At 51.4% G+C, this 121,896-nt stretch overlaps 14 protein-coding genes and 1 long non-coding RNA gene across 20 annotated transcripts; 11 read left to right on the top strand and 4 right to left on the bottom strand.

Moving 5' to 3' along the window:
• The first annotated feature begins 991 nt into the window (after positions 1–991).
• Positions 992–4,855, top strand: LOC128943864 (feather beta keratin-like). Its single transcript, XM_054286848.1, has 2 exons — positions 992–1,254; positions 4,780–4,855. The coding sequence occupies exons 1-2, from the start codon at positions 992–994 to the stop codon at positions 4,853–4,855; spliced, it is 339 nt and encodes a 112-aa protein (XP_054142823.1).
• Positions 4,856–13,409: 8,554 nt separating this feature from the next.
• Positions 13,410–16,869, top strand: LOC128950918 (feather beta keratin-like). Its single transcript, XM_054295970.1, has 2 exons — positions 13,410–13,678; positions 16,800–16,869. Exons 1-2 carry the CDS (start codon positions 13,410–13,412, stop codon positions 16,867–16,869), a joined length of 339 nt encoding a protein of 112 aa, XP_054151945.1.
• Positions 16,870–22,776: 5,907 nt separating this feature from the next.
• On the top strand, positions 22,777–23,088 carry LOC128950628 (feather beta keratin-like). The gene has a single exon (XM_054295503.1). The coding sequence runs from the start codon at positions 22,777–22,779 to the stop codon at positions 23,086–23,088; it is 312 nt and encodes a 103-aa protein (XP_054151478.1).
• Positions 23,089–25,943: 2,855 nt separating this feature from the next.
• On the top strand, positions 25,944–32,534 carry LOC128934528 (feather beta keratin-like). The gene is made up of 2 exons (XM_054272188.1): positions 25,944–26,206; positions 32,456–32,534. Exons 1-2 carry the CDS (start codon positions 25,944–25,946, stop codon positions 32,532–32,534), a joined length of 342 nt encoding a protein of 113 aa, XP_054128163.1.
• A 2,620-nt stretch (positions 32,535–35,154) lies between these two features.
• On the top strand, positions 35,155–35,704 carry LOC128934443 (feather beta keratin-like). Its single transcript, XM_054272059.1, has 2 exons — positions 35,155–35,275; positions 35,370–35,704. The coding sequence occupies exons 1-2, from the start codon at positions 35,155–35,157 to the stop codon at positions 35,702–35,704; spliced, it is 456 nt and encodes a 151-aa protein (XP_054128034.1).
• A 5,833-nt stretch (positions 35,705–41,537) lies between these two features.
• Positions 41,538–51,128, top strand: LOC128934574 (feather beta keratin-like). The gene is made up of 2 exons (XM_054272321.1): positions 41,538–41,806; positions 51,059–51,128. Exons 1-2 carry the CDS (start codon positions 41,538–41,540, stop codon positions 51,126–51,128), a joined length of 339 nt encoding a protein of 112 aa, XP_054128296.1.
• Positions 51,129–53,658: 2,530 nt separating this feature from the next.
• On the top strand, positions 53,659–60,708 carry LOC128933228 (feather beta keratin-like). Its single transcript, XM_054270155.1, has 3 exons — positions 53,659–53,684; positions 60,091–60,206; positions 60,389–60,708. Exons 1-3 carry the CDS (start codon positions 53,659–53,661, stop codon positions 60,706–60,708), a joined length of 462 nt encoding a protein of 153 aa, XP_054126130.1.
• Positions 60,709–65,002: 4,294 nt separating this feature from the next.
• Positions 65,003–72,298, top strand: GFUS (GDP-L-fucose synthase). The gene is made up of 11 exons (XM_054289020.1): positions 65,003–65,069; positions 65,898–66,047; positions 67,423–67,537; positions 68,336–68,464; positions 68,541–68,614; positions 68,801–68,934; positions 69,056–69,120; positions 69,294–69,360; positions 69,432–69,511; positions 69,642–69,741; positions 71,739–72,298. Exons 2-11 carry the CDS (start codon positions 65,908–65,910, stop codon positions 71,792–71,794), a joined length of 960 nt encoding a protein of 319 aa, XP_054144995.1. The 5' UTR covers positions 65,003–65,069; positions 65,898–65,907; the 3' UTR covers positions 71,795–72,298.
• A 93-nt stretch (positions 72,299–72,391) lies between these two features.
• Positions 72,392–73,076, bottom strand: LOC128934974 (uncharacterized). The gene is made up of 3 exons (XR_008482935.1): positions 72,971–73,076; positions 72,636–72,706; positions 72,392–72,527 (listed from the first exon to the last, which is right to left on the bottom strand). It is a non-coding gene; the product is annotated as an uncharacterized LOC128934974 (long non-coding RNA).
• A 60-nt stretch (positions 73,077–73,136) lies between these two features.
• Positions 73,137–76,027, bottom strand: LOC128933371 (uncharacterized). The gene is made up of 8 exons (XM_054270339.1): positions 75,946–76,027; positions 75,460–75,544; positions 75,275–75,382; positions 75,035–75,178; positions 74,787–74,957; positions 74,601–74,700; positions 73,187–73,339; positions 73,137–73,155 (listed from the first exon to the last, which is right to left on the bottom strand). Exons 2-8 carry the CDS (start codon positions 75,521–75,523, stop codon positions 73,137–73,139), a joined length of 759 nt encoding a protein of 252 aa, XP_054126314.1. The 5' UTR covers positions 75,524–75,544; positions 75,946–76,027.
• Positions 76,028–76,654: 627 nt separating this feature from the next.
• PYCR3 (pyrroline-5-carboxylate reductase 3) lies at positions 76,655–80,478 on the top strand. 2 transcript variants are annotated; one of them, XM_054289986.1, is made up of 6 exons: positions 76,655–76,747; positions 77,588–77,652; positions 77,909–78,088; positions 79,110–79,322; positions 79,408–79,500; positions 80,145–80,478. In XM_054289986.1, the coding sequence occupies exons 1-6, from the start codon at positions 76,666–76,668 to the stop codon at positions 80,325–80,327; spliced, it is 816 nt and encodes a 271-aa protein (XP_054145961.1). In that variant the 5' UTR covers positions 76,655–76,665; the 3' UTR covers positions 80,328–80,478. The 2 variants fall into 2 exon arrangements, with proteins under 2 accessions (XP_054145961.1, XP_054146001.1); XM_054290026.1 differs by having other exon boundaries at positions 79,170–79,322.
• Positions 80,479–82,156: 1,678 nt separating this feature from the next.
• TIGD5 (tigger transposable element derived 5) lies at positions 82,157–84,319 on the bottom strand. The gene has a single exon (XM_054284121.1). The coding sequence runs from the start codon at positions 84,275–84,277 to the stop codon at positions 82,658–82,660; it is 1,620 nt and encodes a 539-aa protein (XP_054140096.1). The 5' UTR covers positions 84,278–84,319; the 3' UTR covers positions 82,157–82,657.
• A 5,222-nt stretch (positions 84,320–89,541) lies between these two features.
• EEF1D (eukaryotic translation elongation factor 1 delta) lies at positions 89,542–100,292 on the top strand. Of its 3 annotated transcripts, XM_054290980.1 has the most exons (9): positions 89,542–90,683; positions 92,336–92,459; positions 94,133–94,204; positions 97,412–97,480; positions 98,581–98,677; positions 98,768–98,871; positions 99,078–99,314; positions 99,884–100,078; positions 100,190–100,292. In XM_054290980.1, the coding sequence occupies exons 1-9, from the start codon at positions 89,542–89,544 to the stop codon at positions 100,226–100,228; spliced, it is 2,079 nt and encodes a 692-aa protein (XP_054146955.1). In that variant the 3' UTR covers positions 100,229–100,292. The 3 variants fall into 3 exon arrangements, with proteins under 3 accessions (XP_054146955.1, XP_054147041.1, XP_054147121.1); XM_054291066.1 differs by lacking the exon at positions 97,412–97,480; XM_054291146.1 differs by lacking the exons at positions 94,133–94,204; positions 97,412–97,480.
• Positions 100,293–102,017: 1,725 nt separating this feature from the next.
• Positions 102,018–108,075, top strand: NAPRT (nicotinate phosphoribosyltransferase). Of its 2 annotated transcripts, none has more exons than XM_054280551.1 (13): positions 102,018–102,204; positions 103,160–103,287; positions 103,763–103,845; positions 104,299–104,429; positions 104,507–104,622; positions 105,499–105,692; positions 105,843–105,983; positions 106,115–106,199; positions 106,298–106,378; positions 107,235–107,337; positions 107,415–107,572; positions 107,737–107,844; positions 107,986–108,075. In XM_054280551.1, the coding sequence occupies exons 1-13, from the start codon at positions 102,018–102,020 to the stop codon at positions 108,043–108,045; spliced, it is 1,575 nt and encodes a 524-aa protein (XP_054136526.1). In that variant the 3' UTR covers positions 108,046–108,075. The 2 variants fall into 2 exon arrangements, with proteins under 2 accessions (XP_054136526.1, XP_054136610.1); XM_054280635.1 differs by having other exon boundaries at positions 102,041–102,204; positions 103,160–103,242.
• Positions 108,076–109,973: 1,898 nt separating this feature from the next.
• On the bottom strand, positions 109,974–121,088 carry LOC128938041 (ubiquitin carboxyl-terminal hydrolase CYLD-like). 2 transcript variants are annotated; one of them, XM_054278138.1, is made up of 15 exons: positions 120,940–121,088; positions 118,784–119,250; positions 118,417–118,701; positions 118,147–118,216; positions 117,295–117,515; positions 116,656–116,809; positions 116,192–116,330; positions 115,465–115,575; positions 114,984–115,075; positions 114,197–114,263; positions 113,057–113,186; positions 112,712–112,820; positions 112,430–112,548; positions 111,647–111,866; positions 109,974–110,925 (listed from the first exon to the last, which is right to left on the bottom strand). In XM_054278138.1, exons 2-15 carry the CDS (start codon positions 119,237–119,239, stop codon positions 110,741–110,743), a joined length of 2,358 nt encoding a protein of 785 aa, XP_054134113.1. In that variant the 5' UTR covers positions 119,240–119,250; positions 120,940–121,088; the 3' UTR covers positions 109,974–110,740. The 2 variants fall into 2 exon arrangements, with proteins under 2 accessions (XP_054134113.1, XP_054134026.1); XM_054278051.1 differs by lacking the exon at positions 120,940–121,088 and having other exon boundaries at positions 118,784–119,548.
• Between the last annotated feature and the right edge of the window lie 808 nt (positions 121,089–121,896).

Below are 121,896 nucleotides of genomic sequence, written 5' to 3' on the forward strand. Positions count from 1 at the left end.
CAATCTTCTTTTTCTGAAAACTGAATGTCTGCACTTCCTTCAAGGGCTCCTCAGGTCTTCTTCTTATCTTTCACCAGTTTTCCTTTCTATGTTTCACTCAGAGCCCCGTAACTGGATCCCACAGTGTGAATTTGCTGGGCCCACTTCAGACAAGAGCTACGGGATGAACAAACACAAGAAGACATTGGACAGCAGGGGAAGTGTCACAGGGATTGGTCTCCCATATCCAGCAGGAAAGGCCTGGCAAATAGACAGGTTTATAATGTCGGCAATGGAACAGGGAGGGAGAGAATGGGATGGAAGGGGACACCCATCATCCCCAGAAGAGCTGCAAAGCCCAGATGAGCCTGACGTGGCTGTGGGGGAATGAGGATGCTCTCAACAAGACACCGAAAACCCACAGCATACATGGGACATTGGGTGACATCACTGTTGACACCCCACTGTCCAAAGATCTTGTCACGTCCACAGCCCTCCACAAAAAACATCATCATCACCAGCCCTTGGTCTCTCATACCGGTATTTCAAAGCTGCCGACAAGGTCAGATGGACACGGACTCAAAAGAAAAACAGGACACTGCAGAGTTGTGGGATGGAAAACACTCCCCACCGCAGGACTCACCACTCTGAGCCAACCAGGAAGTGTGGTCGGCAAAATGCCCCAAGGCCATGGGACAAGGCTGTCCCGCCCCTCCAGAACCAGCATAAAAGCCGGCCCAGAGCCTCTCTCCCTCACACACTTCTTTTCACATCTTCTCCTCCTACACCTGCAGACTACTAGGTGAGTCTCAAGCCCTAACCCTCCTGCTCCTGCACCCCTGGACCCTCTCTTCCAGCACACTCTGCTCCAGTCTCTGCAGCCCTTACGCCTCCCCACAGCCCCAAAACACCTTCCACACTCTCTTGCCCTTTTAACAATTAGCACCTCTTGCTCTCCCAAACCTGCCCTGCCTCAACCCTCTGTCTTCCAGACACCCTCCACACCACACCCATGGCCTGCTACAACCGCTGCACGCCCTGCGGACCCACCCCGCTGGCCAACAGCTGCAACGAGCCCTGTGCCCTGCAATGCCAGGATTCCCGCGTCATCATCAACCCTTCCCCTGTGCTGATCACCCTGCCAGGACCCATCATGACCTCCTTCCCCCAGAACACCGCCGTCGGATCCACCTCCTCCGCTGCTCTGGGCACTGAGCTCAATGCCCAGGGACAGCCCATCTCTGGCGGATTTGGCTTTGGCCTTGGCTACGGCCTGGGAGGCCTGGGCTGCTATGGCACAAGGGGCTATGGCTCCATCTGCTAAGGGCCCTCAGCACCACCCCTGACACCACCAGCTCTGGCCTCTGGCAACAGCTCCTGCAACAAAAGCACCTCGGCTGATGGCCTCTCCTCTTCCACCTCACACCTGATTCCTTCAGCTTCTTCTTTCTCAGCATTCTATCAATTCAATAAATTTTTCTTGCATCACAACCTGAGTTGCTTCCTGTTATTTTTTAATTCCATTGGAGTCACATCCTCACCCTGTGCAATGCCAGCACTCAATCATTTTGTGGGATGGAAAGGGAGCAAAGAACATTTCTTAGAAAATATGTTCCCATCAGGAGAAACCAACGCTGACATGGGAAACAAGGGAGAGGGGAGACCTCCCAGATCATGACACAAGGCCTTCACCTCATCTACCAAAGGCTTGCTCGCAGCTATTCTCTCCTGGGCACTGCTGCAGACATTTTTTCATAGAAATCCTTTCTTTGGGATTTGTTCATTCTTCTGGGAAGCTAAGGCCCCAGAAGAAGAATGTAAACAATTGGTATCGGCTGGCGTGGAAGGTAACAGGTGCAGTGGTGATTTGGCTTCTGTGAATGTTTGGATTTGCTAACCATTCACAGGAGAGTTTGTCCTTGCTTTCTGCTGGACACAGAACTTTGTTATTCATTCTTTTCTATGCTATTTTTCAGCTTAGCAGCCTCTGCAACTTCTCTCTTTATTCTTTTTAGTATAGTAATAATGTATTATATATCATATATAATAAATCCAGCCTTTTGATCATCAAACAAGATTCTCGTCCACTTCTCCCACCCATGAAGACCTCATCAGGTCGCTGTAATAGGGCACTGCTTAGAAGGTCACTCCATGCCACCACACACTTGAAAAATTCCCTTCCTCGTAATACTTATTGAGTCCTCCCCACGAACAGAGGAATAACATCATGCACTTGGGCAGGAACTCCGCAGTGCAAATTCTTCCATCTCCCTTTCTCAAGCAGGCCCAGCACAGGCAGGATTTCCAGAATTATGTCCCGTTCAGTTTTGGACCTCCAAGAAGAGAGACCCCATTGTCTCTTACATTCTGGGACAATACACACACACTGAAAAATACTTACTTTTCTCACCCATGGTATCCCATCTATTTTCAATTGTGCACATGCCTTCTTTCCTTCATGTCTGGAGTACTGAGAACAGCAGGGCTCCCACTCACTGATAACACATCCCTGCCCAGCCTTGTCTACCCACAGTCCATGCTCTCTCAGTCTCTCCTATACCAAAGATTCTCCAACCCTTGCAATATCTGCTGGCCCTCAACCTCTCTTTGTTCACTACCCACTTGTGCATCTCCTGTGGAGGCCAGAACTGTCCACACGGCTCCTCACAGGATCTCCTCAGTGTTCTAAACAGAGGAAGGGCCACCTCTCACGACTCCATGGCAAGAATCTCCTGAAATCTGTCATGGACACTTGTGATGCTCCACTAATGTGATGCTCCACTGCAACTTTCTGGTCTGGGTTCTTGATCAGCACCAGAGGGTCCTGCTCACAAAAGCCACTTCTCAGACTCTTGGCCTACAGCATGAGCCAGAGGCAAATGCTATTTCTGTCCAGATGCACAACTTCAGAGTTCTCTTGTTTGAAATTTGGGAGGTTCCCTTCAAACCTTAGTCTCGAGGTCCTTCTGAATGGTCAAACAGCCAAGTGGGGCCTCAGTCACGCCATCTCCTGCCAGCTCCCTGAAGGGGCAACTCTCCAACTGCTGACAAGCAATGGAAGAGTCCAGGCACTCACACCTGGCACAGATGCAAAGCCCGGATCTGCCTGACACACCTGGGATACTTTGGGGCCCCTCCTCACCCACAACACACCCACAAACCCAAAACCATGAGTTCCATTGGATGACCTCACTGATGACACCCCATCTCTGCAAATCTTGGTCACGTCTTCAGTCCCCTTTGACACACACCATCAACACCTGCCCTTGGTTTCAAATACTCACACTATAAAGGAGGAATGACTGTGATGGCAGGAGCAGCTCCTCATGCACAGCACAGTACAAAGGCCACACCAGCCTGACATGGTTGCAGTGGAATGGGGCCCCACTTCACAGCACACCCAAAAATGAAACAACACGAATGCTATAGAATGACCTCACTGATGACACCCATATTTTTCTTAGGCTTCTGTTGTACATTTGGGCTTTTCTGACACATATCTTCCAAACAAATCCTCCCAAATACCAACTCTCACTTTAAAGCTGACACCAATGTCAGATGGACACTTCCTCAAGAGAAGGACAGGACACTGCACAATTGTGTGCAGGAAAACATTCCCCACATGATGACCTGCAAGGCTGTGTCAGACAAAACTGATATTATGGCTTCAATTCAGGTACCTCTAGAGAGTAACAAGGTCAACTCACTTCTTCTGAAAAGTGAATGTCTATAGCTACATCAGTTGCTCCTCACACAAGTTCTTCCCCTTATCCCGCACCAGCTATGGATGGACCAACACAATATCTTGTGGAGTATGAGAGGCATCTGTAAATCACAGGAATGGCTTTCTCATCACTAGGGGAAAAGGCCTGAAATTGAGAGGTGTTTAGGAGTTTTGCAATATGGTCGGGAGACAGAAAATGTAATGGAAGGGGACCTGTCACCTGTGACTCCCAGAAGAGCTGCAAAGCCCAAATGAGCCTGATGTGGCTGTGGGGGAATTAGTCCTGTCTTCACCACACACCCACAAAACCACAGCACATCACTGCCATGATGATGATATCCCACCTCTCCAAAGCTTTGGTCATGTCTTCAGCCCTCCCAGAGAAACAAAATTACCAGCAGCCTTTGATGTCTTATAGCTGAATTTGAAAGCTGCTGCCAAGGTCATGTCCTCAAAAGCAGGACACGACACTGCAGAGTTGTGGGGAGCAAAACACTCCCCACCTCAGCACTCACCAGGCCTACAAAATGCCCCGAGGGCATGGGACAAGGCTGTCCCACCCCTCCAGAACCAGCATAAAAGCCAGCCCAGAGCCCCTCTCCCTCACACACTCCTCCTCAAGCCTCCTGCTCCTGTTCCTGCCTATAAGCAGGTGAGACTTAATCCCCTGACCCTCCTGCTGCTGCACTCCTGGCCAATCTCTTCCCAGATGCTCAGCCCCAGCAGCCCTCAAGCCGGCCCACAGCCCCACAACAGCTTCCAGACTCCATCGCTGCCCCTTGTTTTCCCATGCCCCCACCCTGCCTCACCCTCTCTCTTCCAGGCACCCTCCACACCACACCCATGGCCTGCTACAACCGCTGCACTCCCTGCGGACCCACCCCGCTGGCCAACAGCTGCAACGAGCCCTGTGCCCTGCAATGCCAGGATTCCCGCGTCATCATCAACCCTTCCCCTGTGCTGGTCACCCTGCCAGGACCCATCATGACCTCCTTCCCCCAGAACACCGCCATCGGATCCACCTCCTCCGCTGCTCTGGGCACTGAGCTCAATGCCCAGGGACAGCCCATCTCTGGCGGATTTGGCTTTGGCCTTGGCTACGGCCTGGGAGGCCTGGGCTGCTATGGCAGAAGAGGCGGCTACATCTGCTAAGGGCCCTCAGCGACACCCCTGACACCACCAGCTCTGCCCTCTGCCAACAGCACCTCCTGAAAGCAAAGCACTTCAGCTGATGGTCTTTCTACTTGCACCTCACACCTGATTCCTTCAGCTTCTTTTTTCTCATCATTCTTTCACTTCAATAAATTTTTCTTGCACCACAACCTGAGTTGCTTTCTGCTATTTTTGTATTTCAAACGTCTCACATCCTCATCCTGTGCAATGCCAACACTCAAACATTATGTTTGATGGAAATGGAGCAAAGAACATTTCTTGGCAAATGCGTCTCCACCAGGAACAAGCAACACTGACATGGGAAACAGGGGAGAGGGGAGACCTTCCAGAACATGACACAAGGCCATCATCTTGTCCACCAAAGGCTTTGACACACTAATTATCACCTGGGCACTGCTCTTACGTCACGCTATGCCGGCACACACCTGAAAAATTCTCTTCTAAGCAACACACTTGAGTCCTACCCATGAACAGAGGAATAACATCATGCACATGGGCAGGAACTCCACAGTGCAAATGCTTCCATCCCCCTTGCTCCAGCAGGCCCAGCAAAGTCAGGATTTCTGGGATTATGCCCAGTTCAGTTTTAGACCTCCAAGAAAAGGGAACAGATTGTCTCTTACACTCTGGGACCATCCACACACACTGAAAATACCTACTTTGCATGTCCATGGAATTCCATTGATTTTTACTGGTGCACATGCCCCCTTTCTCTTCATTTCTGCTGTGCTGAGAACAGCTGGGTTCCCATTCACTAGTGACACCCCCCTGCCCAATCTTGTCTCCTCAGAGTTGCAGCTCTCTCAGCCTTTCTTCTAGCAAGGATCTGCCAGGCCCTTTAAGTATCTGGTGGCTCTCAATTGGTCTTTGTCCACTACCCTCTTGTGCTTCTTCAGCTGTTGAGGCCAGAACTGTCCACATGGCTCCACTTCCAATCCCACCAGTGCTCTAAAGAAAGGAAGGACCACCTTTCATGAATTCATGGCAACAATTTTCTGAAATCTGTCTTGGACACAGGTGACGCTTCTCTGAAGTAATGCCCCACTGCAACCTCCTGGTCTACCTGTTCTCAATCAGCACCACAGGGTCCTGCTCACAAAACCCACTTTTCAGACTTTCAGTCCACAGCATGACCCAGGACCCAGTGCAATTCCTATCCAGATGCACAACTTCTCATTTCCCTTGCTTGAAATTTGGGGGATTTGATTACCCCTTAGTCTCAAAGTCCTTCTGACTGGTGGAACAGCCAAGTGGGGCCTCAGACACACCAACATCTGACAGCTCGCTGAAGGGGGAACTCTCCCACTGCTAACATGGAATGGAAGAGTCCAGACACTCACACCTGGCACAGATGCAAAACCCCGATCAGCCTGACACAAATGGGATATTTTGGGATCCCTCTAAATAACACACCCATAAACTCAATACCATGAGCTCTACAGGCTCACATCAGTGATGAAACCCCACCTCTCTCAAAATCTTGGTCACATCTTCAGTCCTCTTTGACACACAGCATCAACACCAACCTTTGGTTTCAAATGCTCACACTTTAAAGGAGGAATGACCACAATGGAAGGGGCAGCTCCTCATGCACAGCAGACCTAAAAGCCCAAACCAGCCTGACATGGCTACAATCAGGAATGAGGTCCCTCTTCATAATGTACCCAGAAATTAAACCACAAAAGTGGCATAAAATTATCTCACTGATGACATTCATATTTTTCTTAGGCTTTTGTTGTATATTTTGGTTCCTCTGACACACATCTTCCAAGGAAACCATCCCAAATACCCACACACTTAAAACCCGACACCAAGGTCAAATGGACACGGCCTCAAGAGCAGGACATGACACTGAAGGATTGTGGGAAGGAAAACACTTCCCACATCAACACTAAAAAGCCCATGCCAGACAAAAATGATAGTAAAAATTCTTTTCAAGTACCTCTCGAGTGTAATAAGGTCAACCCTCGCTCTTTCAAAAATAAATGTCCACAGTTCCTTTAACTAATCCTCACGTCTTTTTCTCGGCCTTCACCAGTTTTCCTTTCTAGGTTTCACTCCAAGCCAACAATGGGACCCCAGAGCAAGAACTTGCTGGGCCCAGTTGAGATGAGTGCTACGGAAGAACCAACACAAGAAGACATTGGACAGCAGGGGCAGCATCACAGGGATTGTTCGCCCATATCCAGCAGGAAACGCCTGGCATAGAGACAGGTTTAGAATGTTGGCAATGGGACAGGGAGGGAGAGATCATGATTGAAGGGAACACACGTCACGCCCAGAAGAGCTGCAAAGCCCAGATGAGCGTGACGTGGCTGTGGGGGAATGAGGACCCTCTCCACATGACATGCACAAACCACAGCATACATGGGACATTTGGTGAATTCACTGTTGACACCCCACAGTCCAAGCACGGGTCATGTCCACAGCCCTCCACAAACAACATCATCATCACCAGCCCTTCGTCTCTAATACTTGCATTTAAATCTGCCAACAAGGTCAGATGGACACGGACTCAAAATTAGAACATGACACAGCAGAGTTGTGGGATGGAAAACACTCCCTACATCAGGACTCACCACTCTGAGACAACCAGGAAGTGTGGCCTGCAAAATGCCCCAAGGCCATGGGACAAGGCTGTCCCGCGCCTCCAGAACCAGCATAAAAGCCTGCCCAGCACCTCTCTCCCTCACACACTTCTCCTCACGTCTTCTCCTCCTACACCTGCCGACTACCAGGTCAGTCTCAAGCCCGGACCCTCCTGCACCTGCACCCCTGGCCCCTGTCTTGCAGCATGCTCAGCCCCTGCCTCAGCAGCCCTTACGCCTCCCCACAGCCCCACTACAGCCTCCACACTCTCTTGCCCTTCTCAAACTTCACATCTCCTATTACCCCAAACCTGCCCTGCCTCACCCCCTCTCTCTTCCAGGCACCCTCCACACCACACCCATGGCCTGCTACAACCGCTGCACTCCCTGCGGACCCACCCCGCTGGCCAACAGCTGCAACGAGCCCTGTGCCCTGCAATGCCAGGATTCCCGCGTCATCATCAACCCTTCCCCTGTGCTGGTCACCCTGCCAGGACCCATCATGACCTCCTTCCCCCAGAACACCGCCGTCGGATCCACCTCCTCCGCTGCTCTGGGCACTGAGCTCAATGCCCAGGGACAGCCCATCTCTGGCGGATTTGGCTTTGGCCTTGGCTATGGCCTGGGAGGCCTGGGCTGCTATGGCACAAGGGGCTATGGCCCCATCTGCTAAGGGCCCTCAGCACCACCCCTGACACCTCCAGCTCTGCCCTCTGCCAACAGCTCCTGCAAGCCCTACTTGTACCTCACTCTGGATCCATTCAAGTTCTCTCCCTTGCCTTTTAATTCTTTTGCCTCAATAAAATTTTCCTGCATCTTAGACTCATATGTCTCCTCTTCTTTTTGAATTTGAAAGCTCTCGCACTCTCACTCATGGGTGGGATAGCAAAGGGGCACAACACCTTCTTAAACAAGTAGAAGCCGAACAGGAAAAACCAAGACTTGGACAGGAAGCTGGGTTGAATGGTGACCTTCCAGAACATGACAAAATCACATCTTCTGCCAGACCAAAGGCTTTGACACAACAATGCTCTCCTGCTCATTGCTCTGGTTACGTCTCTCCATGCCAGCATCGCTTGACAATATCTCCTCCCATCAGAGCTCTCAAACCACACAAACAATCACAATATCATCCACTCTCAGAGAAACTCAAAAGTGCTGCTAGGGTTTAAAACCCTGCTGGTCAAGAAAGGCTACCCAGAGATGGATTCCCAAAACCATGGACACTTCAGGTTTTGACCTCTCTGGGCACAAGGATTCCGGCACCTCTTCCACTCGGTGACTGTCCTCACACTAAAAAAGAAGGCTTGTCTGCCCTGCCCATGGAATTCCTCACTAACCCTTTACACCACCTCTACATGCTGGCATACTCTGCAATGGTGCAGTAGGAGACATTGCTGAGAGGTGGAGGTCAACACCAGCCATGGTCCCCTCAGCATCCAAAGTATATTTTTTTCTTTCTGTATGTAACTCAGAGGTCACTAAGACAGGATTTTACCCTCCAAATTCAACTCTAACATCTCCAAAACACCTATTATGACATGCACTTGGAAACACTTTGTAGCGGAAAAATTGTTCCATTCTTGTCTGCAGGAACAAGGGCCCTGGAAATCCATGGGCAAGGTGGGAGGGAGTAAATGCCTTGGAAGGGGCAGAACCAAATGCCCAGCACAGCCACAAAGCCCTGACCAGCCTGACAGAGCTGAAAAGAATTGGGGTCCCTCTCTCAAATGCAGCCACAAACCAAAGCACACCTATCCCATTGGCTGACCTCACTGATGACATCCCAATTTTCATAGGCTTTAGTGGTTTATTCTGGTTTCTCTGACACGCACCTTCCAAGTAAATCCTCCCAAACACTAACTCTCCCTTTAAACTGTTGCCACAGGCCAGATGGACACAGTCACAAGAGCAGGACATGGAATTTTAGAGTTGCAGGAACGGAAAATAGACCCCAGCTCATGACTCGCCAGTATAGGCTAGGAAACACTGACGTTATGATTTACAATCACGTACCTTGAGATAGTAAAAAGGTCAACACATTTGTTCTGAAAATTGACTGTATTCCGGTCATTTAAGTACTCCACAGACATCATCATCTTCTCCTCTTCTATTTTTGCTTTCTTGGTGTCACTCAGAGCCCACCAATGGAATCTGACAGTATGATCTAGCTGGGGCCAGGGTAGATGAGCGCAACAGATGAATAAAACACAAGATATTACAGGGCCTGACAGGAGTCCCCAAATCACAGGGATTGTATTCCCATAATCAGCAGGAAAGGCCTGGCATGTAGGCAGGTTTAGAATGTTGGCAATGGGACAGGGAAGGAGAGATGTGATGGAACACCCATCTTCCCCAGAAGAGCGGCAAAGCCAAGATGAGCGTGACGTGGCTGTGGGGGAATGAAGACCCTCTCCACAAGACACAAACAAACCACAGCACACCAGGACAATTGGGTGACTTCAGTGATGACATCCCACTGTGCACAGCTCTGGTCATGTCCACAGCCCTCCACAAAAAAACACCATCATCAATATACTTTGGTCTCTAATACTAGCATTTTAAAAGCTGCCGCCAAGCAGATGGACGCAGACTCAAAAGTAGAATATGACACAGCAGAGTTGTGGGATTGGAAAACACTCCACACCTCAGGACTCACCACTCTGAGCCAGCCAGGAACAGTGGACTGCAAAATGCCCCAAGGCCATGGGACAAGGCTGTCCCGCCTCTCCAGAACCAGCATAAAAGCCAGCCCAGAGCCTCTCTCCCTCACACGCTTCTCCTCAAGCCTTCTGCTCCTGCTCCTGCCTACAACAAGGTGAGCCTCAAGCCCGCAAATCTCCTGCTCCTGCACACTTCTCTCCTTGCTCTCCCACGCCTCTACCCTGCCTCATCCCTCTCTCTCCTCCAGGCACCCTCCACACCACACCCATGGCCTGCTACAACCGCTGCACTCCCTGCGGACCCACCCCGCTGGCCAACAGCTGCAACGAGCCCTGTGCCCTGCAATGCCAGGATTCCCGTGTCATCATCAACCCTTCCCCTGTGATGGTCACCCTGCCAGGACCCATCATGACCTCCTTCCCCCAGAACACCGCCGTCGGATCCACCTCCTCCGCTGCTCTGGGCACTGAGCTCAGTGTGCAGGGACAGCCCATCTCTGGCGGATTTGGCTTTGGCCTTGGCTACGGCCTGGGAGGCCTGGGCTGCTATGGCAGAAGGGGCTATGGAAACATCTGCTAATGGCCCTCAGCACCACCCCTGACACCACCAGCTCTGGCCTCTGCCAACAGCTCCTGCAAACAAAGAACCTCAGCTGATGATCACCTATTCTTCACCTCACCTTGGATCCCTTCATGTTCTCTCCCTTGCCTTTTAATTCTTTTGCCTCAATAAACTTTTCCTGCATCAAAGCCTAACATGTCTGCTCTTTATAAATTCCAAAACTCTCACATCCTCATTCAGCACAGTGCCATGGGCTGGATGGCAAAGGGGCACAACACCTTCCTAAACAAGTACAACCCCAACAGTAGCAATCGAGACTGCCTCAGGAAGCTGGGTTGAATGGTTCTTTCATACTATGATAAAATCACATCTCCTGCCATACTGAAGGCTTCAACAAAACAGTGCTGTCCTGCTCATTGCTCTGGCAAAGCCTCTCCATGGCGGCATATCCTTGGCAACACCTCCTCTCAGCAAAATTCTCAAACCACACAAACACTCTCAGAGAAAACTCACGAGGTGCTGCAAGGCCTTTCATCCTCTGTGCTCAAGGAAGGCAACCAAGAGAAGGATTTCAGGAACCATGGACACTTCAGGTTTTCATTTCCCTGCACACAGACTCTCCAGCAGGTCTTCCACTCTGTGACCATCCTCACACAAAAAAAGGCTTATCTGCACCGCCTGTTTTCAGCATTGCCATTGCTGACATTTAACAACCCCAAAACAAGCCTTGTCTCCTGGAAATCCCAGCTCTCTCAGTCCTCTCAGAAAAATCTTCCAGCCCTTTAAATATCTTGGTGGCCCTGAAGTGGCCTTGATTCACTAAGTCTGTCAGCCCCCTCCCCTGGGGATCCCAGAACTCCTCACAATGACCTTGTAATTTTTGAGGATGTTGAACAGTTTTGGCCTCATGGATCTAACTGTGGAGTTACTTCATTTGAGCTTTGAGTCCAGCTTGAAAATTGGATCACAAGGCTCCAGGTCATCTTGTTTAAATATTATATAAATAAAGCAGTCCGCCTCACTTGACCCTTTACACCACCTGTACATCCTTGCATAGCCTGCAATGATGAGGTAGGAGACAGTGCCAAAGACATTGGTAAGACGTGGAGGTAAACACCAGCCGTGGCTCCCTCATCACCCACAGCATAGTTTTTTCTTTCTGCATGTAACACAGAAGACACTAAGACATGATTTTGGCCTCCAAAATCAACTCTAACTCCTCCTCATCACCTTGGATGACCTGCACATGGGAATGCTTTGTAGGGGAAAAATTGTCCCACCCTTGTCTGCAGAAACAATGTCCCTGTAAACCCATGGGCAAGGAGGGAGGGAGTAAATGCCCTGGAAGGGGCAGGACCTAAAGCCCAGCACAGCCACAAAACCCAGACCAGCCTGACAGAGCTGAAAAGAATTGGGGTCCCTCTCTCAAATGCAACCACAAACCAAAGCACACTTGTCCCATTGGATGACCTCATTGATGACATCCCAATTTTAATAGGCATTTGTGCTTTATTTTGGTTTTGATGATACGTACCCTCCACACAAATACTCCCAAATACCAACTCTCACTTAAAAGCTGCTGCCAGTGTTAGATGGATTCGAGCACAGGAACAGGACATGGGATTGTAGAGTTTCCAGAAGGAAAACAGTCTCCAACTCATGACTAGCCAGTCTAGGCTAGGAAACACTGATGTTAAGATTTACATTCAGGTACTTTGAGAGAGTAAAAACGTCAACTCATTTGCTCTGAAAATTAAATGCACTCAGGTTTTGAAACCGCTCCTTACATGTCATCTTCTTATCCTGCAGCAGATTTACTTTCCAGGTTTCAGTCACACCCCAGCAATGGGATCCCAGAGTGTGATCTTGCGTGGCCCAGTGCAGACGAGAGCTACAGGATGAACCAACACAAGACATTGGACAGCAGGGGAGGCATCACAGGGATTTTTTTCCCACATCCAGCAGGAAAGGCCTGGCATAGAGACAGGTTTAGAACGCTGGCAACGAGATAGGGTGGGAGAGAATGACATGGAAGAGGACACTCGTCACCCCCAGAGGAGGGGCAAAGCCCAGATGAGGCTGACATGGCTGTGAGAGAATAAGGACCCTCTCCACAAGACACCCACAAACCACAGAACACACGGGACATTGGGTGACTTCACTGTTAACACCACATTGTCCAAGGCTCTGGTCACGTCCACAGCCCTCCACAAAAAACATCTTCATCAACAGCACTTGGTCTCTAATACTTGCATTTAAAAGCTGCCGCCAATGTCAAATGGACACAGACTTCAAAACAGGACCTGACAGCAGAGCTGTGGGATGGAATACACTCCCCACCTCAGGACTCACCACTCTGAGCCACCCAGGAACTGTGGCCTGCAAAATGCCCCAAGGCCATGGGGACAAGGCTGTCCCGCCCATCCAGAACCAGCATAAAAGCCAGCCCAGAGCCTCACTCCCTCACACGCTTCTCCTCAAGCCTTCTCCTCCTGCTCCTGCTGACAACCAGGTGAGCTTCTGCCCCAGCCCACCTGCTCCTACACCCCTGGCCCCTCTCTGCCAACATGCTCAGCCCCAGCCTCAGCAGCCCTCACGCCTCCCCACAGCCCCACTACAGCCTCCACACTCCCGCACTTTGCTGCATCACTGCCCCACGCACACCCACATCCCTGTCCACACTCATCTCCTCTCTTCCAGGCACCCTCCACACCACACCCATGGCCTGCTACAACCGCTGCACTCCCTGCGGACCCACCCCGCTGGCCAACAGCTGCAACGAGCCCTGTGCCCTGCAATGCCAGGATTCCCGTGTCATCATCAACCCTTCCCCCGTGCTGGTCACCCTGCCAGGACCCATCATGACCTCCTTCCCCCAGAACACCGCCGTCGGATCCACCTCCTCCGCTGCTCTGGGCACTGAGCTCAATGCCCAGGGACAGCCCATCTCTGGCGGATTTGGCTTTGGCCTTGGCTACGGCCTGGGAGGCCTGGGCTGCTATGGCACAAGGGGCTATGGCTCCATCTGCTAAGGGCCCTCAGCACCACCCCTGACACCACCAGCTCTGCCTTCTGCCAACAGCTCCTGCAAGCAAAATGCCTGATTCTGTCAGCTTCTTCCTTCTCATCATTCTTTCATTTCAATAAACTTTCCTTGCAACACAACCTGAGTTGCTTCCTGTTATTTTTGAATTCCAATGGTCTTACATCATCACCCTGTGCAATGCCAGCACTCAACCATTATGTTGGATGGAAAGGGAGCAAAGAGCATTTCTTAGCAAATATGTCCCCACCAGGAACAACCAACACTGATATGGGAAACAGGGGAAAAGGGGAGACCTTCCAGAACATGACACAAGGCCATCACCTCATCTACCAAAGGTTTGGACACAGGAATTCTCACCTAGGCCCAGCTCTGATGAAGTCACTCTATGCCAGCATAAACTTGAGAAATTCCCATCACAGCAGCACTCTTAAGTCCCCTCCTTGAACAGAGGTACAAGAGCATCCACTTGGGCATGAAATCTGGAGAGCAAGTGCTTCCATCCTCTCTGCTAAAGCGGGCCCAGCAGGGGAAGGATTTCTAAGATTATGGCCAGTTTCATTTTGGACCTCCAGGAAGAGGGACCCCATTGTCTCTTACATTCTGGAACCATCCACACACACTGAAAAATTCTTGCTTCCTTTGCCTATAGAATTCCGTCTACTTTCACTTGTACACGTGCCCTCTTTCCCTTCATGTGCTTTGTGCTGAGAACAGCTGGGCTCCCACATACTGGTGACATCCCAATCCCAGCCTCATCTCCTGACAGTCTCAGCTACCTCAGTCTCTCCTCTAGCAATGATTCCCCAGCCCTACATTATCCAGTGGCCTTCAACTGGTCTTCATCCACCACCCCCTTGTACTTCTGCACCTGTGGAGGCCAGAATTGTTCACATGTCTCCAAGCAGGATTTGACCAGTGCTCTCAGGAGAGGAAGGGCCACCTCTCCTGACTTCGTGGCAACAAATTTTCAAATCTGTCTTGGACACAGGTGACACTGATTGAAGTAATGCGCCACTGTACCCTTCTGGTGTCTTTGTTCTTCACCAGAACCACAGGGTCTCACTCACAATAGACACTTATCAGACTCTGAGCCCCCAGCATTATCCAGGGCCAAGGGCAATTCCTATCCAGATGGAGAACTTCTCATTTCCATTTCTTGAACTTTGGGAGACTCCTTTAATCCTCAATCTCCTGATCTCTCTGGTGGAACAGCCAAGTGGGGACTCAAACACTCCACAATCCGCCAGCTCACTGAGGAGGCAACTCAACTCAACAACTGCCCACAAGGAAGAGAAGATTACAGGTGCTCACACATGGCACAGATGAAAAGCCCAGACCAGCCTGACTGACCTGATGTACTTTGGGGCCCCTCTTCACAACACACACAAAAACCCAAAACCATGAGTTACATTGGATGACCACACTGATGACACCCCAACTCTGCAAATCTTGTTCACATCTTCAGTCCCCTTTGAAACACACCATCAACAGCAGACTTAGGTCTCAAATACTCTCACTTTCAAGGAGGAATGAACGTGACGGAAGGGGCAGCTCCTCATGCACAGCTCAGTTGCAAAGCCCAAACCAGCCTGACATGACTGCAGTGGAATGAGGCCCCTCTTCACAACACACCCACAAAAAAACCCATAAAAGTACCACAGAATGACCTCACTGATGACACTCATATCATTCCTTGGGTTTTTGTTGTATATTTTGGTTTCTCTGATACATACATTCCAAGCAAATCCTCCCAAACACCAACTCTCACTTAAAAGCTGACACCAAGTTCAGATGGAAACAGCCCCAAGAGCAGGACATGACACTAAAGGATTGTGGAAGAAAAATATTCCCCATATCACAACACGTCAAAATCTATGACACAGAAAACCAATGTTAAAATCTCCTTTCAAGTACCTCTAGAGTGGAATAAGGTCAACCAATTTTTTTTGAAAAATAAACGTCCACAGTTCCTTCAACTGCTCCTCACGTCTTCTTCTCATGTTTCACGTGTTTTTCTTTCTGTGTTTCTCTCAGGGCCCAGCAACTGAACCCCACAGTGTGACATTGCTGGGACCAGTGGAGACGAGTGCTATGGATGAACCAACACAAGAAGACATTGGACAGCAGGGGCGGCATCACACGGATTGTTCTCCCATATCCAGCAGGAGATGACTGACATTTACAAAGGTTTATAATGTTGGCAATGGGACACGGAGGGAGAGAACAAGATCAAAGGGGACTTGCATCATCCCCAGAAGAACGGCAAAGCCCAGATGAGCCTGATGTGGCTGTGGAGGAATGAGGAGCCTCTCCACAAGATACACACAAACCAAAGCACATATGAGACATTAGGTGACTTCACTGTTGACACCCCACTGTCCAAAGCTCTGGTCACGTCCACAGCCCGACACAAAACACAACTTCATCAACAGAATTTCCGCGCAAATACCTGCATTTAAAGCTGCTGACAAGGTCCGATAAACATGGACTCAAAAGTAGAACATGACACAGCAGAGTTGTGGGATGGAAAACAATCCCCACCTCAGCACTCACCACTCTGAGACAACCAGGAAGTGTGGCCTGCAAAATGCCCCAAGGCCATGGGACAAGGCTGTCCCGCCCCTCCAGAACCAGCATAAAAGTCGGCCCAGAGCCTCTCTCCCTCACACACTTCTCCTCAAGCCTTCTACTTCTGCTCCTGTCGACAACAAGGTGAGCCTCAAGCCCGCAAACCTCCTGCTCCTGCACACTTCTCTCCTTACTCCCCCACGCCTCTACCCTGCCTCACCCCGCTCTCTCTTCCAGGCACCCTCCACACCACACCCATGGCCTGCTACAACCGCTGCACTCCCTGCGGACCCACCCCGCTGGCCAACAGCTGCAACGAGCCCTGTGCCCTGCAATGCCAGGATTCCCGCGTCATCATCAACCCTTCCCCTGTGCTGATCACCCTGCCAGGACCCATCATGACCTCCTTCCCCCAGAACACCGCCGTCGGATCCACCTCCTCCGCTGCTCTGGGCACTGAGCTCAATGCCCAGGGACAGCCCATCTCTGGTGGATTTGGCTTTGGCCTTGGCTACGGCCTGGGAGGCCTGGGATGCCATGGCAGAAGGGGCGGCTCCATCTGCTAAGGGCCCTCAGCTCTGGCCTCTGCCAACAGCTCCTGCAAGCAAAGTGCCTCACCTGATGGTTTCTCTACTTGTACCACACACCCGATTCCTTCAGCTTCTTCTTTCTCCGCATTCTTTCAATTCAATAAATTTTTTCTTGCATCACAACCTGAGTTGTTTCATCTTCTATCTAAATTTCAATGGTCTCACATCCTCACCATGTGCAATGTCACCACTCAACCATTATGTGGGATTGAAAGAGAGCAAAGAATATTTCTTAGCAAATATGTCCCCACCAGAATATCCAACACTGACATGGACAACAAGGGAGAGTAGTTGACCTTCCAGAACATGACACAAGGCCATCACCTCATCTACCAAAGGCTTAGACAAAACAATTCTCTCTTGGGCACTGCTCTGACAAAGTCACTCTAAGCCAGTATACACTTGGAAAATTTTCAGAAGCACTCTTGAGTCTAGCCTGTGAAAAGAGGAATAACATCTTGTATTACGGCAGGAACTGCTGAGTGAAAATGATTCATCCCCCTTGCCCAATGAGGCCCAACAGGAGCAGGATTTCCAGGATTCTGGCCAGTTCAGTTTTGGAATTCCAAGAAGAGGGATCTCATTGCCTCTTACACTCTGGGACCATCTACACACACTGAAAAATTCTTGCTTCCTTTGCCCATGGAATTCCATCTATTTTCACTTGTGCAAGTGCCCTCTTTCCCTCCATGTGTGCAGTGCTGAGAACAGCTGGGCTCCCACACACTGGTGACACATCCCTGCCCAGCCTTGTCTCCTCAGAGTCCCAGCTCTCTCAGCCTCTCCTCTAGCAAAGATCCACCTGGCACTTTAAGTATCTGGTGGCCCTCAACAGGTCTTTGTCCACTACCCACTTGTGCTTCTTCCCCTGTTGAGGCCAGAAGTGTCTTCATCACTCCACATCTGATCTGAATCTGATTCAGTGCTCTAAAGAGGGAAAGGGCTACCTGTCAAGACTTCAGGTTGAAAAATTTCTGAAATCTGTCTTGGACACAAGTGACGCGGATTGAACTAATTCCCCAATGCGACCTGCGGCTCACTCTGTTCTCTATCAGCATAACAGGGTCCTGCCCACAAAAGCCACTTTTCAGACTCTGAGCCCACAACATTATCCAGGGCTCAGTGCAATTCTTGTCCAGATGCAGAACTTCACATTTCTCTTGTTTGAACCTTGGGAAGTTCCCTTAAAACCTTAGTCTTAAGGTCCTTCTTATCAGTGAAACGGCCAAGTGGGGCCTCAGTGACACCAACATCTGAAAGTGCGCTGAAGGTGCAACTCTCCCACTGCCCACATGGAATGGAAGAGTCCAGGTGCTCACACCTGGCACAGATGCAAAGCCCAGACCAGCCTGACTGATCTAGGATGGTTTGGGGACCCTCTTCCTAACACATCCACAAACCCAAAACTATGAGTTCCATGGGATGACCTCACTGATGACACCCCACCTCTCCAAATCTTGGTCATGTCTTCAGTTCCATTTGACTCACACCATCAACACCTGCCCTTGGTTTCAAATACTCACACTATAAAGGAGGAATGACTGTGATGGCAGGAGCAGCTCCTCATGCACAGCACAGTACAAAGGCCACACCAGCCTGACATGGCTGCAGTGGAATGGGGACCCTCTTCACAGCACACCCAAAAATGAAACAACACGAATGCTACAGAATGACCTCACTGATGACACTCATATTTTTCTTAGGCTTCTGTTGTACATTTGGGCTTTTCTGACACATATCTTCCAAACAAATCCTCCCAAATACCAACTCTCACTTTAAAGCTGACACCAAGGTCAGATGGACACTTCCTCAACAGAAGGACATGGCGCTGCAGAGTTGTGTGCAGGAAAACATTCCCCACATGATGACTTGCAAGGCTGTGTCAGAAAAAACTGATATTATGACTTCAAATCAGGTACCTCTAGAGAGTAACAAGGTCAACCAACTTTTTCTGAAAAGTGAATGTCTATAGCTACATCAGTTGCCCCTCACACAAGTTCTTCCCCTTATCCTTCACCAGCTATGGATAGACCAGCACAAGACCTTGGGTTGTATGGGAAGCGTGTCTGAATAAGAGGAATTGCTTCCCATCTTTAGTGGGAAAGGCCTGAACTATAGGGGTGTTTAGGAGTTTTGCAATATAGTCGGGAGACAGAAAATGTGATGAAGGGGAGCTGTCACCTGTCACCGCCAGAAGAGATGCAAAGCCCAAACCAGCCTGATGCGGCTGTGGCAGAATGAGGTCCCTCTTCACCACACACCCACAAAACCACAGGACACCATTGCCACAATGATGACAACCCATCTCTCCAAAGCTTTGGTCACATCTTCAGCCCTCCCAGAGAAACAATGTCAACCACAGCCTTTGGTCTCTAATACCTGCATTTAAAAGGCACTGCCAAGGTCAAGTCCTCAAGAGCAGGATATGACAATGCAGACTTGTGGGGAGCAAAATACTCCCCACCTCAGCACTCACCAGGCCTACAAAATGCCCTGAGGGCATGGGACAAGGCTGTCCCACCCCTCCGGAACCAGCATAAAAGCCAGCCCAGAGCCTCTCTCCCTCACACACTTCTCCTCAAGCCTTGTCCTCCTGCTCCTGCCCATAACCAGGTGAGACTCAATCCCCTGACCCTCCTGCTCCTGCACCACTGGCCCCTCTCTTCCCACACGCTCAGCCCCAGCCGCCCTCATGCTGCCCACAGCTCCCCAACAGCTTCCACACTCCATCGCTGCCCCTTGCTCCCCCATGCCCCAGCCCGGCTTCACCCTCCTCTCTTCCAGGCACCCTCCACACCACACCCATGGCCTGCTACAACCGCTGCACTCCCTGCGGACCCACCCCGCTGGCCAACAGCTGCAACGAGCCCTGTGCCCTGCAATGCCAGGATTCCCGTGTCATCATCAACCCTTCTCCTGTGCTGGTCACCCTGCCAGGACCCATCATGACCTCCTTCCCCCAGAACACCGCTGTCGGATCCACCTCCTCCGCTGCTCTGGGCACTGAGCTCAATGCCCAGGGACAGCCCATCTCTGGCGGATTTGGCTTTGGCCTTGGCTACGGCCTGGGAGGCCTGGGCTGCTATGGCACAAGGGGCTATGGCTCCATCCGCTAAGGGCCCTCAGCACCAACCCTGACACCACCAGCTCTGCCCTCTGCCAACAGCTCCTGCAACCAAAGCACCTCAGCTGATGGCGTCTCTACTTGTACCTCACTCTGGATCCATTCAAGTCCTCTCTCTTGCTTTTTAATTCTTTTGCCTCAATAAATTTTTCCTGCATCAACGACTCACTTGTCTCTTCCTTTTGGATTCCAAAGCCCTTATATCCTCACCCATCGGAGGCAAAGGGGCACAACACCTTCCTAAACAAGGAAGGGGCACAACACCTTCCTAAACACCTTCCTCAATGGTAACAACCATAACTGGCACAGGAGGCTTGAAGTTGAAGGGTGAAGGGTGACCCTTCAGTACATGAGAAACACACATCATCTTCCATTCCGAAGGCTTTGACACAACAAAGCTCTCCTGCCCGGTGCTCTGACAAAGACTTTCTATGCCAGCATAGCCTTGGCATGATCTCCTCCCATTAGAACTCTCAAACCACACAAATAATCACAATAACATCCACTCTCAGAGAAATTCGGCAAGCGCTGCAAGGGCTTCCATCCTCTCTGATCAAGGAAGGGAACCCAGAGAAAGATTTGCAGAACCATGGACAGGTCAGGTCGTCATCTCCCCGGGAGAGAGAAACTCCTGCACCTCTTCCACTCTGTGACCACCGTCACATTAAAGAACGGCTTGTCTGCTCTGTCCATGGAATTCCATCTGTTTTCATTTTGCCATTGCCAACTTCTAAAAACCCAGCATCCAGCCTTGTCTCCTGGAAGTCCCAGCTCTCTCAGTCCCTTGTGAAAAATCCTCCAAACCTTTAAAAATCTTGGTGGCCCTGAACTGGCCTTGATTCACTAGGCCTGTGGTCCCCCTCCCCTGCGGACCCCGAACCTGCTCACACCAACTCACATCGTTTTAGACACTTTTGGTCTCATGGATGTTGAACACTTTTGGTCTCATGGATGCGACTATTGAGCTGCTTCATTTGTCAAGCTGACTCCAGCTTGACAATTGGATCACAAGGCCCCAGATCATGTTGATTAAATATTATATGAATACAGCAACCCACCTCACTGACCCTTTACACCACCTCTACATCCTTGCATAGTCTGCAATGGTGCAGTACGTGACACGGCCAAGACATGGCTAAGAGGTGGAGGTAAACACCAGCCATGGCTCTCTCTGCATCCACAGCAAGATTTTTTTTTCCTATATGTAACACAGAGGTCACTAAGACACGATTTTGCCCTCCAAATCAACTCTAACTGTTCCTCATCACCCTGTATGACCTGCGTTAGGAAATGCTTTGCAGGGGAAAAATTGTCCCATCCTTGTCTGCAGGAACAAGGGCCCTGGAAATCCATGGGCAAGGTGGGAGGGAGTAAATGCACTTGAAGGGGCAGGACCTAATGCCCAGCACAGCCACAAAGCCCAGAGCAGCCTGACAGGGCTGTAAAGGAATGGGGTCCCTCCCTCAAATGCAGCCACAAACCAAAGACCTCCTCTCCCATGCGTTGACCTCATTGTTGACATCCCAATTTTCCTAGGTATTTGTGGTTGATTCTGGTTTCACTGACATGCACTTTCCAAGCAAATCCTCCCAAATACCAACACTCACTTTAAAGATGCTGCCAAGGTCAGATGGACACAGTCACCAAAGCAGGACATGGAATTGTAGATTTGCAGGAAGAAAAAGAGTCCCCAGCTCATGGCTCATCAGCCTGGCCCAGGTAAGACTGACCTTATGATTTACATTCATGTACCTTGAGAAAGTAAAAAGGTCAACACATTTGTTCTGAAAATTGAATGTATCAAGGTCATTCAAGTGCTCCACAGACATCATCTTCTATCCTTCACTGGATTTCATTTCTAAGTGTCACTCAGAGACCAGCAATGGAACCCCACAGTGTGACCAAGCAATGGCAAGTTGAGATGAGTACTACTGATGAATAAAACCCAAGACATTACAGGGCCTGACAAGAGTCCCCAAACCATAGGGATTGTTTTCTCACATCCAGATGGAAAGGCATGGCATAGAGACAGGTTTAGAATGGTGGCAATGGGACAGCGAGGGAGAAAATGTGGATGATGGAAGGGGACACACATCATCCCCAGAAGAACTGCAAAGCCCAGATGAGCTTGACGTGGTTGTGAAGGACTGAGGAGCCTCTCCACAAGACACCCACAAACCACAGCACAACACGGCCATTGGGTCACTTTACTGGTGACACCCACTCGCCAAATCTGACATCCACAGCCCACCACAAAAACATCTTCATCAAATGCCCTTGGTCTCTAATACTTGCATTTAAAAGCTGCTGACAATGTCATAAGGACAGGGACTCAAAATTAAGACATGACACAGCAGAGTTGTGGGATGGAAAACATTCCCCACTGGAGGATTCACCACTCTGAGACAACCAGGAACTGTGGCCTGCAAAATGCCACAAGGCCATGGGACAAGGCTGTCCCGCCCATCCAGAACCAACATAAAAGCCAGCCCAGAGCCTCACTCCCTCACACACTTCTTCTCGAGCCTTCTCCTCCTGCTGACAACAAGGTGAGTCGAAAGCCCCTAAACCTCCTGCTCCTGCACCCCTGGCCCTTCTCTTCCAGCACGTTTAGCCCCAGCCTCTGCAGCCCTCACGCCTCCCCACTGACGCACAACAGCCTCCAAGCTCCCCCACCCTGCTGATACTCCTCTCCTTGCTCCCCCACACCGCTAACGTTCCTCATCCTCTCTCTTCCAGGCACCCTCCACACCACACCCATGGCCTGCAACAGCCTCTGCCGCCCCTGCGGACCCACCCCGCTGGCCAACAGCTGCAACGAGCCCTGTGCCCTGCAATGCCAGGATTCCCGCGTCATCATCGACCCTTCCCCTGTGCTGGTCACCCTGCCAGGACCCATCATGACCTCCTTCCCCCAGAACACCGCCGTCGGATCCACCTCCTCCGCTGCTCTGGGCACTGAGCTCAATGCCCAGGGACAGCCCATCTCTGGCGGATTTGGCTTTGGCCTTGGCTACGGCCTGGGAGGCCTGGGCTGCTATGGCAGAAGGGGCTATGGCTCCATCTGCTAAGGGCCCCCAGCACCACCCCTGATGCCAACAGCTCTGCCCTCTGCCAACAGCTCCTGCAAGCAAAGCATCAGGGCTGATGGTCTCTCTACTTGCACCTCACACCTGATTCCTTAAGCTTCTTCTTTCTCATCCTTCTTTGAATTCAATAAAGTTTTCTTGCATCACAACCTGAGTTGCTTCCTGTTATTTTTTAATTCCAATGGTCTCACATCCTCACCGTGTGCAATGCCAGCACGCAACCATTATGTGGGGAGGAATGGAGAAAAGAACATTTCTTATTAAATGTCCCCACCAAAACAACCAACACTGACATGGGGAACAGGGGAGAGGGGAGATCTTCCAGAACATGACACAAGGCCATCACCTCATCTACCAAAGGCTTGCTTGCAGCTATTCTCTCCTGGGCACTGCATAACAAAGTCACTCTGTGCCACCACACACTTGAAAAATTGCCTTCCCCATAATACTTATTGAGTCCTCCCAACAAACAGAGGAATAACATCATGCACTTGGGCAGGAACTCCGCAGTGCCAATTCTTCCATCTCCCTTTCTCAAGCAGGCCCAGCACAGGCAGGATTTCCAGAATTATGTCCAGTTCAGTTTTGGACCTCCAAGAAGAGAGACCCCATTGTCTCTTACATTCTGGGACAATCCACACACACTGAAAAATACTTACTTTTCTCACCCATGGTATCCCATCTATTTTCAGTTGTGCACATGCCTTCTTTCCTTCATGTCTGGAGTACTGAGAACAGCAGGGCTCCCACTCACTGATAACACATCCCTGCCCAGCCTTGTCTACCCACAGTCCATGCTCTCTCAGTCTCTCCTATACCAAAGATTCTCCAACCCTTGCAATATCTGCTGGCCCTCAACCTCTCTTTGCTCACTACCCACTTGTGCATCTACGGTGAGGGCCAGAACTGTCCACACGGCTCCTCACAGGATCTCCTCAGTGTTCTAAACAGAGGAAGGGCCACCTCTCACGACTTCATGGCAAGAATCTCCTGAAATCTGTCATGGACACATGTGATGCTCCACTAATGTGATGCTCCACTGCAACTTTCTGGTCTGGGTTCTTGATCAGCACCAGAGGGTCCTGCTCACAAAAGCCACTTCTCAGACTCTCGGCCTACAGCATGAGCCAGAGGCAAATGCTATCCCGGTCCAGATGCACAACTTCAGAGTTCTCTTGTTTGAAATTTTGGAGGTTCCCTTCAAACCTTAGTCTCGAGGTCCTTCTGAATGGTCGAACAGCCAAGTGGGGCCTCAGTCACTCCATCTCCTGCCAGCTCCCTGAAGGGGCAACTCTCCAACTGCTGACAAGAAATGGAATAGTCCAGGCACTCACACCTGGCACAGATGCAAAGCCCAGACCTGCCTGACACACCTGGGATACTTTGGGGCCCCTCCCCACCCACAACACACCCACAAACCCAGAACCATGAGTTCCATTAGATGACCTCACTGATGACACCCCACCTCTGCAAATCTTGGTCACGTCTTCAGTCCACTTTGACACACACCATCAACACTAGACTTTGGTTTCAAATACTCACAATATAAAGGAGGAATGACCACAGTGGAAGGAGCAGCTCCTCACGCACAGCAAAGTTGCAAAGCCCGCACAAGCCTGACATGACTGAAGTGGAATGGGGCAAATCTTCACAACACACCCACAAAATAAACCACAGAAGGGCCTTTAAACACCCTCACTGATGACAGCCATATTGTTCTTAGCATTTTGTTGCATATTCTGCTTTCTCTGACACACATCATCCATGCCAATGCCCCCCAATATCAAGTCTCAAATTAAAGCAGACACCAAGAAGAGATGGACATGGGCTCAAGAGCCATGACAGGGCAGATTTGCGGCGAGAAAAACTATCCTCACCTCATGACTTGTAAAACTGTTTATGAGAAAATTGTTATGATAAACCTAGATGTTGTAGCTCTAGAGAGTGACCAGGTCAACTCCCTTTTTCTGAAAGCTAAATGTACACAGTTCCTTCAACTGCTCCTCATGCCTTCTTATCCAGCACCAAATTTCCCTTTCCAGGTTTCATTCTGATCACAGCAATGGGACCACACAGTGTGACCTTGTTAGGCCCAGTTATTCGAGCGCTATGGATGAACCAGCACAAGACGTTGGACAGTAGGGGAGGTGTCACAGGGATTGTTCTCCCATAACCAGCAGGACAGGCCTGGCATGGAGACAGGTTTAGAATGCTGGCAACGAGACAGGGTGGGAGAGAATGACATGGAAGGGGACACTCATCACCCCCAGAAGAGTTGCAAAGCCCACATGAGCCTGACATGGCTGTGAGGGTAGGAGGACTTTCTTGACAATACACCCAAAAACCACAGCACACCAGGGTCAGGGGGTGGCTTCATGGTTGACGCCCCACAGTCCAAAGTTCTGGTCACGTCCACAGCCCTACACCATAAACATCGCCATCAACAGACTTTGTTCTCTAATACCTGTATTTAAAGGCCGCCAATTTCAGATGAACATGGACTCAAAGACAGAACATGACACAGCTGAGTTGCGGGATGCAAAACACTCCCCACGTCAGGACTCACCACTCTGAGCTAGCCAGGAACAGTGGCCTGCAAAATGCCCCAAGGCCATGGGACAAGGCTGTCCCGCCCCTCGAGAACCAGCATAAAAGCCAGCCCAGAGCCTCTCTCCCTCACACACTTCTCTTCAAGCCTTCTCCGCCTGCTCCTGCTGACAGCAAGGTGAGCTCAAGCCTGCAAACCTCCTGCTCCTGCACACTTCTCTCCTTGCTCTCCCACGCCTCTACCCTGCCTCATCCTCTCTCCCCTTCCAGGCACCCTCCACACCACACCCATGGCCTGCTACAACCGCTGCACTCCCTGCGGACCCACCCCGCTGGCCAACAGCTGCAACGAGCCCTGTGCCCTGCAATGCCAGGATTCCCGTGTCATCATCAACCCTTCCCCCGTGCTGGTCACCCTGCCAGGACCCATCATGACCTCCTTCCCCCAGAACACCGCCGTCGGATCCACCTCCTCCGCTGCTCTGGGCACTGAGCTCAATGCCCAGGGACAGCCCATCTCTGGCGGATTTGGCTTTGGCCTTGGCTACGGCCTGGGAGGCCTGGGCTGCTATGGCACAAGGGGCTATGGCTCCATCTGCTAATGGCCCTCAGCACCACCCCTGACACCACCAGCTCTGCCCTCTGCTAGCAGCTCCTGCAACCAAAGCACCTTGGCTGATGGTTGCCCTTCTTGTATTCACCCTGGATCCCTTCATGTTCTCTCTCTTGCCTTTTAATTCTTTTGCCTCAATAAACTTTTCCTGCATCAAAGCCTCACACGTTGCCTCTTTTTTTTCAAGTCCAAAATCCTCACACCCTGACACATGGGCTGGATAGCAAAGGGCCACAACTCCACCCTAAACAAGTAGAACCCTAACAGTAACTACCCAGACTGGAACAGGAAGCTGGGTTGAAGGGTCACCTTCCAGAACATGAAAAAATACATCACCTACCATAACAAAAGCTTTGCTCAGTGCTCCACTCCTCATTGCTCTGGTTAAGTCTCTCCATTCCTGCATACCTTTGACAGTATCTCCTCCCATCAAAACTCTCAAACCACACAAACAATCACAGAATGATCCCATCTCCACGAAAATTGGGAAGTGTTGCAAGGAATTCCATCCCCTCTGCTCAAGGAAGGCTATCCAGTGAAGGATTTACAGAATCATGGACACTTCAGGTTTCCATCTCCCTGGACACAGAGACTCCTGCACTTCTTCCATTCTGTGACCACCATCACACTAAAAAAGGCTTGTCTGCCCTTTCCATGGAATTCCATCTGTTTTCACTGGGGCCATTGCTGACTTGTAACAAACCACAATCTAGCTTTGTCTTCTGGAAGTCCCAGCTCTCTCAGTCCCCTGTGAAAAATCCTCCAGCCCTTTAAATGTCTTGGTAGCCTTGAACTGGTCTTCTTTCACTAACTCTGTGGGCCTCCTCTGCTGGGGAGCCCAGAACTGTTCACACTGACTCACAACATTTTTGATGATGTTGAACAGTGTTGGCCTCATGGATACGACTCTAGAGTTACTTCATTTGAAGTTTGACTCCAGCTTGATTTCGGATCACAAGGCCCCAGGTCATGCTGCTTCAATATCATATAAATAGAGCAGTCCACCTCACTGACCCTTTACACCACCTCTACATCCTTGCATAGTCTGCAATGATGCAGTAGGAGACAGTGCCAAAGACATTGGTAAGACGTGGAGGTAAACACCAGCCATGGCTCCCTCATCACCCACAGTAAGATTCTTTCTTTCTGTATGTAACACAGAGGTCACTAAGACATGATTTTACCCTCCAAAGTCAGCTCTAACTGGTCCTCATCACCTTGGATGACCTGCAGTAGGAAATGCTTTGTAGGGGAAAAATTGTCCCATCCTTGTCTGCAGGAACAAGGTCTCTGGAAATCCATGGACAAGGTGGGAGGGAGTAAATGCCCTGGAATGGGCAGAACCTAATGCCCAGCACAGCCACAAAGCCCAGAGCAGCCTGACAGGATTTTAAAGGAATGGGATCCCTCTCTCAAATGCAGTCACAAATCAAAGCACACCTGTACCATTGGTTTACCAGATTGATGACATCCTATTTTCATAGGCATTTGTGGTTTATTTTAGATTTTCTGACATGCATCTTCCAAGCAAATCCTCCCAAATACCAACTCTCATTTTAAAGCTGCTGCCAAGGTCAGATGGACAGGCTCAAAAGAGCAGGATTTGGAATTGTAGAGTTGCAGGAAGGAAAACAGTCCCCAGCTCATGAGTCGCCAGGCTGGGCTTGGTAAAACTGACACTATGATTTACATTCATGTACCTTGACAGGGTAAAAAGGTCAAGATTATTATTCTGAAAATTGATTGTAACCAAGTTTTTCAAATGCTTCTCACATGCTATCTTCTTTTCCTTCACCTGTTTTCCTTTTTAGCTGCCACTCAGAGCCCAGCAATGGGACTCCGCAGTGTGACCTACATATGGCCAGCTGAGATGAGCACTACAGATGAATAAAACACAAGACATTGCAGAGCATAACAGGAATCACCAAATAACAGGGATTGGTTTCCCATAACCAGCAGAAAAGGCTTGTCATATAAACTGGCTTAGAACATCGGCAAAAGGACAGACAGCGAGAGAATGTGATTGAAGGGGACAGCCATCACCCCCAGAAGAGCTGCAAAGCCCAGATGAACCTGACATGGCTATGGGGAATGAGGAGTCTCTCCACAAGGCACCCACAAACCACAGAACACCAGAACCAGGGGGTGACTTCACAGCTGACATCCCACTGTCCCAATTTGGTCACGTCCACAGCCCTACAAAAAAAACATCATCATCAACAGATGTTGGTCTCTTCTACTTACATTTAAAAGCTGCCGCCAAATTCAGACGGACACGGACGCGAAAGCAGGACATGACACAGCAGAGTTGTGGGATGCAAAACAATCCCCACCTCAGCACTCACCACTCTGAGCCAACGAGGAACTGTGGTCTGCAAAATGCTCCAAGGCCATGCGACAAGGCTGTCCCACCCCTCCAGAACCAGCATAAAAGCCAGCCCAGAGCCTCTCTCCCTCACACACTTCTCCTGAACACTTCTGCTCCTGCAGACAACAAGGTGAGCCTCAATCCCCTCACACTTCTGCTCCTACACCCCTGGCCCCTTCATTCCTGCATGCTCGGCCTCAGCCTCAGCAGCCCTCACACCTCTACACAGCCCCAAAACGGCCTCCACATTCTCTTGTCTTTCTAAGACTTCACCCCTCTTACACCTGAACCTGTCTACCCTTCCTCACCCTCTCTCTTCCAGGCACCCTCCACACCACACCCATGGCCTGCTACAACCGCTGCACTCCCTGCGGACCCACCCCGCTGGCCAACAGCTGCAACGAGCCCTGTGCCCTGCAATGCCAACAATCCCGAGTTGTTATCCAGCCTTCCCCTGTGCTGGTCACCCTGCCAGGACCCATCATGACCTCCTTCCCCCAGAACACCGCCGTCGGATCCACCTCCTCCGCTGCTCTGGGCACTGAGCTCAGTGTGCAGGGACATCCCATCTCTGGCGGATTTGGCTTTGGCCTTGGCTACGGCCTGGGAGGCCTGGGCTGCTATGGCAGGAGGGGCTATGGCTCCATCTGCTAAGGGCCCTCAGCACCACCCCTGACACCTCCAGCTCTGCCCTCTGCCAACAGCTCCTGCAACCAAAGCACCTTGTCTAATGGCCTGTCTACTCACACCTCACACCTGATTTCTTCAGCTTCTTCCTTCTCAGCATTCTTTCAATTCAATAAATTTTTCTTGCATCATAAACAGCGTTGCTTCCTGTTCTTTTTTAATTTCAATGGTCTGACATCCTCACCCTCTGCAATGCCGGCACTCAACCATTATGTGGGATGGAAAGGGAGCAAAGAACATTTCTTAGTAAATATGTCCCCACCAGGGAAAACCAATGCTGACATGGGAATCAGAGCGGAGGGGAAACCTTCCAGAACATGACGCAAGGCCATCACCTCATCTACCCCTGGCTTTGACACAGCAATTATCACCTGAGTACAGCTCTGACGAATTCACTCTATGCCAGCACACACTTGAAAAATTCTCTTCCCAGCAACACAAGTGAGTCCTCCCAATAAACATAGTAATACCATCATGCACTTGGGCAGGAACTCCAGAGTGCAATTGCTTCCATTCCCTTGCTCAAGCAGACCCAGGAGGAGCAGGAATTCCAGGATTATGGCCAGTTCAGTTTTGGACCTCCAAGCAGAGGGAGCCCATTGTCTATTACACTCTGGGGCCATCCACACACATTGAAAAATTCTTCCTTCTTTTGCCCATGGAATTCCATCTAGTTTTAGTTCTGCCTTCTTTCCCTTCATGTCTGCAGTGCTGAAACCAGCTGAGGTCCCACACACTGGTGACCTCCATTGTCCAGGTTGTCTCCTCAGAGTCCCAGCTCTTTCAGTCTCTCCTCTAGCAATGATCCAGCAGGCCTTTAAGTATCTAGAGGCCCTCAAGCGGTCTTTTTTTCCTATCCCCTTGTACTTCTTCACATCTCAAGGCCAGAATTATCTACACCACCTCACACAGGATCTGACCAGTGCACAAAATAGAGGAAGGGCCACATCTCACAATTTGATGGCAACAATTTTCTGAAATCTGTCTTGGACACAGGTGTCTTCCCACTGAAGTAATGGCCCACTGCAATCTATTGGTCACTCCGTTCTTGATCAGCACCACAGGGTCCTGCCCACAAAAGCCACTTTTCAGACTCTGCCCAGAGCATGACCCAGGCCCCAGTGCAATCCCTGCCGTGCTGCAGAACTTCTCATTTCCCTTGCTTGAACTTTGGGAGATACCATTATCGCCTAATCTCAAGATCCCTCTGCCTGGTGGCACAACCATGTGGGGTCTCAGACACTCCACTATTTGCCACCTTGCTGAGGGAGCAACTGTCCAACTGCCCACATGGAACAGAAAAGTCCAGGCCCTCACACCTAGCACAGATGCAAAGCCCAGACCAGCCTGACACACCTGGGATACCTTGGGGCCCCTCGTCAGAACCCACCCATAAACCAAAACCCATGAGTTCCATTGGATGACCTCACTGATGATAGCCCAACTCTCCAAATCTTGGTCACACCTTCAATCCCCTTTGACACACACCATCAACACCAGCCTTTGGTTTCAAATACTCACACTTTAAAGGAGGAATTACCATGATGGAAGGAGCAGGTCCTCATGCACAGCTATGCTGCAAAGGCCACACCAGCCTGACATGACAGCAGTGGAATGGGGCCCGTCTTCATAACACACCCACAAAATAAAGCATGAAAGTCCCATAAAATGACCCCACTGATGACACCCATATATTCTTTGGGCTTCTGTTTTAGGTTTTGGTTTTTCTGACACACACCTTCCAAGCAAAGCATCCCAAATATCCACACACTTAAAAGCTGACACCAAGGTCAAATGGACACGGCCTCAAGAGCAGGATATGACACTGAAGGATTGAGGGAAGGAAAACATTCCCCACAGCAACAGTAAAAAGACCAAGACAGACAAAAACGACGTTACAATTTCCATTCAAGTACCACTTGAGTGGAATAAGGTCAACTCTTGTCCTTTGAAAAACAAATATCCACAGTTGCTTCAACTGCTCCACAAGTCTACTTACCCTGCACCAGTTTTCCTGTCCAGGTTTCAATGTGACCCCAGCAACGGGACCCCACAGTGTGACCTCAATGGGCCCAGCTGAGATGAATGCTACGGGATGAACCAACATAAGACATTGGACAGCAGGGGAGGCATCACAGGGATCGTTTTCCGATATCTAGCAGGAGAGGCCTGGCATACAGACAGCTTTGGAATGTTTGCAACGTGGCAGGGAGGAAGAGAATATATGGAAGGGGACACCCTTAATCTCCAGTAGAGCTGCAAATCCCAGATGAGTCTGACGAGGCTGTGGGGGAAGAAGGACCCTCTCCACAGGACACGCACAAACCACAGCATACCAGGCCCAGGAGGTGACTTCAATGTTGACACCCCACTGTCAAAGGCTCTGGTCACGTCCACAGACCTCCACAAAAAACATCATCATCAACGGACTTTGGTCTCTAATACTTGCATTTAAAGCTGCCAAAAATGTCAGATGGAAAAGGACTCAAAAGTAGGACATGACACAGTAGAGTTTTGGGATGGAAAACACTCCCCACCTCAGCACTCACCATTCTGAGTAAACCAGGCACTGTGGCCTGCAAAAGGCTCCAAGGCCAACAGACAAGGCTGTCCCACCACTCCAGAACCAGCATAAAAGCCAGCCCAGAGCCTCTCTCCCTCACACACTTCTCCTCAAGCATTCTCCTCCTGCTCGTGCTGAAAACCAGGTGAGCCTCACTCCCCTGATCCTCCTACACCCCGGGCCCCTCTTTTCCAGCATGCTCAGAAACAGCTTCAGTACCACTCACACCTCCCCACAGGCTCCACACTCCCTCACTCTTCTACATCATTGCCCCTCACATGCCCACACCGCTGTCTAATATCGTTCTCTCTCTTCCAGGCACCCTCCACACCACACCCATGGCCTGCTACAACCACTGCACTCCCTGCGGACCCACCCCGCTGGCCAATAGCTGCAACGAGCCCTGTGCCCTGCAATGCCAACATTCCCGAGTTGTTATCCAGCCTTCTCCCGTGCTGGTCACTCTGCCAGGACCCATCATGACCTCCTTCCCCCAGAACACCGCCGTCGGATCCACCTCCTCCGCTGCTCTGGGCACTGAGCTCAATGCCCAGGGACAGCCAATCTCTGGCGGATTTGGCTTTGGCCTTGGCTACGGCCTGGGAGGCCTGGGCTGCTATGGCAGGAGGGGCTATGGCTACATCTGCTAAGGGCCCTCAGCACCACCCCTGACACCACCAGCTCTGCCCTCTGCCAACAGCTCCTGCAAGCAAAGCACCTCAGCTGATGGTCTCTCTACTTGCACCTCACACCTGATGTGTCCAGCTTCTTCTTTCTCAGCATTCTATCAATTCAATAAAGTTTTCTTGCATCACAACCTGAGTTGTTTCATCATCTTTTTGAATTCCAATGGTCTCACATCCTCATCCTGTGCAATGCCAGCACTCAGCCATTACGTGGGAAGGAAAGGGAGCAAAGAACATTTCTTCGTAAATATGTCCCCACCAAAACAACCAACACTGACATGGGAAACAGGGGAGAGGGGAGATCTTCCAGAACATGACACAAGGCCATCACCTCATCTACCAAAGGCTTGCTCACAGCTATTTTCTCCTGGGCACTGCTTAGGAAGTCACTCCATGCCACCACACACTTGAAAAATTCCCTTCCCCGTAATACTTATTGAGTCCTCCCCACGAACAGAGGAATAACATCATGCACTTGGGCAGGAACTCCACAGTGCCAATTCTTCCATCTCCCTTTCTCAAGCAGGCCCAGCACAGGCAGGATTTCCAGAATTATGTCCAGTTCAGTTTTGGACCTCCAAGAAGAGAGACCCCATTGTCTCTTACATTCTGGGACAATCCACACACACTGAAAAATACTTACTTTTCTCACCCATGGTATCCCATCTATTTTCAATTGTGCACATGCCTTCTTTCCTTCATGTCTGGAGTACTGAGAACAGCAGGGCTCCCACTCACTGATTACACATCCCTGCCCAGCCTTGTCTACCCACAGTCCATGCTCTCGCAGTCGCCCCTATACCAAAGATTCTCCAACCCTTGCAATATCTGCTGGCCCTCAACCTCTCTTTGTTCACTACCCACTTGTGCATCTACGGTGAGGGCCAGAACTGTCCACAGGGCTCCTCACAGGATCTCCTCAGTGTTCTAAACAGAGGAAGGGCCACCTCTCACGACTTCATGGCAAGAATCTCCTGAAATCTGTCATGGACACTTGTGATGCTCCACTAATGTGATGCTCCACTGCAACTTTCTGGTCTGGGTTCTTGATCAGCACCAGAGGGTCCTGCTCACAAAAGCCACTTCTCAGACTCTCGGCCTACAGCATGAGCCAGAGGCAAATGCTATTCCTGTCCAGATGCACAACTTCAGAGTTCTCTTGTTTGAAATTTGGGAGGTTCCCTTCAAACCTTAGTCTCGAGGTCCTTCTGAATGGTCAAACAGCCAAGTGGGGCCTCAGTCACTCCATCCCCTGCCAGCTCCCTGAAGGGGCAACTCTCCCACAGCTGACAAGGAATGGAAGAGTCCAGGCACTCACACCTGGCACAGATGCAAAGCCCGGATCTGCCTGACACACCTGGGATACTTTGGGGCCCCTCCTAAACCACAACACACCCACAAACCCAGAACCAGAGTCCCATTGGATGACCTCACTGATGACACCGCATCTCTGCAAATCTTGGTCACGTCTTCAGTCCCCTTTGACACACACCATCAACACTAGACTTTGGTTTCAAATACTCACACTATAAAGGAGGAATGACCACAATGGAAGGAGCAGCTCCTCACGCACAGCAAAGCTGCAAAGCCCGCACAAGCCCAACATGACTGAAGTGGAATGGGGCAAATCATCACAACACACCCACAAAATAAACCACAGAAGGGCCTTTAAACACCCTCACTGATGACAACCATATTGTTCTTAGTATTTTGTTGCATATTCTGCTTTCTCTGACACACATCATCCATGCCAATGCTCCCCAATATCAAGTCTCAAATTAAAGCAGACACCAAGAAGAGATGGACATGGGCTCAAGAGCCATGACAGGGCAGATTTGCGGAGAGAAACACTATCCTCACCTCATGACTTGTAAAACTGTTTATGAGAAAAATGATATGATAAACCTAGATGTCGTAGCTCTAGAGAGTGACAAGGTCAACCCACTTTTTCTGAAAGCTAAATGTACACAGTTCCTTCAACTGCTCCTCATGCCTTCTTATCCAGCACCAAATTTCCCTTTCAGGTTTCATTCTGATCACAGCAACGGGACCCCACAGTGTGACCTTGTTAGGCCCAGTTATTCGAGCGCTATGGATGAACCAGCACAAGACGTTGGACAGTAGGGGAGGTGTCACAGGGATTGTTCTCCCATAACCAGCAGGACAGGCCTGGCATGGAGACAGGTTTAGAATGCTGGCAACGAGACAGGGTGGGAGAGAATGACATGGAAGGGGACACTCATCACCCCCAGAAGAGTTGCAAAGCCCACATGAGCCTGACATGGCTGTGAGGGTAGGAGGACTTTCTTGACAATACACCCAAAAACCACAGCACACCCGGGTCAGGGGGTGGCTTCATGGTTGACATCCCACAGCCCAAAGCTCTGGTCACGTCCACAGCCCTCCACAATAAACATCGCCATCAACAGACTTTGTTCTCTAATACCTGTATTTAAAGCTGCCGCCAATGTCAGATGAACATGGACTCAAAGACAGAACATGACACAGCTGAGTTGTGCGATGCAAAACACTCCCCACGTCAGGACTCACCACTCTGAGCCAGCCAGTAACAGTGGACTGCAAAATGCCCCAAGGCCATGGGACAAGGCTGTCCCGCCCCTCGAGAACCAGCATAAAAGCCAGCCCAGAGCCTCTCTCCCTCACACACTTCTCTTCAAGCCTTCTCCGCCTGCTCCTGCTGACAGCAAGGTGAGCCTCAAGCCTGCAAACCTCCTGCTCCTGCACACTTCTCTCCTTGCTCTCCCACGCCTCTACCCTGCCTCATCCTCTCTCCCCTTCCAGGCACCCTCCACACCACACCCATGGCCTGCTACAACCGCTGCACTCCCTGCGGACCCACCCCGCTGGCCAACAGCTGCAACGAGCCCTGTGCCCTGCAATGCCAGGATTCCCGCGTCATCATCAACCCTTCCCCTGTGCTGGTCACCCTGCCAGGACCCATCATGACCTCCTTCCCCCAGAACACCGCTGTCGGATCCACCTCCTCGGCTGCTCTGGGCACTGAGCTCAATGCCCAGGGACAGCCCATCTCTGGAGGATTTGGCTTTGGCCTTGGCTACGGCCTGGGAGGCCTGGGCTGCTATGGCAGAAGGGGCTATGGCTCCATCTGCTAAGGGCCCTCAGCACCAACCCTGACACCACCAGCTCTGCCCTCTGCCAACAGCTCCCACAAGCAAAGCACCTCAGCTGATGGTCTCTCTACTTGTACCTCACATCTGATCCCTTCAAGTTCTCTCCCTTGCCTTTTTAGTCTTTCACCTCAATAAAGAGTTTGTGCACCAAATCCACACATGTCTCCTCTTCTTTTTGCATTTGAACGCTCTCACACCTTCACCCAATGGGCTGGATGGCAAAGGGGCGCAACAACTTCCTAAACAAGTAGAATCCCAACAGTAAGAACCAAGACTGGCACTGGGTTGAGTGGTGATCATCCAGAACATGACAAAATCACATCTCCTGCCATACCAAAGCTTTGACACAACAATGCTCTTCTGCTCATTCCTCTGGAAAAGTCTCAGCATGCAAGCACATGCTTGACAAGATCTCCTTCCATCAGAACTCCCAAACCACACAAAATCACAATAACATCCACTTCCAGAGAAGCTCAGGAAGTGCTGCTGGGGTTTAAAATCCTGCTGGTCAAGGAAGAGTACCCAGAGAAGGATTCCCAGAACCATGGACAGGTCAGGTTTTGACCTCCCTGGACACAAAGATTCCTGCACCTCTTCCACTCTGCAACTGTCCTCACACTAAAAAAGGCTTCTCTGCTCTGCCCATGGAATTTCATCAGTTTTCACCTGTGCCATTGCTGACTTTTCCTTTGCATGTGCAGCACTGGGAACAGATGCGATCCCTCGGCTTCATTCCCTGACATCAGGGATTTTACACACACTGGTAACAACCCCCATCCAGCCTTGTCCCCTGGAAGTCCCAGCTCTAAGTCCCCTGTGAAGAATCCTCCAGACCTTTAAATATCTTGGTTGTCCCGAAAGGGCTCTGTTTCACTAAGTCTGTGGGCCTTCTTCCCTAGGGACCCTAGAATTGCTCACACCAACTCACATAATTTTTGAGGATGTTGAACACTTTTGGCCTCATGGATACAACTCTTGAGGTGCTTCATTTGAAGTTTGACTTCTGCTAGACAATTGGATCACAAGGTCTCAGGTCATGTTGTTTAAAACTATATAAATAGAGCAGTCTAACCTCACTGACCATTTACACCACCAGTTCATCCTTGCATAGTCTGCAATGATGCAGTAGGTGACACTGCCAAGACATTGCAAAGAGCTGGAGGTAAACACCAGCCATGGTTCCCTCATCATCCACGGTATGATTCTTTTTTTCTGTATGTAACAGAGAGGTCTCTAAGACAGGATTTTGCCCTCCAAAATCAACTCTAACTGCTCCTCATCACCTTGTATGAGCAAAACTTGGAAACGCTTTATAGGGGAAAAATTTTCCCCTCCATGTGTGAAGAAACAAGGTCCCTGGAAATCTGTGGGCAAGGTGGGAGGGAGTGAATGCACTGGAAGAGGGAAGTTCTAATGCTTGGCACAAAGCCCCAAGCAAAAAGACATGGCTCTAAAGGAATGGGATCCCTCTCTCAAATGCAACCACAAACCAAAGCACACCTGTCCCATTGGCTGACATCATTTATGACAGAACAATTTTTCTAGGCATTAGTGGTTTATTTTGGTTTCTGCAACATGCACCTTCCAAGCAAATCCTACCAAATACCAACTCTCACTTTAAAGCCGCTGCCAAGGTCAGATGGACTCGAGCACAAGAGCAGAACACGGAATTGCAGAGTTGCAGGAAGGAAAACAGTCCCCAGCTCTTGACTAGCCATCTAGGCTAGGAAACACTGATGTTATGATTTTCATTCAGATACCTTGAGAGAGTAAAAAGGTCAACCCTTTTGTTATGAAAATGAAACGCATTATACTCTTTCACCTGTTCTTCACACATAATCTTTTTATCCTGCAGCAGATTTCCTTTCCAGGTTTCACTCAGAGCCTAGCAAGGGGATCCCGCAGTGTGACTTTGATGGGCCCAGTGGAGATAAGTGATACAGGATGAACCAATACAAGACATTGGACACGAGGGAAGGCATCACAGGGATTGCTTTCACATCTCCAGCAGGAAAGGCCTGGCATAGAGACAGGTTTAGAATGATGGCAATGGGACAGGGAGGGAGACAATGTGATGGAAGGGGGCACCCATCATCCCAAGAAGAGCTGCAAAGCCCAGATGAGGCTGACATGCATGTGGGGGAATGTGCACCCTCTCCACAAGATACTCACAGACCACAGCACACCAGGGACATTGGGTGACTTCACTGTTGACACCCCACTGTCAAAAGCTTTGGTCACATCCACAGCCCGACACAAAAAACATCATCAAAAGACTTTGTTCTCCAATACTACCAGCATTTAAAGCTGCTGACAAGGTCAGATGGACATGGACTCAAAAGTACGGCATGACGCTGCAGACTTGTGGGATGAAAAACGCAACCTACCTAAGGACTCACTGCTCTGAGACAAGCAGGAACTGTGGCCTGCAAAAAGCCCCAAGGCCATGGGACAAGGCTGTCCCACCCCTCCAGAACCAGCATAAAAGCCGGCCCAGAGCCTCTCTCCCTCACACACTTCTCCTCAAGCCTTCTCCTCCCAACAACAAGGTGAGCCTCAATACCCTGACCCTCCTGCTTCGCGTGCTCCTTCACCCCTGGCCCCTCTCTTCCAGCACGCTCCGCACCAGCCTCAGCAGGCCTCACACCTCCCCACAGCCTCCACACTCCCTCACTCTTCAACATCACTGACCCTCGCAGCCCCACATTGCTGTCTAACATTGTCCTCTCTCTTTCTTCCAGGCACCCTCCACACCACACCCATGGCCTGCTACAACCGCTGCACTCCCTGCGGACCCATCCCGCTGGCCAACAGCTGCAACGAGCCCTGTGCCCTGCAATGCCAGGATTCCCGAGTTGTTATCCAGCCTTCTCCCGTGCTGGTCACCCTGCCAGGACCCATCATGACCTCCTTCCCCCAGAACACCGCCGTCGGATCCACCTCCTCCGCTGCTCTGGGCACTGAGCTCAATGCCCAGGGACAGCCCATCTCTGGCGGATTTGGCTTTGGCCCTGGCTACGGCCTGGGAGGCCTGGGCTGCTATGGCACAAGGGGCTATGGCTCCATCTGCTAAGGTCACTCAGCACCACCCCTGACACCACCAGCTCTGGCCTCTGCCAACAGCTCCTGCAACCAAAGCACCTCAGCTGATGGCGTCTCTACTTGCACCTCACTCTGGATCCATTCAAGTCCCCTCTCTTGCTTTTTAATTCTTTTGCCTCAATAAATTTTTCCTGCATCAACGACTCACTTGTCTCTTCCTTTTGGATTCCAAAGCCCTTATATCCTCACCCATGGGAGGCAAATGGGCACAACACCTTCCTAAACAAGTAGAACCTCAGTGGTAACAACCAGAACTGGCACAGGAGGCTTGAAGTTGAAGGGTGAAGGGTGACCCTTCAGTACATGAGAAACACACATCATCTTCCATTCCGAAGGCTTTGACACAACAAAGCTCTCCTGCCCGGTGCTCTGACAAACACTTTCTATGCCAGCATAGCCTTGGCATGATCTCCTCCCATTAGAACTCTCAAACCACACAAATAATCACAATAACATCCACTCTCAGAGAAATTCGGCAAGCGCTGCAAGGGCTTCCATCCTCTCTGATCAAGGAAGGGAACCCAGAGAAAGATTTGCAGAACCATGGACAGGTCAGGTTGTCATCTCCCCGGGAGAGAGAAACTCCTGCACCTCTTCCACTCTGTGACCACCGTCACATTAAAGAACGGCTTGTCTGCTCTGTCCATGGAATTCCATCTGTTTTCATTTGGCCGTTGCCAACTTCTAAAAACCCAGCATCCAGCCTTGTCTCCTGGAAGTCCCAGCTCTCTCAGTCCCTTGTGAAAAATCCTCCAAACCTTTAAAAATCTTGGTGGCCCTGAACTGGCCTTGATTCACTAGGCCTGTAGTGCCCCTCCCCTGTGGACCCCAAACCTGCTCACACCAACTCACATCGTTTTAGACACTTTTGGTCTCATGGATGTTGAACACTTTTGGTCTCATGGATACGACTATTGAGCTGCTTCATTTGTCAAGCTGACTCCAGCTTGACAATTGGATCACAAGGCCCCAGATCATGTTGATTAAATATTATATGAATACAGCAACCCACCTCACTGACCCTTTACACCACCTCTACATCCTTGCATAGTCTGCAATGGTGCAGTACGTGACACGGCCAAGACATGGCTAAGAGGTGGAGGTAAACACCAGCCATGGCTCTCTCTGCATCCACAGCAAGATTTTTTTTTCTGTATGTAACACAGAGGTCACTAAGACAGGATTTTGCCGTCCAAATCAACTCTAACTGTTCCTCATCACCCTGTATGACCTGCGTTAGGAAATGCTTTGTAGGGGAAAAATTGTCCCATCCTTGTCTGCAGGAACAAGGGCCCTGGAAATCCATGGGCAAGGTGGGAGGGAGTAAATGCACTTGAAGGGGCAGGACCTAATGCCCAGAACAGCCACAAAGCCCAGAGCAGCCTGACAGGGCTGTAAAGGAACGGGATCCCTCCCTCAAATGCAGCCACAAACCAAAGACCTCCTCTCCCATGCGTTGACCTCATTGTTGACATCCCAATTTTCCTAGGTATTTGTGGTTGATTCTGGTTTCACTGACATGCACTTTCCAAGCAAATCCTCCCAAATAACAACACTCAGTTGAAAGATGCTGCCAAGGTCAGATGGACTCAAGCACAAAAGCAGGACATGGAATTGTAGATTTGCAGGAAGAAAAAGAGTCCCCAGCTCATGGCTCATCAGCCTGGCCCAGGTAAGACTGACCTTATGATTTACATTCATGTACCTTGAGAAAGTAAAAAGGCCAACACATTTGTTCTGAAAATTGAATGTATCCAGGTCATTCAAGTGCTCCACAGACATCATCTTCTTATCCTTCACAAGATTTCATTTCTAAGTGTCACTCAGAGTCCAGCAATGGAACCCCACTCTGTGACCAAGCAATGGCAAGTTGAGATGAGTACTACTGATGAATAGAACCCAAGACATTACAGGGCCTGACAAGAGTCCCCAAACCATAGGGATTGTTTTCTCACATCCAGATGGAAAGGCATGGCATAGAGACAGGTTTAGAATGGTGGCAATGGGACAGGGAGGGAGAAAATGTGGATGATGGAAGGGGACACACATCATCCCCAGAAGAACTGCAAAGCCCCGATGAGCTTGACGTGGTTGTGAAGGACTGAGGAGCCTCTCCACAAGACACCCACAAACCACAGCACAACACGGCCATTGCATCACTTTACTGGTGACACCCACTCGCCAAATCTGACATCCACAGCCCTCCACAAAAACATCTTCATCAAATGCCCTTGGTCTCTAATACTTGCATTTAAAAGCTGCTGACAATGTCATACGGACAGGGACTCAAAATTAAGACATGACACAGCAGAGTTGTGGGATGGAAAACATTCCCCACTGGAGGATTCACCACTCTGAGACAACCAGGAACTGTGGCCTGCAAAATGCCACAAGGCCATGGGACAAGGCTGTCCCGCCCATCCAGAACCAGCATAAAAGCCAGCCCAGAGCCTCTCTCCCTCACACACTTCTCCTCGAGCCTTCTCCTCCTGCAGACTACAAGGTGAGTCGGAAGCCCCTAAACCTCCTGCTCCTGCACCCCTGGCCCTTCTCTTCCAGCACGTTTAGCCCCAGCCTCTGCAGCCCTCACGCCTCCCCACTGACGCACAACAGCCTCCAAGCTCCCCCACCCTGCTGATACTCCTCTCCTTGCTCCCCCACACCGCTAACCTTCCTCATCCTCTCTCTTCCAGGCACCCTCCACACCACACCCATGGCCTGCAACAGCCTCTGCCGCCCCTGTGGACCCACCCCGCTGGCCAACAGCTGCAACGAGCCCTGTGCCCTGCAATGCCAGGATTCCCGCGTCATCATCAACCCTTCCCCTGTGCTGGTCACCCTGCCAGGACCCATCATGACCTCCTTCCCCCAGAACACCGCCGTCGGATCCACCTCCTCCGCTGCTCTGGGCACTGAGCTCAATGCCCAGGGACAGCCCATCTCTGGCGGATTTGGCTTTGGCCTTGGCTACGGCCTGGGAGGCCTGGGCTGCTATGGCACAAGGGGCTATGGCTCCATCTGCTGAGGGCCCTCAGCACCACCCCTGACACCACCAGCTCTGCCCTCTGCCAACAGCTCCTGCAAGCAAATCATCTGGGCTGATGGTCTCTCTACTTGCACCTCACACCTGATTCCTTCAGCTTCTTCTTTCTCATCCTTATTTGAATTCAATAAAGTTTTCTTGCATCACAACCTGGGTTGTTTCGTCTTCTTTTTGAATTCCAATGGTCTCACACACTCACCCTGTGCAATGCCAGCACTCGACCATTATGTGGGAAGCAAAGGGAGCAAAGAACATTTCTTAGAAAATATGTCCCCACCAAAACAACCAACACTGACATGGGAAACAGGGGAGAGGGGAGATCTTCCAGAACATGACACAAGGCCATCACCTCATCTACCAAAGGCTTGCTCACAGCTATTCTCTCCTGGGCACTGCATAAAAAAGTCACTCCCTGCCACCACACACTTGAAAAATTGCCTTCCCCGTAATACTTATTGAGTCCTCCACACAAACAGAGGAATAACATCATGCACTTGGGCAGGAACTCCACAGTGCAAATTCTTCCATCTCCCTTTCTCAAGCAGGCCCAGCACAGGCAGGATTTCCAGAATTATGTCCAGTTCAGTTTTGGACCTCCAAGAAGAGAGACCCCATTGTCTCTTACATCCTGGGACAATCCACACACACTGAAAAATACTTACTTTTCTCACCCATGGTATTCCATCTATTTTCAGTTGTGCACATGCCTTCTTTCCTTCATGTCTGGAGTACTGAGAACAGCAGGGCTCCCACTCACTGATAACACATCCCTGCCCAGCCTTGTCTACCCACAGTCCATGCTCTCTCAGTCTCTCCTATACCAAAGATTCCCCAACCCTTGCAATATCTGCTGGCCCTCAACCTCTCTTTGTTCACTACCCACTTGTGCATCTACGGTGAGGGCCAGAACTGTCCACACGGCTCCTCACAGGATCTCCTCAGTGTTCTAAACACAGGAAGGGCCACCTCTCACGACTTCATGGCAAGAATCTCCTGAAATCTGTCATGGACACATGTGATGCTCCACTAATGTGATGCTCCACTGCAACTTTCTGGTCTGGGTTCTTGATCAGCACCAGAGGGTCCTGCTCACAAAAGCCACTTCTCAGACTCTCGGCCTACAGCATGAGCCAGAGGCAAATGCTATCCCGGTCCAGATGCACAACTTCAGAGTTCTCTTGTTTGAAATTTGGGAGGTTCCCTTCAAACCTTAGTCTCGAGGTCCTTCTGAATGGTCGAACAGCCAAGTGGGGCCTCAGTCACTCCATCTCCTGCCAGCTCCCTGAAGGGGCAACTCTCCAACTGCTGACAAGGAATGGAAGAGTCCAGGCACCCACACCTGGCACAGATGCAAAGCCCAGACCTGCCTGACACACCTGGGATACTTTGGGGCCCCTCCTCACCCACAACACACCCACAAACCCAGAACCATGAGTTCCATTGGATGACCTCACTGATGACACCCCACTTCTGCAAATCTTGGTCACGTCTTCAGTCCCCTTTGACTCACACCATCAACACCAGACTTTGGTTTCAAATACTCACAATATAAAGGAGGAATGACCACAGTGGAAGGAGCAGCTCCTCATGCACAGCAAAGCTGCAAAGCCCGCACAAGCCTGACATGACTGAAGTGGAATGGGGCAAATCTTCACAACACACCCACAAAATAAACCACAGAAGGGCCTTTAAACACCCTCACTGATGACAACCATATTGTTCTTAGTATTTTGTTGCATATTCTGCTTTCTCTGACACACATCATCCATGCCAATGCTCCCCAATATCAAGTCTCAAATTAAAGCAGACACCAAGAAGAGATGGACAAGGGCTCAAGAGCCATGACAGGGCAGATTTGCAGTGAGAAATACTATCCTCACTTCATGACTTGCAAAACTCTTTGTGAGAAAACTGATATGATAAACCTAGATGTCGTAGCTCTGGAGAGTGACAAGGTCAACCCACTTTTTCTGAAAGCTAAATGTACACAGTTCCTTCAACTGCTCCTCATGCCTTCTTATCCAGCACCAAATTTCCCTTTCAGGTTTCATTCTGATCACAGCAATGGGACCACACAGTGTGACTTTGTTAGGCCCAGTTATTCGAGCGCTATGGATGAACCAGCACAAGACGTTGGACAGTAGGGGAGGTGTCACAGGGATTGTTCTCCCATAACCAGCAGGACAGGCCTGGCATGGAGACAGGTTTAGAATGCTGGCAACGAGACAGGATGGGAGAGAATGACATGGAATGGGACACTCATCACCCCCAGAAGAGTTGCAAAGCCCACATGAGCCTGACATGGCTGTGAGGGTAGGAGGACTTTCATGACAAGACACCGAAAAACCACAGCACACCAGGGTCATGGGGTGGCTTCATGGTTGACGCCCCACAGTCCAAAGTTCTGGTCACGTCCACAGCCCTACACCATAAACATCGCCATCAACAGACTTTGTTCTCTAATACCTGTATTTAAAGGCCGCCAATGTCAGATGAACATGGACTCAAAGACAGAACATGACACAGCTGAGTTGCGGGATGCAAAACACTCCCCACCTCAGGACTCACCACTCTGAGCCAGCCAGGAACAGTGGCCTGCAAAATGCCCCAAGGCCATGGGACAAGGCTGTCCCGCCCCTCGTGAACCAGCATAAAAGCCAGCCCAGAGCCTCTCTCCCTCACACACTTCTCTTCAAGCCTTCTCCGCCTGCTCCTGCTGACAGCAAGGTGAGCCTCAAGCCTGCAAACCTCCTGCTCCTGCACACTTCTCTCCTTGCTCTCCCACGCCTCTACCCTGCCTCATCCTCTCTCCCCTTCCAGGCACCCTCCACACCACACCCATGGCCTGCTACAACCGCTGCACTCCCTGCGGACCCACCCCGCTGGCCAACAGCTGCAACGAGCCCTGTGCCCTGCAATGCCAGGATTCTCGCGTCATCATCAACCCTTCCCCCGTGCTGGTCACCCTGCCAGGACCCATCATGACCTCCTTCCCCCAGAACACCGCCGTCGGATCCACCTCCTCCGCTGCTCTGGGCACTGAGCTCAACGCCCAGGGACAGCCCATCTCTGGAGGATTTGGCTTTGGCCTTGGCTACGGCCTGGGAGGCCTGGGCTGCTATGGCACAAGGGGCTATGGCTCCATCTGCTAAGGGCCCTCAGCACCACCCCTGACACCACCAGCTCTGCCCTCTGCCAACAGCTCCTGCAAGCAAAGCACCTCAGCTGATGGTCTCTCTACTTGTACCTCACATCTGATCCCTTCAAGTTCTCTCCCTTGCCTTTTTAGTCTTTCACCTCAATAAAGAGTTTGTGCACCAAATCCACACATGTCTCCTCTTCTTTTTGCATTTGAACGCTCTCACACCTTCACCCAATGGGGTGGATGGCAAAGGGGCGCAACAACTTCCTAAACAAGTAGAATCCCAACAGTAAGAACCAAGACTGGCACTGGGTTGAGTGGTGATCATCCAGAACATGACAAAATCACATCTCCTGCCATACCAAAAGCTTTGACACAACAATGCTCTTCTGCTCATTCCTCTGGAAAAGTCTCAGCATGCAAGCACATGCTTGACAAGATCTCCTTCCATCAGAACTCCCAAACCACACAAAATCACAATAACATCCACTTCCAGAGAAGCTCAGGAAGTGCTGCTGGGGTTTAAAATCCTGCTGGTCAAGGAAGCGTACCCAGAGAAGGATTCCCAGAACCATGGACAGGTCAGGTTTTGACCTCCCTGGACACAAAGATTCCTGCACCTCTTCCACTCTGCAACTGTCCTCACACTAAAAAAGGCTTCTCTGCTCTGCCCATGGAATTTCATCAGTTTTCACCTGTGCCATTGCTGACTTTTCCTTTGCATGTGCAGCACTGGGAACAGATGCGATCCCTCGGCTTCATTCCCTGACATCAGGGATTTACACACACTGGTAACAACCCCCATCCAGCCTTGTCCCCTGGAAGTCCCAGCTCTCTAAGTCCCCTGTGAAGAATCCTCCAGACCTTTAAATATCTTGGTTGTCCTGAATGGGACTTGTTTCACTAAGTCTGTGGGCCTTCTTCCCTAGGGACCCTAGAATTGCTCACACCAACTCACATAATTTTTGAGGATGTTGAACACTTTTGGCCTCATGGATACAACTCTTGAGGTGCTTCATTTGAAGTTTGACTTCTGCTAGACAATTGGATCACAAGGTCTCAGGTCATGTTGTTTAAAACTATATAAATAGAGCAGTCCACCTCACTGACCATTTACACCACCAGTTCATCCTTGCATAGTCTGCAATGATGCAGTAGGTGACACTGCCAAGACATTGCAAAGAGCTGGAGGTAAACACCAGCCGTGGTTCCCTCATCATCCACGGTATGATTCTTTTTTTCTGTATGTAACAGAGAGGTCTCTAAGACAGGATTTTGCCCTCCAAAATCAACTCTAACTGCTCCTCATCACCTTGTATGAGCAAAACTTGGAAACGCTTTATAGGGGAAAAATTGTCCCCTCCATGTGTGAAGAAGCAAGGTCCCCGGAAATCTGTGGGCAAGGTGGGAGGGAGTGAATGCACTGGAAGAGGGAAGTTCTAATGCTTGGCACAAAGCCCCAAGCAAAAAGACATGGCTCTAAAGGAATGGGATCCCTCTCTCAAATGCAACCACAAACCAAAGCACACCTGTCCCATTGGCTGACATCATTTATGACAGAACAATTTTTCTAGGCATTAGTGGTTTACTTTGGTTTCTGCAACATGCACCTTCCAAGCAAATCCTACCAAATACCAACTCTCACTTTAAAGCCGCTGCCAAGGTCAGATGGACTCGAGCACAAGAGCAGAACACGGAATTGCAGAGTTGCAGGAAGGAAAACAGTCCCCAGCTCTTGACTAGCCATCTAGGCTAGGAAACACTGATGATATGATTTTCATTCAGATACCTTGAAAATGAAACGCATTATGCTCTTTCAGCTGTTCTTCACACATCATTTTCTTATCCTGCAGCAGATTTCCTTTCCAGGTTTCACTCAGAGCCCAGCAATGGGACCCCGCAGTGTGACTTTGATGGGCCCAGTGGAGATAAGTGATACAGGATGAACCAATACAAGACATTGGACACCAGGGAAGGCATCACAGGGATTGCTTTCACATCTCCAGCAGGAAAGGCCTGGCATAGAGACAGGTTTAGAATGATGGCAATGGGACAGGGAGGGAGACAATGTGATGGAAGGGGGCACCCATCATCCCAAGAAGAGCTGCAAAGCCCAGATGAGGCTGACATGCATGTGGGGGAATGTGCACCCTCTCCACAAGATACTCACAGACCACAGCACACCAGGGACATTGGGTGACTTCACTGTTGACACCCCACTGTCAAAAGCTTTGGTCACATCCACAGCCCGACACAAAAAACATCATCAAAAGACTTTGTTCTCCAATACTACCAGCATTTAAAGCTGCTGACAAGGTCAGGTGGACATGGACTCAAAAGTAGGGCATGACACTGCAGACCTGTGGGATGAAAAACGCTCCCAACCTAAGGACTCACTGCTCTGAGACAAGCAGGAACTGTGGCCTGCAAAATGCCACAAGGCCATGGGACAAGGCTGTCCCACCCCTCCAGAACCAGCATAAAAGCCGGCCCAGAGCCTCTCTCCCTCACACACTTCTCAAGCCTTCTGCTCCCAACAACAAGGTGAGCCTCAATACCCTGACCCTCCTGCTCCGCCTGCTCCTTCACCCCTGGCCCCTCTCTTCCAGCACGCTCCGCACCAGCCTCAGCAGGCCTCACACCTCCCCACAGCCTCCACACTCCCTCACTCTTCAACATCACTGCCCCTCGCAGCCCCACATTGCTGTCTAACATTGTCCTCTCCCTTTCTTCCAGGCACCCTCCACACCACACCCATGGCCTGCTACAACCGCTGCACTCCCTGCGGACCCACCCCGCTGGCCAACAGCTGCAACGAGCCCTGTGCCCTGCAATGCCAGGATTCCCGAGTTGTTATCCAGCCTTCTCCCGTGCTGGTCACCCTGCCAGGACCCATCATGACCTCCTTCCCCCAGAACACCGCCGTCGGATCCACCTCCTCCGCTGCTCTGGGCACTGAGCTCAATGCCCAGGGACAGCCCATCTCTGGCGGATTTGGCTTTGGCCTTGGCTACGGCCTGGGAGGCCTGGGCTGCTATGGCACAAGGGGCTATGGCTACATCTGCTAAGGGCCCTCAGCACCACCCCTGACACCACCAGCTCTGCCCTCTGCCAGCAGCTCCTGCAACCAAAGCACCTCAGCTGATGGCGTCTCTACTTGTACCTCACTCTGGATCCATTCAAGTCCTCTCTCTTGCTTTTTAATTCTTTTGCCTCAATAAATTTTTCCTGCATCAACGCCTCACTTGTCTCTTCCTTTTGGATTCCAAAGCCCTTATATCCTCACCCATGGGAGGCAAAGGGCCACAACACCTTCCTAAACAAGTAGAACCTCAGTGGTAACAACCAGAACTGGCACAGGAGGCTTGAAGTTGAAGGGTGAAGGGTGACCCTTCAGTATATGAGAAACACACATCATCTTCCATTCCGAAGGCTTTGACACAACAAAGCTCTCCTGCCCGGTGCTCTGACAAAGACTTTCTATGCCAGCATAGCCTTGGCATGATCTCCTCCCATTAGAACTCTCAAACCACACAAATAATCACAATAACATCCACTCTCAGAGAAATTCGGCAAGCGCTGCAAGGGCTTCCATCCTCTCTGATCAAGGAAGGTAACCCAGAGAAAGATTTGCAGAACCATGGACAGGTCAGGTCGTCATCTCCCCGGGAGAGAGAAACTCCTGCACCTCTTCCACTCTGTGACCACCGTCACATTAAAGAACGGCTTTTCTGCTCTGTCCATGGAATTCCATCTGTTTTCATTTGGCCGTTGCCAACTTCTAAAAACCCAGCATCCAGCCTTGTCTCCTGAAAGTCCCAGCTCTCTCAGTCCCTTGTGAAAAATCCTCCAAACCTTTAAAAATCTTGGTGGCCCTGAACTGGCCTTGATTCACTAGGCCTGTGGTCCCCCTCCCCTGTGGACCCCGAACCTGCTCACACCAACTCACATCGTTTTAGACACTTTTGGTCTCATGGATGTTGAACACTTTTGGTCTCATGGATACGACTATTGAGCTGCTTCATTTGTCAAGCTGACTCCAGCTTGACAATTGGATCACAAGGTCCCAGATCATGTTGATTAAATATTATATGAATACAGCAACCCACCTCACTGACCCTTTACACCACCTCTACATCCTTGCATAGTCTGCAATGGTGCAGTACGTGACACTGCCAAGACATGGCTAAGAGGTGGAGGTAAACACCAGCCATGGCTCTCTCTGCATCCACAGCAAGATTTTTTTTTCTGTGTGTAACACAGAGGTCACTAAGACAGGATTTTGCCCTCCAAATCAACTCTAACTGTTCCTCATCACCCTGTATGACCTGCGTTAGGAAATGCTTTGTAGGGGAAAAATTGTCCCATCCTTGTCTGCAGGAACAAGGGCCCTGGAAATCCATGGGCAAGGTGGGAGGGAGTAAATGCACTTGAAGGGGCAGGACCTAATGCCCAGCACAGCCGCAAAGCCCAGAGCAGCCTGACAGGGCTGTAAAGGAATGGGGTCCCTCCCTCAAATGCAGCCACAAACCAAAGACCTCCTCTCCCATGCGTTGACCTCATTGTTGACATCCCAATTTTCCTAGGTATTTGTGGTTGATTCTGGTTTCACTGACATGCACTTTCCAAGCAAATCCTCCCAAATACCAACACTCACTTTAAAGATGCTGCCAAGGTCAGATGGACTCGAGCACAAAAGCAGGACATGGAATTGTAGATTTGCAGGAAGAAAAAGAGTCCCCAGCTCATGGCTCATCAGCCTGGCCCAGGTTAGACTGACCTTATGATTTACATTCATGTACCTTGAGAAAGTAAAAAGGCCAACACATTTGTTCTGAAAATTGAATGTATCCAGGTCATTCAAGTGCTCCACAGACATCATCTTCTTATCCTTCACAAGATTTCATTTCTAAGTGTCACTCAGAGTCCAGCAATGGAACCCCACTCTGTGACCAAGCAATGGCAAGTTGAGATGAGTACTACTGATGAATAAAACCCAAGACATTACAGGGCCTGACAAGAGTCCCCAAACCATAGGGATTGTTTTCTCACATCCAGATGGAAAGGCATGGCATAGAGACAGGTTTAGAATGGTGGCAATGGGACAGCGAGGGAGAAAATGTGGATGATGGAAGGGGACACACATCATCCCCAGAAGAACTGCAAAGCCCAGATGAGCTTGACGTGGTTGTGAAGGACTGAGGAGCCTCTCCACAAGACACCAACAAACCACAGCACAACACGGCCATTGGATCACTATACTGGTGACACCCACTCGCCAAATCTGACATCCACAGCCCTCCCCAGAAACATCTTCATCAAATGCCCTTGGTCTCTAATACTTGCATTTAAAAGCTGCTGACAATGTCATAAGGACAGGGACTCAAAATTAAGACATGACACAGCAGAGTTGTGGGATGGAAAACATTCCCCACTGGAGGATTCACCACTCTGAGACAACCAGGAACTGTGGCCTGCAAAATGCCACAAGGCCATGGGACAAGGCTGTCCCGCCCATCCAGAACCAGCATAAAAGCCGGCCCAGAGCCTCTCTCCCTCACACACTTCTCCTTGAGCCTTCTCCTCCTGCAGACTACAAGGTGAGTCGGAAGCCCCTAAACCTCCTGCTCCTGCACCCCTGGCCCTTCTCTTCCAGCACGTTTAGCCCCAGCCTCTGCAGCCCTCACGCCTCCCCACTGACGCACAACAGCCTCCAAGCTCCCCCACCCTGCTGATACTCCTCTCCTTGCTCCCCCACACTGCTAACCTTCCTCATCCTCTCTCTTCCAGGCACCCTCCACACCACACCCATGGCCTGCTACAACCGCTGCACTCCCTGCGGACCCACCCCGCTGGCCAACAGCTGCAACGAGCCCTGTGCCCTGCAATGCCAGGATTCTCGCGTCATCATCAACCCTTCCCCCGTGCTGGTCACCCTGCCAGGACCCATCATGACCTCCTTCCCCCAGAACACCGCCGTCGGATCCACCTCCTCCGCTGCTCTGGGCACTGAGCTCAATGCCCAGGGACAGCCCATCTCTGGCGGATTTGGCTTTGGCCTTGGCTACGGCCTGGGGGGCCTGGGCTGCTATGGCAGAAGGGGTGGCTCCATCTGCTAAGGGCCCTCAGCACCACCCCTGATACCAACAGCTCTGCCCTCTGCCAACAGCTCCTGCAAGGAAAGCATCAGGGCTGATGGTCTCTCTACTTGCATCTCACACCTGATGCGTCCAGCTTCTTCTTTCTTAGCATTCTATCAATTCAATAAAGTTTTCTTGCATCACAACCTGGGTTGTTTCGTCTTCTTTTTGAATTCCAACTGTCTCACACCCTCACCCTGTGCAATGCCAGCACGCAAACATTATGTGGGAAGCAAAGGGAGCAAAGAACATTTCTTAGTAAATATGTCCCCACCAAAACAATCAACACTGACATGGGAAACAGGGGAGAGGGGAGATCTTCCAGAACATGACACAAGGCCATCACCTCATCTACCAAAGGCTTGCTCGCAGCTATTCTCTCCTTGGCACTGCATAACAAAGTCACTCCATGCCACCACACACTTGAAAAATTGCCTTCCCCGTAATACTTATTGAGTCCTCCACACAAACAGAGGAATAACATCATGCACTTGGGCAGGAACTCCACAGTGCCAATTCTTCCATCTCCCTTTCTCAAGCAGGCCCAGCACAGGCAGGATTTCCAGAATTATGTCCAGTTCAGTTTTGGACCTCCAAGAAGAGAGACCCCATTGTCTCTTACATTCTGGGACAATCCACACACACTGAAAAATACTTACTTTTCTCACCCATGGTATTCCATCTATTTTCAGTTGTGCACATGCCTTCTTTCCTTCATGTCTGGAGTACTGAGAACAGCAGGGCTCCCACTCACTGATAACACATCCCTGCCCAGCCTTGTCTACCCACAGTCCATGCTCTCTCAGTCTCTCCTATACCAAAGATTCCCCAACCCTTGCAATATCTGCTGGCCCTCAACCTCTCTTTGTTCACTACCCACTTGTGCATCTACGGTGAGGGCCAGAACTGTCCACAGGGCTCCTCACAGGATCTCCTCAGTGTTCTAAACAGAGGAAGGGCCACCTCTCACGACTTCATGGCAAGAATCGCCTGAAATCTGTCATGGACACATGTGATGCTCCACTAATGTGATGCTCCACTGCAACTTTCTGGTCTGGGTTCTTGATCAGCACCAGAGGGTCCTGCTCACAAAAGCCACTTCTCAGACTCTCGGCCTACAGCATGAGCCAGAGGCAAATGCTATTCTTTTCCAGATGCACAACTTCAGAGTTCTCTTGTTTGAAATTTGGGAGGTTCCCTTCAAACCTTAGTCTCGAGGTCCTTCTGAATGGTCGAACAGCCAAGTGGGGCCTCAGTCACTCCATCTCCTGCCAGCTCCCTGAAGGGGCAACTCTCCAACGGCTGACAAGGAATGGAAGAGTCCAGGCACTCACACCTGGCACAGATGCAAAGCCCAGACCTGCCTGACACACCTGGGATACTTTGGGGCCCCTCCTCATCCACAACACACCCACAAACCCAAAACCAGAGTTCCATTGGATGACCTCACTGATGACACCCCATCTCTGCAAATCTTGGTCACGTCTTCAGTCCCCTTTGACACACACCATCAACACTAGACTTTGGTTTCAAATACTCTCAATATAAAGGAGGAATGACCACAATGGAAGGAGCAGCTCCTCATGCACAGCACAGGTACAAAGGCCACACCAGCCTGACATGGCTGCAGTGGAACTGGGCCCCTCTTCACAACACACCCACAAAACTAAACAACACAGATGCCACAGAATGACTTCACTGATGACAACCATATTTTCCTTAGGTTTTTGTTGTACATTTTGGTTTTTCTGACACACATCTTCCAAACAAATCCTCCCAAGGACCAGCTTCTATTTAAAAGCTGACACTAATGTCAGATGGACACTTCCTCAACAGAAGGACATTACACTGCAGAGTTGTGTGCAGAAAAACATTCCCCACATGATGACTTGCAAGGCTGTGTCAGAGAAAACTGATATTATGGCTTCAATTCAGGTACCTCTAGAGAGTAACAAGGTCAACTCACTTTTTCTGAAAAGTGAATGTCTATAGCTACATCAGTTGCCCCTCACACAAGTTGTTCCCATTATCCCTCACCAGCTATGGATGGACCAGCACAAGACCGTGGGTTGTATAGGAGGCATGTCTGAATAAGAGGAATTGCTCCCCATCTTTAGTGGGAAAGGCCTGAACTATAGGGGTGTTTGGAAATTTTGCAATATGGTCGGGAGACAGAAAATGTGATGGAAGGGGAGCTGTCACCTGTCACCCCCAGAAGAGCTGCAAAGCCCAAGCCAGCCACATGTGGCTGAGGTAGAATGAGGCCCGTCTTCACCACAGTCCCACAAAACCATGGCACACCACTGCTGTGATGATGACATCCCACCTCTCCAAAGCTTTGGTCACATCTTCAGCCCTCCCAGAGAAACAACGTCAACCATAGCCTTTAGTCATTAATACTTGAATTTAAAATCTGCCTCCCATGTCATGGCCTCAAGAACAAGAGATGACACTGCAGAGTTGTGGTGTGCAAAATACTCCTCACCTCAGCACTCAGCAAGCCTGCAAAATGCCCCAAGGCCATGGGACAAGACTGTCCCACCCCTCTAGAACCAGGATAAAAGCCAGCTCAGAGCCTCTCTCCCTCACACACTTCTCCGTAAGCCTTCTCCTCCTGATCCTGCACACAAAAAGGTGAGCCTTAATTCCCTGACTCTCCTGCTCCTGCACTCCTGGCCCCTGTCTTCCAGCACAGTCAGCCTCAGCCTCAGCAACCCTCATGGGCTGGCTTCCCACAGCCCCACAACAGCCTCCACACTCCCATACTCTGCTGAAACCTGACCCCTCTCATTCCCACACCCCTCTACCCTGCCTCACACTCTCTCTTCCAGGCACCCTCCACACCACACCCATGGCCTGCTACAACCGCTGCACTCCCTGCGGACCCACCCCGCTGGCCAACAGCTGCAACGAGCCCTGTGCCCTGCAATGCCAGGATTCTCGTGTCATCATCAACCCTTCCCCCGTGCTGGTCACCCTGCCAGGACCCATCATGACCTCCTTCCCCCAGAACACCGCCGTCGGATCCACCTCCTCCGCTGCTCTGGGCACTGAGCTCAATGCCCAGGGACAGCCCATCTCTGGCGGATTTGGCTTTGGCCTTGGCTACGGCCTGGGAGGCCTGGGCTGCTATGGCACAAGGGGCTATGGCTACATCTGCTAAGGTCACTCAGCACCACCCCTGACACCACCAGCTCTGCCCTCTGCCAACAGCTCCTGCAAACAAAACACCTGATTCCGTCAGCTTCTTCCTTCTCATCATTCTTTCATTTCAATAAATTTCCTTGCAACACAACCTGAGTTGCTTCCTGTTTTTTTTGAATTCCAATGGTCTTACATCATCACCCTGTGCAATGTCAGCACTCAACCATTATATTGGATGGAAAGGGAGCAAAGAGCATTTCTTAGCAAATACGTCCCCACCAGGATCAAATGACACTGACATGGGAAACAGGGGAGAGGGGAGATCTTCCAGAACATGACACAAGATCATCACCTCATCTACCAAAGGCTTGGACACAGGAATTATCACTTAGGCCCAGCTGTGTCAAGTCAGTGTATGCCAGCATACCCTTGAGAAATTCCCGTCACAGCAGCACTCTTAAGTCCCCTCCTTGAACAGAGGTACAAGAGCATCCACTTGGGCATGAAATCTGAAGAGCAAGTGCTTCCATCCTCTCTGCTAAAGCAGGCCCAGCAGGGGAAGGATTTCTAAGATTATGGCCAGTTTCATTTTGGACCTCCAGGAAGAGGGACCCCATTGTCTCTTACATTCTGGAACCATCCACACACACTGAAAAATTCTTGCTTCCTTTGCCTATAGAATTCCATCTATTTTCACTTGTGCACGGGCCCTCTTTCCCTTCATGTGCTTTGTGCTGAGAACAGCTGGGCTCCCACATACTGGTGACATCCCAATCCCAGCCTCATCTCCTGACAGTCCCAGCTACCTCAGTCTCTCCTCTAGCAAAGATTCTCCAGCCTTTCATTATCCAGTGGCCTTCAACTGGTGTTCATCCACTACCCCCTTGTACTTCTGCACCTGTGGAGGCCAGAATTGTCCACATGTCTCCAAACAGGATTTCACCAGTGGTCTAAAGTGACAAATGGCTACCTCTTCTGACTTCGTGGCAACAATTTTTGAAATCTGTCTTGGACACAAGTGACACTGATTGAAGTAATGCGCCACTGTACCCTTCTGGTGTCTTTGTTCTTCACCAGAACCACAGGGTCTCGCTCACAATAGACACTTATCAGACTCTGAGCCCCCAGCATTATCCAGGGCCAAGGGCAATTCCTATCCAGATGGAGAACTTCTCATTTCCATTTCTTGAACTTTGGGAGACTCCTTTAACCCTCAGTCTCCTGATCTCTCTGGTGGAACAGCCAAGTGGAGAATCAGACACTCCACAATCTGCCAGATCACTGAGGAAGCAACGCAATTCAACAACTGCCCATATGGAAGAGAAGATTACAGGTGCTCACACATGGCAGAGATGAAAAGCCCAGACCAGCCTGACTGACCTGGGATAGTTTGGGGCCCCTCTTCACAACACACACAAAAACCCAAAACCATGAGTTCCATTGGATGACCACACTGATGACACCCCAACTCTGCAAATCTTGTTCACATCTTCAGTCTCCTTTGACACACACCATCAACAGCAGATTTAGGTCTCAAATACTTCCACTTTAAAGGATGAATGAACATGATGGAAGGGGCAGCTCCTCATGCACAGCTCAGATGCATAGCCCAAACCAGCCTGACATGACTGCAGTGGAATGGGGCCCCTCTTCACAACACACCCACAAAAAAACCCATAAAAGTACCACAGAATGACCTCACTGATGACACTCATATGATTCCTAGGCATTTCTTGTATATTTTGGTTATTCTGACACACATATTCCAAGCAAATCTTCCCAAATACCAGCTCTCATTTAAAAGCTGACACCAACTTCAGATGGAAACAGCCTCAAGAGCAGGACATGACACTGAGGGATTGTGGGAAGAAAAATATTCCCCACATCACAACACATCAAAATCTATGACACACAAAACCGATGTTAAAACTTCCATTCAAGTACCTCTAGAGTGAAATAAGGTCAACCAATTTTTTTTGAAAAATAAATGTCTACCATTCCTTCAACTGCTCCTCAAGTCTTTTTTTATCCTTCACCAATTTTCCTTTCCAGGTTTCGCTCAGAGCCCAGCAATGGGACCCCACATTGTGACCTTGCTGGGCCCAGTGGAGACGAGCGCTGTGGATGAACCAACACAAGATATTGGACAGCAGGGCCAGCATCACAGGGATTGTTCTTCCAGATCCAGCAGGAGAGGACTGACATATACACAGGTTTAGAATGTTGGCAATGGGACAGAGACGGAGAAAATGAGATCAAAGGGGACATCCATATCCCCAGAAGAACAGCAAAGCCCAGATGAGGCTGACGTGACTGTGGGGGAATGAGGATCCACTCCACAAGACACCCAGAAACCACAGCACACCAGGGCCAGCGGCTGACTTCACTGTTGTCAACCCACTGTCCAAAGCTCTGGTCATGTCTACCACCCTGCACAAAAATCATCATCATCAACATTCTATGGCCTCTAATAATGGCATTGAAAAGCTGCTGAAAAGGTCAGATGGACAAGGACTCAAAAAAAGGACATGACACTGCAAAGCTGCAGGATGAAAAACACTCCCCACCTCAGGACTCACCACTCTGAGCCAACCAGGAACTGTGGCCTGCAAAATGCCCCAAGGCCATTGGAGAAGGCTGTTCCAACCCTCCACAACCAGAATAAAAGCTGGCCCAGAGCCTCTCTCTCCCTCACACACTTCTCCTCAAGCCTTCTCCTCCTGCTCGTGCAGACAACAAGGTGAGCCTCAATCCCCTGACGCTCCTGCTCCTGCACCCCTGGCCCCGCTCCTCTCCTGCATGCTCAGCCTCAGCCTCAGCAGCCCTTACACCTCTGCAAAGCCTCACAACAGCCTCCACAGTCTACTGCCTTTCTAAGACTTCACCCATCTCACACCCAAACCTCTCTACCGTGCCTCACCCCCTCTCTTCCAGGCACCCTCCACACCACACCCATGGCCTGCTACAACCGCTGCACTCCCTGCGGACCCACCCCACTGGCCAACAGCTGCAACGAGCCCTGTGCCCTGCAATGCCAGGATTCCCGTGTCATCATCAACCCTTCCCCTGTGCTGGTCACCCTGCCAGGACCCATCATGACCTCCTTCCCCCAGAACACCGCCGTCGGATCCACCTCCTCCGCTGCTCTGGGCACTGAGCTCAATGCCCAGGGACAGCCCATCTCTGGCGGATTTGGCTTTGGCCTTGGCTACGGCCTGGGGGGCCTGGGCTGCTATGGCACAAGGGGCTATGGCTCCATCTGCTAAGGGCCCTCAGCACCACCCCTGACACTACCAGCTCTGGCCTCTGCCAACAGCTCCTGCAAGCAAAGAACCATGGCTGATGGTCTCTCTACTTGCATCTCACACCTGCTTCCTTCAGCTTCTTCTTTCTCAGTATTATTTCACTTCAATAAAATTTTCTTGCACCACAACCTGAGTTGGTTTCTGTTCTTTTTGAATTCCAAATATGTCACATCCTCACCCTGTGCAATACCAGCACTCAACCATTATGTGAAATTGAAAGGGAGCAAGGAACATTTCTTAGCAAATATGTCCCCACCAAAAACAACCAACGCTGACATGGGAAACAAGGGAGAGGGGAGACCTTCCTGAACATGACACAAGGCCATCACCTCATCTTCCAAAAGCCTTGACTCAATAATCCCTTCCTGGGCACTGCTCTGCCAAATTCAATCTATGCCAGCATACACTTGAGAAATTATCTTTAGAAGCACTCTTGTTTCCACCCCATGAACAGAGGAATAACATCATGCACTTAGGCAGGAATTCCAGAGTCAAAATGCTTCCATCCCCTCTGCTCAAGCAGGTCCAGCAGGAACAGGATTTCCAGGACTGTGGCCAGATCAGTTTTGGACCTTCAAGAAGAGGGACCCCATTGCCTCTTACGCTCTGAGACCATCTACACGCACTGAAAAATTCTTGCTTCCTCTGCCCATGGAATTCACTTTATATTCAAATATGCATGTGCCTTCGCTTCCTTCAAGTGTGCACACCTGAGAACAGCATGGCTCTCACACACTGGTGATACATCCCTGCCCATCCTTGTCTCGTCAGAGTCCTAGTTCTCTCTGTCTCTCTTCTAGCAAGGAGCCACCAGGCCCTTAATTATCTGGTGGCCCACAACAGCTCTTTGTCCACGACCCCCTTGTGCTTCTTCACCTATGGAAGCCAGAATTGTCCACATCACCACACACCGGCTCTCACCAATGTTCTAAAGAGAGGAAGGGCCACCTCTCCTGACTTCATGGCAACAATTTCCACAAATCTGTCCGGGGCACAGGTGATGCTCCACTGAAGTAATTCCCCACCACAGCCAGCTGCTCATTCTTTTCTCCATCAGCACCACTGGGTCCTGTTCAGAAAAGTCACTTTTCAGACTCTCTGCCCACAGCATGACCCAGGGGCAAGTCCTGTCCAGATGCTGAACTTCTCATTTCCCATGTTTGAACCTTGGAAGATTCCTTTAAACCTTAGTCTCAAGGTCCTTCTGACCGGTGGAATGGCCAATTGAGGCCTCAGACATGCCATCATCTGCCAGCTCACTGAAGGGGCAACTCTCCCACTGCTGACACAGAATGCAACAGTCCAGGCACTCACACCTAGCACAGATGCAAAGCCCAGACCTGCCTGACACACCTGGGATACTTTGGGATCCCTCTAAGTAACACACCCATAAACTAAAAACCATGAGTTCCTGGATGACCTCACTGAAGACATTCCACCTCTCCAAATCTTGGTCACATATTCAGTTCCCTTTGATTCACACCATCAACACCTACCCTTGGTTTCAAATACTCTCACTATGAAGGAGGAATGACCACAATGGAAGGGGCAGCTCCTCATGCACAGCACAGGTACAAAGGCCACACCAGCCTGACATGGCTGCAGTGGAATGGGGACCCTCTTCACAGCACACCCACAAAATAAACCACACAAATGCTACAGAATGACCTCACTGATGACACCTATATTTTTCTTAGGCTTTTGTTGTACATTTTGGTTTTTCTGACACACATCTTCCAAACAAATCCTCCCAAATACCAACTCTCACTTTAAAGCTGACACCAAGGTCAGATGGACACTTCCTCAACAGAAGGACATTACACTGCAGAGTTGTGTGCAGGAAAACATTCCCCACATGATGACCTGCAAGGCTGTGTCAGACAAAACTGATATTATGGCTTCAATTCAGGTACCTCTAGAGAGTAACAAGGTCAACTCACTTTTTCTGAAAAGTGAATGTCTATAGCTACATCAGCTGCTCCTCACACAAGTTGTTCCCATTATCCCTCACCAGCTATGGATGGACCAGCACAAGACCTTCGGAGAATGAGAGGCATCTGTTAATCACAGGAATTGCTTTCCCATCACTAGGGGAAAAGGCCTGAAATATAGAGGTGTTTAGGAATTTTACAATATGGTTGGGAGACAGAAAATGCGATGTAAGGGGAGCTGTCCCCTGTCACGTCAAGAAGAGCTGCAAAGACCAAACCAGTCTGACATGGCTGTGGTGGAAAAGGCCCGTCTTCACCACACAGCCACAAAGCCACAGCACACCACTGCCACGATGATGACATCCCCCCTCTCCAAAGCTTTGGTCACATCTTCAGCCCTCCCAGAGAAACAAAATTAACAGCAGCCTTTGGTCTCTAATACCTGCATTTAAAAGCTGCCGCCAAGGTCATGTCCTCAAAAGCAGGACATGACACTGCAGAGTTGTGGGGAGCAAAATACTCCTCACCTCAGCACTCACCAGACCTGCAAAATGCCCCAAGGCCATGGGACAAGACTGTCCCACCCCTCCAGGAGCAGCATAAAAGCCAGCCCAGAGCCTCTCTCCCTCACACACTTCTCCTCAAGCCTTGTCCTCCTGTTCCTGCCCATAACCAGGTGAGACTCAATCCCCTGACCCTCCTGCTTCTGCACCCCTGGCCCCTCTATTCCAGCACGCTCAGCCACAGCCGCCCTCATGCTGCCCACAGCTCCACAACAGCTTCCACACTTCCTCACTGCCCCTTGCTCCCCCATGCCCCTGCCCTGCCTCACCCTTCTCTCTTCCAGACACCCTCCACACCACACCCATGGCCTGCTACAACCGCTGCACTCCCTGCGGACCCACCCCGCTGGCCAACAGCTGCAACGAGCCCTGTGCCCTGCAATGCCAGGATTCCCGAGTTGTTATCCAGCCTTCTCCCGTGCAGGTCACCCTGCCAGGACCCATCATGACCTCCTTCCCCCAGAGCACCGCCGTCGGATCCACCTCCTCCGCTGCTCTGGGCACTGAGCTCAATGCCCAGGGACAGCCCATCTCTGGCGGATTTGGCTTTGGCCTTGGCTACGGCCTGGGAGGCCTGGGCTGCTATGGCACAAGGGGCTATGGCTCCATCTGCTAAGGGCGCTCAGCACCACCCCTGATACCACCAGCTCTGCCCTCTGCCAACAGCACCTGCAAACAAAGCACTTTGGCTCATATTTGCCCTACTTGAACCTCACATTGGATCCCTTCCTCTTGCTGCTCCTATCTATTCATTCTTTTACATAAATAAAATTTTCCTTCAGCATAAGCCTCAGATGCCTCCTCTTCTTACACCAGACATATTGCAGCTACACCCAGTACAGACACTTTGCTCTCAGCTGAAATAGCTGCAGTCTTCCTGACACCATCTTCACTTTCAGAGGGGTGCCAGGGCCACCCAAGAAAGGTCCCATTTCTATTTCCCCTTTTCCTGCAAGGGCCTTGGTTTACCAGTGTTTCCAGGCCATCACACCCCTTACTGTGAGTTCCTCAGCGACCCAGGTGATGGTCATTGCTGCATTGTCCACCTGGCTGGACAGTCCCCATTCCACCTCCCTGGGAGTCTCCAGGCCAGGATCTCCTCTTGTTATGAGGTCTTCAACTGATCCCTGATGGAGATCCCCCTTTCCTTCCTCACTGCAGGGTCCCATTAAGGGAGCCTCCAGAGCACCATCCTCCCTTTTCAGGGTCTCTAGATCATCTGTGCTGGTTATCCCAAGTCACCAACCCTCTGCTCTGAGGTCACACATCACATCCCCATTATGACTTGAGTCACTGTGGATTCCTGAGGTGCAGCATGGAGACCTGGCAACGAGGTTCAGGAACAAGCCTGTGACCTTGCTGAGAAGATGGTGCCCCTTTTGCCACCTTCCTGCCTTTTTGTCTCCCAATTTTGACACTCCAACACGGATTTTTGGGTCATAAAGATCTTTGGTCTCCCCAAATTGCTTCTCACCAGTGACGTTCACTCTTTCTTCTCCTTTGATGTGTTTTTTTTTCTCTGTACAAAGGCTCCTGGCAAACAGGTGAGCTCTGGGCAGGTACGCGAGTTCAAAGTCTCCAGGGCTATTGGCAGCACTAAAATATTCATCAAAAGCAAATTAAAACAACATCTCTGGAGCAGCTGGAGCCCAGAGAGGCAGAGAACTCCATGCACAGCTGGATTCAGATTTGGTTCAAAGAGGAAGAGTTTGCTGAGGAACAAAAGCCCTTCCTTAAAACCAAAACTAAACAGCCCCTGCAGCTGAACTGAAAAAGAAGAGAGGGAATAGGTTTGGAACTGTTTGGCCTTTTTATTTCTCTATTTAGTTAAATAGTGCATCTCCCCTGGCTGGCCTTGAGGCACCAACTTCAGCTCATCTTAAAATAAAGTCTAACCCATAAAAAAGACAAATTTAACTAATCCCTGCTCTTATACTCATTCACCTTGGAGTTCATCCAGCTTGACATCAACACTTGGACTGAAACTAGAGCAGGATTTCACCTTCCCAAGGTCCTGGGACATGCCCAAGCAGCCAGGCCCAGCGGGATGTCTGCCTCATCCCAAACCCGCGCCAGAGACGCTCTTTTTGGGCACAGTCAGCTCACGTGGGTTCCAGGGAACACTGGGAGGAGGCTCAGATCTGCATCCACAGTGCCCTGTGCCCACATTCCTCCCTCACATCCACCCTGGGATGGGATCTTGGGTCCTGCCCAGTTCTCTGCACTCCATCCAAGGAGACACCAAACAGATGGGATGGGCTGGAAGAGGTGGCATCTCTTCCAGTTCTTCTCCTGATGGGATTCACACCCACTTAGCCAAGATCCCACTCCCAGAATAATCCCAAACCCCATCATGGAGCAGTGGCAGGTTCATCTCCCTCCTCCAGAGGACTGGGCTCGACAAGACCAAATCCAAAATTATGGTGGGAAGGACATTCTTGTGCAGCAGCTGCTCCCAATCCCATGAACGGAATTTCTTGGAATATCTCTGGCCACCACCCCCATCCCCATCCCAGTCTTCTCCCTCTGTGCTTTCGGATAATTCCCACTCCCAAAGGGCTGCACATTGTGGGGAGCAACCCCCAATCCTTGTGGAAACAGGCACAGGCCATCATGTGGGACAAGGCCTGGAAAAAGGGGTCCCTGCTGGTGTGCTGCTCCCTAAAAGAGAGCCACAAAGCTGGAATTTTAGCAGGGAAGGGATGCTTAGAGCTGTCTCACCTGGGCTCCTGGAGCTTGGCTGCAGCCTCATCATCGGACAGTTTCCACCTGGGACAGGCCGTACCTGAGAATCTCATAACCAGGAATCTCATACCCATCTGCCCCACTTTCCTGGGAGGCATGGGGAGGGCAGAGCAGGGAGTGGGGCTGGACCCAGAACCGGGCCCATTCCAGAGAAATAGGTCACCCAACAAGGAAGCTTTGTTACGGAAACGACGCCTCACACCGAGCAGCGGTTCTCCGACAGGATCCTGGCCAAGCCACCCCAAGCTTTATCCTGCCTGCTGGAAGGTCCTGGGATGTCCTCTGGATCGTGTCACGCAGACGCCCTGCCCAGATGAGCTAATGGGTCTGGCTGCAGGCTTTGATCCTCAGATCCCAAAGGCCTTGTTAGATAACATCAGGAGCCTGGGTGATATTTCATTAACAAACGAGCCCGTCCCATGTGGTCGCCGCAGCTTTATCCCTTTCCCCTGTGATCTTCCCTCGTGCTCCAACATTTCTTTGGTAATTAGACCCAGAATTAGCATATTTAAGCTCCAAAATTACTGCATTTAATGCAACACCGTGGTTATTCGAGTGCTGTCACAGCAGCTCTTGGGCTGCGCCGCCTCCCAGCAATTCCTTGGCTGAAACGTGGTTTTATCCCTAATTAGTCTCCCAAAACTTGCAGGAGGCAGCAGGAACATCTTATTCTCCCACCAGCACGTGGAAAATCTTCCTTGGCTTTCCCCCCTCATACCTGGGAGTGTTCAAGGCCACATTGGAGCAACCTGATCTAGTGGAAGGCATCCCTGCCCATGGCAGGGGGTTGGAATGGGATGATTTTTATTTATGGGAATGATTTTATTCCAACCCAAACCCTTTTATTCCATAATTTCACTGTGGAGTGAGGTGGAAGCGTGGACGCAGCTGGATCTGACTCATCCCAACATCAACGTGAGGTTTCTTCTTGCCAAACCTCAAATGTCTCGTGGAGGGTGCAGGACAGACGTGGAATTAGCTGGCGTGGAGAAGGAGCTTCAGTGTCCATCCCTGGCTCTGTGTGTGAGATCAGCCAGGGAATCCTGTAAAACATCAGGTGGGAACAACACCAAGACCCCTGGGAGTGGGATTTTGGAGCTGGGAAAGGCCTGAAAGGGCTGGGCACACACAGGGACTCAGCCAGCTGGAAGAGGGGATGGGCAATTCCAGGGGACAGAGACACAAGGTGACATCTTTAAATAAGCAAATGATGCCCCCAACTCCCAGCAAGGAGGCCCCCAAGGATCCAGCCTTCCCTGATAATTTCCCAAAGGAAAAGGACACCTTTCCAGGTCTCAGCCAGGAGAAAAGGAATGAAAAATTTATATTCTATTGCTCCTCGACACTGGGGCTACCCAGGGCTTTGGCAGGAGGAATGTGGGAATTCCTGGCTGGATTGCCCTTAATTCCACTTTCAAAATTTTAATTTAGAGCAAAGCCCTGCCTTTGCCTTGCAAAAATCCCGAGGGAAAAGCCAGCTGGAGGTGGGGGTGGAGGGGGTGCCTTCAAAACCATTCCCCACACGCAGGAAAGCTCTGCTCATTTTTAATCTCGGCTTAAGTGCATTAAAAGTGATTAAAACGTTTTCACATCAAAATCCCTTTTGATGGAGCCCCTTTGGGGGGGACACCTAGGAAACCTCTTTCCTTGTACCCCCTTCCTTTCCTTCCTTATGCACCCCTTCCCATGAACCCCCTTAAAACCCCTATACCCTCCTTCCTTCTCTTTTCCTTTCCCCTGCACTTGCACCCCTTTCTCATCCACCCTTCTGTCCCTGCACCCCCATTCCCTTCCCTACACCTCCTTCCCTTCCCCTGCACTCCCTTCTCTTCCCTATATTTCCCTTGTCCCTCTTCCCAAAATCTTCTCCCTTGCTCCCTCTCCTTTCCCCTGCTGCCGGGCATGGACTACATTTCCCGATGAGCCAAGCGGCAGCGCCCGGTGACGGCGGCGGAAGAAGCCGAGCGCAGCCGAACCCTCACCGGGCCGAGACGAGCGAAGCCGAATCCAGCCGAGCCCTTATCGAGCCGATAGCAACCGAACCTAGACGAGTCTCCACGAAGCACGGCCGAGCAGACCCGAATCCAGCCGAGCCCTTACCGAGCCGAGCCGCGCGAAGCCGAACACAGCCGAGCCGCTACCGACTGAACCCGAACTTGCACCGAGCCGAGAACAGCCGAACTCAACCGAGCGGCTCCGAGCGCACCCGAGTGGCCCCGAATCCAGCTGAGGGTGAGACGCGCCCCTCACCCCCTTAAGGGAAATTTGTGGGGACAGGAGCCACCCCAGACCGGTGGGGAGGAGAACCGGGGGGTCCCCAAAGTGGGGGGACAGGACGGTGGGGAGGGCAGGGGGACGGGATGTTGTGGGTTGGGAGGGGGGACGCGCTACGGGACGGGAGGGGGTGAGGGGAGAGGGGGGTGCAAGAGAGAGATTTGGGGTGCAGAGGAGGTGGGGGGGGGTTAGGACTGGGTTCAGAGGTGGGATTTGGGGTGCAGTGCTGGGGTTTGAGGGGCAGGGGAGGCGTGGATGCAATCCTGGGTGCAGAGCTGGGATTTAGGGTGCGGGGAAGGTTTGGATTGCAAACATAGGTTTTGGGGTGCAGGGGGAAATTTGGGGTTCAGGGCGAGAACTGGGGTTCAGACCCGGGGTGCACAGGGAGATTTGGGGTACAGAAAGAGATATGGGATGCAGGTGGAGATTTGGGGTGCAGACACAAAACTCGGGGTTCAGGAGCAGATCAGGGATGCAGCCCCTGAGGTGCAGGTGGAGATTTGGGGTGCGAGAGGCGATTTTGGGGGTGCAGAAGGAGATTTGGGGCACACACCCGGGGGTGCAGGTGGCCCTCCCTTTCCAGAGGCCGGGCAGTGCCACGTGGCAGGGCTGGCCCTCACCCAGGTGGCCTCCAGCTGAGGAATTTCAGCCCTATCACAGCCAAACACGCCCCTTTTTGCCCAGAAACGCAGAAATTTCCCCCCAAAACCCCGATCCCACCTGCATGGGGTGTGGGTGGTCCATGCTGAGGTGATCCCAGCTTGTCCCCCTGACTCCTCCCTGCAGGGTTTTGGCCATGACGGAGGTGACCAAGCGCATCCTGGTGACAGGAGGCACCGGCCTGGTGGGCAGAGCCATCGAGAAGGTGGTGGCTGATGGAGAGGGGCAGCCAGATGAGGAGTGGATCTTTGTGTCCTCCCAGGACGCCGATTTGACGTGAGTTGGGGTTTTTCTTTGGAAATCCCGGAATTTGCTCTATCAACCCCCAAAAAACCTATCCCTGGAATTTGATTTTCCTAGTCTGCTCTGATGACCCCAAAATTTCCCATCCCAGAACTTGTTTTTTCCTTGGAAATGCCTCAATTTGCTCTGTCGATTCCACCAAATCCCAAATTTTCCCATTCCAGTGTTTGATTTTTCCTTGGAAACAACCCAATCTCCTCTGTTGACCTCACTAAACCCCAAATTTCCCATCCCAGGATTGGGTTTTTCCTTGGAAACACCCCAGTCTACTCTGGTGACCCCAACATTTCCTATCTTGGGATTTTGCTTATCCTTGAAAATGCCTCAATTTGCTCTGTCCACCGAATCCCAAATTTTCCTATTCCAGTATTTGATTTTTCCTTGGAAACAACCCAATGTCCTCTGTTGACCCTGATAAACCCCAAATTTTCCCATCCCAGGATTGGGTTTTTCCTTGGAATCGCCCCAATCTGCTCTGGTGACCCCAAAATTTCCCATCCCAGAACTTGGCTTTTCCTTGGAAATGCCTCAATTTGCTCTGTCGATTCCACCAAATCCCAAATTTTCCCATTCCAGTGTTTGATTTTTCCTTGGAAACAACCCAATCTGCTCTGTTGACCCTGACAAACCCCAAGATTTCCCATCCCAGGATTTGGTTTTTCCTCCAAAAGACCCCAGTCTGCTCTGTTGACCTCACTAAACCCCAAATTTTCCCATCCCAGGATTGGGTTTTTCCTTGGAATCACCCCAGTCTGCTCTGGTGACCCCAAAATTTCCCATCTCAGGATTTTGTTTTTCCTTGGAAATGCCTCAATTTGCTTGATCCCACCAAATCCCAAATTTTCCTATTCCAGTGTTTGATTTTTCCTTGGAAACGACCCAATCTCCTCTGTTGACCTCACTAAACCCCAAATTTTCCCATCCAAGGATTGGGGTTTTTCTTGGAATCACCCCAATCTGTGCTGGTGACCCCAAAAATTTCCTATCCCTGGATTTCCTTTTTCCTTTGAAACATCCCAGTCTACTCTGTTGACCCAACTGAATCACAAATTTTCCCATCCCAGGACTGGGTTTTTCCTTGGAATCGCTCAAATATTCTTTGTTGACCCCACTTAATCCAAAATTTTTCCGTTCCAGGGTTTGATTTTCCCTCAAAAAGAGCCCAGTCTGCTCTGTTGACCTCACCCAATCCCAAATTTTCCCATCCCAAGATTGGGTTTTTCCTTAGAAACTCCTCAATCTGCCCCCACCACACCTCAACATTTCCTCTCCTAGGATTGGGTTTTTCCTCAGAAACACCTCAATTTTCTCTGCCGACCCCAATGAATCCCAAAATTTCCCATTCCAGGAGCAGCTCCGAGACCAAAGCCCTGTTTGAGAGGCACAAGCCCACCCACGTCATCCACCTGGCCGCCATGGTCGGAGGCCTCTTCAAAAACATCCGCTCCAACCTGGATTTTTGGGTGAGCACCTATTGCGGGGGAAGGGTAGATATAAGTCCAATTGTGTCAGGAACCCACGTCTTAAAAAAGGAACCCACTATGCCGCAGCAAAACATCCAGATATGGACAACATTGTAACCAGACCAGTGAAGAGATTTTTGCTTTTATTTCCAGCACATCAGTCTCAAAACACAAAATGGAGACATGACAGCTCACTGATCCACACCAAAAAATGTCTCTCGAGGGTGGGATGATACAGAAAAACATAAAATCATCTCAGTCTAGATTTCAGCCAGTCATACATAGAAAACACATATTGACAAGCATTCTATCCAATCCTATAAAACACACGTAATGGTAGGTAAAACAAAGACTAGTTCATAGGAGACAAAGGACAGAGTTCTATTCATGCTAACCTTCTAAAGATATACATTAAATAACCTTGTTGCCATCCTAAAGCCAATTCTACAGAGGCCTATTGTTATTTGTCATGTCTACTGCTTGGGAAACTTTTCTGCTTGCTTGGGAAACTTTTCTGCTGTAACAGAATTTCAGCCTGAGGCCTACATACTTTTTTTAACCATTTCCTAAAACGCTCTAACTTTATGGATTCCAACAAGCACCCTCGGAATCGGCACTGCCAGGATCCCTGTGGGTGCTGCACTCCCTAAATTGGGATATGGGCACACAGGGATGAGGTTTGCTCTGCTCCCAGAGCCAAACCGGAGCTCCAGTGGCTTCTGGAGTTATTGTGAGGTGTTGGTGAAGGAATTTGGGGATCCCTGACCCCATGATCCTGATGAATGTCCCTTTTCCCAGAGGACAAACATCCACATCAATGACAACGTCCTGCACTCTGCCCACGAGTCAGGGGTGCAGAAAGTGGTCTCCTGCCTCTCCACCTGCATCTTCCCAGACAAGACCACCTATCCCATCGACGAGACCATGGTGAGAGTCCCCATTCCCACACAAAATCCAGGGAAAGTCCCTGCCCTGCTTAATTTGTCCACTCTGATATTCCCAGATCCACAACGGGCCCCCTCACAGCTCCAACTTTGGCTACTCCTACGCCAAGAGGATGATTGATGTCCAAAACAGGTGAGTCTGGGGACATGGCAGCAGCCATGGGATTTCAAGGCAAGGGGAATCCAGTGGGAATTCCAGGTGGAAGTTGGGGAGATACTTGGGGCTCAGCAGGTGAAGGTGCTGCTGGCTGGGGTTTTTTGGGTGCTGGAGGAAGGGGCTTGAGAGCCCACCCACCATCCCTTCCCTGCTCTCATCCAGGGGTTATTCCGAGCAGCACGGCCGACGCTTCACCGCCGTCATTCCCACCAACGTCTTCGGGCCACACGACAACTTCAACATCGAGGACGGCCACGTGCTGCCAGGGCTCATCCACAAGGTCTACCTGGCCAAACGTGAGGGTGGCAGGACTTCCAGGGATTTTTTCTGGGGAGAAATGAGGGGTTTTTTTCTTTCCCACCTGTCTGCGGGGTGGTTGGAGGTGGCTCTGGTGGTCATGGTTCCTTCCTCCTGCAGAGTCCGGCTCTGCTCTGACTGTCTGGGGAACAGGCAAGCCCAGGAGACAGTTCATCTATTCCCTGGTAGGTGTGGCCTTGGGAAGCAGGGAATGGGGCTGGAGGACCCACTGGCAGGACCCTAGAGGGGTCTGAACCCCCCTGGCTTGTCCTGGGACATCCCCAGAGTTGAGTCCCCATGGGATGGGAGGGTTGGGGGACATCAGTGACTCCTCCAAGAGTTGTCTGCTCTTCAACAGGACCTGGCCCGACTTTTCATTTGGGTGCTGCGAGAATATGATGAGGTGGAACCAATCATTTTGTCAGGTAAGCCCTGGCTGCCCCCCAGGCGTCCCCTCTCCATGAGGGAACAGCCATGATCCTTCCCTTCTTGATAGTGGGAGAAGAAGATGAAGTCTCCATCCAGGAAGCGGCAGAGGCCATCGCGGAGGCCATGGAATTCAGGGGGGAGCTCATTGTATCCTTCACAAAAGGCTAAGCCCCTCTTCCCACCAGCTCCCCTGGGAGATTCCATGATCCAGAGGATCCTTCCCACCAAAGGAGCAAAAGCAAGACATGTTTTTCCTCCTTAACCCTTCCCATCCCAGTTTGACACCACCAAGTCCGACGGGCAGTTCAAGAAGACGGCCAGCAATGCCAAGCTGCGGCGCTACCTGCCTGAATTCCAGTTCACACCTTTCAGGAAAGGTGAGATGGGGGAGTCTCCAGGAGACACCAGGGGTCCTACCCCGTGCCATCAGCCTTGGTGGCATCAAGGTGGTCTGTCCTTTCTGCATGAGGAATGAGGGTGGTGAAACACTGGCATGTGTTGTCCAGGGAGGTGGTGGTTTCTCCTTCCTTGGAAATATCCAGGGTCAGGTTGGATGGGGCATGGAGCAACCTGGTCTCTTGGGAGGTGTCTCCTTGCATGATGGTTGCATGAGAAGACCTAAAAAAGTCCCTTCCAACCCAACCTATCCCATGATTGGTTCTCTGACCAAAATCCATTCCCAATCCCAAAACTTGTTCCATGATTCTCTGACCAAGATCCCTTCCCAGTCCCCAAACCCATCCTGTGATTCTGTGACCAAAATCCATTCCAGTCCCCAAACCCATCCCATGATTCTGTGACCAAAATCCATCCCAGTCCCCAAACCCATCCCATGATTCTGTGACCAAAATCCATCCCAGTCCCCAAACCCATCCCATGATCCTGACCAAAATCCATTCCAAATCCCCCAAATGTCCCATGATTCTTTGACCAAAATCAATTCCCAATCCCAAAATTTGTTCCATGATTCTATGACCAAAATCCCTTCCCAGTCCCCAAACCTATCCCACAGTTCTATGGCTAAAATCCATTTCCAATCTCTGATCCCATCCCATGATTCTTTGCCCAAAAATCAATTCCTAATTCCAAAACTTGTCCCATGATTCTCTGACCAAAATCCCTTCCCAGTCCCCAGACCTATCCCATGGTTCTGTGATCAAAATCTGTTCCCAGTCCCCCGAATGTCCCATGATTCTCTGACCAAAATCCATTCCAGTCCCCAAACCCATCCCATGATTCTGTGGCCAAAATCCATTCCCAGTCCCCAAACCCATCCTGTGATTCTCTGACCAGAATCCGTTCCCAATCCCTAAACCCACCCCATGATTCTCTGACCAAAATCCTTTCCCAATCCCCCAATTGTCCCATAATTTTTTGACCAAAATCCATTCCCAATCCCAAAACTTGTTCCATGATTCTCTGACCAAAACGCATTCCAGTCCCCAAACCCATCCCGTGATTCTCTGACCAAAATCCATTCCCATAATCCACTCCTAATCCTCAAACCCATCCCGTGATTCTCTGACCAAAATCCATTCCCAGTCCCCAAACCCATCCCGTGATTCTGTGACCAAAATCCATTCCCAAAATCCATTCCCAAATCCCCAAACCCATCCCATGACCCTGTGACCAAAATCCACTTCGAGTCCCCAAACCCATTCCGTGATTCTCTGACCAAAACCCATTCCCAATCCTGCAAATGTCCCATTATTCTGCAACCAAAACCAATTCCCAATCCCAAAACCTGTCCCATGATTCTTTGGCCAAAATCAATTCCCAATCCCCAAACCTGTCCCATGATTCTCTGACCAAAATCCATTCCCAGTCCCAAAACCCATCTTGTGATTCTATGACCAACATCCATTCCCAATCCCCAAACCCATCCCATGATTCTTTGACCAAAATAAATTCCAAAATTCCTTCCCAGTCCCCAAACCCATCCTGTGATTCTCTGACCAGAATCCATTCCCAATCCCCCAAATGTCCCATGATTCTTTGACCAAAATCAATTCCCAATCCCAAAACTTCTTCCATGATTCTCTGACCAAGATCCTTTCCCAGTCCCCAAACACATCCTGTGATTCTGTAACCAAAATCCCATCCCAGTCCCCAAACCCATCCCATGATTCTCTGACCAAAATAAATTCCCAATCTCAAAACCTGTCCCATGATTCTGACCAAAATCAATTCCCAGTCCCCAAACCCATCCCATAATTCTTTGACCAAAATCAATTCCCAATCCCAAAATTTGTTCCATGATTCTCTGACCAAAATCCATTCCAGTCCCCAAACCCATCCCGTGATTCTCTGACCAAAATCAATTCCCAAGATCCATTCCCAATCCCCAAACCCATCCCATCTTCTCCCTCCCCAGCTGTGAAGGAAACCTGTGCCTGGTTCAACGCCAACTATGCCAACGCCAGGAAGTGACGGCACCGGGACCGCCTGGCACCGGGATCATCCTCTTCAACTCAGGGTTGTCCTTTGCTGGGGCAGAGGACAGGGCTGGGGGGGTGACAGTGACATTTCCAAAGTAAAAATGGGAGCCCGGGGAGCAGCTCCCACATTCCTGCCCCACTGCTGGGAGCGGCGCAGGACGCCCAGGGCAGGGGGGAGGAAAGTTGGGGCATCCCAAAAAAATCCCTAATCAAGTGGTAGGAGCCAACTGGAGCCATCGCCGTGGCTGTGTCCAAGAGAGTGGTGGCTCTGAGCTGTTAATGAGCTACATTAATTACCTGCAATTAGGTGTAATAAAGGGAAGGCAATCAGGAATCCAGGGCATGGAAATGGCAGCAGAAAATTTGCTGCTGCTCTTGGCACATGGGGATGATCCCACAGCCCCCTATCTCTGGATAGGAATGGGAAAGACTCCAGCTGTAATTGTGGCATTTATTAAAATATATGCAAATAGCATAAAACTGGTGGGATAATGAACATCTGCCCTGTACCCATATCCAGTGGCATCCTTAGGGTCTATGTTCTCCACCAGGAACAACCATAAAAAGGGTTAAAACTCCTCAGGGAGTGGGCAGAGGGTCAAAAACGGGGGGATGAATCCATGGCCGAGCTACTGCTGGTGGTGTGGATGTGGCAGAATTCCAGCCCGGGAATTGCTTTCTTCCGGCACCGCTGCCCAGCCCTGGTGAGGCCCTGGCACGGGGACCTACAGAGGAGACACCAATCGGCACCCCAGGAAGCCACCAGCACCTTGGTGTCCCCCTGAGGTGACACCAAGCCATGGAGAAGGGACATTCTGGTGGTTGGTACTCACGTGTTGGCCCTCGGGCTGCAGGCTTTGGGCTCCAGGAGCTTCCCAGCATCCATGACCGGCTCTGGTGTCACCTGGTTTGGGAAGAAGGGGGTTCCTGCAGATGTGCCTTGGCCCTAGGGTGCCTTGGCCATCCTTCAGGACACCCTCTTCCACCCCAAATTCTTCCCTGTATGTCATGTCCCCAGCCCTGTCTGTCTGCCCCACACCCAGAGGTGCCACCATGGTGAGGACACCCCAACCTTGGAGGACCTGACCCTCAGTGAGACCCAGGTGGTCCCCAAGAGCAGATTTTGGGGGACAACACCAACATGGGGACATCCCACCCAGCACCTTACCCCACATGAGCTCGGTGTTGTCCTCTGGCCATCGGGGTCAGGTGACACCTGCCCTGTGAATTTGGGAATGTCCCCAGCCACCTCTTGGGGCTGCTCCAGGTGTGAAGGCTCTGCAAGAACAAGGCAGGGGTGGAGATACCCTCCAAGGTGGAGGATGGGAACACTCTTAGGTGGTGGCACATGCCCTGGCAGAGGTTGGGGACACTCTGGGATAACACACATGTCCCAGCACAAGATTGGGACGTGTCAGGACTTTGGATCCTTGTCCCAGAGCCACCACAGATCCCACCTTGTGGGCGCCTCTCATTTTGCAGGCAGCTCATCTCCATCCTGTCCAACTCCTCTTGCAGCAGCTCCATGTCGCATTCCCTGTGTGGAAAGAAGGAAAATCGGACTCCTGTCACCTTGGTGGCTTCTGTGTCACCACCACCATGGAGACATGAACCTCTGCAGCCTCTCCACACCCTTCTCTGAGCAGAAATAAGTCAGGGAGTTGGGAAGAGGTGCCCAAAAGCCATAGGAAAACCACCAGGATGTGTTCTGTCCTTTCCTGGAGACCTCTGCCAGATGGCTGCAGGATGGGACACCCAGGGCTGTGACACTGACCAGAAACAGGTCATGGAGTTGGGATGAGGTGCCCAAAAACCATAGCAAAGCCATCCAAGATGTGTCCTGTCCTTTCCTGGAGACCTCTGCCAGATGGCTGCAGGATGGGACACCCAGGGATGTGACATTGACCAGAAACAGGACATCGAGTGGGGATGAGATGCCCCAAAGCCATAGGAAAGCCATCAAGATGTGTCCTATCCTTTCCTGGAGACTTCTGCCAGGTGGCTCCAGGGTGGAACATCCAGGGAAATTCAGGATGAGGCACCAAGGGTGGGGCACCAAGGATGGAACATCTAAACAAAAATGGTGCAAGGAGTTGGGATGAGGGGTCCAAAAGCCTTAGAGAAGCCACCAAGATGTGTCCTGTCCCTTCCTGAGAACTTCTGACAGATGGCTCCAGGGTGGAACATCCAGGATGGGAAATTCAGGATGAGGCACCAAGGATGGGTAGAACACCCCAGATGGAACATCTGAACAGAAATGGTGGAAGGAGTTGGGATGAGGTGTCTGAAAGCCATAGGGAAGCCACCAAGATGTGTCCTGTCCCCTTCCTGAGAACTTGTGCCAGATGGCTCCAGGGTGGAAAATCCAGGATGAGGCACCAAGGATGGGACATCCAAGATGGAACATCTGACCAGAAACAGGATATGGAGTTGGGATGAGATGCCCAAAACCTGTGGGAAAGCCATGCAAGATGTGCCCTATCCTTCCCTGGAGACCTCTGCCAGATGGCTCCAGGGTGGAACATCCAGGATGGGAAATTCAGGATGAGACACCAAGGATGTGACATCCAAGATGGAACATCTGAACAGAAATGGCGCAAGGAATTGGGATGAGGTGTCCAAAAGTCACATGTGTCCTATCTAAGGAAGCCACCAAGATGTGTCCTGTCCCTTCCTGAGAACTTCTGACAGATGGCTCCAGGGTGGGAAATCCAGGGTGGAAAATCCAGGATGGGACACCAAGGATGGGACCCAGCAGCTCCCAGTGGTTCCATGCCACCTCCTCAACCATCTGCTACCTCTCCGGGGTGGAGGTGAGCCGGTACCGAGCCTTTTCCCGGGGAACCCCTGTCCGGATCCTTCCGGCACCACGGCAGCCGGATGCCAGCAGCCAATGCCCTGTGGGACAACGAGAGGGTGGGAGAGGACAGAGCCCCTCCCCAGAGTGGTTTGTCCCCAGCCGCTGTCCCCACACTTGTCCCCACCTGCTGCAGCCAGGACCAGGAGAGTGGAGATTGCTGGAATGCCGAGGGCGCTGGAAGCGAGGAAGAGGAGGAGAAAGGTCGCCTGGAATGATGCTGGCACCAGTGGGAGAACCAGGAGCATGAAGAATGAGCTGTGTGGGATGCAGGAGGAGGTGACACTTTGGCTCTGACCTGTGGGATGAGGAAGAAGAGCCTGGTGTTGGCATCCAGCAGCTCCCATCGATCCTCCAGCCCCCATTCCCGCTCACCATCCGGGTCAGGGATGGCTTTGAGGTGCTCCAGGTGCTTTTCCAGCCGGCTTTGTGCATCTTCCAAGGCTGTCAGCATCAGCTCCAAGCTCTGGTTGACCTTCTGCAGCTTCTCCATCACCTCCTGAAGGACCAGGATGCTCTCTGCATATGGAAAAAGATGGAAACAGCAGTGGGATGAGCTGGGGAAGATGCACCCCAGTGTGAAAAACCCGGGAATGGGATTTGCTGTGTTCCCACCTGGCTGAGGATGAACATCCTGAGGTCTTTCCTGCTCCTGATGGAGGTTGGATGGGACAACCTGGTGTCCTGCCCGGAGCTCTGCAGCCCCACGGCTGCTCATATTCCCTGGGGTGGGAAAAGAGGTTGGATCAGTCCCAAAGTGGGAAATGGGAATGTTGCAGCATCCCAACCTTCCCTCATACCCATCTGGTGGGCGATGTCCTGCATGAGCTTGGCCACGGGGATCTCATCCAGAGCTGACCTCATCCAGGCCTCCCAGAGCTCCTCCTGAGGTGAATATTTGGGAGGTGATGATGGGGAAATGCTGGTTTTCCCCATGGACACCCCAAATGCACCCCTGGGTGCTCCCAGCACACGATGGGGGGACAGAGGAGGGGGTTTGGGGATCTAAAATATGGAAAAAGGTGTAAACTCACCCCCGAATTTGGCCTTCACCCCCAAAAAACCATCCCTACACCAAGCAAAGAGGCTGCCCAGGATAGGGGATCCCAGAATCCAAATTTCCCAGCCAGAGGGAGTCCCACAGCCACCAGCCAGTAACAGGAGTGCAGGTGTGACATTTCCTGGGATGTGGCTTCATCCCAGAACCGGCTGTCACCCGTGGTTGTCTTGATGGGGATTTGTGGGGCGAACCCCAGCTCTGAGTGGGGGTGGGGGGGGGTTCCCACCTTCTCTGGGTGGGCAGCGAGGCCCAGCCACCCCCAAAACCCAGCAGTGGCACAGAGGAGCAGCACAGCCCAGGAGCTCCGGAGCAGCATGATGGGAACGGAGGGGGTCCTGTGGGGAGAAGATAGTGGGGAATACCCCTCCATATTCATGTACAAATTACAGGAACCCTCTCCCCAAATTTCCTCCCACCAGGGGAACCTCCCATAGTCCCAGGAATGCTGGTGAGTGTGGAGCACCCAGGAATGGGAAGCAGCTCCCACATCCACCGACAAATTAGGGGATTTGGGGACAAATTGGGGATCCTCTTAGAAAGTACCCCCCACAAACCCGTGGATGCCGGCGGGTGGGGGAACCTGTGGGGCCAGGAGAGTGGGAAGCCCCTCCCACATCCACGGACAACTTTGGGGACCTCCCTCACGGCCAAATTCAGTCCCCACCCCCGTGGTGGGGATCCCCCCGTGGCCCCAGGGGTGCCGGGGTTCCGCTGAGCGCTGCGGGGAAGGTTTGGGAAAGGTTTGGGAAAGATTTGGGAATTCCCTCCAGGACCCCCACGCGTGCACCTGCGCGAACCGCGTGGCGCCGGCGCCTGCGCAGTTTCCCCTCTTTACCCCGTTCACCCCGCCCCTTAACAGCGGGTCCACCAATAGGAGAGCGGGGCGTGGCTACCTGAGCCCAATCAGCGCCGGGGGTGTGGCTCTGGGGCGTGGCCTGGCGCAGCGATGGAGGAGCCCGAGCTGTGGGTCGGGTTCGTGGGCGCCGGGCGCATGGCCGGGGGGCTCGTCCGGGGGCTGCTGCAGGCGGGTACGGCACGGGGGGCGGTCGCGACACACGGGCAGGGAAGGGGACACGGCGACAGTCCCGGTCTGGCGCCTTCCCGGCGTGTCCTGTGGCGCGGGGAAGTGTGAGGGGACATGGGGACAGCGCTGCTCCGGACGCTCCCTGCACTCCCTCCCCTGCTGTCCAGTGGAGGGACATGGGGACAGTCGCGTCCTGACCCGTTCCTAGTGTCAGCACGCCCCCAGGTCCCTGTGCTCCAGTGCAGGGATGTGGGGACAACCCTGTCCTGGCCCGTTCCTAAAGTGCCAGCCCGCCCCCGAGTCCCTGTGCTTCATTGGAAGGACATGGGGACAGCCCTGCCTTGGCCTATTCCCAAGGTCCCAGCCCTTCCCCGGGTTCCTGTCCGACACTGGAAGGACATGGGGACAGCCCTGTCCTGCCACTTTTCCCTCGGGACCATGCTCTTCCCTGGTGTCCCTGTCCCTCAGATCAGTGTGGGGACATGGGGACAGCCCTGTCCTGCCTCTCCCTGACATCCCTGTCCCACAGATTAGTGTGGGGACATGGGGACAGCCCTGTCTCACAGTGAGGGCACAGCCCTGTCCCTGCTCCCCGTGTGTCCCAGATTGTCCCTGTCCCATAGCACAGTGTGGGGACAGCCCTGCCCATTAGGGCCACCTCCGTTGTCACTGTACCCTGACACGACTGGTGCCAGCCCCTTTTGCTCCATGTCCCCCTTTGGGATCGTGCTGGGATCGTGGGAATCACATCCCGGTGGAAATTGGGGTGTCTGGGCTGTGCTGGGGTGTCCCCCCAACCCTGGGGCCACCCTGGCCGCTCACCCCATGCCTTGTGTCCCCCCAGGGAAGGTTCCAGCCAGCAACGTCCTGGCCAGCGCTCCCTCGGACAGAAACCTGGGCGCTTGGCGGGTGAGTGGGGCCCAGGGGTGGGAGATTTTGGGGTGCCCCTCACTGTGGGCTCAGAGCACCCTTTCCCCCACACTCAGGAGGGGTTTGGCTCATCCTTCCCAGATCTGGGTGAGATCCAGGCAGAGCCTCGGTGGCTTTGTGACCAGAGCAGGTCCTCAGGCTGTGTCCATGCCTCTGGACATGTCATTACCGTGGGGATGCTGGTTTTGGGATGCTGTTTTTGGGGGTGCTGATCCCTCTCCCTGTCCCTGGGCAGGAGCTGGGCTGCAGGACCACGCACTGCAACCTGGAAGTGATGTACAGGAGCACCCTGGTCTTCCTGGCCACCAAACCCCACATCCTGCCAGGTGTCCTGGAGGAGATCCGTCCTGCTGTGGGGCCCCAGCACATCGTGGTGTCACTGGTGGCTGGTGTCACCATCCAGACACTGCAGCGGGTGAGACTCCTCCTTCTCCTCCTCCTCCTCCTTCTCCTTCTCCTTCTCCTTCTCCTTCTCCTTCTCCTTCTCCTTCTCCTTCTTCTTTTCTCCTTCTCTCCTGCTTCTCCTTTTCTCCTTCTCCTCCTCTCCCTTTGCTTCTGTTTTCCCTTCCTCTCCTCCTTCTTCTCTCCTTCTCCTCCTCCTCTCCTTTCTTTTTCTTCTTCCTTCTTCTCCTCTTCCTTTTCCTCCTCATCCACCTCCTCCTTCTCTTCTTTTTCCTTGTCCTCATCCTCCTTCTCCTTCTCCTTCTCCTTCTCCTTCTCCTTCTCCTTCTCCTTCTCCTCCTTCTCCTTCTCCCCCTTCTCCTCTCCTTTTGCTTCTGTTTCCCCTTCCTCTCCTCCTTCTTCTCTCCTCCTCCTCCTCTCCTTTTTTCTTCCTCTTCCTCCTTCTCCTCCTCCTTTTCTCCTCATCCACCTCCTCCTCCTTCTCTTCCTTTTCCTTGTCCTCATCCTGGTTCCCCTTCGTCTTCTCCCCTTCTCCTTCTCTTCTCCTTCTCCCCCTCCTCCTCTCCTCTCCTTTTGCTTCTGTTTTCCTTTCTTCTCCTCCTTCTCTCCTCCTCCTCTCTCCTCCTTTTTCCTTGTCCTTTCTTTTTCCTCTTCCGCCTTCTTTTCCTCCTCATCCATCTCCTCCTTCTTCTCTCCTCCTTTTTCCTTGTCCTTATCCTCCTTCTCCTTCTCCTTCTCCTTCTCCTTCTCCTTCTCCTTCTCCTTCTTCCTCCTTTCCTTTCTCTCTGCCTTATTTTTCATCTCTCATTCTCCTCTTCCTCCTTTCCTCCTCCTCTCCTTTCTCCTCCATTTGCACCCAGGCCCACGCAGGACACACCTCTGTGGCCTTGTCCCCTCCCAGCTGCCCCTCCAGCTCCCTCCCCGTGCTCCTCACTTCTCCGCCAGCCTGATGGGTGACACCCCCCGGTGTCTCCGGTCACCTTTGGGTACTCCCCATGGCTGGCACCCCTTCTCCCATCCCCATCTTTTCCCAGCTCCTCCCTCCCGGGACCAAAGTGCTGCGGATCATGCCCAACCTGCCCTGCGTGGTGCAGGCAGGGGCCATGGTCTTCTCCCGGGGCAGCAACGCGGGTGACGAGGAGGCCGCGCTCCTCCAGAGCCTCCTGTCCTCCTGCGGCCTCTGCGAGGAGGTCCCCGAGTCCTACATCAACATCCACACCGGGCTCAGCGGCAGCGGCGTGGCCTACGTAAGACAGAGGGACGGGGGATGCTGTCCTGCGATTTGGGGCATCCTCTCCTTGCTCCAGGCTCACCCCTGGCTGCTCTTCCCAGGTTTACCTGTTTGCCGAGGCGCTGGCCGAGGGCGCGGTGAAGATGGGAATGCCGGGCGCCTTGGCCAGCAGGATCGCGGCGCAGACGCTGCTGGTGAGTCCTTGGAACACATCAGCATTTCCCCCTTTCCCTCCTGCCCCTGGGCTCCATTCCTCCCTTGGGATGAGGGAGAAGGTGCTGGAAGCTGCTCTGCCTCAGTTTCCCCTTTTGGAAGTAAAAACGAAGCCACCAGAAGGACGAAGGTCATGGCGGTAGGACAGTCCTTCGCTATGGGGGTGTTGGGATGGTGATGCCATCTGTAGCCATGATATTTTCTGAAAAATCCTTTTCCTCCTGAGAAGCCAAGAGGCCTCAGGAACAAAATGTAAACAATGATTATCTGCTGCTGTGGAGTGCAAGAGTTGGATCTGTGATTGGTCTCATGCGGTTGTTTCTAATTAATGGCCAATCACAGTCAGCTGGCTTGGACTCTCTGTCCGAGACACAAACCTTTGTTGTTCATTCCTTCTTTTTCTTAGCCTTCTGATGAAATCCTTTCTTCTATTCTTTCAGTATAGTTATAATATAATATATATGATAAAATAATAATAGATCAAGCCTTCTGAAACATGGAGCCACATCCTCATCTCTTCCCTCATCCTCAGACCCCTGTGAACACCATCACAGCCATCCAACCGTGTGAAGGGGAATTTGGCAAGTCCCAGATCTGACCTTTTTGGTGTCCTGGTGTCCCCTAGGGCGCAGCCAAGATGCTGCTGGAGACGGGGGAGCACCCGGCGAAGCTGCGGGGGGACGTCTGCACGCCCGGGGGCACCACGATCCACGCCCTGCACCAGCTGGAGAAGGGAGCGCTCCGCGCCACCGTCATGGATGCCGTGGAGGCGGCCACCAAACGGGCCTGTGACATGGCCAAGGACTAATGGACGAGCCCCTTCTGGGACAGGAGGGGTGATGGAGACCAAAGCGAGCTCCTCTGAGGAGTAGGGGGATCCTGAGATCTTCGGGAGAACGTGGGTGAGGGTGGGAGGTGGTGGGGACACGCGTTACCTCTGCGGGGCTGGGACCAAATAAACGTGGCCAGAGCAATGGGGGTGAGGCTTTTTGTGGTCCCTGTGGTCCTGGGAGGCCACCACGGGGTCACTTCCATGGGGAGGTGACATCCATGATTTCCATGCTGGCTCCATGCTCACTGTGGACGGTGCTGACACCAATAATGAAACTGGTGTGGGATGTGCAGCACTGGGGAGAAACTTTTGGGAATGAGGTGATCCCAATTTAACCCTGCTGGGGCTGGGAGAATGGCTGCACCCCTGTGGTCAGAGCCACATCCATGAGGATGCTGCCCACATTCCAGAACTATGGGCAAGAGCTCAACCAGCCAAAAAATCTGCACCATGATCCCTCCCTGGCACCAGGGAATGGGATGGAAGCCCTGATCTGCTCCCATCTCCAGGAATATTGAGGGGATAAAATCTCAAACTTGCCCATCAGGAGGAGATCTGAGCCTTTTCCATGCCCTAATTAAGCTCTGCTTGCCTCTGATGCAATTAGAGATGATTTGGGAACTGCTTTGAGGATGAAAAGGTTTTTTCCAGGTAAAACATCACTGGTGGGAACATCTGCATGCTGAGCCCTGACTTTGGATAAGGGCCTGGAATGCCAGAACACAGGGAATGGTTCCCCACTGCCAGAGGAGAGGGTTGGATGGGATATTGGGAAGGAATTCCTCCCTGGGAAGGTGGTGAGGGGCTGGGATGGAATTCCCAGAGAAGCTGTGGCTGCTTCTGGATCCCTGGAAGTGTCCAAGGCCAGGCTGGACTGAGCTTGGACCAGCCTGGGACAGTGAAAGGTGTCCCTGACCACAGCAGAGGTTTGGAATTTGATGGCCTTGCAGGTCCCTTCCCACCCAAATCATTCCATGATTTTATATCCTCACCCCCACAAACCAGTTCAAACACCTCCAGCCCAGCACCTTCTGCTGATCTTTGCAGCATTTTTGTCACACAACTAAAAGTTCCTTTTATTCACAAACTCCTGCTTGAAATGAGCCATGTCCCAAGCTCCAGAATCTTTTCGTGGGGTGATTTTGGTGTAAAAGATGATAAACAGAAATGTGATTTTACATGATTACACCCCATTGGTGTGGAGAAAGCCACACTGAGAGGACACAATCCCATGAAGATCCCCCTGGTGCCACCCCAAATCCTTCTGGGATGGCTCCACGTGACAATTCACAGACAACAACCTCCACATAGGAATAAAAATCCATTTAATTTCCATAAACTCTTCAGCAAGGAAACAAAGAACCGACAAGTAAAAACCCCAACCCGCCCACTGACATGGGGCACAGCAGCACTGAGGAGTTAATTTCATTTCCCTCTTCCAGTAATTCAGCTAAACACCCTAAAATTTCATCCAAATCAGGTCAGGAGCTGCTAAATTCCCATCAGATGCCTCCAATATTCCAAGGCAGTGCCAGGAGCCCAACCTCAACTCACCCAGATGTGTCCTCCAGCCCTGGCCACCCCACAAAGCCCATGAGGACACCTCAACCCTCATCCCTGGAGCCTACAGGGCTTGGACGATGGTACCTGGATCAGCAGGTATCTATGGTCCAGGTGTTCCCAGCTGTGATGGGAATGATGGAGGTGCCTCTTTCTCATGGATGCCACCCAAGAGTCCCTTTCCCAACCCAGTGCCTGAAGGAAATTGCCTTAAACCAGCCCCAAACCATCCTGGATTCTGTTTTGGCAGTGGGAAGGGCGTCACCAGCCTCTTCCAAGGTGGAATATTTCCCCTGCAGCACCTCAGGAGTGGCCCACGTCCAGCTGGCTGTGCCCACCTCAACCCTGCTCTGGGATTTGGGGATTTTTCAGTGTAACATCCCCCATGGACACTGAGCAGGTCCTTCCCTCACCCCTTCTCCCCATGGAATTGGGGGAACTGCGCAATTTTAGGGGGCATCCACCCCCCTTCTGGCAATGCCAGTGACCAGGGGCCACAAGGGACGTAAAAAATAGCACCTCCTAAATATATTTAGGTAAGGAACAACCCTGGAATTCGAGCTGTTGCCCGAAAATCCCCTGAATTGTGACCCACAAGCATCTGGGCTTCCTGATCCCCAGGGAATTCCGGTCACAGAGGGGCGAGTGGCACCTCCACCACCATCCCCCTGGGACAACCGGGGTGTCCCCAGCTCTGTGGCCAACCAGGGGTGGTTGGCAGCCAAAAATCGGCAGCCGCCCCTGCACTAGGATTGGGGGCTGTGGCCGCGGCGCAGCCGCTGCGCCATGGAGATGAGGGAGCGGAGCTGCACCAGCCTCAGCGGCCCCACCTCCCGCGGGTCCTGTCCCTCCAGCCAGCGCAGCGCCGTCTCCAGACCCTGGATGGCTTCCCCAGCCGTGGGCAGCAAAGGATCTCCTCCTTCCCCACCCCTTTTGCCACCAGCTGCTTCCTCCTCATCATCCTCCTCGGCGCCTTCCTCCTCGCCACCATCGTCCTCCTCCGCACCCGGAGCTGCATCATCCAAGTGCAACCAGTCGGACACTTCCTCGGGAGCCAAGCACTTGAAGGCCAAGGCGGCCAGGTGGGTCAGGTCACTGAAGACCTTGCTGTCCCCTCCGCCTTCCTCACCTCCAGGGGTGTCCCCGTGCACTTCCTCGCCGGGCTGGGGCTCAAAGGAGGCGCGCAGCCCCAGCAGCCAGCACTTCTCGATGGATCCCGGCGGGATGAGATCCCAGGAGAGCCCAGCCAGGTACAACATGTCCTTGAGGAGGAAGGAGCGCACGAAATCCGCGGGGCTGCTGGGGCCGCCGCAGGACACGGCCAAGCGCAGCAGTTCCCGCTTGTAGAGCTGCTTGAAGGCCGACACCACCCCTTGCTCCAGCGGCGCCGGGATTCGGCCTCCTGCTCCGGCCAAGCCGCTCCCTGAGGGACTCTTGGAGAGGAACAGCGCACGGATGGATCCATCCGGAGTCTGGAGCGGCGGAGAATCCTCAGCCCCCACTCCAGAGCGGGATGGAGCGGAGCTGAGCAGCAGCACGGCCTTCTGCTGCAGGCAGCTCCGCCTCAGGTACCGCTTCACGCCCGGCACGAAGTCCTCAAAGAACCAAGCCCTCAGAAGCGCCGGCGCCAGCCGGGCCTCGGGGCTGTAGCGGTAGCAAGCCGGGAATTTCTCCTGGTTGTGATGCCGGAGGCTGGCGGGATCACGGAGACCCCCGACCACCAAAGGCTTGAGTTTGTGGGAGCCGGTCAAGTTGGCGGCCAGCAGCACCGTGACGCACTCGCCGCGGGCCGGGCGCCTCGCCGTGATTCCAGAACCGGGGAGAAGCTTCCAGAAGAGCCTGGTGATGTTGGCGTTGTAGATCTGCTCGTCCCCGTAGCCGCCGGCATCGGGCAGGACCTCGGCGCGGGTGGCCGGGGCGCGCTCGGGCTCGGCGGGGAGGCCGCCCTCGCCGTAGATGCGCTGGCTGGAGATGCCGTGGCGCTTCTGCCAGCGCCAGAACCAGCCGTGGCTCGCCTTGAAAGTGCATTCAGGCCCGTAGATCTGCCGGGCGAAGGCTTCCGCTTGTGCTTGGATGAGGGGTCCGGACAGCGGCACGCCGTGCTGGCGCAGGGCGAGGAACCAGGCGTAGACGGCGCGGTCGATCTCCTCCTCGTTGGCCAAGCGCATCTTCTTGCGCTGGGTGCCCACCTCGCCGCCGAGCTGCTCCAGGAACCAGCGGAGCTTCGCCTCGTCCTTCAGCCACCCCCGGAGAGTGCCTCCCGGCACCCCGAAAGCCCGGCACACCGACGCCTGGCGCTCGCCCTTCTTCACCCTCTCGATGGCCTGGAGCTTGTCCTTGATGGAGTAGGCGCGGCGAAGCGACATCTTCACCGACACCCCCCCGGGTGATGCGCTGCTGCCTCCACCTCCTCCTCCTCCCGCCCGCCGCCCTCCCGCCATTCCCCCGCCCTCCTCCGGCTCCCCCCCGGGCATGGAGCGACGCCCGCATCCATGGGAATGGGGGGCGCGTTATAACCGGGGAGGAATGCGAGGATGGGGTGGGGGGGGCGCGGCGGCGCCTTTGTCTCCGCTCCGATCCCCCGCATGCGCGCACCCCACCACAGCCACTAAGTTGCGCCGCTACCCCTCCCTCTTTTCCTCGGCAAGTTGGATTCGTCCTCGTATCTCCAGCAGCGCCTATGGGTTGTACCACTTTGCCAAAAGAGGGGAGAGCGCCACCCCGCTGCCCCCTCCCCTCACGTCGCTTTCCCCCTTGAGTGTTCCACTCGGCTTTCACGGGAGGGAGAAGAAGTGCGCGGAGGGAGACAACGCGCCGCACGTACAGCGCGGGGACTCCTCCGCCCCGTAACGCCCCCCGTAAAATATAGGGGATCATCCTAGGGGAGGCAGGGATGTAGCGTGGGGAGCAGCGATGTGGCTCATCCCCGTTTTCGCAGAGTGGTACAACCCACGGGCGCTTGCGGAGGTGCGAGGACGAATCCAACATGGCAAGGAAAAGGGGGAGCGGCGCGTCCTAATAGGTACAGAGGGGTGGTTCGCGCATCCCGCTTCCTCCCCGCCGTGATGTTCCACATGTCTCTTTTATCGTGGGGGGGACAGGCCCCGCTCTGTGCGTGTCACACGTTGTCTCCCGCAGCGCACCCCCCTCGCCACCCTCCCGCTCGCCACGTGTGGTACGCGCCTCCCCCATAACCCTCCGCGCGGCGCACGCCGCCCCTCTCTATCCCGGCGGCGGCCAAAGGGAGCGGAGGGCTCTGAAGGGGTCAAAGCTGTTGGTGAGTCCTGGTTTCCAGCCCCTAGGAAGCCTTACACCCCCTGTTAGGGTCGTTTATCCCCCTCCCGGATCATCGGTAGGGGGAGTTTCGGGGGTCTTCGGAGCGTCCTTTATCCCTCTAGGGTGTGAGGTGGGGGGGCCCCTCATGATATGTGGGGGGAAGGGGCTTAGGGGGTCCTTTAGGGTGTGTAAGGTTCTTTTATCATCTTAGAATCCCCAAGAAGGAGGTTGTGGTCACCCCTTTTGTTCTCTTTAGGGCACTTTTCCTGCGGAAAGAGGGATTTGGGGATCTCCTCATAAGGAATGGGGCTCCTTCCCTCACAGTGGTGGGAAGGGGGGAATTTTGGGGATCCTTCCTTGGATGTGGGGGTCTCACGCCCTGTAAAAGCCTCAGAAAAGGGAGTTTGGGGGGGATTCTCCCATTGTCTTTGGGGTCCATTCCATTCCCCCAGAGTCCTGAGGGAGAGGATTTGGGGTGTTCTTGGTTTTTGGGATAACTTTTCCATGCCTAGAATCCTGTGGAATACTGGGGTGATCCCCCTTTCCCCATGTTCGGCCCCTTTCCCCTTAGTAGGTCTGCAAAGGGGGTCGTGGAAGTCCCTAAGAGTCCTAAGGAAGGGATTTGGGCATGCCCTTGTTTCCTGGGATTACTTTCCCCACTTAAAATCCCAGGGAATATTGTGGTGACACTCCCCACTCCCAATGTTTTAGGTTCCTTTTCCCTTAAAAGTTCTGGGAAGGGGCTTGTGGAAACCCCCTCTGCATTCCCTGTGGGGTCTCTCCTCCCCTCACACCCCAAAAAAGAGGATGTGGGAGATTCCCTCATTATGTGGGAGATCCTGTGTTAGGTACAGGGAAGGGGAGGATTTTAGGATTCTCCATGTCTTTGTGGTCCTTTTCCTTTCCCAAGATTTAGGAATTCGCTGTTACAGGTAAAGGGGTTGGTGGGCTCATACTGGGGCTCTCCCTAAACCTTTGTGGTTTTTTCATAGATTTTGGGGACCTATTTCCTGGTTTTTTTGGGACTATTCCTGATGTATTAAAGCCTCACCTCTTCAAGTCTGGATTGGGGGTGGTGGGGAAATGGATCAGTGTTATTCCTGCCCTGGTAAGAAAGGGAATTTAGGGATCCCACACTTCCCCAGCTGCTCCAGGTGCCTCAAGGGTCCGCTCCTCCTCCCCCAATTCCTGGGAATTTTTTTGTCCAGTCACTTGCTGCAAAGGGAAACCGGAGCTGCTGCCGTGTCCTGGCACGGAGCAGCCAATCCATCCCATATCCCAACCCCCTTGGCTGCCTTTCCAAACTTACCCCAGAGCTGGGAAACCTGGAAAATCAACTCCAGGTGCACCCGGGCTCTGCTTATCTCACCTGTCCCTCTTTTCCTCGTGCTGCTGTTCCCGGATTTCCGTCACCTTGGTGGCTTTGTCCTTTCCCTGTTTTTTTATGATCCCGTTGCTCGGGAGGGAGGGATCCATTTCCAGACTATTTTGGGAGCGGGCAGAGGCTGCTGCTGTTGTGCTCCGTGGGGTTTTTGAGGGATTACATCCCTGGCTGAACTTGCTGAGGCTGCCGCATCGGCGTTCCCAGAAATCCCCCATGGATTTGTTCTGTCGCATCCAGGTCAGCGATGGTTTGGGATTGATTGGGATCCTGATCATCACCATCCGTAGGGATGACAAATTCCCTTTCCTGAGCTGTTTTGCTGGAATTCTTCCCTCTCCTTTTCCAGGTTTCTCCCTGACCTTCAGGCAGGATTTTTCCTCACCTGAGCTGCTCATTCCCAACTCTTTATTTTTTTTTCCCTGTTTCTCCTGAAGGTGACACCTTCCAAGTCTTTCCCTTCTGCTGATTTCCCATATCTGTGATTGTCTCATTAGGAATTTTCAGCCTGGAGCAGAAAGTTGTGGTTTTTGGGTGATCAGGAGTGGGAATTGTGGTGTTTTCCTGGAATGTGGAGCTTTGTCTCATAGCAAAGATAACGATAAGATGATGATAAGGATCTGACTTAGGGAAGAGCCAATTTTAGGGAATGAAGTCAGCAGGAATTTTAGGAACAGCCAAATTCCAGCTGAATTGGAAAAAATAGCAGAAGATCTGGTTTTAAATGAATAAAAATATTAGATACAAGTGTTAATATTTTGATTTATTTTGATTTCCCTGTTGTTGAACTCATCCTGAATTTCTGGGCTGTGACTTTTCCCAGTGGAGAACATTCCCAACACCACAGCATGGTTTATAATCCTAAAACTTTGTGTTTGAGGAAGTAAAAATGCCAATTTTGAGTGGAAAATGTTGAAAGTTGATGGTTTGTGTGATTAAAATTCCTTTTCCCCAGGTTCTTCCAGGAAAACTGATGGACACAGAAGAAAAATAACTTTCTTTTCCCCATTTTTCCTTGTTTAGAAGCTTTATTTCCTTGGAAATTTGGGGTTTTTCAGGTCTCACCATTGGCTGCTCATGGAAGCAAAAAGTTGCTGCAGGAATGTTTGGAATCACCCAAAAATTTGGGATCCTGAATTCCACCAACACGTGCCAGGACTGGGATGGCAGGTTGGGAATTCTCAGGCTGCTGGGATGGGAAAATCCTTTTGGATAACATCGCAATAATGTTCCTTTCATTGTATTAAAATTAAAATAAACTCATTTTCTGTGGTGTTGGTTCACAAACTTCATGGAGTTCTGAAAAGTTAATGAGCTTTAATTAATTAACCTATTAATTATTAATATTTTTTTGGCTGAGGAGCTGCTGCATCCATAGAAATTGGATTTTTTCTCTAAATTTATCCTGTGTTTCTTTTTTTAATGCTGTCATAGGAGCAAAAAAAGTAAGTACCTTCTAATTGTTGTGTGTTTTTTTGGGAATTCTGGAAAATCTGGGAATGTCAGCACCAGTGGGATGTTTATTAGACAAATTCCTGCAGTTTTCTTGGAAATAATTAATTTTGAAGAGTTTTTTTAATATTAATTTTAGCTCTGTCAATGGGATGAAATCTCCTGGGAGTTCCTCATTATGGAATTCCTATTCCAAAATTCACCTCATCCATGAGGGCTGCAATTCCAGAGCTTGGAGCTGCTTAAAAACTGGACCAAAATCACTTAAAAATTTAAAAAACAATAAATTTTTGAATTTAATTTAAAAAAATCAAATTAAAAATTTAGTTTTAAAAGAAAGAAATTGTAGAATTTTTTGTGCTAAATACTATATTTTTTATTATTTTTATTATTTTACTCATTATTTACTATAATAAGTTTATTTCTATGTAAGGTTCTAACAAGAATTTATTGCTCCATAAAAGAAAGAAAAATGTAAAATAAATTCAAAATAATCTTTAATTTTGAAATTTTTTTATTATGAATTGAAATCTCAATTTTAAAGCATTTTAGCTGGATCAAAGTTTCCCAACTCCAGGAGAAAAAAAAGAAAAATCTCCTTTTGCCATTTCTAATAATTTGTCTAATTGGAGTCTAATTAATATTTTAAACTCTATCAATTTAAATGTTTAAAGGCAAAGCTTTAATTTAGTAATATATAAATTTAAATGGAATTATTCAATACCGAAAAAAGTATTTATGTGTAAATTTCAAATTAAAATTTAAATTCAAGCCAATAAATTTTAAATTAAAACTTAAGTTAAAGGCAATAAATTTTAAATTTAATTTAAATTATAGTTGAAAATTAGATTGAAATTTGAAGTTAAGACTTGGACTTGAGGCTTCCAAAATCTTCCTGGAATTATTGGAATTACAAACGTTTGAGGCTATTTCATCTGTCTGGGAATTTTATTTGGCAGTCTGCCACAGGTCAATTTTTATTAATTAGTTTTTGAATTAATCACAAGATTCCCAGCTCCTGGACAAGTTTAATTTGCCAGTAGCTTGGATTATATCCCAAAATTCAATCCCAGTTTTTCAGCACCTGCCTTTTAGCATGAAAACCCAATCAGGAGTCAACAACAACCTCCAAAAACGCAAAAATTGGAGCCAGTTTTCCCAAAATTTTGCCTAATTGGGAATAAATAACAAATAATTAATGACTAATCCACTAACTTGGAATAATATCTTGTAATTCCCAAGGATTTGAACAAAATCCTGTGAGTTTTTTTCCTGCCTTAAATTTCAAATAATGAGAGGAATCCTTGGCAGGAATATTTTAGGAGGAATAGCGATTTGGGCCGCGTTGAATTCCTTGGAATTCAAACTTATCCCAAAATGGAGAAATAAATGGAATATTTGCTCTTTTTCCCTGGGAATATTAATGGATAAGAACATCTCCTGCATGCCCTTGCTTTGCCGTGCTGCCACTACATTTGTTGTGCTTATCTCCCCATGCTGCCCCGTTGATTTTTCGGGAAGATGAGGACGCGGAAAAATCCCTGCTCCGCAGACAAGGTTTGGCTGGAAAAACACCGGAGCGACGGAGCCGAGCGGGAAGCGCCGGAGCCCAAGGCCGTCAACGGGATCTGCCACGAGGATTCCATCGAGGGCGAGCTCAAGGGGGACCCGAAAAAACCCAGGAATGGCAAAAAGCAGCGGAAGCGGAAGCGCTCGCCGAAGCCCAAAGCGCAGGATTCCAGGCTGGAGGCGATCCTGGCGGGAATGTCGGCGGAGCGCGTGTGGTTCGACAAGCCCTTGTATGACCGCGCTGAGAACGCCTACAGGATAAAACTGGCGGGTTCCCAGAGCTGGGAATCACCTGAGACTGGGAAAGCGGCTCAGGAATCTCCTGCTGTAACCAGGTCGAAATCCAGCCAAGATACTCCCAAGGTGAGGATGCTCCCGGCGTGCTCCCATGGGAACCTGGCCGCCTGTCACCACGTTGTCCAAGGGGTTTGGATCAACAAGCTTGACTTCGATAAGGCCGAGAGGGCGTTCATGGAGAAATCCCAGTTTTTCCTTCCTCCCAACGCCCTGGCCATCCCATCCGTGTGGGCGAATTCCAGGCTGGGAACGCCGGACGAGGGCTACGGCACGGCCTTGCCCACCCCTGCCACTCCAGGCTTGGCTCCCGGCATTCCCGACTCTCCCGCGGCCTCCGTTCCCAGTTTGCCCAGCTCCGACCAGCAGACGGTCAACGGGAAGCCGCAGATTTCCAACTGGGAAGTTCTGGCATCCGAGGTGTGGCTGGAGAAGCCTCTCTACGATGATGCTGAGAAGAATTTTTATGAGAAGATGTTGGATGGGCATCCCTTGGATAAAACCCAACAGCAGCAACGTGGCTGCCCGGAAACATCCAAGAACCACAACCCTGGGAAACAAACGGGAATCGCCTCCACCAACCCTGAGCTCCCTGATATTCCCAAGGGAAATCCCACCTGCTTTTTCCTGCACAAGGACAGCGAATCCGTGTGGCTGAATAAGGTGACCTACGACAGGGCTGAATGCAGATATTTTGCCCTGGAAGCGGCCAGAGCAGCAGAGAAAACAGGGATCCAGGAATCTGCTGCAGGAAATCCCTCCCATCCAGCTGCTCCGAGCGTTCCCGCTGTGGAAACGAAGTAGGAGAAGTTTCTTTGGGGGTAACACCCATGAAAAAAAAACAAAAAAAAAAAACAAACAAAAATCAGCCGGGTCGGGATTGAGCCAGAAGGAATTTGCATGTGGAGAAGACTGGGTGGACTTGGAGATGATCCCGGTGGGCAGGGAGCAGGGAGGAAATCCTTCAAGGAATTCCCCTTCTCCTGAGGAATTCTGGTGGATGAAGGCTGTGTTTGTGTGGAGCTAGATGTTTAAAGGCAGGGCTGGGAAGTGAGCTCATTATCCCCCTTTTTGCATGGATTCAGCACCATCCTCCTTTCCATCCTCTCATTCCATGTGAAAATCAGCATCATAACCAGGACCCAGCTTGAAGAAGGTTTGGAAGTGACCGGAATACAATTTAGGGAATCAGTCTGTAGCATGTGCTGTAGTTTGGTTTTTTAAGGGAATTTATATTTGGAATCTTTGGAATGCCCTTGAATCTTCTCTAAAGGCAGAGCTAAGGTAGAGACGGATATTCCTGGAAAAAAAGATTCTTGGAGCATCTGTCCTTATTTCTGACACTTCTGATCCATGAATTGTGTTGGGATTTGTTGGGAAGCTTTTAGGATCTTTGTGTCAAGGGATTTAGGGGTCAAATACCTTTCACCTGGTCCTGTTTGGGATCATTTCCTTTTTAGTTGGTCATAACTGGATATTGGGAAAATCCACGTGTCTCTGTAAAAAAATGGGATAAATTTGTCTGTATTTGGGATTTTCTGCAAGTGATCCTGGTTGGAATTCCAGCAGATCCTGGAGATTTGGGTGTGGAGAGTGGTTTTGCTGCAGCTCCTGTGTCTGGTGGCCTCTGGTCTCTTCCACGTGGGTAGATGAGATAAGGAGGGATTTGATTTCAGGAAAGTCATCTCTGGCTTCCCTGGAAGTGTTTTATGGAAAACTGTGGGATTTGGGATGATGAGGAGAGTTTTCTTATGCTGTGGTTTTCTTGTGCTGCTCTTCACCTTCTCAAACTCCTGCTGGCTCTGTCCCTGTCCCTTGCTGGAATTCAGGGCAATTCCTCTTTTCCTCTTTTTTGAGGGCTCTGTTTCCCTTCAAATTAAGAATTTAACCCTCCTTTGCTCCATAAAAATCCCCCATTTCCCAGCAGGATTTGGAGGTTTTTGCTATTTTTCCATGTAGTGCCAGGTCTGTCCCCTCCAATTGTTGCTGATTCTTAATAAAAATTTCCCAGTGGACTTGTGGATTCCCCACCCCTTGAAATATCCAGGGAAAAGCTGGATGAGGCTTGGAGCAACCTGGGATAGTGGAAGGTGTCCCATGGCAGGGGGGTGGAACTAAATGATCTTTATGGTCTTTTCCAACCCAAACCATTCCATTATTTCAATTCCCTTTCTGTTCTCCAAAACAAGACATTTTCCTTAGCACAAACTAGAAAATCCTGGCTTTTTGGAATTTTTTTTTTTTCGTGGAATAAAGTCAGATCAGCTGATTCATCCCATCCCCACTCCACACCAGGTCAGGCAGGTGGGTGATTAATCTGTCCTGCTTTTTTAAGAGGATCCCGGCTACTTAAATCCGCAGCCAAGCCGAGCTGCAGGCGCAGAGCCTGCTCCTGACGAGCTGTTAACCTCCAATCCCGGCAGGAATTCACTTTTTGTGGGTATTTTCCCAGGAAAATGGCTGTGGATTACTTCCTGCACGACAAGATCTGGTTCGAGAAGTTCAAGTACGACGACGCCGAGCGAAGGTTCTACGAGCAGATGAACGGCCCCGTGGGCGGCTCCTCCCGCCAGCAGGTAACTCCCAACCCCAGGAATTCCAGAGTAAGTCAAAGGACATGATCCACCTGGATTTTTGGGGGATTTCCGCTCTTTTTTTCCTGTTTTTTTCCCCCAAGTCTTCCCGGAGCTCTCTGAGCTGTTTAAGACCCATTTGGGGTTTTTTTTTCCCCACTGTTTTCTGTGGAATTTGAAGGATTTGATCCCAAGGGAGATCAGGTGTCCTTCTAGAGGTGAACCAGTCCCAGCTTCCAGCAGTTATCCTAAATTTTTCCAGGCTGCTGGGATCTGTGGGGCCACAGTTTGAGCTGGAAATCCCCAAATCCCCAGTTTTATTGGCAAAGAGCATCCCTGACCTCCTTCATTCAGGGAAAATCCTAAAATGCTGCTTTGTTTCCATTTTGGAGCAGTCCTCTGGGATATTCCAAGGGAATACAAACCTAAGGTTTGAACAGAGGCACCACATCTGCAAAGATTTTTTTGGGGGTTGGGGATTTTTTTATCCCTCTCTTTGCGCTCCTGGAAATATTCCAGGTGTTCCAGTGGAAGACTTTGTTCATGGTACCGGTGAGTTGGGCAGGGGAAGGTGGAGGGGGAAGCATGATCCTGCTGAGCTGAAATATTTCCAGCTTCAATATTATCCCAAAATTATTCCTGTTCCAAGGTTCAGAGCTTTCCTAACCTCTTCCTGCTCCTAACTGTGCCTGTGCCTTTGGAATGCTGAGTGTTCAGTGCCTCTTTCCAAGTGTTCACGGGGAAGCTTTTTGCTGAAATTTTAACTTTTAGGCACATTCCAGCTATTCCTGCTGCCCATCCTGGCTTAGGTGCTGGGGAGACTGGGAATAAAAATAATTAGGAGCTCTGGATGAGTGCTGGAAGTGGGTTTTGGGATGAAAACCTCTTGGAACAGTTCACCTATTTCAAGGCACATCAGGAGCTTCCAGTGAAGGAGTTTGGCCTGGGAGAGGTGGTTTGAAGGACGTTTGGAGGAATTTATCTGGCACTTCCCCCATGGAAAAATATTCTTAAAACCTCCTTGGAAGTAGCAGGAAGTGGAGCCCACCTGGATGTGTCCAGGCTGTTTCTCCTTTATTTTCTGTTTAACTCAGGATTTGGGGGTTTGTGGGAAATTTCACATCTCTGGTCTTGCTGGTGGGGGGGGTTGCAGTCTGGGAAAGGCAAGGAGTGAATGGATGATGGAATTTCCAGGGAGGGAATCTTGAAATCCAGGCTAAGGCATGGCAGCAGGAGCACAGGGAAAAAATTCCAGGTGTTCTGGGTCCCACGTCTCTGGATAGAGCAGAGTCAGGGTTGTCACTTCCTGCCTGAACTCAGGTAACAATATGGAAAAATCCTGCCAGAGGCTGGGTTTTTAAGGAGTTCTGGAGTCACTCCAGCCTTCTGGCAGCATCCCAAACTTTTCAGGGTAATTATAGGGAATTTAAAAGCTCTTTGACTGGATGATCCTTCTGGACATGTGACCAGGGATTGCCCGATTTAGCCCCAATCCTTATGGCAAAAATCACTGAATCACGGAAAGAACAATTCCCAATTTTCCCAATTCCCTCGCTCCTCCTTCCTTTCATTGTTTTTTTTTTAACTTCCCTGATGAATTTTTTTTTTGTCCCCCATGTTTTAATAATATTTTTTTTTAAAAAAGAAACTCTTGGTTCTTTCTGCGCTGTTTGCAGGAGAACGGAGCCAGCACGATCCTCCGCGACATTGCCAGAGCCAGGGAGAATATCCAGAAATCGCTGGCCGGAGTGAGTACCCAAGCTCTCACCAGCTGGCTGCCTGCATCCCATTTTTTATTTTTTTTTTCTTCTTTTTATGGAATTCTAATCCCATAGATCATTTGGCTTCTTGGTTGGAAGCTGGAGGAGAAGACCAAGGTGTGCAGCGCCGTGTGCCACCAGCTCTGCCCCGTCCCCACGCGCTGCTCACCTGCAGCGCTGCCAAAACTGGATTTGGGTTAAAAAGAATTCCCTGAATTGGGCTTTTCCTTCCCTTTTTTAAATTTTTTTTGGGTTGTTTTTTTCCTGGTGGGATGTTCCCATGGGTCTTGACTAACAGGTTCCAACTCGCTGAGCGTGTGGCTTTTTTTGGGATACACTGGGCTGCCACCTTCTCTTCCCTGTTTTGCTTCCACTTTAAAGAGATGTGCAAAAAAAAAAAAAAAACCAAAAAAGTTGTGTTTTCCATCTGCTGCATCCAGGGAATTCAGCTTGGCTACAAGCTCCAAGGCTGGAGCATCCTGGAGGAGCTCAGGAATGCACTTTGTGGAGGTGTTTTTGTGCTGAGTGCAGACAAGACCATTAAAAAAATCTTCATTTTTGTAAAAGAAAGTTAAAATACTAACAAGTGGTTTTATGGGAAAGGAAAATCCAGGGAATACAGCCCAGGTGTTTTGATTTCCTGTCTCTATAGTGGGACTCCCAAAGTAATCCATCCATTATTTGGCCTCGTAATTCCCAAGCACCGTCAGTTTCTATCTTTGATCAGTCCAATATCAGGGAATAACAAGGAATTCCTTTCCCAAAGGGAATATTCCATATTCCTCCTTACATCAGCAGAAAGGAGACAGATATTTGGGATGAATATAAGGAATCATGATTTCAGTCAACAGTTTAATGAAAAAATTTCCTGAACTGGCTCATTTTATAAAAAAAAAATATGGCTAAAGGAGGCCCCTGTCCCAAATAGGGCAAAAAGTTCCTTTGGGAGAAACTTCTGGAATTGGGCAAGGGGCAGGGAATCCAAACCCAAATCACCTGGAAGTGCTGCTCATCCTCACCTTCCAGAGTGTTTTACCAAAAATGAGGAATTTCTTTCCTGACTCCTGTTAAAGAGCTTTTTTGGGAGGGAATCCCAGAAGTTTGGATCATCCAGGTGCTGTAACGGGGAATTGGTAAAGCAACAGCCCAAAGCCAGGATAGGAATTTTGGGATACAAATTGTTTGGAAATGTTTTTGGGGATTAGAGTAAGATGTCAAAAATTGCTGGATATTTTTTGTTCCTGGGAAAGGGGTCGGATCTTCCACGTGGCTGAAAAATACTTGGAATATCCCTCAAGGATCATCATTAATGTTGGATAACCAGGCTGGACTTTAGAGCATTCCTAAACTTCCTCCTTGCATTCCCAACCCCCAAATTTACAGTGTGTGATCCAGAGAAAAGTGGGAAGAGCAAAAATCCCAGGATTTTTGTCTTTCCTTCCTCCATAATTATTGGCAGGGGTTTTAGGATGTGGCAAGGGAAGAGCTGGCTGTTAAAAACTTAAAAAATGGGAGTTTTGTGCCTTTTTGCTGGGAATTTCAGGCTGAGTTTGTGTCATAAAATGTAGGAATGACCACTTGGAATATGATGGGAGTCTGGAGTTCCTTGATTATGAGGAAAAGCAGGAAGTAGAACAGGAAATTCCACCTGAACATGAGAAAAAATTTTATTGTTTTTGATATTTAAAACTTATTTTAGGGATTCAAACTTCAGGGAATAACAGATGTTTATGTCCCAAGTTTTTCTGCCAAAGTCCTGTTTTGTGCCCTTCATAATTCCCAGGGATTTAATTTGTTTGGATAATTAAGTTTATGCACAATTCCAGCTTTCCCAAGCACTTCTGTGTCCAGAATATTTGAGATAGGCTGCAGCTTTAAGGTGGGTTCAGCACAAAAATTATGGCTTAAAAATAAAGGATTTGAGGACTTTTGCAAGAGTGCAGAGGAAGGGAGGGAAGTGATGCTGTGGAACTCCCCACCTTGGGAATTTCGAGTTCTTATCCCTGATAAAATTCATGGATGCTTGTGTGGACCTGGAAGCTGGAAGAGAAAATGGGTTTTATAATCGAGGTATCGTGTCCATATTCCCAAAGCTTGGAGCATCCTCTCCTCAGGGAAGGTCTCACAGTCTCATAAAGGCAATTTTTCCATAACTTTTTAGGATTTGGGATATGGTTGTGCCTCTTTCATTGCATTATGTGTTCCAGTTAAGATCTCTTGATTGCTTCAGCTTGGGACAGGTATCCCTTGCTCTTTCCCATGCTTTTCCCTCAAGGATCATCATTAGTGTTGGATAACCAGGCTGGACTTTAGGGCATTCCTAAACTTCTTCCTTGTATTCCTGACCCCCAAATTTACACTGTGAGAAAAGTGGGAAGAGCAAAAATCCCAGGATTTTTGTCTTCTTTTTTTTTTTTTTTTTTTTTTTTTTGAGGAATTGTTACTGATAGGAAAGAGAAATTTCCTCTCCCCCATACTGGCACTGCTGGGACACTTCCAATCCTGGAATCAGTTTTGAGTCCTTGTGACAAGAAGGACATTGAGGGGCTGGAGTTTCCAGGGAAGGGAGTGGATTGGGAAGGGAATGGATTGGGAAGGGTCTGGAGCAGCTGTGGGAGCTGGGAGAGCTCAGCCTGAAAAAACCATGAAGTTCGGGGGGGACCTTCTCACTTCCACAAATCCCTGACAGGATTCCCAAGTGGGAATCAGGCTCTACTCCCAGGGAAAGACAGGAGGAGAGGAAACCACCAGAGGGGAAATTTAGCTGGAATATCAGGAAAATTCCTCATGGAAGGGGCTGTCCAGCCCTGGCCCAGAGGTGGAGTCCCCATTCCTGGAGGGATTTGACATCCCTGTGGATGTGGCACTTGGGGACACGCTCAGTGGTGGCCTTGGGGGAACTGCTGGACTCGATGGGCTCAGAGGGATTTTCCCACCTCTGTAATTCCATGATTTCCATCCTTGGAGCACCAGGGCTGGCATGGTGTGGTGAGCCCACAGCGCTGCACGAGCTCCCTGCACGCACCAGGATGTTTGTGGAGAAGATCCCAGAATTCCTGGGGGAATGTTTGCAGTGCAAGGCTGTTTCCCACCGCTCCCTAACTTCCCCTTGCATGCGGCTCTTCCCCGCGCTTGAGTTCCCTCTGGAATCGCGAAACCTTTTCCCATCTTCCCAAACTTTTTCCCACCCTGCAGCAGAAGACCCCTGCTCGGAGCAAGGAGGCTCCTTGTGCCCGTCCCAAGAAACAGTCGGGACGCTCCTCTGTAAGTGAGCCGCGCATGGATGGAGCCTGTGGAAAAACGGGAGAGGATCTGGTGGGATGAGGAGATGGAGCAAGTTCTCCTTCCTCAGGGTGTGTCCTGTGGCACTGGGATGAACCTGGATAATGGGATCTCATCCCAGCTCAGTGTCCTGGGATCTGCACTCACCTTCCTGAGCCTGAATCCACAGCTGAGGCGTCGGAGATGGAATTTTTTCCTGTCCTTTGATATTTTCCAGCCTCATCCCTGGAGGTGTCCCAGGCAAAATTGGACAGGGCTTGGAACAGCTTGGGATAGTGGGACATTGTCTGGAGGATCCTTAAAATCCCAACCTAAACCATTCCATGATTCAGACCTTTCCTCCTTGTGCCTCGTATTCTTCATCTTATCCCTGCTTTTCCCTCTTTCCATTTATGTGACTGCTGAGATTCCACACTGGAATAAAAGAGAATAAATTATTCTCCCTTCACTCAGAAATGACAACTCAAGGGCAAATCCTGTTATTTTCTTTCCCTTTGTTGCCTGAAACTGATGGATGAGGAACCTCCTTAGCATTAAAAAAAAAAGAAAAAAGCTTTTTTTTCTTTTTTTTTGCTGTCAAAAAATCCATTGAAACCAGAGTTGGAATAATTATTCCCTCAGGATGTGTTAAAGCAGATTGAAATTGTCAGGAATTAGAGGCTGGGCTGGGGAAGGTGGGAGTGTAGAATTCCTGGGATCTTTCCAGCTTTCCCAGTGTTACCTTAGGCAGGTCATTCCTGTCCCTCAGTGAGTTGGGAGAGGAGACCAAGATTTTTAAGGGGCTTGGTGTGAAATTTTATACAAATTTTATGTGGTTTTAGTGGCATTTTGGGATCTGAGAGTGGGAAGAGTGATTTTATCCTTTGCTCCTTGGTGCCAGCTGAAATTCCTTGGGATTTAGTCCATGCTTCATTTTATAGAGCTGCTCCATTAGTGTCTATCCTAATTTAGATAAAATATCCTTGGTTTTAGTTCAGCTCCTGAACTTCCTCTCTCCCTGAAGACACAACCCTGCTTTGCTGCATGGATTTTTCAGGAGGAGGGGAAACAACTCCATTTCATCCTGGTTTTCCTCGTTGCAGAGTGCAAGCACAACCTCCCCTGGAGCTGCTGGTGACCAAAATGAGCTCCTGTCCCGAATTTCCCACCTGGAAGTGGAAAACCAGAACCTCCGCAGTGGTGAGTGGGAGAATTCCTTCTCCAGAAGTCCTGGCTGGAGACCTGGGAATTCAAGGTCATTGTTCCTATTTTTCCCTCTTTTTTCCCCAGTTGTTGCCGACCTCCAGATGGCCATTTTCAAGCTGGAAAGCCGCCTGAATGCTCTGGAGAAATCCTCAACTTCCCACCAGCCCTCATCTGTTCCTCCAACCCAGGTGAGCCTTGGAAAAACGCTGGGATTCTTCTGTAGGGATTATAACCAAAGATCCACGTGGACAAACATCCTGTTTTGATAAATCCATATAAATCCCACAGCGTGTCCCAAGCAGTGGAGATTCCCATTCCTGAGCTTTTTTTGGCAACTCCAGGTTAATCTTTTCCCTCTTTTTCCCCTTTTAAAAACCCCTCGGATCCGGTGAAGAAAGTGGAACCGTTCAGCGTTCCCTCCAAAAAAGTGGAGCTCCCGGCCAAGAAATCCGAGCCAGCTGCTGCCGAGGAGGATGAGGATGATGACATTGACCTTTTTGGGAGCGACGATGAGGAGGAAGACCAGGAAGCTGCCAAGGTGCGGGAGGAGCGGCTCCGGCAGTACGCGGAGAAGAAGGCCAAGAAGCCGGGACTCATCGCCAAGTCTTCCATCCTGCTGGATGTGAAGCCGGTGAGTGGATTTGGGGATTTGGGAGCTCTGGGAATGAGGCTGGGAATCCTCTCTCGTCCTAGAGGATGGTGGTGGCACCTGTGGAATTCCAAACAAGGGCTTGGAGCCAGGTGGGATTTGTTGCCGTGGAAGGCTGGGATGGGTTTGGATGGAAGGGACCTTAAATCTCATCTAATTCCATAGGCAGGGATACTTTCCACTATCCCAGGTTGCCTTGGACACTTCCAGGGATGGGGCAGCCAAAGCTTCTATGGGAATTCCATTCCAGTGCCTCACCACCCTCCAGGGAGGAATTTCTTCCCAATATCCCATCTATTCTTACCCTATTCCAGTTTAAAACCATTCCCACTTCTCCTGTCACTCCATCCTTGTCCAAAGTCCCTCTCCAGCTTTCTTGGATCTCCTTGAGGCACTGGAAGGGGCTCTGAGGCCTTTTGGAGCCTTCTCCAGCCAAGAAAGGGCACTTTGGATCAGTTGTGACATTCCCAGAGATGTCACCTGGATACCCCCTTGGAGCTGCTGCTGATCTCCAGGAAAACCCTAAAACCTCGCAATTCCCACTTTTCCAGTGGGACGACGAGACCGACATGGCCAAGATGGAGGAGTGCGTCCGCTCCATCCACATGGACGGGCTGGTGTGGGGAGCCTCCAAACTCGTCCCAGTGGGATATGGCATCAAGAAACTCCAAATCCAGTGCGTGGTGGAGGACGAGAAGGTTGGGACAGACATCCTGGAGGAGGAGATCACCAAGTTTGAGGACTACGTAAGTCTTGGAATGGGATGTGGGAAGGGCCTGGAAGCCATGGGAGGGGGGTGAACTCAGGTGTGTTTTCCTGGGAACTCCTGGATGACTCCAGCTTTTGTCCCCTTCCAGGTGCAGAGCGTGGATATTGCTGCTTTTAACAAGATTTAGAAGGGAAAACTGTATCCCCCCTCATCCGAACCTGGAATTAATAAAGATGAACATTGGGAGTGCACGCTGGGGTCGTGGGTTTTTCCCTCGGGTGCAGCTTCTCCAGGGGGATTTGATGGGAGATTTTGGGATATTGGAGCAGCTTGGCCAAGTGGAAAGTGTCCCTGCCCAGTGCAGGGGATTGGAATGAGAGATATTTAAGATCTCTTCCAACCTAAACAATTCCATGATTCCCCCATCCTTCGTGGAAGGAAAGAACTCAAGACATGGACCTGAATTTTGGGGCTGGAATGAAGTTCTCAGGGTGTTTCCAGCCACATTTCCCAAGGTTCAGAGACCCCAGTCACTCCCTACAAAAAAACCAGGATGAATAACCAGGAAGCATCCAGGAATTGCTCATTTGGGATGGATTCCATCCCTCTTTTCCCACTGACTCCCTGCCCAGGTCACTTTAGCTGAGTGTGGCCTGGCAAGGGGACAGGTGACATTCCTGAGCATGGCCTGGTGAGGGCACAGGTGACATTCCTGACTTTGGGAACACGAGGTCTGTCCCAGTGCCAGAGTCCAAAGTCTGGGACCACCAAGGGACACGGGAATTTCCATGGGATGGTGCTGCGAGGGGACAAGTGACATTCCTGACTTAGGGAACACGAGGTTTGTCCCAGTGCCAGAGTCCAAGGGCCACCAAGGGACACGGGAAGCTCCCTGGGATTGTGCTGCAAGCCCGTCCCTTGTCCTGCTGGGGCCAGATATGTGACACGTGTCCCTCCTGCCACCCCCAGGGCACTGCTAGGAGTGCCCCTTGTCCCCTGTGCTGCCATCCTGAGTCCCTGCTGGTCCAAGCAGTGCCATTTCTGTCATGTCACCACCCCTGTGTCCCCCATGGGCCACCATCCCTGTGCTCAGTGTCCTCCATGTGCTGCCAATCCCCTGTCCCTAGTGTCCTGCATCTGTCACCATCCCAGTGTCGCCTGTGTGCTGCCATCCCTGTGTCACCTGCCATCCCTGTCCCCCGTGTCCCTGTCCCTGTATCCTCCCTCTGCTGCCATCCCTGTGCCACCCCACGTGTCCAGCTGTGTCACCAACCCTGCCCCATATCCCCCCTTGTGCTGCCATCCCTGCTGCCCTGTCCTAGTCCCCCGTGTCCCTCTGTCCCTGTATCCTCCCTCTGCTGCCATCCTGTGTCCCCCCTTGTGCTGCCGTCCCCTGTGCCCAGTGTCCTGCATCTGTCACCATCCCAGTGTCACCCGTGTTGCCATCCCTGTCCCATGTCCCCCGTGTGCTGCCATCCCTGCTGCCCTGTCCCCGTTGTCCCCCGTGTCCTTCTGTCCCTGTATCTTCCCTCTGCTGCCATCCCCGTGTTCCCCTTGTACTGCCAATCCCCTGTGCCCAGTGTCCTGCATTTGTCACCATCCCAGTGTCACCTGTGTGCTGCCATCCCTGCTGCCCTGTTCCCGTTGTCCCCCGTGTTCCTCTGTCCCTGTATCTTCCCTCTGCTGCCATCCTGGTGTCCCCCTTATGCTGCCATCCCTGCGCCACATGTCCACTGTGCGCTGCCACCCTGCGTGTCCAGCTGTGTCACCAACCCTGCCCCGTGTCCCCGTTGTGCTGCCATCCCCGTGTCCCCCTGGTGCTGCCATCCGTGTCATTCCCGTGTCCCCCTTATGCTGCCATCCCTCCTGCCCCGTGTCGCCATCCCCGCGTGCTCCCACCCCGCGCTTCCGCATCCCTCCTATTTTCCCCGCTCCTCCCCGTGTCCCCACCCCTGTCCCCTTGTCCCCGCCCCGCCATGGCGCCGCTGGCCGACCTGTACCAGGTGTCCATGGCCTACGGGCACTGGCGGGCCGGGCGACACCGCGCCCCGGCCGCCGCCGAGCTCTTCTTCCGCCGCCCGCCCTTCCGCGGCTCCTTCGCGCTCGGCGCCGGCCTGGCCGAGGGGCTGCGGGGGCTCCGAGCCTTCCGCTTCTCCGCTGCCGGTGCGTGGTGACAGCGGGGGACAAGAGGGGGACACGTGTTGGGGTCAGAGGGAGGAGTGGTGGGCGAGGGGAGCGTCCCGGTGGGACTTGGAGGGACAGGGAAGCAGCTCCAACAACTTCAGGGGCAAGGCGGGATGGAGGAGAGGGTGAAGAAGGGACGGGAGAGGTTCAAGGGGGAGGGACGGAGGGGGGAACAACTCAAGGGGACAGCGGGGACAGGAGGGGACAGAGGGGAGAAGCGTTGTGGGGACGGCGGTGGGAGAGGGAGAAGGGGAACCTTCCCAGGGAGGCTTTGGAACAACTCCAGGGGATAGGAGGGGAAAGGGCAGAGGACGAGGGATAGCGGGGAGAGTGGGAGGGATGCGGGGGAAGGAGGGAAATTCCCCCCGGAGATGGATGGGGGAATAACTCAAGGAGACTTGTAAGGGATGGGACGGCATCCTGGGGGACTTAAAGGGGGGCAGAGACTTTTCTCAGAGTGATCTGGGGATGGGGAACCCCTCAGGGGGACTTGGGGAGGACGGGAATCCCTCAGGAGAACTTGATGGGGACAGGGATGTCTCTCAGAGGGACCTGGAGGACTGGGGACCTGCAGTGGGGGAGAGGGACAGTATTTGAGGGGGACTTGGGGGACAGGGGAACCCCCCTGGGGCACTGCAGGGGATCAGGACAACTCATAAAGGGACAGGGACATCCCTCAGATGAACTTGGGGGACAGGGAGACTCTTCAGGGGACACAGGGCAAGAGGGGACACAAAGAGCTGTCACAGAAGCTTGGGGGGGGGCACTGAGACATCTTCCAGAGATGTCCCTCACAGGGGACTTGTGCCACCCCACCCTGTCACGCTCCATGCTGGGGGTGCTGTCACCCCTCTGCTGTCACTCACCTGTCCATGGGAGGCTCAGTGTCCCCCCTGTGTCCCTCGTCCCCGGTGTCACCGCGCTGTCCCCACAGATGTCGCGTACCTGCGCTCTGTCCTGCCCAGCACCATCGACGACGCCTTCTTTGACTACCTGGCCACCCTGGACGCCTCCGAGGTGACCGTCACCGCCATTCCCGAGGGCTCCGTCGTCTTTGCCAGGGTGGGACCCCTCTCCATCTTCTTTCCTGACCATCCCAGCTCTCCCAGCTCCCAGACCTCCCTTTTTCCCTGACCGTGGGAGCCCCTGGAACTGCAATCCCACCTTTCCACCCCCCAGCCTCCCCCTCTTTCCTCAACACCATGGACCCCTGGAACCCCCATCTTGGCCATGCTAGTGTCCCCTTTTCCTTCACACTGGGCACCCCTGGAATGCCTTTCCTGGGCACAGGGACAATCTGGACCCTCATTCCTCGGCAATAGGATCCCCCTGCACCTCCTTCCCTGGCACTGGAATCCCCTTGTACCCCCTTTTCCTTCACCAATATCCCCCTGCAACCCCTTTTCTGACCATCCCACCTCTCCCAGGCCCAGGCCTTCCCTTTTCCTTCACTCTGAGATCCCCTGGACCCCTATTCCTGCCTTTCCCAGCTCCTCCGTGCTCCAGAGGGACTGGGATGTCACTTCTCTTCCCTCAGGTGCCATTCCTGCAGGTGAAGGGGCCGCTCCTGGTGGTGCAGCTGCTGGAGACCACCTTGCTGTGCCTGATCAACTACGCCAGGTATTTTGTCATGGGGATGATCCCAAAGCCCCCCTGGAAGATGGAGGGGGACAGGGAAGGGAGAGCAGCACCCCCCAATCCAGAGGGACACCCCAGTCCTTGGGTACCACAACCCCACAAGTGCCCTACTGGGATTTAACTGCTGGAATTCTACAGTTGAATTTTATCTACTGGAGGGTGTCCCAGTGTCCCCCCAAGTTTTCCTGGGGGCTTCCCATGTCCAGCCCACCCTGAAGAGTCTCCCTGTCCCTCAGGTTCTCCTGAGAGATGTCCTGGTCCCCCACAGGTCACCTTTAGGATCTCCCTGTCCCCAAAGTCCCCTTGATCAACCCCACCACATCCCTGTCCACCGAGTCCTGTGCTGATCCCTGCCTCATCCAAACAAGGAGGATCCTGGAGCCCCTTGCTCTTGGCTGTGCTGGCTCTGTGTGACCTGTCCCCTTTGTCCCCCAGCCTGGTGGCCACCAACGCTGCCAGATTCCGCCTCCTGGCCGGGCCGGACATGAAGCTCATAGAGATGGGGCTGCGCCGCGCGCAGGGGCCAGACGGAGCCCTCTCGGCATCCAAATATTCCTACATTGGGGGTGAGTCCCACCCCACGGTGCCCGGTGCCACCACGGCCCTGCCATCACCTGGGTGTCCCCCCTGTCCCTCCTCGCAGGCTTCGACTGCACCAGCAACATCCTGGCGGGAAAACTGTACGGAATTCCGGTGCGCGGCACCATCGCCCACTCCTTCATCATGTCCTTCAGGTGCCTGGAGGAGGTGCAGCCACGGGTGAGCGGGGCCAGGGATGGGATGGGATGGGAATGGGAATGGGATGGGATGGGATAGGGAATGGGAATGGGGATGAATATTGGATGAGGATAGGGATGGGAGTGCAGGTGAGGGTGGGATGGGGATGGATCTCATGGGGTTGGGGATGTAGAGGGGGATAGGAATGGAGATGGGAATGGGTTGGGATGGGAGAGGGATTGAATGGGGTTGGGGGATGGGATGTGGATGAAGATGGGATATGGTGGAATTGGGATGGGGATAGGAATGGGCAGAAGAAAGTGGGATGGGGATGGAGTTTGTATGGAGTTAGAGATGGGAGGAGATGGAATGGAAATGGGATAGGGAATGGGGATGAATATTGGATGAGGATAGGGATGGGAGTGCAGGTGAGGGTGGGATGGGGATGGTTCTCATGGGGTTGGGGATGTAGAGGGGGATAGGAATGGAGATGGGAATGGGTTGGGATGGGAGAGGGATTGAATGGGGTTGGGGATGAGATGTGAATGAAGATGGGATATGGTGGAATTGGGATGGGGATAGGGATAGGCAGAAGGAAGTGGGATGGGGATGGAGTTTGTATGGAGTTAGGGATGGAGATGGGATAGGGATGTGGTGGGAGTCGGGGTAAGGTAGGATGGAGATGGGGATGGGAATGAGGATGAGGATAGGGGTGGGAATGTGATGTGGGATGAGATAGGGGTGGGATGGGGATGCAGACAGGGATTAGAGTGGGATGGATGGGGAATGGAAGATTCCACCAGTTTCCACACTCCTGGCTCTTGGATGATGCCACGGGCTGTGCAAATCCCACGTTCCCACACTCCTGGCACCTTGGATGATGCCATGGGCTGTGCAAATCCCGTGTTCCCCTGTCAGGAGCTGCCGCCCCGGGCCGGAGGAGATCCCGTGGATCTGGCAGACCTGGCTGTGTCCTGGCTGCAGAGGGTTTGTGACCTGCTCCAGACTCCTCCCAGCAAGGCCAACCAGGGAGAGCTGGCCGCCTTCGTGTCCTACGCTGTCACCTTCCCGTGTGACTTCCAGGGATTGCTGGACACTTATTGTGTCAGGAGGTGAGGACACCAGGACTTTGCCACCATGGCACAGGGGGTGGATGTGGCCCTGAAGTAGGACTGTTGGCTGGTGCAGGGCTTGGAAACGCTGCTGGATCCACCCTGGATCCATTTTCCACTTGTCATTAACGCTTTCCTTGCCCATGCCAGGAGTGGTTTGCCCAATTTCTGTGCCGTGGCCTTGGCACTGCACCAGCTGGGGTACCAGGCCATCGGAGTGCGCCTCGACAGTGGGGACCTGGCCCAGCAATCCAAGGAAATCCGGGGAGTGTTCCAAGCCTGTGGAGCTCAGTGAGTCCCACGCCAGCTCTGGGATGGGTGTCACTGATCCCTGTCATCCTCACCTGCCTCCAGCCAGGATTTAGGAGGCTCTGGGTGCTGTGGGTGCATCCGTGGATCCTCCCAAATCCTGCTCCTTGCAGCTTCCAGGTGCCCTGGTTTGGGACCATCCCCATCGCTGTCAGCAACGACATCAGCGAGCAGAGCCTGGAGGAGTTCAGGAGGGAGGTGAGGAACCTGCTGGCACGGCTGGGATGTCACCTGGGCTGTCCCCGGAGCTGGCAGGACTGGGATGTCGATGGTCTCTGTTTTCTCTGCTGCCCCAGGGGAGCGAGATCGACATGATCGGCATCGGGACCCACCTGGTGACGTGTCCCCTGCAGCCGTCGCTGGGCTGTGTCTACAAGGTAAAGGTGGCAGCCTAAATCCCAAATATCCCAATCCTCCCTGAGCCACTTCCAGGTGGTCCATGCCTGCTCCATGGCCACCCAGCCCCAATGGAGTCACAGAGTCACAAAGAATTTGCCTTGGAAGGGATTTTTGAAGGTTCTCTACCACCATGGGCAGGGACACCTTCCACTATTCCAGCCTGCTCCAAGCTCTGTCCAACCTGGGCTTGGACACTTTCAGGGATGGGGTAACCACAGATTCTCTGGGAATTCCATTCCAGCCCCTCACCACCCTCACAGGGTGGAATTCCTTCCCAGTATCCCATCCAGCCCTGCATTCTGGCAGTGGGAAGCCATTCCCTATGTCCTGTCATTCCACCTCTTGTCCCAAGTCCCTCTCCACCTCTCCTGGAGCCCCTTTAGGCACTGGAAAGGGCTCTGAGGTCTCCCCGGAGCCTTTTCTACGCTCGACATTCCCAGCTCTCCCAGCCTGGCTCCAGAGCAGAGGCTCCAACCCTTGGAGCATCTCCTCCTCTGGGCCTGCTCCAGCAGCTCCACATCCTCCTGATGTTGGACCCCAGGGCTGGAGCAGCTCTGCAGGTGGGGTCTCACCTGAGAGGGACAGAGGGGCAGAATTCCCCCTCTCCTCTGCCCACGCTGTGGGATCAGCCCAGGACACAGGGAAGTTCCAGGTGCCAGCATTGGGTCATGGCCAATTCTTTGCCCACCAGAAGCCCCAGGTTCTCCACAGGCAGGAGGAGGTAGAATGCCCAACTTTGGGGTGGTTTTAGGGTTTTTTAATTGTCTTTTTTCAGCTGATTTCCATCAGTTGCCTCCCCAGAGGGGTCACAGGTTCCCTTCCCTTCTCCCACAGCTGGTGGAAGTCAATGGCTCCCCGTGCCTGAAGCTCACGGAGGATGAGGAGAAGATGACAATCCCGGGGATGAAGGCAATCTATCGGCTCTATGATGCTGCTGGTGAGTCTGGAGACCCTTCCCAGGATCCTGGGGGAATCTCCTGCTCCATAATTCCCTCCCTGATGTCCTCCTGGCAGGTCACCCCTTCATGGACCTCATGGCCCTGGAGGAGGAGCCGCCGCCCAGCGCGGGGCAGGAGCTGGGGATCCGAGTCCTGGGGCGGCTGGAGGAGACCACCAAGGTCATTCCCAGCACTGTGGAGCCCCTCCATCGCACCTACTTCAGGGATGGCCAGGTCAGGGGTGCTCCCATCTCCTGGGGGGTCTCCTCTCCCAGGCTGGAGGATGGATCCAGGGCAGCTTCTGAGATGTGCCAGCAACTCTGGTGCCGACCCAGACGCGGTGGCTCGGGTGGTGGCTTCCCACACGGATCTTCCCACCTGGATCTCCATCCCTGCAGGTGTGTGAGTCCCTGCCCAGCCTGCCCGAGGTGAGGACCCACGCCCAGGTGTCCCTCAACCTGCTCAGCCCTGCTCACCGCCGGCTCCACGAGCCACAGCCCTACCCAGTACGTCTAGCACTTCCCACATCCCACCGGCACACATCCGGGAATGCCGCTGGATTTGGTGGCCTGAGCAAATCCAGTGCCATTCCAAGCCAGTGGCATTCCCAGGAGCTGCTCCCTGACCCCTCCTGTTCCCATTCCCAGGTGGCCGTGACGGAACGGCTGCACCAGCTCTTCCTGGAGCTGCGCCAGGGCAGCCTCTGAGGGGGTCCCTGCTCGTCCCCAGCTCCTGCTCCGCTCTTTTTTGGGAAGCCCGGGTGCCTCGTTAGGAATTGATGGCTCTAATTTAGACCTGGTGCTAACCCAAGGAACCTGCAGGAACTGGGAGAGCGCCCTGGGATCCCAGTAGGGAAGCTGGGAATGCAGGGATGGGGAAGGCAGAGCTGTCCCTGCATCCCCTGGAAGTGGCAGAACTGTGCCCAGCTTGGTGGCCCTGCCAGCCTTGTGCCTTATCTTGGTGGCCCTGTCATCCCTGTGCCTTCCTTGGTGGCCCTGCCACTCCTGTGTTCAACTTGGTGGCCCTGCCAGCCTTTTGCCTTGTCTTGGTGGTGCTGCCATTCCTGTGTCCAGCTTGGTGGCCCTGCCAGCCTTGTGCCTTCCTTGGTGGCCCTGCCACTCCTGTGCCCAACTTGGTGGCACTAGAACAAAGTCTGGAGTGCCACCAACAGGCTGACAAGGGACACCCATGGGGCACCCATGGCAGACACTCTTTGCTTTGGCAATTCCAAGCTTCATCTCTGTGGCCACATTCCAGCTCTTTCCATTCTGGCCAAATTCCCTGGGATGTGGAAGCTGGATCTAGGTTGATCCCAGCTCCAGGCTGATCCCAGCTCCAAGCTGATCCCAGCTCCAGGCTGATCCCAGCTCCAGGCTGATCCCGGCTCCAGGCTGATCCCGGCTCCAGGTTGATCCCAGCTCCAAGCTGATCCCAGCTCCAGGTTGATCCCAGCTCCAGGCTGATCCCGGCTCCAGGCTGATCCCGGCTCCAGGCTGATCCCAGCTCCAGGTTGCCACCTGCACTCTCTAACCCCTGTTCCCACAGGAAACGTGGCTCTAACCCACACTGAGCTTCACACTAAGCAAAAAAATTCAAATAAAAGCCTTTTCCCATCATGGCTCTGACCCTAATTCCAGTGAAAAACCCTTTGGAGCTCCATTGGGAATGGGAAGGGGAGAGGGAAATCCCCAGGGATCAAACCTGTGGCTTTGCTGTTCTGTCCATGGTTTGGATCTTGGCAGAAATTACAGGGAAGAAAACAATTAAGAGCTTAACAAAGCATGGCCTGATGGTCTTGGATTTCTGGGAATTCCAACAACATTGTATCCCATTTTAAGACGAAAAAAATACTCCAGGAAATCCAGGATCAGTTTACTAAAAATTAGGTTTTTTTTTTTAAAGCAAAGCTCCAAAGATGAGGAGTCCATTGTACCTGAGTAGAGATTTTCCTGAGCTTTTGGGAGAGGAGGAATGAGGAACAAGGAGAGTGACCTGGGCCAGCATTTGTCACCCTCACAGATGCAATTCCTGATGTTTAGGAACCATTTTGGGGGGCAGAGAAGCTCCTGGGTGTCTCTGCACTTTCTCCTCAGGTATTTATGGATATTGAGGAGATTCCTGAGCCTTTTTTTCCTCCAGGCTGGGCAATTCCAGCTCCCTCAGCATCTCCTCATAGGAGATGCTCCAGTCCCTTCATCATCTCTGCGGTTTTTCCTTGGATTTTGTCTCTCATGTACTGGGGAGCCCCAGATTGGACCCAATATTCCAGGTGCGAACCATCAGAGCTGAGCAGAGGGAAAGAATCCCTCCAGGACCTGCTGGCAACACCTGGAATGCCAGAAAGATCCCAAACCACGCATCCCAAGCCACCAGGACCGATCCAAAGCTCCAGGCTTTGTTAAAATTACTCCACTCTGCATTAAAGAGGGGAGGAAAAGAGAGGAACAGGGTTAAACCTGCACATCTGGGAATCCTGGATGTTTTCCTTGAGGTTTTTTGTGGAATTTGGGCATCCCACTGACTCCACTTCCCACTTAACAGCAGGGAACCCCCAATTTTACAAATTTATTTAACTTAAGGAACATCAGTTCCCACCCAAACCCTAAACCTCCTGCAGAAAATCCCAGAGTACTCATTTTTTTTCCCTATTTTTGCCCTTGGAATTCTGCTATTTGACCCCAAAACTTGGAAGTGGATGCAAAGATGGGACAGAAAGTGCTGAAAGTGAGGTTGTAATAACACTGAATACTGTGCAGATTTTGCCAAAAAGAGGAAGCAGCAGGAGCCCAGATGTTGCTCCTCTGCTCCCATCCTCCTTCCAGTTTTGTTCTTGGAAAAAATACCTATTTTGAAAGCATAGCTTCAGCTCAGGATATCCATGATTGGAAATAAAGGATGGTGGGTAAAAGTGCCAGTTAGTGCTGGATAAGGGAAGTGCAGGGAATTGAGGGACACAGGTGAGGAAAATCAGTCCTGGCCTGATTTTCCTCACTCCACAAATCCAGGTGAGGGGGTTTTAGGAAAGGTTGTGGTCTCTTGGTAAACCTGTGGATAATTCCTTGTGTTTTGATTTCTGCTGGTCCCCAGCTTTGGAGGGAAGGGATGGCAGGGAAACAGGAATGTGGGAATGTTCCAGCTGCAGAGTACCCAGAGAGGGAGAGTTGTGGAATGTGGGGAATAAGAATGAATTTGAGCATCAGTAATTCCAAGTCCAGCTGTGCCCAAGTACCAACCACTGGATAAAGCCAGGATTTAACAAACCCAGCCTGGCTTGGATAATTTGACACCGAGAGAGGCGAGAAGAGGCAGCTCAGAGCATCCAGACTTGGCTGCTTCCACCTTCTGGGATGATCCAAGCTCCCATTCCTGATGTTGCTCCTTGCCATCAGCTCTGGGACGGTGTCACTTGTAAAGTGCCATTTTCCTGCTCTGGTACAGGTACATGTAGGCGTCACAAAAGAGGCGTTTGGCCACCCCATCCATGTCCCGAGGCTGCTCCAGGGCCAGCACAGCCAGGGGCAAGTCCAGGTATTTGGCAATTTCCGGGCACAGCGTCACCGTGGGGATGTTGAAGCCGTTTTCGCCACCTGAGGTGGAAAGGAGGAGAAAATTCCCAAACCAGATCCCAAAGGGATGGGTTCCTACAGCTCCAGCAGATCCCAGCACGCTCTGGAGTCATGCAGAGCCTCAGCTGGGAGATGTGGAGATCAAAAGCAGTGGGAGAGGTTGGATGAGGGGAGACCATCCAACCTAAAGGGGATCCAGGAGAGCTGGAGATGGATTTTGGACAAGGGATGGAGGGACAGGATGCAGGGAATGGCTTCCCACTGCCAGAGGGCAGGGACAGATGGGATATTGGGAAGGAATTCTTCCCTGTGAGGATGGTGAGGAGCTGGAATGGAAATTCCAGAGGAGCTGTGGCTGCCCTATCTCTGGAATTGTCCAAGTCCATGTTGGATGGAGCTTGGAGCAACTTGGGATAGTGGAAGGTGCCCATGGCAGGGGCTGGAACTGGATGAGTTTTAAGGTCCCTTCCAACCCAAACCATTCCATGATTCTGTGATAGAAGCACAGTGGGGAAGGACAGGAGAAGCAATCTGTGCCCACAAGCTAGGACAGGATCCCAAATCCCTTGTTTGACCACAACCAGGAGCTGGAACCACCTGGAAAAACCCCCTTGCAATCTAATTAAAGGAAAGCCAAATCCACAGAAAGCCTAAACAGGGAAACTTGAGAGGAAAAGGTGGACTGAGCAGGCCTGGGCAGCTTCCCACATGCCATTCCCACATCCCATTCCCGTTCCCTCACCGTGCCGGTCGGCCATGCTGTCGAAGAACATCCAGTGCTCGTTGCCAGGGCCGTATTTCACGAAGGACACGTAGTGACTGGTCTCGATGCAGAGCACTGCAAACAGCTCCAGCTTCTCCCGAGGCACCTGCTGGCAGCCCCGGGCGCTCCAGCTCTGGAATTCCTCTGGAATGTGCAGCTTCCTGGGTTTGTGCGTTTTGCGGCGGCGATGGGAGTGAACCTGAGGAGAGGGGACAGGGTGGCATTGGCACAACTGGCCCTGGCCTGCCAGGAAGGGGGGACAGAGGTCACATTCCCAATTTATTCCCTGCTGATGTGATTCCCGTGCTCCCTGCTTGCCTGGGAACAGCCTGGCAGCAGGAAGATGAGATGGGAGCTTCCCGCCCTGCAAGAGGGAGAAACTGTGGGAATGCTCATGGAGAAACAGCAGGGAGGGAGCAGCACTCAGTTCCTGCAGGATTGCACCTCATTTATGGAACAGGTTGTCCAGGGAAGCTGTGGATGTCCCATCCCTGGAATTGTCCAAGGCCTGGTAGGACAGAGCTTGGAGCCACCTGAGCAGCATCCAAGGGGTGGAACTGGAATGAGCTTCAAGGTCCAATCCAAGTTTTTCTATGATTCCATTATTATTTAAGAGGTTTCATAACCTCTGTCTCCTGGTGGGAACGACCCTCAGGAGAGGGCTGAGAGCTGCAGGGACAGCCCAGGAGAATGTGGGGATTTTGGGAGGGTTCATCCAACTGACAGCTTCCAAGGTGGATTTTGGGAATAACCATGGAATACCTGTTTGGAGCAGGAGCTGCAGAACTGCTTCAGGCCCGTGGCTGCAAACACTTTGTCCTTGAAACACTCTGAGCATTCCAGAGTGGCAACATCCCCACACAGGCAGCATTCCCTGGGACCTGCCAGGGGAAAAACAGAGCTCAGAGGGAGGCTCTCCTCCAGATCCCACCTAAAATCCAGCTTGTCCTGCCAAAACTGGGACTCAAGGAAGAAGAATCCCACCCCAGAGAGCCCAGAGCTGGTTGCTCACAGCCCATCATCATCATCATCATCATCACTCACTGTCCAGCAGCAGATCTGTTATATCCAGCTCCAAGGAAGGGATGATTTTGCTGAACATTTTATATTCCTTCCCAAAACGTGGCATTTGGATAATGAAGCAAGATGGGATCTAGGAAAAAAAAATAAAAAGGGAAAGAGTCACCCTGCCAGAAGAGCCAAATCCCAGAGATTTTTTTGCTCTGTCTCAATTTGCTGTCATTATTCACAGGACAAAAGGCAAACAGGGAAAGCAGAGGCCTTTTCCTAAATCTTTCCTGGATTCAGTGTTGGATATAAAACATCCAAGGCCTCACAGGTGTTTTGGGAAGCAAGAAAAGCAGGAAAGCAGAAGGAAACTGGACTCACCTCCACCAGCTTCAGATCTGAGGACAGGAAGGAGCGTTCCACCAACTGCTGCACATCGGGAACCACCAAATCCTCCTGTTTATCCATAAATATCTGGTAGCAGTAACATCCCTGCTCCTGGCCTCCTGACCTGCAAGGAGAGCTCATGGGATTGGGGATGTGGTGACACAAAAATTGGAGTTTCCCAAAGTTTGTCCTGGGAGAGCTCCTGGGCTCAAGGCACTGAGGATGGTTTGGTGCCACACAAAGCGATTTTTCCACCCAAAAATACCAAATTTATGCCAGAGGAGCAGTAGATAAGTAGGAATTTTGGCCTTATTATCCCTTTGGAGCAGCACATCCTATAAGCAAAATTCAATATCCCCTTGATATAAATCTAATTTAGTAAATTTAGAATTTAAATTGACAAACGGATGCTTCGATGAAGGATTAATTAAAAAAAATGCATCCAAAACTGAAGGTGAGCTGTGTGCAGATCTCCCACAATCCCTAAAGAAAGCAGGGAAAGGATTTCCTTGGGATGACCCCATGCAGGGGAGCTGCAGCACAGAGTCCTCTTTGTGCTCGGCCTTTCCCAGCACTCCACGATCCACGGCTCGAGCGGCGGCTCCACAAAGGAGCACAGAAATCCAACAATTCCCTTTCTGTGCTCACAAAACAGCACAGTTATTTTTGGCTTCCTCCAGCCTCTCATCCTCTTTGTAGAGTCCCCAAAAAACTGGGAGTGCATCCATGGGCTGCCTGTTTTGAGAGACTGTGGGAGCTGAGCCAGCTTGGCAGCCTGGACTCATCCCAAATTTATCCAAAGGCTGTTGGATAACTGCTGGATCTGCCCCAAAGTCGGACATCCCCTTTCTCAAACCCCTTCTGGCTCCCCCTGAGGATGGCACAAGGTTTTTATCCCGATATTCTGAAGGCAGCACCCTCCAGGGAGGGCTCAGAAGTGTCTTTGTCCAGATGGGAAAATCACAACAAGCAGGATCAGAGTCTGTTCCTAAGGAGCTGAGAAAAACTCAGAGCTGTGATTCCAAAAAACTTCGGTGGAAAGGGATAAATGACCCCCATTTGCCCAGGGATTCTGAGGTGGAAAATAATTGAGCCTGGCCCTGGGAATTGTATCCCTCAGCTGTGGAAACTTACTGGAGTTTCAGTAGTGGCTCAATTCCCAGGATCTGCTGCATTATGAGATTGAGGAACTCCTCAGGATCTGGAAAGTGAGAGGAGAGGATGGATCAGACCATGCCAGGAATTGCCTTGTCCCACTGCATCCAAGAGCTGCCAGGTAAACATGAGCCAGCATTCCAGGGGCCTGGAATTTTCTCTTCAGGTTAGGGATAAAGGCTGAGAGCACATGGTTAAGGCAAAAATCCCAAAGGGAACATGGAAAATGCCAAGCAGCCTTCAGAGACTGCACTTCCATGGAATTCTGGGATGGTTTTGGGTGGAAAAGGACCTTCAAGATCATGGAATTACAGCCATTGCCATGGGCAGGGACACCTCCCACTATCCCAGGTTGCTTCAAGCCTCATCCAACATGGACTTGGACAATTCCAGGGATGGGGCAGCCACAGCTTCTTTGAGAATTCCATTCCAGCCCCTCACCATCCTCACAAGGAAGAATTCCTTCCCAGTATCCCATCTGAATCTCCCTTCTGGCAGTGGGAAGCCATTCCCTGTGTCCTGTCCCCCCATATCTTGTCCAAAATCTTTCCCCAGCTTTCCTGGAGCCCCTTTAGGCACTGGATGGGCCTCTACGGGTACAGAGATATTTAAAAACTGAAAGAATTCTACAACTGAATTTCTACACCAATTAACATCAGCACCTAATTAAAGCACATTCCTAGCACAAAGGGAAGTGTCCAGCTGGCTCCTGGAGGAGGAAAAACACAGGGAAGCAGCTGGGGAAGGGCCCCAGGGAGCTCCTCACCTTTCTCAGCGTTGGTAAAGCTGGAGCACTGGCCCTTGTCCGTGAGCTGCTCCCGGAGGTGCATCACACTGCTGGCCCTGACAAAGCCACTCCTGGGAACAACAACCAGCTGCAGGTGAGGGACACCATGGAATGGCTGGGCTTGGAAGGGATCTTCATCCAGTTCACCCCCGCTTCCATGGGCAGGGATGCCACCAACGAGACCAGGTTGCTCCAAGCCACATCCAACCTGGCTTGGGACACTTTCAAGGATGGGGCATCCACTGGGAATTCCATTCCACCCCCTCAGCACTCTCACATGGAAAATTCCTTCCCAATATCCCATCCCAATCCATGCTCTGTCAGTTTAAAACCATTCCTCCTTGTCCTGAACACCTTTGGATGTGGATGCCAGGTTTTCCTCGGTGCCAGGTATCACCTTTAGGGCAGCAGGGAAGGAATGAGGGCAAATGGGACAAATTCCAGCATTCCCTACACTCACCTACGGAGGGGATTGACGATCTCATCCCGCAGAATTCCCTGGACATTCCTGTCACACAGTGGGAAGGGCATGAAGAGCATGGAGTCCAGCACGGAGGTACAGGAGAAGAGGCTGTGGGAAGAGTGGGATGGATTTGAGTTTGAGGGCTTGGAAACAACAGCTGGAAACCAAAAATGTGGTGGCTGGTGACAGTCAATGGCTTTGATGTCCAACAATCCATGCATGGAATTACAGGGAGGTGAGGGAAACATCTGCACGGTGAGGCACAGCTGGAACAATGAACACTGGGACAAAGCAAGGGGACAGCTCAGGGAGAAGGAAATTCCTACTTTGCAGCCAAAACTGCTCAGGGAAGGGCACCACTGAGTCTTTTTCCTCTCCAAGCAGGGAAGTTGGGACCTCCTGGGTGGGTTCTTTGGAATGACTCGAGCCAGAACTTCCAGGGACAGAGTCAGCACAGTCCAAATCCGGAAAACTACGAGCTCTCAGCCCCCTGAATGACAGACACAGGGGTACAGGGGGGTCTTCAGGGCTGAAAAACTTGCTGGATTTGGGAAGGAGATTCAAAAGCACCACGGAGGTTGCACCTCCATACAGTTACACCTTGCTCTGCACCAGGTAAACTTCCAGCCACCTTGGAAATCCAGGGAAGTGCTGCAATTTGGGGCTCAGCTTAATTAAAAAGCCATTCATTTAAGGAGTCTGCACCACCCAAGCAGGTCCTTACCTGAAGAGAGCTGCATCCATGTAGCAGGAATTACAATGGCCTTGGATGCCCTTCATCCGCCCTTGGAGAACACGGACTGCTGCCTCATTCCTGAGGGGAGGAAAACTCTCTGCACCCTCTGGAAGAGCTTCTTGTCCTCCTGCAAGAAAAGGAATTGCCTTCACCTTCTCACCTGGGTCAACTCTGCCCTTCCTTGATGCCTCAAAAGTCTGGGGAGAGCCTAAAACTCTCAGACCTAAGGTGGCTTCTCAATCCAGCTTTTCATAAATCACAATCTTTCAGACTTGAGGGATATTCCCATTTAGGTTGGAAAAGACCTCTAGGATTGAGTCCAGCTGTTGATCCAGCCAGAGATGTGGATAAACACCAAAAAACAACACTCGAAGGAAGAAACCCTGCCAACGGGGCTTTTCCACATCCTTCTCCCATCTCAGCCCCGTTTTCCTGCTTCCCAGAGGACTCACTGAAATCCCCCAGGGACAGCTCGGAGCTGGGGAAGCTCTGGAAGCGCACGTCGGGCTGGCAGGAGTTCAACCTCACAAAGAGGCCGCGCTTCGGGGCGCAGTGGAAGTAGGACCTGCCCAGCCACTCTCCAGCTGTCACCCCCTTGTCTTCATCCTGGGAAAACAGCAGGATTTATGGAATTATGGGTGGAAAAGAGGTCTGAGATACAGTCTAGCTATGCAGTGCTGCTGAGGCCACCATTTGATCGTGTCCCCACAGGGATGGGGACCTCACCCCTGCCCTGGGCAGCTGTGCTAGGGCTGGACAACCCCATCCATGAAGGAATTTTCCCAATATCCAACCTAAACATCCACTGGAGCAGCTTGAGGCTGTTTCCTGTTGTTCTGTCCCTTGTTCCCTAGGAGCAGAGCCCAATTCCCACCGGGCCCCACCCTCCTGTCAGGGAATTGCAGGGATCCAGAAGGTTCTCCCTGAGCCTCCATTTCTCCAGGATGAGCCCTCCCAGCTGCTCCTGGTGCTCCAGACCCTTCCCAGCTCCATTCCAGCCCCTCAATACCCTTTACCTGGGGATCCCAAAATTCCACCCTCCATATTCAAGCACAGCATTCCCAGGTCCTTTCCCAGCTTTCCAGCCTCACCAGTTCAACTCCAGCCATTTTTTCCTTGATTTGGGGCAGGTAGCCCAACCAGCGGATGATCCCTGAAACTTGATTCCCCTTGTCCAAGGTAATCTGGACCATGGAATTCACTTCCAGGGGTGAATTCCCACCTTCCCCTTCCTCGCTGCTCTCGCTGATCTCTCCTTTCGTTTGGTTTGATTTTCCAAAGCCCACGTCGGAGTTGAACACTGGGAAAAAACCTGATGGGCAACACAAAACATCAGCAAAACTGGGAATTGGATCCTAATTCCGGGTCTATTTTGGAAATTCCAGGCTACACACAAACAGGAAGCTGAGCAGCAGGGACACAAGGTGTAATTCCCAGTGTGTCCAAGCTGGTCTGACAGGATGAGAGGGAATGATCTTGCTCCTTGTTTCCCTGCTCAAAGCTTCACATTCCAACCTCTGGCTGGCCCTGGAGCTAATCCAGCCCTTCCCAGGCTACTGGAATGGCAGCAAGGGGGTTATTTCCTAATTTTTTCTACTAATTCCTTGTTTTGTCCAACAATTCCCACCATTGCTGCTGGCACCTGAGCCTTTCCCACCAGGATGAAGCTCCTGCTCCATCTTTTCCAGCTGAATTAAAGACTTTTTAACCAGTGGTGCCTCTTCCCTGAGGGAATTCGCTGCTACCATCAGCCTCTCCTTCCTGACAAAAGGGATTCAGCTTTAGCTTTGTGTGGAACTTGAGATTTTTCCATAAATCCCGGTCCATTAAGACAAGCTGTAGGTTTTATTGGCATTTCAGCTCCTCAGTGCCCTGCAGAGAGGAAATAAATTCCAAATTCCCCCAGAACGGGATCAGGAGAGACACATCCAAAGATCACCTACTTTGCAAGCTCTCCTTCACAACAGATTCCATGGGGATTTCCCTGAAAATGTCAGTCGTTCCTTCTTCTTCCTGGAAGGAGTGAAAAATCCATCAGCTACGGAAAAACCCATCAGCTAAACACTGGAATATAAAGGATTTTTTTAAACAAAGTTTACACAGAACCTCACGTCCCTTTTGGATATTCCTTCTATTGCTCTTGCACATCCAACCATAATGTGATTTTTTCCTTTAAAATCCCCAAAAAATCCCCATGGAAAAGCTGCTCTTACCGGGCAAACCTTCACAAACCATTTTCTCCCTTCCCTGTAAACTGCCATGGCAATTCCTTTGGTGGGGATCTCATCCACGAAGAAGCTGACGGCGTCTCCCACTTTCACGGGAACCACCTCCTCCGTGTCCTGTTTTCCCAGCTTCTGCTTCCCATAATCGTTGCCTGATGTGGGAATAAACTGGATTTTGCTGAAGGGCAGGAAGATCCCACAGTTCCTCTTGCACTTGAAGTACTCGGTGCCGTGGTAGGACCCATCACTTCTCCCTCTGTTTTCCCCCTCTCCCTGAAAACACACCAGGATGTCACCCACAGAGAAAAATTTCATGGAAAAAACGAGGAATTCTCTGCTTTGCCCCCACCCTTACCTGCAATTCCACCCCAAAAAACACCGGGGTCAGCACAGCCAAGCTGGGCTTGTAGATGCTCCCGATGTAGCGCACGACTCCCGGGAAAAATTCCCTCTCCACCTCCACCATCACATTTTGACCCGGCACGGCTCGGAGAGCTCCCTCCAGGCTCTGCCTCTCCAGGAAAAAATGCAGGCGCTCGCTGTGGCTCCCGATGGCCAGCAGGAACCCGGCGGCTTCCTGGCGCACGGGCTGCAGGATTCCCAGGTTGATGGTGACCGTGGAGCTGTCGTCCAGCATGACGACCTTCAGGAAGCAAGCCGGGGGCCCATCCTCGGAAAAATTCCGCAGGTAGCTCCTCTCGCTGCAGAAGCACAGGTTCCCGGCTTGGAAGTACTTGTTTCCATAGGCACAGTCCTCGGTCAGGATGTAGAAGCAATTCCTGTCGGCTGCCAGAGGCGGGAGGTTGGACATGGCAGGTTCGCCTGGGTTGGGAGAGTCACAGCAATGGGGATTTGTGAGTGTTGGCGAAGAATTCCCGAAGATTCCGGGGGTTGGGAGAGGCTTTGGACGGAACCCCGGCCTCAAAGCCTCGCCCGGGTGAGTTTGAGCCTCTCCCAAAACTTCCCTGCTCCCTTTTTCCAGGTGTTTAATCACCCTCGTGGTGATTCAAAATTCCATCTAACCCGGTTTCCCGCATTCCTGCTCATCCCTGTTCCCTCACTGTGCTTCCATGGGAAAAGTCCAGCTCTGCCTTCTCCCCTACACACTCCCAGGATGAGATTTCACCAAAAACACCCCAAAATCATGGAATCATGGAATGGTTTGGGTTGGGAGGAACCTTAAATTCATCTCATTCCATGGGCAGGGACACCTTTCCCTACCCCAGTTTGCTCCAAGCTCCATTATTCCAGCCACACCTGGAATAATTCCAGGGATGGAGAGGCTGCTCCAGCTGGTCCAACCTGTTCTGACCCTGTCCAGCCTCATTAAATTCCATGTTTTCTTTCCTTACTCACGGGAGAGAGGCAAAGGATCAATCCTGCCTTTTAAAATTCCCTGGAAAAGGGATTCCCGCTCCTCGGTGTTGCTACAGCTCATGAATATTCACAAATATTTTGAATATTCGTTCCAGATATATGCACATCACCCCTTGAGGTATCAAAGATCTCCAGCTTTCCTAGCAAATATTTATTTATTATTTAATTTATATTAAAAGAAATAAAAGTATCTGGAAGCTGGAATATATTTTGGTGCTTATTTTTTAGTTCAATTCTGACACGTGAAAATTCATGTGGTTAAAATTCCAGTAGGTTAATCTGAGTGGTGGAATTCCAGTTAAATTCCAGTTGTTACATTCTAATATTTAAATTCCAGTAGTAATTAAAATCCAGTCATTGAATTCCACTTTTTATCCTCCCTTATCTTCTCCTTTGATTATTCCACAGAAAATCAGGATCCAAAAAATTTTGTTTGAGCATGAAGAAAGGGTGAATAAAAAAAACCAAAACATTTTCCTCACTAAAAGCCCAAAATAAGTTGATTTTTCTTATCAAATTCCCAATAATACACTATTTAATTAACCAAAACCCAAAAATAAATTTTTTCATAAATTAACCAAGAATATAAACAAAAATATAAGAATACAAAATAACCAAGAATAAACTTTCCTCATCGAGCCCATTTTCCTCATGAAAGCTCCAGAATAAACCACATAAATAAACCATTTCCCTCATAAACAGCAAAAAATAAACAATTTTTATCACAAAACCCGCAAGACTAAACAACTGTCCTCATAAAAAGCAAGAATAAACAATTTTATTAATCAAACCCCAGGAATAAACCATTTTCCTCATCAAAACCCTCCGAGAATAAGTCATTTTCCTCATAAAAACCCACAAATAAACAATTTTCTTCCTTAAAAGCCGAAAATGAACTTTTTTTTTCCTCAAGAAAAACGCAAAAATGAACCACTTTCCTCATCAAAAACTACGAATAAATCATGTTCCTCATTTTCAAAAGAACCAAAACCAATTTCTTTTTCTCATCAAAACGCCGGAATAGACCCTTTTTCTCATTAAAAAAACCCAGAGAATAAACAATTTTATTCACCAAACCCCAAGAATAAACAGCTTTTCTCACAAAAATAAACAAGAATAAACTAATTTCCTCACCAAAACCGCCAAATAAACCATTTTCCTCGCGGAACCACACCAATAAACCCTTTTCCTCATCAAACCCAAGCGCAACACGGGTATTTAAACCAGAATATTCCCAATTTTCTCCGATTTATGGGAATAAATTCCCGTTCCCAGAGCTCCGAGCGGGGTTTGGGCTCGACCCCTCCCCCCTCCCCTCACCGTCTCCGCCGCCGCTCCGGCTCCGGCACTTCCGCGTCCGAGAGCGCGCGGCTCGCCAGCCAATGGGAAACGGCAGGGAGAGGGGAACGACCAATAGGAGTGAAGGGGCGGGATCACAAGGAGGGAAGGGGGCGTGGCGCTGCAGCAGGCCCCGTCCCCTGCCGGCCGGCCTGGGGGGAAGGCGGGAACTGCGTGAGGGGCGGCGGGCCGGGGGTGTTTCTATGGACCCAAATTCCTGTGGATTTGCGTGTTTTTCCATGGTCCCAAAGCCCTATGGATCCTGGAGTGTGTGTCCCCATGGACCCAAATCCTAGTGGATTCACACGTGTTTCCATGAACCCAAATTCCTTGGAATTTGCATGTGTTTCCACGGTCCCAAATCCCTATGGATCCTGGAGCGTGTGTCCTCCTGGACCCAGATCCCTAAGGATTCGTGTGTGTCCCCATGGTGCCACGTCCCTGTGGATCTGTGTGTGTATTCCCATGGGTCAAAATCTCTATATATCTGTAAATTTGTGCTCCCATGGACCAATGCCCCTATGGATCCATGTGTGTCCTAATGGACCCAAATCCCAATGGATTCACATGTATTTCCACGAACCCATGTCCCTGTGTCCTTATAGATCCATGGGTGTATCTCCATGGACCCAAATCCCTGTGGACCCGTGTGTGTCCCCATGGCATGGCCCTGTGACCCATGTCCCTATGGATCCATGTGTGTGTCCCCATGGACCCAAATCCCTGTGGACTCACCTGTGTTTCCACAGACCC

The sequence above is a fragment of the Melozone crissalis genome, unplaced genomic scaffold (assembly GCF_028551555.1).
Source record: "Melozone crissalis strain CALT ecotype California unplaced genomic scaffold, PUWL_Pcris_2 ptg000002l_1, whole genome shotgun sequence".
Lineage (NCBI taxonomy): Eukaryota > Metazoa > Chordata > Aves > Passeriformes > Passerellidae > Melozone > Melozone crissalis.

What these genes read in the sequence shown, in the direction of transcription:
- LOC128943864 (XM_054286848.1), top strand. Translation starts at nt 992, where the DNA reads ATGGCCTGCTACAACCGCTGCACGCCCTGCGGACCCACCCCGCTGGCC. An exon ending in TTTGGCCTTGGCTACGGCCT is followed by an intron (nt 1,255 to 4,779) that starts GGGAGGCCTGGG and finishes GCCCATCTCTGG; the next exon opens with CGGATTTGGCTTTGGCCTTG.
- LOC128950918 (XM_054295970.1), top strand. Translation starts at nt 13,410, where the DNA reads ATGGCCTGCTACAACCGCTGCACTCCCTGCGGACCCACCCCGCTGGCC. An exon ending in CTTGGCTACGGCCTGGGAGG is followed by an intron (nt 13,679 to 16,799) that starts CCTGGGCTGCTA and finishes CTCTGGTGGATT; the next exon opens with TGGCTTTGGCCTTGGCTACG.
- LOC128950628 (XM_054295503.1), top strand. Translation starts at nt 22,777, where the DNA reads ATGGCCTGCAACAGCCTCTGCCGCCCCTGCGGACCCACCCCGCTGGCC.
- LOC128934528 (XM_054272188.1), top strand. Translation starts at nt 25,944, where the DNA reads ATGGCCTGCTACAACCGCTGCACTCCCTGCGGACCCACCCCGCTGGCC. An exon ending in TTTGGCCTTGGCTACGGCCT is followed by an intron (nt 26,207 to 32,455) that starts GGGAGGCCTGGG and finishes GCCAATCTCTGG; the next exon opens with CGGATTTGGCTTTGGCCTTG.
- LOC128934443 (XM_054272059.1), top strand. Translation starts at nt 35,155, where the DNA reads ATGCCCCAAGGCCATGGGACAAGGCTGTCCCGCCCCTCGAGAACCAGC. An exon ending in CCGCCTGCTCCTGCTGACAG is followed by an intron (nt 35,276 to 35,369) that starts CAAGGTGAGCCT and finishes TCTCTCCCCTTC; the next exon opens with CAGGCACCCTCCACACCACA.
- LOC128934574 (XM_054272321.1), top strand. Translation starts at nt 41,538, where the DNA reads ATGGCCTGCAACAGCCTCTGCCGCCCCTGTGGACCCACCCCGCTGGCC. An exon ending in CTTGGCTACGGCCTGGGAGG is followed by an intron (nt 41,807 to 51,058) that starts CCTGGGCTGCTA and finishes CTCTGGCGGATT; the next exon opens with TGGCTTTGGCCTTGGCTACG.
- LOC128933228 (XM_054270155.1), top strand. Translation starts at nt 53,659, where the DNA reads ATGCCCCAAGGCCATGGGACAAGACT. An exon ending in CAAGGCCATGGGACAAGACT is followed by an intron (nt 53,685 to 60,090) that starts GTCCCACCCCTC and finishes AAATGCCCCAAG; the next exon opens with GCCATGGGACAAGACTGTCC. An exon ending in TGTTCCTGCCCATAACCAGG is followed by an intron (nt 60,207 to 60,388) that starts TGAGACTCAATC and finishes ACACCCTCCACA; the next exon opens with CCACACCCATGGCCTGCTAC.
- GFUS (XM_054289020.1), top strand. Translation starts at nt 65,908, where the DNA reads ATGACGGAGGTGACCAAGCGCATCCTGGTGACAGGAGGCACCGGCCTG. An exon ending in ATGATTGATGTCCAAAACAG is followed by an intron (nt 68,615 to 68,800) that starts GTGAGTCTGGGG and finishes GCTCTCATCCAG; the next exon opens with GGGTTATTCCGAGCAGCACG. An exon ending in GTTCACACCTTTCAGGAAAG is followed by an intron (nt 69,742 to 71,738) that starts GTGAGATGGGGG and finishes CTCCCTCCCCAG; the next exon opens with CTGTGAAGGAAACCTGTGCC.
- LOC128933371 (XM_054270339.1), bottom strand. Translation starts at nt 75,523, where the DNA reads ATGAGGTCAGCTCTGGATGAGATCCCCGTGGCCAAGCTCATGCAGGAC. An exon ending in GGATGTTCATCCTCAGCCAG is followed by an intron (nt 75,179 to 75,274) that starts GTGGGAACACAG and finishes TTCCATATGCAG; the next exon opens with AGAGCATCCTGGTCCTTCAG. An exon ending in AGCCATCCCTGACCCGGATG is followed by an intron (nt 74,958 to 75,034) that starts GTGAGCGGGAAT and finishes CTCATCCCACAG; the next exon opens with GTCAGAGCCAAAGTGTCACC.
- PYCR3 (XM_054289986.1), top strand. Translation starts at nt 76,666, where the DNA reads ATGGAGGAGCCCGAGCTGTGGGTCGGGTTCGTGGGCGCCGGGCGCATG. An exon ending in GCGGCAGCGGCGTGGCCTAC is followed by an intron (nt 79,323 to 79,407) that starts GTAAGACAGAGG and finishes TGCTCTTCCCAG; the next exon opens with GTTTACCTGTTTGCCGAGGC. An exon ending in TCGCGGCGCAGACGCTGCTG is followed by an intron (nt 79,501 to 80,144) that starts GTGAGTCCTTGG and finishes GGTGTCCCCTAG; the next exon opens with GGCGCAGCCAAGATGCTGCT.
- TIGD5 (XM_054284121.1), bottom strand. Translation starts at nt 84,277, where the DNA reads ATGTCGCTTCGCCGCGCCTACTCCATCAAGGACAAGCTCCAGGCCATC.
- EEF1D (XM_054290980.1), top strand. Translation starts at nt 89,542, where the DNA reads ATGAGGACGCGGAAAAATCCCTGCTCCGCAGACAAGGTTTGGCTGGAA. An exon ending in AACAGTCGGGACGCTCCTCT is followed by an intron (nt 97,481 to 98,580) that starts GTAAGTGAGCCG and finishes TCCTCGTTGCAG; the next exon opens with AGTGCAAGCACAACCTCCCC. An exon ending in TCACCAAGTTTGAGGACTAC is followed by an intron (nt 100,079 to 100,189) that starts GTAAGTCTTGGA and finishes GTCCCCTTCCAG; the next exon opens with GTGCAGAGCGTGGATATTGC.
- NAPRT (XM_054280551.1), top strand. Translation starts at nt 102,018, where the DNA reads ATGGCGCCGCTGGCCGACCTGTACCAGGTGTCCATGGCCTACGGGCAC. An exon ending in GCTCCGTCGTCTTTGCCAGG is followed by an intron (nt 103,288 to 103,762) that starts GTGGGACCCCTC and finishes CTCTTCCCTCAG; the next exon opens with GTGCCATTCCTGCAGGTGAA. An exon ending in TGCCTGATCAACTACGCCAG is followed by an intron (nt 103,846 to 104,298) that starts GTATTTTGTCAT and finishes TTTGTCCCCCAG; the next exon opens with CCTGGTGGCCACCAACGCTG.
- LOC128938041 (XM_054278138.1), bottom strand. Translation starts at nt 119,239, where the DNA reads ATGTCCAACCTCCCGCCTCTGGCAGCCGACAGGAATTGCTTCTACATC. An exon ending in GGTTTGTGAAGGTTTGCCCG is followed by an intron (nt 118,217 to 118,416) that starts GTAAGAGCAGCT and finishes CACTCCTTCCAG; the next exon opens with GAAGAAGAAGGAACGACTGA. An exon ending in AAATGGCTGGAGTTGAACTG is followed by an intron (nt 116,810 to 117,294) that starts GTGAGGCTGGAA and finishes CTGTTTTCCCAG; the next exon opens with GATGAAGACAAGGGGGTGAC.